This window comes from Macaca mulatta, chromosome 2 (assembly GCF_049350105.2).
Source record: "Macaca mulatta isolate MMU2019108-1 chromosome 2, T2T-MMU8v2.0, whole genome shotgun sequence".
Classification (NCBI taxonomy): domain Eukaryota; kingdom Metazoa; phylum Chordata; class Mammalia; order Primates; family Cercopithecidae; genus Macaca; species Macaca mulatta.
In genome coordinates this window covers 186,602,795-186,740,064 of record NC_133407.1, presented here as the reverse complement: position 1 = coordinate 186,740,064, position 137,270 = coordinate 186,602,795, and the positions used below count along the sequence as shown (strand labels likewise).

The following is a 137,270-nucleotide window of genomic DNA, read 5'->3' as shown; positions in this document are numbered from 1 at the left end:
GCCTTTTAACTTACTAAAACTACAAATAATAGAACCGTGAACATTCTCACATGTGCCCACTTACAGGACTGTGTTAGACTTTCCATTGCATAATACCTGGGAGTAGAACTGTTAAGTCCTAATGAGGATAGGCAAAAGTCAATTTTACTTAGTTTGCCAGAGTTTGCTTCAGAATGGGATGCAACTTGCAGTACCAGGGAATATTTATCACACCATATCCCCATACATTTGGCATTCTCTAACCTTTTTATTTTTCAGACTTAGTAAAGTTATATTTCATGACTGTTTTAATGATTATTTCCCTTATTACACTGAAAAGTTTGAGATCCCACTTTTATGTATTCTGCATATAACTTTTGACAATTTTTCTATTGTAGCTGCTGACTTTTCTAATTTGTAAGAATTTCATTTACATTACAGATATTAATCCCTTGACAGTTTGGGGCAATATAAGTATCTACTGTTCATCATCTATTAACGTTTTCCATGATGAGTATGATGCACTTTGTTAAATAAAAATTTGTAACTGTAAATAAATCAATTCCAATTTGCTTATGGTTTGAACTGCTTGTTAGGAAATCCATTGAAGTATAAAATGCATACAGATGAAACAATAGTATTTTCAATAAATGATGCTGGGAAGAATGGAAGTCGATATGGAAAAAAATGAACCTCATATCTAACACAAAAGTTAAATTAATATGTATCACTTACCTAAAAGTTAAATGCAAAACTACAAAACATCAAGGAGAATACATAGGAGAAAATCTGTGTGGCCTTGTGTTTGGTGATGACTATGTAGACATAACACAGAAAGCATAATCTATGAAATTGAAAATTGGTAAATTAGACTTTTTTGAAATTAAAAATATTTAAACTGGAAAAGGCATCATTAAGAGAATAAAACAACAAGACACAGACTTGTAGAAAATATTTGCAAACTGTGTACCTGAAAATAAAAACTGTATTCAAAATAAACAAAGAACTTTTAAAAATCAACAATAAGAAAACAACCCAATTAAAAATGGACAAAAGATCAGAATAAATATCTAATTAAAGAAGCTATACAAGTGCCAAATAAGCAACATAAAAAGATGCTGAATATCATCTGTCATTAGAGAAATTTAAAGTAAAACAATGGTATACCACTACAAACCTATTTGAATAGCTAAAACTCCAAAAGTGACAATATCAATTGCTGGTGAGAATTAGAAGCAACAGAAACTGTTCTTCATTGCTGGTGAAAGGCAAATGGCACAGCCACATTGGAAGACAGTTTGGAGGTTCTTATAAATTTAAACATAATCTTATATGATCCAGCAATTGCACTCCTGGGTAAGTCTCTAACTCATTTGAAGATTTATGTCCACACCAAAACCTGCAACTGAATGAAGCTTTATTCATAACCACCAAAACCTGTAAGCAACAAAAATATCTTTCAACAGGTAAATTGATAAACAGACTTGTACTATTCAGCAATAAAAAAGAATTAGCTATCAACCCATGCAACATACTAGATTAATCTTAACTTTATATTGCTAAGTTTAAGATCCCTATCTGAAAGGGCTATATATTGTATGATTCCAATTATCTGACATTCTGAAAAAGGCAAAATTGTAGTGACTGTAAATAGATCAGTGATTTCAGGAGTGCAGGGGGGAGGGCGCTTACAGTGGTGAAACAATTCTGTTGTAATCGTGGATACATGACCCTATGCATTTGTCAAAACCCACAGGACTTCACAGCACAAAGAGTGAACCTTAATGTATGCTATGAAATAAACAGTAAAATAAGACCTCAACCTTTCCAGATGAGATAGACTCCCTGTGGCTAATAGAAATGCTCTAAATTTGAAAGCAGAACCAGGCAGCCATAGCAGGGTGAGAAACAGCAGTTACATCCTGGGGTCTTGGGAAAAGCAGCTCTTGACAAGCATCCTGCTTTACATCCCTGCACTAGAACAGTCCCTACGAACAGAATCTAGGGGGCTAGATTCTGAACAGAATTGGGGTCTGCAGCAGGAACCCCCAACCCACCACCAGCCATTGGAAAGAACCATCTGACGGAGACCTCTGGTTTTGAGCTTGGAAACCACCCAACCAAGGCTTGACTATTTTGACCCATCAGAACTGAACAAGTTTGAATCTTTCGTTTACAGAAATGAACCTGATTGAAAACCTGAGTGACAACTGTCCTTGTTTAATTAAGGCAGACGTTCCTTTGATTCTTCAGAGTACACTTCTGTTTTGCACCCAGGGCTGCATCTCCTTAATCTGCAAATTGCTTTTTTAGAAAATAAAGTGCTCCTTTGCCTCTGCAGAGCTCACTGATCTTTGGTTAGCAATGCAAATTATTCTAAAAATCATTTAAGAGATCAAGAAATCCCAAGACCACCACAAGAACTCACCTTGTACTTCATTTTTGTCAATATTTCTAAATCCTTTAGAATATTCACTGTTTTGCTTCGTAATTCCATATTTTATTTCTGAGATTCACTTTACTGTTACTAGTTATAAATCATTAATTTTCATCTCAGTACAATATTTCATAGTGATATATACCACAGTCTATTTATTCACGCTATTTTAAATGGGTATTTGTTAAATTCCATTATGATAGAGAATATTGCTGCTATAAACATTCTAACATATGAAAGATGGTCGACATAAGGACACATTTTTGTTGTGTATCTGTGCTAATTGTGTATACATACACATAGATTTAGTGAATAATGCCAAATATATTTCCAAAATAGATACACCAATTTTTACTCCTATCTGCAGTGTATGAGATTTTCAGTTGCTCCATGTCTTCTCCAACACTTGGAATCTGTCTCCATTATTTTAACGATTATGCTGAATGTACAGTCCTATCTCAATGTGGCATGCTTGGCATTTCCCTGATAACTAATCATAAGTACCGTTTATAATGTTGAATAGCCATTCGTATATTCTTTTGTGTAATGTTTTTGTTTAAGATTCTATCTCCCATTTTTATTATTCAGTTTTTGTTTTCTTGTCGATTTGTAGAAATTCTTTATATATTCTATTAAAAGACTTTTATCAGATACAGGAATTAGGAATGCTTTATCCCATGTGGGTGTTAATTTTTTAATTTTTGTTTTTCAAAGATGGCTAGAAGAGATGGGGTCTGGATACTCATTTTTCTCTTTCTGTATTTCTGCCTTTTATGCAACCTCTCCATGTCGCTAGTTTGCTCTTCTCTGAATGTTTGCCTCAAGGAATTTGCAGTACCTATGCAGTTGCTGTCTTCTCCCAGAGCACGTGTGCTCCATGTGATGTGGAAGTTGCTAGTTCTCTTAAAAGCTATGCTTGGACTAGGCAAAGCATCTCTTCTGACATAGTCCACTTGATACAAAGTTCCAAGACGAGGCCATTATCAAGGAGAGGAATGAAAAATTTTACAATGCAATAAGGTGAGTGAAAAAGAATTGTCAGTTGTCTTTAACCCACCACACACTGGTTCCATTGTTCTGTTGGGAAGTCACCTTTTTTTTTTTTTAATTTATCATCACTTAACCACAATCAAAAGTTACAAATATGATGTTTTGACATATGTACGCACCAATGAAAATATCACAATAAAATAATGACAATATCTACTACTCCCAAGTTTTCTTTGTGGCCCTTTGTAGCTTTCTCCAGTCAATTGTCTATGCATCTTTGTCAAAACCAGTCATTTATAAGTGTGTCCAGAATTGATGGGTTCTCGGTCTCACTGACTTCAAGAATGAAGCTGCAGACCCTGGCGGTGTTACAGTTCTTAAAGATGGTGTGTCCGGAGTCTGTTCCTTCCGATGTTCAGATGTGTTTGGAGTTTCTTCCTTCCGGTGGGTTCATGGTCTTGCTTGCTTCAGGAGTGAAGCGGCAGACCTTCACGGTGAGTGCTACAGCTCTTAAGGCAGCACGTCTGGAGTGGTTCGTTCCTCCTGTCTGGAGTTGTTCATTCCTCCCAGTGGGTTTGTGGTCTCGCTGGCCTCAGAAGTGAAGCCACAGACTTTCGCGGTGAGTGTTACAGCTCATAAAGACTACCTGGACCCAAAGAGTGAGCAGCAGTAAGATTTACTTCAAAGAGCAAAAGAACAAAGATTACACACTATGGAAGGTGACCCAAGCTGGTTGCCACGGCTGGCTCAGGCAGCCTGCTTTCATTCCCTTATCTGACCCCACCCACATTCTGCTGATTGGTCTGTTTTACAGAGAGCAGATTGGTCCGTTTTACAGAGAGCTGATTGGCCTGTTTTACAGAGAGCTGATTGGTCCATTTTGACAGAGTACTGATTGATGCCTTTACAATCCCTGAGTTAGACACAGAGTGCTGATTGGTGTGTTAACAATCCTTTAGCTAGACACAGAGTGCTGGACAGAAAAGTTCCCTATGTTATCTAGATACAGAGTACTGATTGGTGCATTTACAAACCTTGAGCTAGACACAGAGTACTGATTGCTCTATTTACAATCCCTTAGCTAGACATAAAGGTTCTCCAAGTCCCACTAGACCCAGGAGCCCAGCGGGCTTCCCCTAGTGGATCGCACACCTGGACCACGGGCAGAGCTGACTGCCAGAGTCCCGTGACATGAGCCCACACTCCTCAGCCCTTGGGCGGTGGATGGGACTGGGCGTCATTCATAGGGGAGGCTCAGGCTGCACAGGAGCCCACACTGGGGGGAGGCTGGGGGGGGAGGCGGGAAGCTCCAGGCTTGGGCATGGCGGGCTGCAGGTCCTGAGCCCTGCCCCATGGGGAGGGAGCTGAGGCCGGGAGAGAATTTGTGCACAGCCCAGGCAAGCTGGCACTGTTTGGGGACCCAGCCCACCCTCTGCAGCTGCTGGCCCAGGTGCTAAGCCCCTCACTGCCCAGGGCCAGTGGTGCCAGCTGGCCACTCTGAGTGTGGGGTCCCCCAAGCCCACATCCACCAGGAACTTGCTCTGGCCCTTGAGCGCCACACACAGCCCAGGTTCCCACCCACGCCTCTCCCTCCACACCTCCCTGCAAGCAGAAGGAGCTGGCTCTGGCCTCAGCCAGCCCAGAGAGGGGCTCCCACAGTGCTGTTGTGGGCTGAAGGGCTCCTCAAGCTCCACCAGAGTGGATGCCAAGGTCGAGGAGGCGCAGAGAGCGAGCAAGGGCCGCCAGCACATTGTCACCCCTCATAAGTGTGTGTGTCTATTTCTGGAATCTCTATTCTGTTCCATTAATCTATTTGGCCATCCTGATTGCAGTAAACACTCTTGATTATAGTAGCCTTATAATAGATAGAAAAGTTGTTACTGGTTGTAAGGTGTCCAGGTTCTTAGTGTCTTGAACAAAGAAGTGGACAAATCACACAAACAAAGCAAGGAAAGAATGAAGCAACAAAAGCAGAGATTTATTTTATTTATTTAAAACAAAAGTACACTCCACAGGGTGGGAGGCGGGCCCAAGCATAGAGGCATAGGAGCCCCGTTACAGAATTTTCTGAGGTTTAAATACCCTCTAGAAGATTCCATTGGTTACCTGGTCTATGCCATATGCAAATGAAAAGGATGAAGTTAAATTACAAAGTTATTTACTTGGTGTATGCCCTATGTAAATGGAGAGGCTATTTCCTGTCATAGCTGAAGTGTTTCCATTTAATTTAGTCCTAGGAAGTCAGCATGAATGAGATTTATATTCCAGACCCTAGTCTCCTGCCTCAAAGTCAGACAGTGTTAATCTTTCATAATAGTCCTTTTTAAAAAATAAAAGTAGTTTTGGCTATTGTAGGTTTTTTGCATTTCCATACAAATTTTTTAATCACTTTTCAATTTCTCAAAACATTTTTTAACCAAAAGCCTCCTGGAATTTTGACTGAGATTGTATTGAATCTAGAGATCAATTTAGGAGGAACTGGTATCTTAAAAACACTGAAACTTTTAACCCCTTTAAGTCTGATTTTCTCTTAGAAACGTTTTATAGGTTTGAATGTGCAGGACTTCCACATTCTTTGTCAGGTTTATCCCTAAGTACTTAATCTTTTATGCTAAGTATCACTATGGTGAAAGCTCACAAATTTTGATTATGCTGTGTTTTCATTTTCATTGATTTAAAATGACTTACTAATGGTCCTTTTGAGTTTTCTTTGGCCCTAGGTTGTTTACAAGTATATTACTTGAATTCTAAATATTTGAGAAATTCCAGATATCTGATAGTGATTTCTAATTTAATTCCGTGATATTCAGAGAACATACTTTGTATGACTTGAATACATTTAAATGTATTGCTACTTGATTTATGGGCAAGAAATTCTATGGCAAGAAATTGTAATATTCACTTCAAGTATTTCTATTATTAAGTGCATGTTTAGAATTATTATGTCCTCTTCATGGATCTGTTACTAGAGCTCTTTTAAATCCCTGATAATAGCCTTTGTGTTAAAATCTACTCTATTATCACAATCCTTCCAACTTGTTTTTCATTAGTGTTTGGGTGATATGACTTTATCCATCCATTTACATCTAATGTGTTTGTATCTTTATATTTAAAGTGCAGGTCTTATAATTGAGATCTTTAGAACATTTATATTTTATTTGTTTTCTATTTGTCCCATCTGTTTTCCTTTTTTTTTTTTTTTTGAATTTTTTTAATGATCACATTTTATCTCCTTTGTTGGTTTATTAGCTACATGTCATTGTTTTGTCATTTTATTGACTGCTTTAGGGTTTATTGCATTTATCTTTTACTCACCATGGTCTATATCAACGTACTATTATACTGTTTTACATACAGTATGAAAACCTTATAAAACTTAATTTCCACTTTTCCCTATCAGTCTTTATGATGTTGATATCATGCATTATGCATGTTATAAGCCCCACAATATATTTTTATTGCTATTATCTTTTTAAAATACTTAAGTAATTTGAAAAATTCTTATATATTCTCCCACGTAGTTACCATAGGCAGTGCACTTCAATTGTTTTTATACAGCCATATTTCCATCGGAGATTATTTTCCTTCTGCCTGAGGGATTGTCTCAACGTTTATTGTAGGGCAAAACTATTGGTGGTGAATTTTTTCAGTTTTTGTGGTCTTTATTTCACCTTTGTTTTTGAAAAATACTTTTGCTCTGTAGAATATGTGGCTGTAAGTTTTTCTTCTTTCAGCATTTTAAATAAGTATCTTCTGACTTGCATTTTTATGAGAAATCACTGCCACTTTTATTCTCTTTGTATAACATGCCTCTTTTCTCTAGTTACTTTTAAGTTTTTTTTTTTAATCATGGATTTTAAGCAACTTGATTAAGATGTGTCTTATGTAGTTTGATTCCATTTCTTGTGCTTGACTTCATTAGTTTCTTAGCTCAATGGATTTATAGTTCTCACCACTTTGGAAATATTTAAGTATTATTTATTTAAACATTTTTTCTATTCCCTCCTATCACTCTCTTCTCTCCCAATTAAACAAATATTAAGTTAGTCAAAGCTCACTAAAGGTCTTCATTTTTAAAAACTCTGCTTTTCTCTACATATTTAATCTTGGATATGTAACATATATAACATAGTAACATATTCTGTTACTATGTCTTCAACTCTACTAATCTTTTATGGTATGGTATCATATCTGTCATTAATTCTATCCAGTGTATTTTCATCTCACACATTGATTTTTCATCTCTAGAGGATAGAGTTTGGTTTCAGTCTTCCCTAGATCTACTTAACTTTGTGAATATATAGAATACGATTATGTTAAGTTCAAATGTCCTTGTCTGCTACTTCTAATATCTTCAGTTCTGTATTGGTTTCAACTGATTTAGGGCTGATTATGTGTTGTATTTTATTGCTGCTTTGTATTTCTGATAAATTTTCATTGGATACAATAGACAGAATCTTACCTTGTTGTCTATAGCATATTTTTGAATTCCTTTAAATATCCTTGAGATTTTTTTCTGGGTTGTAAATAAGTTATTTGAAATCATTTTTATCTATCTGGGTCTTGCTTTTAAGATTTGTTAATCAGGACCTAAACAGGATGTACATGAGTGCTAGCTATTCGCCACTACTGAAGCCAGATTATTCTGAATGATACAGGAGTTAAAGGAAATTCTTTCGGCAGTTAGTGAGGGTAACAGAGTCCTCAGTAAAGCTTCCCTTTTACCAAAAAGCAGCCTCTAAATTATTTCTTTTCTATCAAAGACCAGCTTGTAAAATCGAGCTGCAGACATAAATAAGCAAGCTGGAAGCTTGCCTAGGTAAATGGTGGCATCTGTGCCATTGGGAAAAGGCTAGCTGGGGCCAAATATGCTCAACATGGAGGGAATCCCTCTTCTCTTTTTACTGTCGCTATGTGTGCATTAAAAAAGCAGGCAAAATGGCACCAGCCAGATAGGGATGTCATTAGCATAATAAAAGATTAGGGTGGGATGGCCAGCCTCTTCATGCACTATGTAAATAACACACCTGGCCCAACCAATCTTCTGAGCCCTATGTAAATCACATGTCACTTCCTCAAGCTCATCTGTAAAAACTTCTCTGCTTCACCAGGGACCAGAAGACCCACTCAGGAGCCTCTCTCTCTCTGCAGGAAAGAGAATTTTCTCGTTTCTCTCACCTGTTAAACCTTTGCTTTTAAACTCACTCCTTGGGTGTCTGCATCCTTGATTTCCTTGGCATGAAGCAACAATCCTCGAGTATTACCCCCAGACAAATGATGCTGCTTCATAAATACTTGACTAAACTCCCTATAACTTATGAGGTTTCAAGATTGGTATTATTTCTTGCTAAAATATTAGGGACAATTCATAGGGGAATCTATCTAGGCCTGTATTTTATTCTTGCATTAGTTTATTCATAGTTTTAATTATGGATTTAATCAAATGGATTTAATTACTAATTTATTTAAAACATACAGGACTATTCAGATTTTTTGATTTGTTACATATAAATTTTAGCCAATTCTGATTTCATGATAAAAAATTCCATAACATACAAGAAGGCATAAGCCACTATAAGCAGAAGATACCAGAATAAAAATAAAAAGCAGAAATAGGTTTGTGTTAACATCAAAGACTGAATCAAAGCAGACTGTAGTCAAAGCAGACTACACTAATCATAGATTTTACCCAATGCCTAACTTTACAAAAAACTCAGTACAGGTAAGAACTGGGTACAGCCAGAACTCCTTTTTGAAGGAACATTAAACTGTTAGATGCAGTTTCCAAAAATGTACTCTTCCTCCTGAATTAGATTGTATTTTGATTTTAGATTAACAGGCAATTTTGAAAAATATATCTGAGAAATTATCTCAAATGAAGCCATTTTGGTTTGGAGCCTCCTTTGTTTTACTCTTTATCTGATATACAATTAATAATTTGACCATTCACAACCCCAAAATCCATACATCTTTATTTTAATGATAATAAAAAATACAGATCAAATACATACTGCTAATATAATCTACTAGATAGGAATTCCCCATATTATTTCAGCTAATAAATATTATTAAATTGCTTTTCAAAATTTCTAGACAAAATCATGGGCAATTTTTAAGATCGTTTGGTCAATGCCATTCATTCCCCTGTGTAAACCCAAGTAGGAAAGGACTGAATTTGGTCTGTTATGAATGCTTTCCTTCTAAAACAAATACAGATTTTAGATTTTGGAATATAAAATATAACCACACAGGTAAAAACTTAATAACAATGTCTCAAATTAAACATATGTTGTACAATTGAATATATACTTCACAATCCTGACAATTTCACTCCATAAATGAAACTACCATTGCAAAATCATAACTGAGACAATGAAAGAGATCTGATCTAGCCAACTCCATCTTGCTTCTAACCTCCAAGTTGTCCTTGTTCATTCCTGGGCATAGATCAAACTAACTTTGGAAGGAACTTAGTTTATAGTCTAAAACGAAAACGATAACAGCCCTTTCCCAAAACAAACCCCCTTCTTCCCTGGGGACTAGACTTCCTTTGTAGAACTAACAAATTGCCAAAAGATGAGAACAGATGATTTAGGAGTCATGAAGCTCAAGGCCACAAGATTCTGACCCTCCCCAAATTGCTCCTGGGGAAAACATCATTATTGTAAAACCTAAGATGAGTGTTTGAGATATTTTGCAGACCCTGCACTTAGTGGGTCAGCTGGCACCACCCAGATCAATAAACTAGCTCATCTCACCTGGATTGCCAGCCATTATTCCGGAAGTCGCAAGATGTGCAACTTCCCCAATTTCTCCTGCATATAGGATCACCATTGTAGAACCTAAGATTGACCTTTTGAGATGTCTTTTCAGGCTTCTGCCTTTCTGAGGACGGGATGGCCCCACCTAGACCAGCAACTCCCCTGTTGTCCCCACCCAGGAACTGACTCAGCACAAGAGGACAGATTTACTCCCCATGATTTCATCTCCAATCCACCCAGTCACACTCTCACTGGCACCACACCCACCAAATTGTCTTTAGAAACTCTGTCCCCAAATTCTCAGGGAGACTGATTTGAGTAATACTAAAACTCCAGTCTCCCACACAGCCAGCTTTGCATGAATTACTCTTTCTCTATTGCAATTCTGCTGTCTTGATAAATCGACTCTGTCTAGGCAGCAGGCAAGATGAACTTGTTGGGTGGTTACATAAACGTATACAAGGAGATATGTGCAAGAGTATTAGAGCAGCACTGTTTGTAAATAGCAAAAGAATATATGTATACACAAATAAAAAATAAAAGGATAAAGAAGCTTAAAGTTACAGTTTATCAAGAGGAGTTAAACACATTTTAGTATATATATGCTACATAATACTATACAGTAGTAAAAGCCAATGAACTAGAACTATACATATAAACAAATAAATCTGACAAGTATAATATTGTGCTAATAGCAAATGGAAGAAAAATGCATCAGTATATTCCATTTATATAAAATATATTTAATTTTGCATAATGATTAAGAAATCCATACCTATATAGAAAACTATTGAAACCATCTTTGCAAAAATCCTAACAGTGAGAAGATTATGACAGTGTAAGAGATCAGATCCAACCAACTCCATCTTGCCTTTAACCTCCAAACTACTTTTCGTCATTCCTAGATGCAGGTCAAGCTAATTTTAAGAGGAATTTATTGTAAAATTAATGAAAGACCACAAGTTTAGGAGGATGAGAGGAGCCTGAATACATAGTTAAACAATTGCCAGCCATTATTATAGAAGTCACAAAATTTGGAACTTCCCCAGTTACTCCTGCAAATAACATTACTATTATAGAAGAGAACTTAAGATTGACCTTTTGAACGCCACTGCACTCTAACCTGGGGGACAGAGCAAGACTACATCTCAAAAAAAAAAAAAAAAAAAGCCTTTTGAGATATCTTTTCTGGCTTTTGCATGCATTTCTGAAAACCAGATGACCCCAACTAGACCAGCGACTCCTCAGTGGTCTCCACCTAGAAGCCGACTAAGCACAGGAGGACCATTTTCCACATCCTTATGACAGCATCCCCAACCAATCAGCAGCTCCCATACCCTAGTCCCCTGCCCGCCAAACTGTCTTTGAAAAATCCTAGCCTCCACATTTTTCAGGACGCTGATTTAAGTCATAATAAAACTCCAGGTCTCCCCTTTAGCCAGTTCTATGCATATTAAGCTCTTTGGACAGTTCTATGCGTATTAAGCTCTTTCTCTATTCTCCGTGAGTATTAAGCTCTTTCTCTATTTCCCTGTCTTAATAAATCAGTTCTATCTGTGCAGTGAGCAAGTGTAACCTATTGGGCACTTACACTATGAAGAAGTGAATATGAATTAAAAACACCAAATCTATGATCTTAGCTATCTCTGTGTGAGAGAGAAGCAAATGTGTTCCGGAACGGATACAGAAGCACTAAACTGTGATTGAAAATTGTATTACTAAGAAAAAAGATGGACATATTCCTCTATAATATAAACAATCCACACTTAAATTTAAAATGTAAATATTATAATATTGTATATAAACTGAAAAAGTAAGAACTTGTCTATTGGAAGGCATAACCATCAAAAAGCAAACATTGTGATGCATTCCACTAAATTATTACAAGTGGTATGGAAAACAAAAGTCCTGTAATTGCTTAAAGAATAAAATAATTTATAATCCAGTCAGAATAGAGGAATTGTGTGGTAGGAGCTATTAAGAAATTATTTTAGAGGACGGGTGTGGTGACTCACCCGTGTAATTCCAACACTTTGGGAGGCCAAGATGGGCAGATCACCAGGTCAGGAGATCGAGATCATCCTGGCTAACACAGTGAAAACTCATGTCTACTAAAAATACAAAAAATTAGCTGGGTTTGGTGGCCAGGGCGCCTGTAGTCCCAGCTACTTGGGAGGCTGAGGCAGGAGAATGGCGTAAACCCGGGAGGCAGAGCTTGCAGTGAGCTGAGACAGCGCCACTGCACTCCAGCCTAGGCCACAGAGAGAGACTCCATCTCAAAAAAAAAAAAAAAAGGAAGAAAGAGAAGAAAAGAAAAAAAGAAATTATTTTAGAGAGAGAGGAAAAGAGGTCCTCGAAAGGTTCTTTTTCGCAGCTCCAAAAACATTTCTTGTCTAGCACGAAAGTCCTGGCTCTTAGACCCAGACTGGCAACCTGTGATATGCAAATGCTGACCATTAGAAACTGGGTCCACCCAACACGGAGATTCCCACGGTTGTTCTCTTGCCCTTGTCCCAACATATGCCGGACAGCATGGTCACGCCCACATATCCCCACGTGTGTAGAACATTATGGCGCCCTGCATTTACATATTAAAGGACCGGGGTGGGAAAGCCAGTTTTTTCACAGCCTACCTAAATGACATGCCTGGTCAAGCCAATCCCTTGAGCCATGGAACTGAAATCAGACACCGCCTCCTCTAGCCATCACGTAAAACTAGCTAGTATCCTCCAAATGCAGTCTCCTCTTTCGGCTTTGGAACCCCACTCCGGGTCTGTCCCGGGAGCTTCTTCCTTCTGTCTTTTTGCTTCTTTCTTGCCTATTAAACTCTCCCCTCCTTAAAAAAACCACTCCACTAGTGTCCATGTTGTTTTATCTAATTCAACGTGAGACAAGAGCTCTGGTGTTCCTCTGCTCATCAGAGGCATATTACTTGTAAATTCACAAAAGTAAATAAAGAATATATGATAAATGCTTTTGTTAAGTACAGATTATTACAGTTACAAAAATGAGGGATTTTTCATCTAACTTGATAGACTAAAGAAATCAAAAGGGAAGCAAATGCCTGTGTTAGACAATTGCTTGCACATTGCTGGTCAAATAGTGTCAAGACTAGAAAGAAAAACAAAAATAGACTGCATATAGCAAAAATAATTCACTTACTTGAAGCTAGATGTAGATTTCATTAATTTCTTACTAAGGCTTGTTTTTAACTTGATTACAGCCTTAGTACCCTGGCACAGTATAATATTAACAAAACAAAAATTAGACATTGTTCTCCATCTACTTTGAATCACCAATCATTCTCGACTATTTTTTAATGTAGAAATTTCCAATTAAAGTAGTATCTTCAAATAGTATGTTTATATTTCTGAACTCGTTGATTAGAACTGACAACTGAAGTCAAAATACTGGTACTTAAGAGTGGGCAGACCAAATAATGAAGTAAGTTTTGATAGTTAAAGCAGTATTTCCCAGACTGTAATGGACGCCTCTCCAATTGCTAATTGCTATGCATATCTTTAACAATGTTTTCTGGTCACACGCATTTTGGAATCTTGGGTTAAACAATTTAGATAGGCTTCGGGTCCATATGAATTCTCAAAGCCTTTTACATACTCATGTGCCTTATTAAGCATTGGGTGGAGGACACATTGACAAGATTATGTTTATTTCCCAAACTTATTTGATAATGGAGACTTTATTTTCATTAACATCTGAATTATGTCCCCACAAAGCTTACTTCTAATTGGGTATGGACATGCAAAAACATGCCTAATATTTTAAAAGTTTAAGAAATTATGAAGTAATTGACCTTCATAGCCATTAAGATATTTCAGCTTTCATTCAATTTAACATTTCAGTTTTCATTCTAATATTTTAAAAGAAAGGGAATACTTATATCATTCGATCTACCTAACATTATTATTTATCTGACTTATGCTTAACTTAAACTTATAAAGAAATGTGAGAAGGTATGAAGAACTTGTAAAAAGTAGAACAACAGAATAGGCCGCACCAAGAAAGGTTCCTGAACATTTTTCTAACAGTATTCTTGCATTATGTAACCCCTAGATACATCCAATGTCTTGTTTGCCATAGGTAACAAGGGTTCATGGAGAAATTTGATATCCGCTTCCTTAATAGGTGTCTAAGTTAGGAAATGATTGGAAGCAATACAGTTAGACGATCATTGAATCTTTTCTTAAGATGAATGTTTCTGCAAAAATCTACCTCAGTATTTGCACTACATAGTAATGATATGAATCTGACGTGGCTACAGGCTTTGGAATGCTTTAAATGTATTTGAATTCCAGACATAGATGTTTTACTGGTAGATAAATAAATATCAAATATGACTAAATCATTCATTCTGAAATTGCTTAAGAAATGCTTAGACGTTCATACTGTATTCATATTCAGTGTTTTATACGATCTTTGAGAAATACCCTTACATTTCTGGAAAGATAATGGAATTTTAAAAGTATACTATACAGACTTCAGGAGCAAATATTTTAATATAGTCTATGTCTGGAAGTAGTAATGATTTAAAGGATTAAGTCTGTAAGTGTGTTACCCTTAAAGATAGTCTCATGGAATTGAAAGCTGCATTTGCTTCCACCACTAAACCAAGGAAAGTTGTTACTGTGGTAAAGGTAAACTGCAGCTCAATCTTTGCTGAAGTGTTTGCCACAGCTCTTTATTCCCAAATCTACTTAGCTCACTAACCCCACTCTAAAAGAAATAGACATATAGAAATAATATAGGCTTCTTTTGAATCTTAGTTACTAGAAAAATCTTGTTGACCACATCATACTCACCCCATTTTGCTTTATTAAAGCTTCAGAAGTATTCCTATCATTACATTTACATTACATTTACATTAAACTTTTTATAATTTTTCTTCTAATACAAATAGATTACTTCTGAATAGTATTGAGAGGTGACAGTGTGCTAGCAGCCCTCACTCTCAGCACCTCCTCGGCCTCAGCATCCACTCTGGCAGTGCTTGAGGAGCCCTTCAGCCTGCCATGGCACTGTGGAAGCCCCTCTCTGGGCTGGCCAAGGCCAGAGCTGGCTCCTTCTGCTTGCGGGGAGGTGTGGAGGGAGAGGAGTGGGCGAGAACTGGGGCTGCCTGCCCTGCTCACAAGCAAATGAGAGTCCCTGCGGGTGCGGGTGCGGGTGTGGGCTCGGTGGGCCCCGCACTCGGAGCAGCTGGCCGGTGCCACCGGCCCAGGGTAGTGAGGGCCAGCAGCTGCGGAGGTTGCACTGGGTCCTCCAGCACTGCCAGTCCACCTGCACCACGCTCAAATTCTCCCCCGGCATCAGCCGCCTCCCTGCGAGGCAGGGCTCGGGACCTGCAGCCTGCCATGTCTGAGCCCCCACCCTCCGTGGTGGGCTCCCATGCAGCTTGAGCCTCCCTGATGGGCGCCACTCCCTGCTCCGTGGCGCCCAGTCCCATCGACCGCCCACGGGTTGAGGAGGGCAGGCACAGCTCGGGACTGGCAGGCAGCTCCACCTGCAGCCGCGGTGTGGGAACCACTACGGGAAGCCATCTGGGCTCCTGAGTCTAGTGGGGACTTGGAGAACTTTTATGTCTAGCTAAGCAATTGTAACTATACCAGTCAGCACCCTGTGTCTAGCTCAAGGTTTGTAAATACACCAATCGGTAATCTGTATCTAGCTAACCTAGTGGGGACTTGGAGAACTTTTCTGTCTAGCACTGTGTGGCTACCTAAAGGATTGTAAAGGTACCAATCATACTCTGTGTCTAGCTCAGGAATTGTAAATGCACCAATCAGTATCCTGTCAAAATGGTCCAATCAGCTTCTCTGTAAAATGGAACAATCAGCAGGATGTGGGTGGGGCCAGATAAGGGAACAAAAGCAGGCCGGGGGAGCCAGCCAGCGACAACCCACTCAGGTCCCCTTCCACTCTGTGGAAGCTTTATTCTTTTGCTCTTTATGATAAATCTTGCTGCTGCACACCCTTTGGGTCCACGCTGCCTTTAAGAGCTGTAACACTCACCACAGAAGGTCTGCAGCTTCACTCCTGACAGCGAGACCACGAACCCACCAGAAAGAAGAAGATCCGGTCACATCTGAACGTCTAAAGGAACAAACTCCGGACACACCATCTTTAAGAACTGTAACACTCACCGCGAGGATCCGCAGCTTCGTTCTTGAAGTCAGTGAGACCAAGAACCCACCAATTCCGGACACAGTATTAGTCAACACAGTGGACTATCCAGAGAGCCTGATGCATGGTGTTTAAGCAGGGATTTTGAAAGCAAACAGTCTAACTTCTCTACTTACCCACCTCACTGAATTATTGTGAGACTTCAACCCAGTAAAATGCTTAAAATAATGGCATATTGTAAATACTCAATAAATGTTGTTGTTTCATTACTAACAAAGAGGATTAGTTAGGGCTAACAGTTCACAGTTCTCCAATGGTTCACCTTAATTTAATAATATTGTTGCTTGATGCCAAAACTCCAGATGGTAACAAAATATTAATTTTACTTTCATGTTATTTTCTAGTAATTTCCATATGCATATATTTATCGATTCATTGTATGTCTTCTTCCAATATAATGCATATTTTATAAAAGCAGAGACTTCTGATCATTGTTATATCTCCAATATTTCTGACCATTTCTGCATTTATTAAATCATTGATAAACATTTCATTAAATAACAGATAATAATTTTCCTTAGGACATATGCATGTAAAATGGGTGGAAAGGCCAAGAAGAAATTAAAGGAATTCTTGAGTATTTAAAAGGAAATGGGCATTCCTAATTTTTCCTTACAAAATTGTATTACAAAAAAGTAGTAACATTCCAACCACAACCTGACGGCCAGATAGGTAAAGATATCTAAATATTTTCTAAAATTTAACCAATGTGTCACATTTTTTTATCTTTTGGTGTAGTGATACTTTTATAGTTTCTACAAGGGGCAAATATTACCTTTACAATAAGAAAAAATGTACTCTAATAAATTAAAAGACAAAAAAAAGCATGATTTAATTATTTAACACAATCTAAAAATTTTAAAATGAAACATTGGATACCATAAAAATGTGTTACTATATTTTTTGTTTGTCAAACAACTAAAATTGAGATGAACTGAGATAATATCTGGTACCTAAGATACCAAGACATTCAATTAGTCCACAATTACAGGTGGAAAAGTCTATGCCCAAACGGTAATGTATCACAGTCTAGCAAAGGGTATTTTTCCCCCAAAGTCATTGATATTATTTCTAGAATATTCGTGGAACATCTTTTGCCAAGACCAAATGCGACTGATTATAACCTACCCTTTCTACCCAGGTCCACATTCATTACTTCACAAATGACAAAGTTATGTGAGAAAAAGGAAAAGTAGTGTGAGGGAAAATAAAGCAAATGTGACACAAAGAATCTTTCTCTACCATTTTGCCAAGACTACTACTTCAAATGTCTTAAGTTAAAAACTCTAATACTAGATTATTTATAGGTACAATAAGATTTTTCAGATAGCTTATAAAAATCTATATAATTGAATCAGTGATTTAATAATAAAAATAAGAAAAAAAGGAACTATCTGAAGAGATGTTTAAATATTCTAATTGGATTAACAAGCATAGTAATATGATTATTCACAGGTGTTTATATATTAATTTAATACAAATAAAAATTATTTATATTATTACTAAATGCTGCAATGTGTTGACCTTAAAATTCAGGTCAATCTATGTTTTCAATTATCTATTTTCATTCAAAATAGAAAAAATAAATGAGTTTGGCATTTTGGTATGTTTACTAATAGAAAACAATAATGGCAACACGATCAATGAATGATTCAGTTAAATGTAGGGTTTGTTACAATTTTTTGGATATATTAGACACACCAGATTTAAATTCAATCTAAAACCGTATATAAGTCTTAGATGACTTATTATATAGGCATTTTATAATTGCTTTTGAGCAACCTATAACCAAAGGTGTTTGCAGACTAGGCCTTAGATTTACACAGTCCCAGCTTCATTTTCATTCTTTAATAATATTAGTAGAACAAAATATTATTTAGAGTAATATTAAACAGTAATACCAAACTAAATGCCTTAGCAGAATATAGACTTTTATTTTTTGCAAAAACAAATAGCATTGAATTCTGGTTTTAGCTACAACATGTAAAGATATTGGTAGTCATCACTCCCCTCTTACATCAAGGGAAAGGCTGAACAAACAAAATCAGTCACTTAAATTGGACTTATCGGGGAACTGAGATCACAGGGTAAACCCCAACCCAGCACCTTTAGAGATAGACAAATACAGTGAATCACAGCTTAAATCAGCTTGTAAGAACCAGAAGCCATCAGAACCATAAATTGGTAGAAACACTTAAACAGTAACGTTGACAAATTGCTAGAGGCATGTGGAGACTTGTGTGAGAATGAGAATGAGAATCCCCCGGGGTTCACATCCTTAGGGAGCCCCCACATTTTAATAATTTTAACATCCAGGAACCCCACTGCATTCTTATAGTAAAGAGGCAAAAAAATCCCTTTTTTGCTGGGGCAAGGATGAGAAAAGAAACCCATTTTGAAATATGCCCAGAGTATCGGTCATAACAAAGGCCTCCCCAGCAAGAGGAGAAATTTACCAGAGCCTTAGCTGACTTGGGGGAAAGGAAATTAGCCAACTATAACCACTCTAGAATGTCCTCAATTACCTAAGAGGAGGGGAAATCAAGCTGTGAAACAGCTGTAAGGTCACAGACCCACTAAAATAACGAGTCTTAATCAGATAATTCTAGACTTCCTCTTCTCCCCCTACACCTTACCATCACAACACCACGGACCCAGTATAATATCAGTAGATTATAGCTGAAAGAGCCAGAAGGCTCACACTCCAAGAGAATCTCAAAAAAGTTAGAAGAGAAATTAAGAAAACAAAAAAGTCACTTGAGGAAATTGAGACCTCTGATACCTAAAACCACAGCAACCGTTAAAACAGCCCACCCTCTAGCAAAATTAACATAAAACCTGACACTGAATACCTATTTGCCACAGTTCCTATTACCTGATGTATCATAACCGGCTTTCAACAAAAAACTACAGAGCATGCTATAGGCAAGGAAAAAAAAAATGTGAAGGGGCAAAGCAAAAATCAAAAGTAGATTTATATATGGCAAAGATATTGGCTCTATCAAATCTGACATTTAAAATGAGTATGATTAAATGCTAAAGACTCTAATGGAAAAAATCAGACAACTTGCAAGAACAGGTGAGTTACAAAGGTTGAGAAAGGAAAATGCTAAGAAAGAATCAGAAGTGAAACTAGAAATCAAAAACACAGTAACAAATAAAGAGTGCTCTTGATGAGTTCACCAGAAAAGTACCATTGAGCTTGAAGAGAGATGAACACAAACTTCCCAAACTAAAATATAAAGAAAAAAAAATACAAGAACTATGGAACAATTTCAAAATGTGTAACTACAAATAATTGGAAGACAGAGACAATGAAAATGAAAAATATATATATATATATTTGAAGTAACAGCTTCCACCTGAGCTCACCTTGCTCTGCTCATATCCATGGCCCAGGTAGGAAGGCAGTTTAATCGACAATGTGTTCTTCCTAAACTTGTACAGAGCCTGAAGTTGGTCTGTGCCTGACTCAGGTTCAGTTCCGCTCTGGACCAAGGCTTTCTACTGAACCATTTTACGGCCTCTGCAACGGAGTCACCTCACTCTTTCCAGACATCTAAGTTTACTCCCTTCTCACACTTAACAACACTCCAGAGAAATTAGGTAACATTAAACTCCTTTCCTCTCCCTGCCGACCCCATGGTTCAAAGCCAAAACATTTGGTGCAGACACTACTTAGGTTGAATTGGGGTAAGAGATATTGGCAGGGAGACCCAAAATGCCGTATCTTCCAAGAGTCTGAAATGTGAATAAGGGTAAAGTCACCTGACATGTTCCCCTCAAATTACTTAATACATATGTCTGAAGCCTTCATTTCTTTTCTGTGACATCTTTCTTCTCCCCACAATGTATTAGAATAAAAGGGGTAAGTTTTTCTCCTTGACTTCAGCTTTATACCTAAAGTTTAATGGCAGGAAAGCACGGAAGAGAAAGAACAGCACAAGCTTATCTATAAAGGCACCCAAAGTCAGTGGTTTTTAAAAACATATTATCAATTATCATTAATATTAACACTAATATTATTAATATTGATCATTATTAATATGATTAAGATTAATTTGGTCCAGATATCTATTTTTATGATGTAAATCTTAGTCTAAGGCCTAACAAATGATCTTATGCCTCTTGGTTCATCTGCTGACCCCACTATTCCCTATTCCAAGATTCCACTATTCCCTATTCCAACCCAGGATTACAATTGGGTTGGTGCAAAAGTAATTGTGGTTTTTGCCACTGAATGTAATGGCAAAAACCGCAACTACTTTTGCACCAACCTAATATTCATAGTAAAACACACGCACACACACAAGTCACTACATACAATATTATATTCTTTCAGAAATAATTGTGAGTTTTTGAATGCATGGAGGTGGTTTTCTTGCAACTAAATGCCAAAAATAATTTTCACTGATGAATTAAAGCTGCCACAATGTAAATAATAGCACATCTCATGGTTAAAGCAATCAGTAGAGGAAACATCAAAATTTGCAAGAAATATTTTTTCTCAAAAATTGCTAATTTGCTGGCAAGGAACTCCGCTCCTGGTTATATCATTAACAGAAATTAAAAGAATGTTATTTTCTTTACTTCATTCATCTCCTCCTACCATTGAGAAGCTCCAGAATATATTTTATAACTGAAATTAAGGGAAATAGCAGTTAAAGTAGCATATATTATCTATTTGTCCCAGTGAATTCCACATACTTGCCATTTCATTCTCCTTCATAAGGAACAGCTTTAGTCAAGGGAAGGAGTTTTCCAAATGTGACTTTTCAGAAGCGATTCAGGCGATGTCACAGGACATTTTGAGGCTCCTCACTCTGAAAACAGCCCTCTCCCTTTCAACCCAAACCAGTATAATTTTACTTGTTTTTAAATGTGATCTCCCTAGAAAGAACAACAACAAAAAAAAGTTTGAAAGCTTCTGGTATGGAAGAGTGAGTCCTGGAAAAACCCAGGAGTTCTGGCATTTAGTAGCAGTTTTGTCATTAAATTTAGAGAAATTTCTCAGTAAATCCTACTGGGTGTTTCAGATCATGCTGGATTACATGCTCTCAAAAGTCACCAGCAGATATCACTTTTAGTAATTTCAGTACTCTGCTGAAATCCATTTCTTATTAACTTCATTAGAATAATGTAGTTATAGGATCTACTTGTAACCGAATTCTGCTTTGAGTAAATCAGAAGACACTACAATTGAAAGGACAAGACATATGCCCAATTGATATTTACATATTTTCAAGTATCTAATAGTGTTTTTAATGGAGTTTAGCGAAATATTTAATACATTTAAACAATAGTGAGAGAAAAAATACACACATATAATATGTAAATGTTTTAACATCAAACTGAAACTCAGAGTTATAAATTAATGCAGCATAAACTAAAAACAGGTTATGTTTTTCTTCTTTTTCCAATTAAAAAATAAACCTTTTCCTTTCTACCTTATGAGAAAAAAACATGGCCTCGTCATTGTTCTTCTTAAACCAATGCTCATAAGCTCTGTTGACATTAACATCCAATTTTAGTCCTGAGAACTACTTTGGTAGTTTTCTGCTCATTTAACATGTATTTTGCATTTTCTAATTGCCAGACCTGGGTGTAAGTTTCTGAGGTCCAAAGATAAATAAATTAAACCTTCCCACATTTGTAAGATTAAAAGTTTGATAGAGGAAGCAGAAATCTACAAAACTAATTACTGTGCACACTAAGTGCACATAGTGTGGTTGTGAATAGTAAGTGAGGGAACAAATGCAGGAGCACAGTGCCCTGCGCACAGGGATCACTAGGCACCAGATCTTTTTAGAAGCACCTATTGCTTTATTTCTAACAATTCCCCAACCACCATTCATGCTATGGTAAATACTGTCCTAAGGACAACTTGGCATAGTAGACCAAGCAAAGGCATCACATTATTGGACTGCAACGTAAACTAATAAAATCACAACCTGGTATCAGACAGGTTTGGAAGAATGCTTACTGTACCAGTATATCTCACCTGAGAGAGAGTTTCTTACATTGAGATTGAGTAGGAAAAGAATTTGTAGGGCAAGCAAAGTGTCAGTGGTCAACTAAAGTCTTTAGAAAGCTGAGTTTAAAGGGAATGAGTGCCTGCTTCACCTCTGGACGTTTGGGACGCAGCAGTTTCGCTGTGGTCCCAGTGTTATCATCACAGGAAGCAGCAAAGCAAAGTGCCTCCTGGAAAAGCTGCTTGGAAGGCTGGGGACAGGAGGAGGAGGGGTTCTCCTACGGAACACCCTGGGGGCACAGAGTAGTTTTAGAGAACAAACTTCCCCGATTTTTGGAGGAAAGTATGGGAAGTAAGTTAAAAGGGAGAAAGTGCCTATAGCCTAGAGGCATCTCACAATTATGGCAAGGGAAACAACCAAGTCCATCTGGGCCATATACCCAGAGGCCGGTAGTGAACAGAAGTATCTCAATGCATGCTAACTGGAGCTGTATGAATGGCTAATAATTAAACTTCTTACCAGCATAATGCCATAAAGCTATCTTAGACCAACAGACCTTAAAAACCTGTCTGGGTGTAGGCACTAAAGGAAACACAATATAAATCTGAAATGACCAAGTTTACCCAGAATTGACTAAAATTAGGTAGTTTCCCTAAAAACACTAAGGCACTTTTTTTCCATGCCTGGCATTTTTGGCCTGTGATTTTGAATCTAGGACTCTAAATTATAGTTATTATTCTTCTTATTAATTAATAGTCATGTCGGAAGTCCAACAAAGCTTGTTTTTAAAGCAGAAGCAGAAATTTTCACCAGGATCCTATTTAGATACAACAACATGGCTATTAAGAAAGCCTGTAGTCTTAGCTACTCAGCAGGCTGAGGCAGGAGAATGGCGGGAACCCGGGAGGCGGAGCTTGCAGTGAGCCGAGATTGCGCCACTGCACTCCAGCCTGGGCGAGAGTGAGGCTCCGTCAAAAATAAATAAATAAATAAATAAATAAATAAATAAATAAATAAATAATAAAAAATTTTAAAAAAGAGGGAGAAAAGCAGAGATGAAGAAATGAAGGAGGGGAAGGGTGTCCCCAGGTCTGAAGCCCCAACAGTACCTTTCAAGAAGGGGACTCGAGTGGTGGCCTTGGCCCCTTCTATCTGTAATTCCCGCAGCTCTGGTCAGGGCAGAAATCTCCGTGGCTCTATGAAAGATTGTCTTGGAGCAATTAGTTTGGTACGCACATCGTTGGCATATGGAACTGTACAGTGGACGCACCTGACGGCGAGGAATACCCCGAGTCTACCGTGAGAATGACCCTGTATGGCAGACGCGGCTGAATGCAGTTCCGAGCTACGGAATCCAGGAGGGGCCAACCCAGATTTATTCCTTATTTAGGAGGAACGTCTGAGCCCCTGGCCCTTCCTGTGGAACGCGTACAGGAAACTGAGGCTCTTCGTTTTGGCGTAAATGAAGGTTGCCAGGTGGAGATTGTTAGGGGGAGGGTACTAAGTGAAAATACTATGTGAACTACATGCCTTTTGCAAACAATTGCGGTTCTCCTGTCCAGCCTGCCACTACTGGACTCTTTCCTCTGTATGTAAGCCCTTAGTAAAACCCCATGTGTCCTTAAAAAAAAAAAAAAGAAAAATAAAAAGAAAAGAAAGCAATCTAACATCACATTATTTAGCACTATGATTAAGTAACAAAGCACTGATTGGTCCCTGCAATAATATACAGGCATAGGCTGTGTCAGGATTAAAAAATTATATTTTCGATCATAGCAAAGGTAAGATGATTTACACCAAAATATAGCGACAGCTTCTTATAACATAAAATTAATTAACTTGAAAAGATCTGTGATTACAGTTGATACATTTAAATTATTTTGTTTCCCTTCATGTAAGTCTTATAACGAAAAATATTTTTAATTAAAAAAAAACTAAGAAAATACATAAACTACTAAAATAAATAAACTCTATATTTAATTTTCTCATTTGCCTTTGGCAATTATGCTAATTATAAGTACAGGTTGAGTATTTCTTATATAAAATAGAGATCAGATTCTAGATTTTGGATTTTTTTCAGATTCTGAAATATTTGCATATACAGTCCATAATGCGATATCTTGGGGATGAAATCCAAGTCCAAAAACAAAACCCATTTATTTATCATATATATTTTAGATATAATCCATCGCCCGAAGGTAATTTTATACAATATCTTAAGTAATTTTGTTCATGAAACAAATTTTTGACTGCATTTTGACTGTGACAGTCACAAGAGGGCAGGTATGAATTTTTCCACTTGCGATGTCATATCAATGTTCAAAAAGTTTCAGACTTGAGGACTCTGAATTTCAGATTTTCTGATTTAGAGATGCTCACCTGTACTACATTCAAATTCCATCTTAATGATTTGTGAACTAGACAAATTTATCATCAGTTAAAATGTCGGAAGCAGAAGTGTATGATGAAGAATGTATAATACCTGCAATACATTTAAAAGGTTAACTCTGCAAGACATGAACTCAATCTACTAAATATTAAGGAAAAATAGTATGTTGCTTCAATGACTGAATAACTAGTAACACATCAAATTATATCACAAAAATTATGTACTAGTTGCCTCACAGGGATTAGACAATTGGAAAAAAGTTATTTTCAATTATTAATCTTTTCTAATAATAAATTATATTTAACAATGTATATCTGTAACCAGCTGACATTTTGTGAACTTTCGCCAAAAACTTTTGTGGGTACATAGTAGGAGTATATATTTATGGGGTACATGGGATGCTTTGAGACAGACGTGCAATGTGAAATAAGCATGTCATGCAGAATGGGGTATCCATCCCCTCAAGCATTGATCCTTTGAGTTACAAACAATCCAATTTATCTTTAAGTTATTTTAAAATGTACAATTAAGTTATTATTGACTATAGTCACCCTATTGTGCTATCAAATAGTAGATCTTATTCCTTATTTCTAACTGCCAATATGTTTTTTTACCCATTACCATCCCCACCACCACTCTAGGCCTCCCCACCTACTATCCTTCCCAGGCTCTGGTAACCATAACTTTTACTCTCTCTGTCCATGATTTCAGTTCTTTTGATTTTTAGATCTCACAAATAAGTGAGAACAGATGTTTGTCTTTCTGGGCCTGGCTTATTTCACTTAACATAATGATCTCCAGTTCCATCCATGTTGTTGCAAATAACAGAGTCTTACTCAGTTTTATTGCTGAATAGTACTCCATTGTGTATGTGTAGCACATTTTCTTTATCCGTTCATCTGTTGATGGATACTGAGGTTGCTTCCAAATCTTAGCTATTGAAAACAGTGCTGCAACAAACATGAGAGTGCAGATATCTCTCTGATATACTCATTTCCTTTCTTTCGGGTATATACCCAGCAGTGAGATTGCTAAATCACATGATAGCTCGATTTTCAGTTTTCTGAGGAATCCTTGCTGTCTGGAAGAACAGCCCTTGTTCACTGTCTTCCACGGCCATCCAGAGCTGGGATAGGCATAGGCAAGATGTCTTTCTGGAACAGGATCAATTTAGTAATTCTCCTGTTGAGACAGTTCTGGAGTCCAAGGGACTGAATGATCATCCAGTTTCTATCATTTCTACTTGAAGATATGTTAGCAATGTTGTCTCCGATGTTAGACAAAATTATTTTTCCCATTTTTTTACTGCTTTTTTTCTCCACGCCCTGTGTCATATTATTTTGCATTTCTTCCTACAAGAGGTAGCACATTTGGTATTGTCATATGACTTGCTTGGCCAATGGCATGACAGTAGACGTGATTTGGCAGAGGACTGAAATGTGCTTGTGTATTTGAGCTTGTGTTCAGTGTGTGTGCCACCATCATGACAGGATCATGCCCCAGAAAGTCCATTGGTCACCAAAGAATAATTAAGACGGAAACCCACGGCCTAGAGCCAACCAAGCTGAGCTTAACTTACACATTTATATCCTAACCAAACCACAGAGATGTAAGTGAGAAATAAAAGACTCTTATTGGATGCTACCGAGCTTTGTAGTGTTTTTTTACAAGGCACTATGAGGAATGCAGACGTCAGTGACAACATTAGTATCCAGAGGTGGGGTATTGTCACAGCAAAAATTTAAAATATGTAACATTGAATCTAAGGTTAGTAGGGGACAAAGCAACTGTTATAGGAGATCAAAAATTTAGATTAAACCTTATTAAAGGATATTGAAAAAAACAGAGACATGTCTTATGTAATGGTCAAACATTTGTTAAAAGTGTTGCCTATAATAAACCGGGAAATAGGAAATATGCCTAATGATCTTGTTGAACGCATCAGCTGGCTCCTACTAGCTGCATTTGATAAAGAATAATTTTTAATATTTTTTAAAAAAGGACAAACTCAGAGGAAAACAAAATTTGTTTTGTAAACAAAAATTGGAAGATAATATAGAAAGCTCAGAAAAATCTAGAACTTGGTTGGAAAATAAAAGTGCTCTCCAACTTCAATAAAAGATTCAATTTAATACAAGTACTGGGGGCCAAACAAGTCAAAGGCATGTCCAATAAATGCAATCAGAGGCATAGATCAAATCAAAGGTGGTATGGCCATCACCTCTAAAAGAATCAAGGTGATGCTTCTTGGATCTGATTCTCCCAGAAGCAGACGAAGAGTCAAGCATTTAGGTTTAAGTGATCTATGAAGGAAGTGCTTCTGGGAGGGAGCAGCAAGGGAATGTAGGAAGTAGGATAAGAAAATAGATAAAACTGAGCACAGTGCAATTTTAAGCCTCAGAATCAGCCTGAAGCCATGGGGAACTTTTTGTGTATAAATCAGCATTTCAAAGTTTGTCTTCTTCAGGCAAGAAATTTGGTGGATTTTTGTGTGCCACATAAATTTGGGGCACTCTGTGACACCACATTATTTTAGATAAAGCTGACTGATATATTTACTTCAAAATTTGGTAGAATTAGATATCAATTCTGTCCCAGTATGCCCTAACCAAACCCAAAGCTCATATAATATATAGGTTCTAAATATCCTAGTAGCAAATTTCAGCATTTTCACAATCTCTCTTAACACTCATTTTAACCTATGTTGAAAATTGTAAGAGAAAGTGCAATCATTTGGATAGGTGTAGAAGGTTGTACCCTACCCCAAATTATAACTTTGGCCACTTCTCTGTCTCCATGCTTTTACTTCCATTTATCTGTTTGGGGCAGAGACTTAAGCTGGTCCAACTCTATATTCAACTGTGGAGTTCTGGGCTTGCAGCCATTGGTGATTGCAGTCCTCAGAGAGTACTCTCTTAGTGATGTTACAAAATACTGTTTTCTTGTTTTTGTTTTTGTTTCGTGTGTATGTGTGTGTGAAGCTAAATATATCTCTTCATTTAGCACTTCACTGAAGTCTGAATACAGTTGCCTCAAACCCTAATATTCTGATTCTGAGAGTCCCGCTCAGTATAGGATTACATGATTTATAAAACACACTGATCATATTTTTCACATCCTACTAATAGCCACTGTTATATATATGCATAACCCCATCAAAGATAGTATTCAAAATAGCTTTTAGACACATTTGGTCTTTTATTTGTACAACATCAAGATTTTTTAAACCACATGGTAATTTTTGAATACAATTCAAACAATAAATGCCAGTGACAGGTAGTAGAATTGTAGGAGTGTTAGCGCTGAATGGTGTGATTGTGGATTTATTTTGAACAGAATGTAGACAGGGTATAAAGGATTAATGGTTAGGTATGAAAGAAAAGCAGCCAAGGATGTATATAAAGGAGCCAAGGATGTATATCCAGGAGCCAACTAGAAGAAGTGAGTTTCCATATACTGAGATGAGAAAGATTACAGGAGGAACAGGTTTGGTGGAGAAAATAAGTAGTTTGGTTCTGGACATGTTCTGTTTGAGAAATTTGATGCACTTGGTAAAGTACAAGTAAAGATGATGAGCGCATAGTTGGATCTGAAGAGAGAGATCCTGGTGAAAACAAACATTTTGAGATAATATGCTTTTAAGGTGATATTTAACATTATGGAACTAAATACGATAATATTTGCAATTATTTTAGAGTTTAAGCTTTATCCTGCTGGGTGAATATTTATACTTGTAATCCTGAAGCATTCTAAGATTTCACCCCAGTTATGGGTCAAATGACCACAAAAGGTGGTTGCTTTTAAGAAAAATATGCATTCTCTTTCTAAGATACTGCCTGAGTTGAAGTTACTATAAGGTCTTCAACAAGGAAGGATTAGTATCCTCAAAGCACTGCTATAAACAATATTTGGTGAATTTATAAAGTATCTCTGAAATAAAATAAAATCAGTACCTGTGAAACAGCAGGTCTACCAAAATTGATAGTTGTGAGATCTCTTTAATACATAATATCATTCATAAACTGAGCTTCAAGAAATCATTGATTTTACCTTAAAATGTTTTTATGTCCTATTTATAAATTGTAAGCTCAGTGACTGTTTTTTGAGTAGACAAAATATTAATAATTTATGTTGTCACATTTTCACAACTTTCTTTTGTATTTTAATGATTTGACATTTTATATTCTGAAAAATGTGATCCTTCTATAATTTTTTAAACTTGATCCAAATACCTCACACTTTATTATATTTTCACATAGTGAAGAGTAAAAATCAACCTTAAAATTATATTATTAAAACTCAAAATTATGATTCTAACCAGATCCGGTACTTAACAAATCAATAATATTAAAGTAAATTTATGATAACAATATATCCCTGGTATCAAACATCTGAACCAAAATTCTCTGTGGATTCCATAGGCTATTGCTTGTGAAACTCTGAAACAGTATTTAGATGAAAAATGGTGGAAAATGAAGGGAGAGATTATTTCTTTATTGCAGTAGTTCTCAATGGCTTCAATATGGTAATGTTCTTTGTGAACCTGACCTTTATTTTGAGATTTATTTGCATGCTATTTTTAGCACACACTTCAGGTGAAAAAAACTTCTCTAGATGTATACTGTTGCTTGTATGTATTGTGTAAGCACATTACTAAAGCAAAATTGCAATAACTGATGAACAAGAGGAAGTTAATGTATCAAAATATTTACCTATAGGCCATACCAATACTCAACTATAATAATTACAAAATCAAAGTATAGAGAGATAGATTAGATAGCTAGAGATACATATAGATATTGATATAGAAACATAGATATGCTGATTTTTAAAACAATTTTGAATAGATGATACATTGATTATTAATACCATGGAGTTCACATTAATGGATGATAAAGAAATATATATCAGTACAACTTGTAATATAAAATGTATTCTGTAAATTTATATTTTGAAAATCCTGCATAACTTGATCTATAGTATGAATGAACTTCTATATAAATTGGGTTGTGAATATTGAAACATAATTTTGGGAAACCTTTTTGAAATTCAGCAATGACCCTTATAATATCCCTAACATATGATTAAACATACTCTTTATCATAACAATAAATTACATTAAGCATATATGAATATACTTAAGTGCATTTTTAATAAGCAGATCTAAGCTTAAATTTCATATACATTGTGGAACTATCAGTTTCCTTAGTCTAATGTAAATAATAGTATCTAACTTATATGGTTTTTTTTAGGAGCAAAGAGCAAACAACAGAAGGTTCAGAGGTTTACACAAAGTTTTACATAAATGTAATATTATTAGGACTGGTATTCGCATTTCAAAAAAATATTAAGGCTCTATATATAGGGTTTTTGACAATCTGCCCAAACCTCTAAAATTAAATTTAAAAAACAACGAATACATAAAAACAGAGGTAGCTAACATCATTCATTTATAGTTTTATGCCATATCCAAAGGAGTTTGTGCATACTAACTCATTTAATTATTACATAATTTAGGTATTATTGTCACCCCGTTTATCCATGAGAAAACTGAGGCCCAGAGATACTGTCAAATTTCAAACAGCTAGTAAATGGCAGACCTGGGAATTGAACCAGAAGAAATTAGGCTCCAAGATATCTGATCTTTATTTTCTTTTCTTTTTTTCCTGTTTAAATTTTGTGGCTACATACTAGGTGTATATGTTTATTGGGTACAGGAGATATTTTGATACAGGAATGGAATGTGTAATAATCCCAACATGGAAAATTGAGTATCAATTCCTGCAAGCATTTATCCTTTGTGTTACAAGCAATACAATTATACTCTTTAAGTTGTTTTTAATGTACGATTAAATTATTATTGACTGTAGTCACCCTATGATGCTATCAAATACTAGGTCTTATTCATTCTTTCTAACTATGTTTTTGCACCCATTAACCATTCCCACCTTCCCCCATACTCCACACTACCCTTCTCAGCCTCTGGTAACCGTTCTTCTATTCTCTATCTCCATGAGTTCAATTGTTTTGATTTTTAGATCTCACAAATAAAGAAGAACATGTAATATTTGTTTGTCTTTCTGTGCCTGGCTTATTTCATTTAATATAAGGATCTGTAGTTCTATTTATGTTGTTGCAGATGACAGAATCTTATATATTTTTTTAGGACTGAATAATATTCCATAGCGTATGTGTACCATATTGTCTTTATCCATTTATCTGTTGATGGACACTTAGGTTGCTTCCAAATCTTGGATATTGTAGTGCTACAACAAAGATGGGAATGCAGGTATCTCCTAGATATACCGATTTCCTTTCTTTGGAGTATGTACACAGTCATGTGATTGCTGGATCATATGATAGCTCTATTTTCAATGTGCTGAAGAACCTTCAACTATTCTCCATAGTACTTGTACTAATTTACATTCCCATCAACAGTGTAGGAGTGTTCTCTTTTCTCCACTTCCTCGCCAGCATTTGTTATTGCCTGACTTTTGAATAAAAGCCATTTTAAATGGGATAAGATAACATCTCACTGTAGTTTTGATTTGCATTTCTTTGGTGATCAATAATGTTAAGCACTTTTTTATATGCCTGTTTGCAATTTGTATATCTTCTTTTGAGAAATGTCTATTTAAATTTTTTCCCATTTTAAATTGGATTATTACTTTTTTTTCCTATAGAGTTGTTTGAACGTCTTACATATTCTGGTTATTAATCTCTTGTCAGAGAAGTAGTTTGCAAATATTTTCTCCCATCCTATGTGTTGTCTCTTCACTTTGTTGACTGTTTCTTTTCCTGAGCAGAAGCTTTATAACTTAATTTGATCCCATTTGTCTGTTTTTGCTCTGGTTACCTGTGCCTGTGGGGTATTATTCAAGAAATTTTTTGCTCAGACCAGTGCCCTAGAGAATTTCATATTTTTGTAGTAATTTTATAGTTTGAGTTCTTTAAATTAAGTCTTTAATTAATTTTGATTCGATTTTTATATATGATAAAGTGAGCAATAAAGTTTCATTCTTCTGTATATGGAAATCCAGTTTTCTCAGCACCATTTATTGAAGGACTGTCCTTTCCTCAATGTATTTTCTTGGCATCTTTGATGAGAATGAGTTCACTGTAGGTGTTCAGATTTGTTTCTGGGTTCTGTATTCTGCTCCAATGGTCTATGTGTCCATTTTAATACCAGTACCATACTGTTTTGGTTACTATAGCTCTATAGTCTAATTTAAAGTCAAGTAATGTGATTCCTTTAGTTTTCTTTCCTTTGTTTCTGCAAAATATGTAATTGATATTTTGATAAGGATTGCATTGAATCTGTAGATTGCTTTTGATACTATGGGCATTTTAATCAATCAACAGGAAATTTCTTTTCTCTTTTTTTTTTTTTTTTTAGTGTCCTCTTCAATTTCTTTCATCAGTCTTTCATAGTTTTCATTGCAGAGGTCTTTTACTTCTTTGGTTAATTCCTAGGAAATTAATTTTATCTGTGGCTATTGTAAATGTGATTACTTTCTTGATTTCATTTTTAGATTGGGTGTTCTTGGCATAGAGAAATGTTACTGATTTTTGTATATTGATTTTGTATCCTACAACTTTACTGAATTTGTTTATTAGTTCTAATAGATTTTTGGTGTAGTCTTTAGGTTTTTCCAAATAAAAGATCATATCATCTACAGACAAGGATAATTTGACTTCTTCTTCTCCATTTTGGATGTCCTTTACTTTCTTCTCTTGTCTGATTGCTCTAGCTAAGACTACTAGTACTATGTTGAGTAACAGCAGTGAAAGGGGGGGATCCTTGTCATATTCCAGATCTTAGAGGAAAGGCCTTCAGTTTTTCCCCATTCAGTGTTATATTATCTGTGACTCTGTCATATATGGCTTTTATTATGTCTAAATATATTCCTTCTATACCCAGTTTTTTTAGAGGTTCTATCATGAAGAGATATTGAACTTCACCATATGCTTTCTCTGAATCACTTGAAATGATCATATGGTTTTTTTCCTTTGTTATGTTGACAAGATGTATCACATTGTTTGATTTGCATATGCTTACCATACTTGCATCACTGGGCTAAATCCCATTTGGATATAATAAGTAATCTTTTTAATGTATTGTTAAATTCATTTGGCTACTGTTTTATTGAGGATCTTTGCATCAGTATTCATCAGAGACATGGGCCTGGAGTTTTCCTTTTTTTTTTTTTTTTTTTGGTATGTCTTCGTCTGGTCTTAATGGAATGAGTTTGCAAGTATTCCCTCATCTCTATTTTTTGGAAATGTGAGTAGGATTGGTATTGTTTTTCTTAAATGTTTAGTAGAATTCAGCAGTGAAGCCATTGGGTTCAGGGCTTTTCATTACTGGAAAACTTTTTATTACAGTTTCAATTGCATTACTTGTTATTGGTGTGTTCAGATTTTGGATTTCATCATGATTCAAACTGGATAGGTTGTTTGTGTCTAGGAATTTATCCATTTCTTTTAGATTTTCCAATTTGTTAGCATATGTTTGTTCATAGTAGTCACTCATTATCCTTTTAACTTCTGTGGTATTATTTGTCTGTATTTTAATCTCTGATTTTATTTATTCTGGTCTTCTCTCTTTTTTTCTCTGTTAGTCTGGCTAAAGGTTTGTCAATTTTGTTTATCATTTCAAAAAATAAACTTTTTGTTTCATTGATCTTTTGTATTTTGTTTTCATTTCAATTTTGTTTATTTCTTCTCTGATCTTTATTTATTTGCTTCTACTAATTTTTGGTACAGTTTGCTCTTGCTTTTCTAATTCTTTAAGATGCATTGTTAGGTTGTTTATTTGAAGTTTTTCTTCTTTTTTTGAAGTAGACAGTTATATCTGTAAGGAAATTTCCCTCTGAGTACTGCTTTTGCTGTATCCCATAGGTTTTGGTATGTTGTGTTTCCATTATCATTTGTTTCAAGACATTTTTTTAGTATCCTTCTTAATTTCTTCATTGGCTCACTGGTCATTTAGGAGCATATTGTTTAATTTCTATATGTTTGTATAGTTCTGAAAATCCCTCTTTTATTAATTTCTAGTTTTATTTTGGTGTATTCAGAGAAGATGCTTGATACTATTTCACATTTTTTCAATATTTTAGGACTTGTTCTGTGACCTAACATATGGTCTATCCTTAAGAATGATTCATGCACTGAGGAAGAAAATGTGTATTCTGCAGTCATTGGATGAAATGTTCTGTAAATATCCAATTGGTCCATTTGTTCTATAGTGTACATTAAGTCCAATGTTTTCTTTGTTTATTTTCTGTTTGGGAGGTCTGTCCAATGCTGAAAGTGGGGTGTTGAAATCTCCAGCTATTATCTTATTGGGGTCCTCCTCTCTCTAGCTCTAATAATATTTGCTTATATATCTAATTGCTCCAGCGTTGAATGTATATATATTTACAATTGTTATGTCCTTTATATGGTCTGGCTGTGTCCTCACTCAAATCTCACCTTAAATTGTAATCCAAATTGTAATCTCCACATGTTGGGGGAGGGACCTCATGAGAGGTAATTAGATCATGGAGGCAGTCCTTCCATGCTGTGTCTCATGATAGTGACCTATCACAAGATCTGATGGTTTTCATAAGGGGCTTCTGCCGTTTGCTTGGCACTTCTCCTTCCTGCCACCATGTGAAGAAGATCGTGTTTGCTTCCCCTTCCACCATGATTGTAAGTTTCCTAAGTCCTCACCAGCAATGCTGAACTATGAGTCAATTAAACCCCTTTCCTTTATAAATCTCCCAGTCTTGGGTATGTCTTTATTAGCAGTGTGAGAACAGACTAATATAATCCTCTTGCTGAATTGACCCCTTTATCATTAGGTAATGACCTTATTTTTCTTCTACTAGAGTTTTTGCCTTGACATTGATTTTGTCTAATATAAGTGTAGCAACTCTTGCTTTTATTCATTGGCATGGAATATCTTTTTTCATTTCTTTATTTTCAGTCTATACATATATTACATGTGATGTGTGTTTCTTTTTTCTTTTTTCTTTTTTCTTTTTTTTTTTTTTGAGACAGAGTCTTGCTCTGTCGCCCAGGCTGGAGTGCAGTGACGCACTCCTGGCTCACTGCAAGCTCTGCCCCCTGGGTTCAAACCATTCTCCTGCCTCAGCCTCCTGAGTAGTTGAGACTACAGGCGCCTGCCACCACGCCTGGCTAATTTTTTTTGTATTTTTATTAGAGACAGGGTTTCATTGTGTTAGCCAGGATGGTCTCGATCTCCTGATCTCGTGATCCACCCACCTTGGCCTTCAAAAGTGCGGGAATTACAAGCATGAGCCACCATGGCCAGATGTGTGTTTCTTGTACACAACAGATCACTGGATTTTATTTTTCATCCGTTCAGACACTATGTCTTTTGATTGGAAAGTTTAGTCTATTTACATTCAATGTTTTTATAGAAAAGTAGGGACTTACTCTTGTCACTTTCTTATTTGTTTTCTGGTTGCTTTTCAGTCTTTTCTTCCTTTTTTCCTTATTTTCTGTCTTTCTTTTAGTGATGGTGATTTTCATTGGTGATATGCTTTAATTTCTCACATTTTATTTTTTGTGTATGCATTGTATCTTTCTTGAATTGAAGTTATCATGAGGCTTGCCAATACCATCTTATTTTAAACAGACAACAAATTAAAAGTGATTGCGTAACATCACAATTACAGTACTGCATTATTCTGTGTTTTTCTGTGTACTTACTATTATCAGTGAGTTTTGCACCTTCAGATGATTGCTTTTTGCTCATTAACATCCTTCTCATTCAAATTGAAGAACTCCTTTTAGCATTTCTTATTGGACAGATCTGGTACTGATGAAAGCTGAAAGATTTCTCCTTTGTTTCTTCATTTCTTTATAAGTCTTTATTTATCCTTCATACTTAAAAGATGTTTTCAGCAGATATGGTATTCAAGAGTAATTTTTTTCCAGCCCTTTGCACATGTCATGCCACTCTCTTCTGGTCTGTAAAGTTCCCACTGAAAAATCTGATGCCAGACATATTGGAGTTCCATTATATGTTATTTGATTTTTTTCTCTTGCTTCTTTTAGGATTCTTTCTTTATCCTTGACCTTTGGGAATTTAGTTATTATATGCCTTGAGGTAGTCTTCTTTGGGTTAATAACTGCTTGGTGCTCTATAACCTCCTTGAACTTGAATGTGGATATCTTTGTCTACATTTGGGAAGTTCTCTGATTTTATCCATTTGAATAAAATTTTTACCCCCATCTCTTTCTCTGCTTCCTCTGGAAGGCCAATAACTCTCAGAATTTCCCCTTTGAGTTTATTTTCTAGATCTTCTAGGTATCCTTCATTGTTTTAAATTCTTGCTTCTTTTGACTCCTCTGCTTGTGAGTTTTCAAGTAAGCTGTCTTCAAGCTCAATAGTTCTTTCTTCTGCTTGATACATTCTACTATTAAAAGCCCCTTAAGCATTCTGCAGCATGTCAATTGCATCTCTCAATTCTGTAATTTCTTTTTAGTTGTTTCATTCTCTTTGTTAAATTTATCTAGTAGATAAATTTATCTGAATTCTTTCTCTATTATCTTAAATTTCTTTAACACAACATAACTATTTTGAATTACTTGTTTCTCCAGGATTAGTCCCTGGTGTTGTATACAGTTCATTTGGTGAGGCTAGGTTTTCTTGGAGGATGTTGATGCTTATAGATGTTTGTCAGTATCTGAGTATCAAAGACATAAGTGTTTATTGTAGTCTTCACAATCTGGGCTTGTTTGTGCCTGTCCTTCTTGGGAAGGCTTTCCAGGTATTCAAAGGGACTTGGGCCCCAACCTTAATAATGCAGTGATTTTTGCAGACTCATTGGTGGTCTTGGATAAGATCCAGAAGAATTCTCTATATTACCAGGCAGAGAGTTTTGTTATTTTCCCTTTCTTTCTCCCAAATGTAGAGTGTCTCTCTCTATGCTAACCTGCCTCAAAGTGGGAGGGGTGTGGTGATGCAAGCACCCCTTGGGGCTGCCACCAATGGGACTGCACTGGGTCAGACCTGTAGCTTGCAGAGCACTAAGCCTCGGCCAAGGCCCTTTCTCTCATGGTAATGAGTTCCCTCAGGCCCTGGACATATCCAGAGATGCTGTCTGGGATCCAGGGCTTGAAATAAAAATATAAAATAAATTTTAAAAATAAGTAGCAATTTACCTGTTGTTCTATTCTACTAAGGCTAAGATGACACTTGAGCCACAATACAAAGTCCCTACCAATCTTCTCTCCTCTTTCCACAGGCAGAGAAACCGTTCCCTGTAGCCACTACCACCAATGGTCCGTGGGGTATTCTGTCAAACTGATACGGGAGTGGGGCAGGGAAGTACTGGGTAGAGAAAAGTGTGGTCTCTTGCTAGGGCTCCACTCCTACAGATCTAGGTGAGGACAAGCACGCCTGACTTTGCACCCAAATGTTGCATTTTCCAAGACCACCCTGGCCACCACAATGCCATCCTGGGCCTACAAAAACCCAAGACCCTAGCGAGCAGACATACAGTTGGCCAGATGTTGAGATGACCACATCAGCGGAAGAAGACACAAGCGACTGAACAGCAAGAGGACATCAAGGAAGCACACTAGTAGAAAAGTACACCAACAGACATTGGCACACCAGCAGTTCATCAACCCGCGGGACGAGGCAGAGTTTGGCCATGGCACTCAGAGGAGAGCTGGGGCCACCGAGCCGTGCAACTCCGGCGGAAAACCATATCCCTTCTGACTCCCCATCTGCTGAGAGGTAGTTCCACTCAATAAAACTTTGCACTCATTATCCAAGCCCACATGTGATCTGATTCTTCTGGTACAACAAGGCAAGAACCTGAGATACAGAAAGCCCTTGGTCCTTGTGACAAGGTAGAGGGTCTAATTGGTTAACACAAGCTGCCTATAGATGGCAAACTAAGAGAACACCCTGTAACACATGTCCACTGGGGCTTCAGGAGCTGTAAACATTCACCCATAGACACTGTTGTGGAGTTGGAGCCCCACAGCCAGCCCGTCTTTATGCTCCCCTCGAGGTTTGAGCATCAGGGAACTGAAGATGCAAGCCACACCCCCATAGCATGTCCCGCGAGGGTGACAAGGGGACTTACCCCATTTCAACTGGGGGCTCATCAGGGATCCTGGAAGGTGAATGTGAACAAATGTAAAACTGTCAGGTATGTCTCCCTTCTGAAACCCTGCCACCTGTCTCTCTTTCCTGTGGGTAAGAGGCTCTGTTTCCCTTCAAAAGTTCTGTCTTAACCTGCCAGTAAAACGCCCCAGACTTTGCCTCTTTTCTCTCTCACACACAGTTCAAAATGGCTCTTATCTCTTCCTTAATAATGTTAAGAGTTTTGCTACAGGCTGCGGCAATGTTACTAAGTCAAACGAGCATTAGGCTCAGCTGCCAAAGGTGCAAATCAGACCAATTGTTCCTAGAGGTGTCCCTCCCAGCCCGGGCACCTGGGTGTGCCTGCAGCAGGCAAAGGCCAAGCCCAACAGCCATGAGTGCGGGCAGCAGAAAGTTGCAGTTGTGGCCAGGACCCCACAGGGCCAAAGGATGGGCACTTCCTGCCTGTGCATCAGTGACCCCTTTCATTCCCAGGCTAAGGAATTCAATCTGGTGTGAACTGGGGTAAAGATATAAGGATTAGAAAGGCCCAGTTGCACTAAGCAAGGATTCTTCCTCCAGAATCTTCCCCCTTTTCCCCTTAAACTGTTTTTCTGTTTTTTCCTTTTCTAAGTCAGAGGGCTCCCCCTGCCCACGCTGTTTCTCATAGGGAAGTTAACTGAGGAGCGACCCCTGCTGGCTGATAACTGCAAATTCCACAGGGCACATTTGAAACACTCTTAAGCAGACACAAACAGCCTCAAAAATGCTTTTTCAGTACCAAACTTGATTCCAAGCTTCAAACAGAGGCCCTAAAAGGAAAAACCAAGTTTGAGGGATCCAAAGTCAGGCAACAGGCCCAATGTAAATAAGCAAGACCAATTCCTGCTGACTAAACCTCCCACCTCATGGAAAGAGGCCATGCTGCAAGGCATAAACCGGCCAAGAGAACTCAAAGTTTGCCAACAATAGGGAGAAATGGAGGTGCAGCTGAGGGCGGCTAATTACTATTCTCAGGTATTCCTTGCTGCGTGGGTATATACCGCACGGGTACCCATGGCCAGCACCTGCCAAGGTCACCAGGGCTCAGGGATAAGGGGTAGAGAGTGAAAGAAGGATGTCTGTTTTCTCTCTCCATCACACCCTGAGTTTTCATTGAAAGAAGGAAGGGATGAGGGACACCTCTATTCCCTCTCTTTCAGAATAGGCAACCAGCTCTTTTTACCACTCCCAGCTTATACTTCTTTGGAGTGTATCCTGAACCACTGGGACTACTTTGACCCTCCGAATCTGGAGAAAATATGCCTCATAGCCCTCTGCACAAAGGTTTGGCCAAATTGTGATTTGCATGAGGGACTGAGTTGGCCCCAGGAAGGAACCATTCATTTTGATATTATCCGGTCCGGCAGTTGGAACTTTTCTGTAAATGTGAGGACAGATGGTCTGAGGCCCCAAACGTGCAGGCTTTCTATACCTTGCAAGGCAATCCAGACCTTTGCCGACAATGTATGATTGAAACAGCTCTCCTGTTTGCCATCTCAGGGAAGGCTGCAAGGGGCAAGGCCAGGGAATTAAAGATACGAGTCCCAGAGACACCCTCAGCAGAGGAGCCAGCTCCCTCCAGTCCTGCTTCTCCGGGTCAACCCTGACCTCCCTGTCCAGTTTCCGCCTCTTACTTGCCCCCTCCTAGAAATCTTTACTCCAAATAAGCCCCAGTCTCACTCTTCCCCCTCCAACAGATGCCCAGTGAATTTGGGCCCAGTAAGGTCCAGGTTCCCTTCTGCCTACAGGACTTAAAACAAATTAAGGGGGATCTTGGCAAGTTCTCAGATGACTCTGACAGCTATATACATATGTATATATACATACACACACACACACACATAGGCTTTCCAGAATTTCTCCCAAATATTTGAACTCTCCTTGAGAGACATTATGTTACTTTTGAATCAGACCCTGACAGACACTGAGAAACAGGCTGCTCTACAAGCAGCACAGAGATTTGGGGATGAGGTTTGTATCACATATAGCATCAGGGATGGGGGCAAATATCATCCAACCAGAAGAGAAGCAACACCAATGGATGGCCCTAAATGGGATCCCAGTGATGAGGTGGAAGACTAGAAAAGGAGATATTTTTAGTTGTGCATAATGGAGGGCTTACATAGGACTAAGACCAAGCCAAGCCTCTCAATTGTACTAAGTTGTCTGTGCTGGACAAGGGATTTGATGAAAATCCCACTGCCTTCCTTGAAAGGCTGAGAGGACTTGGTAAAGCACAACTCTCTTTCTCCTGATTCAGATGAGGGACAACTAACTCCAAAGGATCAATTTATTACTCAGCCTTCTCTTGATATCAGGAGGAAGTTGCAGAAATGGGCCCTGGGACTAGAAAGTACATTAGAGGACCTCCTGAAAGTGGCTCCCTCAGTCTTTTATAATAGAGACAGGGAGGACTGGGAAAGAGAGAGGAAATACAGGTATTCCCAGTGTGCACCTGTTAACTGCTAAAGATATGGCAAGAACAGTTATCGCTCTTGTACAGTTTATCCGCTCCCATACAAGGTTTAATTTCTTTCACCAGGGTGAAACAGCTTGGGGTACAATGTTGTCATTAGTATATTTCACTTCTTATCTCTGTAATCTTTGGCACTAAATTCTTTTTTTGTTGTTGTTTTGTTTTGAGAGGGAGTCTCACTCTGTCGCCCAGGCTGGGGTGCAGTGTTGAGATCTTGGCTCACTGCAAGCTCCGCCTCCCGGGTTCACGCCATTCTCCTGCCCCAGCCTCCCCAGTAGCTGGGACTACAGGCGCCCGCCACCACGCCCGGCTAATTTTTTGTATTTTTAGTAGAGACAGGGTTTCACTGTGTTAGCCAGGATGGTCTTGATCTCCTGACCTCATGATCCACCTGCCTCAGCCTCCCAGAGTGCTGGGATTACAGGCGTGAGCTACAGCGCCCGGTCTTTGTGTGTGTGTGTGTGTGTGTGTAATACACGTTTAACTCATGCATACTTAACCTTATAAAACTTGTTTTTTTCTCTCACGGCCTAGAAGCCATCAAACTCCAAGTGGCCAGGCTACCAGAGCTTCAGACGATGGCACCCCTTTGCTAAGAACATTTAGATAGACCTCTGAGAGGAGTCTGACTGCCGTTTTCTCCAAAACAATGACCCTTGTCAGCAGGAAGCAGCTAAGACCAGTCATCGTTCCTATTCTAATGGGAGTTAGATATACCTCTTCAGAGTGGGGAATGATACAGGAGGGGGTCAAGGAAGTGCTGGGTAGAGAAAGTCATAGTCCCTTGCTAGGGCTTCACCTCCACGGACATATAAAACCCCGAGACCCTAGTGGGAAACACGTAGGCGCGCAGACATGGAGAGGAGTGGAAGGAGACACAAGTGGCTGAAGGGAGAGAGGACGTAGAGGGAGCACGCTGGTGGGGGGCACACTTACAGACCTCTGCCTGCCGGAAGCCCATCAACCAGCGGTACAAGGCGGAGTTTGGCCAGGGCAGTCAGTGAAGAACCAGGGCCACAGAGGGGCCCACTCCGTGGGGGAAACCATCTCCCTTCAGGTTCCCCCATTAGCGGAGAGCAGCTTCCACTTAATAAACCTTTGCACTCTTTCTCCAAGCCCACATGTGACCCAATTCTTCCGGTACAACAAGGCAAGAACCTGGGATACAGAAAGCCCTCTGTCCTTGTGACAAGGTAGAGGGTCTGATTGAGCTGGTTAATACAGCTGCCTACAGAGGGCAAACTAAGAGATCAGCCTGTAACACACCCCCACTGGGGCTTCAGAGGTTGTAAATATTCACCCCTAGACACTCCAGTGGGGTCAAAGCCCCACAGCCTGCCCGTCTGCATGCTCCTCTGGAGGTTTCAGCAACAGGGCGCTGAAAAAGCGAGCCACACCCTCATCACATGCCCTGCGAGGGAGACAAGGAAACCTTTCCCATTTCAAAATGACCTCTGATGTTTGTTTAAAAGCCCAAGGCTCTTCCATCTGCTTTTGGTGAATCCTGCCAGGCCTTGTACTAACCCTTCAGTGCAGTGGGCTCCCCTCTGGCCCAGGGCAGCTTCCATAAATGCTGTTCAAGGGCCTAGACCTGGACTTGGGGATCCCAAGAGCCTGCCTGTTGCTCTACGCCCTGTGGCCGAGATTGTTCCTGATTTTTGGTTCTTGCGACAGTTCTTTTCTGTGTGCAGATAGATGTTAAAATTTGGTGTTCCAGCCAGGGGGATGAATGGTATCAGCTTCTATTCTGCCATCTTGCCCCAGCTGTGCTCTTTACTTCTATCACATGCTGCCTCTCTAACTATAGATCAATAACATATAGATTCAATAGATTATTTAAAAATAGATGAAAAAGAGTCAGCTGAAATACATGACAGAAAGACACAGAAAGAGGTGCTGCTTCAACAACATGTGAGTGTGAGACTAGTCTAGTAGAAAGCAATAGTAACCTTAAACAAAGATTTTATCAACAGAAGGGGAAATTGGTAAATAAGGAAGGAGCAGGGGGTGAGGACATAATCAGAGGAAAGATTTGTAATTAGTTCTCAGAATTTCACAGTGGGGCAGATTTCATGGCTTTTAGACTCTACCTGCCATATGGTTCTTTAATGGAGCATAACTCTGGGTTATCACAAGATACTAATAAATATTTGAATCACGTAATTCCTTCTCTTGGCTCTAATTCCATTTATTCATTAATTTAATATTCAATACCTATTAATCCAGGCGCTGCTGTATGTGCTTGAAACATAGTGAAGACCTAGGCAGACAAATTAATTCTCCAAAATATTCTATTGTTCATGGAATGATTGGAAAATGTCTGTCCCTGTGCCATTGAGCTCATGGTAAACATCAAATAAAAACTTAAAGATATTCATCCAGATTAAAAAAAGACACACTTCTGATCACATTTCTGAATCTGAGTTAAGTAGTGAGTAAGAACCTGAGGGGTAGTACTAGAAATCATAGAAGTGTGCTGACAGCTCAAAAGAGACTGAGTTCTTATTCATACTCCCTTTGGAAATAAGGGATTATAACATAAAAATTGTCATATTTCTCTGATGACTGTTGACAAAGGGCCAATTCCCATAGAGTGGGTATGAGAGCAGCAAAGAGGAAATAAATGAGAGCCATCCTACAACTAACTCATTTATAATGCCCACATATTTCTGGGGAAGGTTTTAGATACACACACACACACACACACACACACACACACATACACACGACTCATCCCATATTAAAGAGATAGTATACATCTTCTGTTAAAAGACTATTCAACTGCATATTATTCTCCAAAAGATTTGCTATATATTCAGCAGAAAATATTTTAAACCTGCAAAGAGTTTATAACAGAGCAAGAGTATAATCTTTATATGGATAAAGTTTGAACTGTTTCCCTGATTGATGCAGACACAAATCGAAAAGTAAGAACAGTGGATCGGCGTAAAACTCTTTGTGTTTTCACTTTAATGACAGGAAAAAAAAAACAACTAGGTGTGGTCACAACCCTGCACTGAGAACTAGTAACTGGGGAAAAAGAGATGAGTAGTTATGATGCCCATTTCACGTCTGGCACAAGAGTAAAAACAATTTATACCCAATGTAATTGACACTAAGCAGGCAGGAATCATACAGTGAACCTTCTGATCTTAGAGCAGTGTGCTATGAGTTTAGCCAAAATCAAAACACCAATGTTGATAGCAGCAGCATGAGAGATAGTGTCCAGACCACAGCTATAATCATCTCTTGTACAAATCTCTAAGGCTAGTGCTGTGGAATCATCTGCTAAGTATTTATTAAAATATTCTGGTAAGGAACCCTTTAGTGACATTTTTATAGCACTCACATAGCTAAAAAATAAGGCCTGTAATATTTACCTAGTGCAATTTATAAATATATTTTTTATTATCCCAGAAGTTGAGAAGCTTGGCATCTTGTAAGCACAATCTGAGAAAGCCCATTTTTCTAAGAAATACTTTTAATCATTGAAAATGCATGCAATTTCATAAATTTGGACTGCTTATCTAAATCATCTGAACATTTTGCAAGGGAGTATGAGTTTCCCTGAGTATGAAATATTCTTCACAACGTTTCTTCACCTTCTCTTATTATAGTAACTGGATAAGTTTTATTTTATAAGAACACTCACTTTGTCTGTACCATCTCCACAAAATTGTCTAAAATTGATTCCTGTCTGAGTTTATAACATGTTTTGCATTCCATGTAATTTACAGAGATTTAACAATCATAACCCCCATTCATATTTTGCACTCAATAGAACTTGCATAAACAGAGTTAAAAGTTTTGCAATCTTGTTAGGTCTCGAATCTAGATGACAGATGTTGATTATAAAGTGGGCTTGGCTAATCTCAAAAGTAGAAATGCCTTAAACAAGATAAGTGGGTTTAGCTGCTATCACTATTGAAATATGACCAGATATCTAACAATGATTTTACAAACAATTTTAAAATCTGAAATGAATGATTCATTCTTATTAAACACACAACATATTTATCAGTCATCTGTGCATTCAAGTTTTCATGCATACATTCAATTAAAACATTTATTGAGTAAAGTACTAGGTATTTCACTATGCCCTAGGTTTAAAAAAAAAGAAAGAGGTGAAAAATAGACAGCAATTGTTCTTCTGAACTTGATGTGGAAGACAAAGAAACATAACACTTGGGTTAAAATCCTGTGGTGTATCATTTCATACTAACCTGGAATCATTGGAGCAAGAAAAACTTCTGTTCAAATCCTGACCTAGCCATTTCTTAATTATGTAGTTCTAGTTAAGTTACTTGAACATCTAAACTCTAGCTCTCTCTTCCAATAAATGAGCATCCTCTGGACCAGGTATGGTGGCTGACACCTGTAATCCCAGTACTTTGGGGGGCCGAGGCTGGTGGATCATCTGAAGTCAGGAGTTCAAGACCAGCCTGACCAACATGGTGAAACCCCGTCTCTACTAAAAATACAAAACTAGCTGGATGTGGTAGCGCATATCTGTAATCCCAGCTACTCAGGGGGCTGAGGCAGGAGAATCTCTTGGACCATTACACTCCAGCCTGGGCGACAGAGCAAAAACTCCATATCAAAAAAAAAAAAAATTAGCATCCTCTGCTTTTAAACAGCTATGATATCATTTAACATATAGGGTTTGAGGATTAGATGAAATAAGTATAGATTACAACAACACTAGTCTAACACTTTTATGTTTTCAATAATTCATACAAAATAAGAATCCAGAAATACAGTGGCTAATTCCAATATAATGTTTACTCTGATCCTCCATACTGCCATTAATTTGTAATAAAATATACAAATTTACTGCTACTTTATAGTTTTAAATTTCCATACTACAAAAAGGTAAAAGATTGGTAAGCATTTAAACTAAAATTAAAGTAGGAGCTAACCAAAAAAGTAATACATTTTATCTGTGAAACATTAGACAATATGAAATAGGAAGCCGTGTTCTTATCTGAGATAGCACAAAGTATTTTTGACTAATATTGCTCATTACTGCATATGGCTTTGGAATCTTTTCGCATCACACCCCTTTTAATTTATTCTAATCTTATAATAATGCTCAAACATAGCAGGTCCCATAATTGAAAAAAGATTAAATATGAACCCACAATATATTTTTACATCCTTTTATTATAAGAATAATATTAAAAATAGTCCCACTTGTACAACTGGTATTTCATTTTCTTTTTTAAAAAATTTTCAACATAAGAGGATTATATTTGAGTTTATTTCTATTTCTTCACATGTTCATTTTACACATGCTAATTTATCACCTAAGATTTAAAATATGTTAAATCTGATGTCATGAAACTTATTCTGCAAGTCGAAAATATCTCTTATTTCAAACTATTTTTCAATGAAATTTCAAGGTCTACTTTTTAACATCATGTAAGATATATAAAATAGAAGACTCCTATAAGAGAAGTGAGATGGGAACAAAGAAAGGACAAGAACAGCACTGTCATCTTTCTGAGAAGAAATATAGCAGAATGTAAAGGCACATGAATACTTGTCTAGAGAGCCCTTCCCTCTCAGGAGATGGTATCTGAGAGCACATTAGAGGAGCATCACCACTGTTAAAGGAAACACACATCATGCAAAGAGAGCTAAGATTTCCTACGCATCACAAAACATTGACTTTGGTCTTAATATGTTCATCTTAATTTAGTTGTAAGTCACCCAAACCAAGTAATTAGTGCGAGATGACAAAGGAAACTCCCGGAAGGAAATAATGCACAAACAAGCTTCAACACCTTTCTCTTTTAGATACTCTGTTCAAAATTTCTAATTACCAGGGAAGAATCTGAAGGAGGTTGTGGCAGGAGTTACCTACTGGGTCATTTTGTTATAAATCAGGGACTAAGTCACATTAACACATGTATCTGCAAGAGGAACTATCAATGTTTATCAAGGGAAGAAAAAGCACTTATAAAACCCTAAGAAGTTATCCTAAATGGCAGTGAAAATTGTGGTGGCCAATTAACTGATCAATTTTTCCATATTCAGACCAAAAGCAATAATTTAAAAAGATAGCGCTTACAGACAAAGAATATCCTTTCTATAGACCTCAGATCTGAAGAATTCCGAGAAGGTATGCCTATGAGGTTCTACCCAAGTGCTGAAGTAAAGTTATGGTCAAATATTTGGTACATACATTAGGATATTGGTTAAGCTGCTTTAAACAGAGGTGATATACTAGTTGTTTAAACTAAATAGAAGTTTAATTCTTTCCTATGTTAAAGCCTAGCAATAAATGGCCCAGGCATAGTAAAGGGGCACTGTCATGCTTGAACATGCGATTTCCTTGTTGGGGTCCAAGTAAGCTATGCCTTTTAATATAACCTGCCAGAGAAGGAGAAGAAAGGAATTAAGAAGCGCATGCTCATTCCTTTTAAAGAAAGGACCTAATGATGGCTCAAAGCACTTCTGTTGCTTTCTAGTGATAATAACTTAATCAAATATCCATATCCAGATGCATGGGAGACTCAGAAATGAAGTGTTTAGGCAACAGTGTGGTCAATTACAAGTGTTATCATGGAAAAAAAGAAGACTGAATATTGATGGACTACAGCAATCTGTCACAAAGCATTTCAGAAGCTGAGAAATGAGGCCAGCAAAATAAAGAATGGAAAATTTAATAGGGACATAGAAAAACCAGAGTTATGAATACCACTAATTCTCAAATAATCAAAAAGGCATAAAATTTTTTAAAAACAGAACAAGAAATCAAATGTTTGTTGTAGTCCAAAGTTCTAAAGTGAATTCAAAATGCTCTCAACTTTCTTTTGTCTCTGAAAAATAGTAGAAAAAGTACAATTTTGACCTGGCTGTGACAATCACGGCAAAAGCAATTCAAAATTTGAATTCAAAAGTTGCAAATATAGATCCAGTTTTCTGAAATTACTTTTCTCAAATTTTGATTTTAAATGAGAATATTTCCTAAAGCTTATTTCATACTAACCTTCAATCATAAAGCTTATGATTACAGGGGTTTAATTTATTTTTAAAGTATGAGATAATGATGCATTTAAACTTTGTTTTTTAAGTGAATGCCTCATTTATTTTCAATTCAGTAAACCTAATTTAAATTGAAGTGAACTTAAAAATGAAAAGTTCAACTATTTTAATTTTTTTGAAGTAACATGATTCATTTTTAGAAATAAATATTAAATATAGTGTTCACTTGCTTACATTTCAAGACTATAATTTGTTTATATATAATATATATTTTACAATATGCATTATATATGTATTATGTGTATGTATATATAGCGAGAGAGACCTTATACATTTATTGCATCTCAACTTCACCATCCATTGTTAGTTTGTGTTTTCAAATGAGCAAGTGAAAGAATCAGTATAAACTGATTACAGAATGTATTTCTGTTTTACTCAAATAATCTAGGGCATGGTAAAAAGAAACCTGAAGCCTGTGTACAAATATGTCCCAGATGTTTAACAAAATATAATATGTCCCAGATATTTAACAAAATGTATTGAAAATATAAATTCAGTTTTCTTTTATAACTGTAAACCCATAAATACCTTACAGTTTCACTGTGGCTCCTGACAAAGATGTGTGGAAACTCCACTAAAAGGGCTCCCATTACTGTTTACATGCTTTGTAAGATGGGGACCAAAGGCCAGGGACAATTACATAGGAAGAAACCATTCCCCTTCTGCAGGGAGGTTGCTCTAAGTGACTACAGAATTATTACCCTAATTCTAGGTTTTCCTGTTTTTCCATCTTGGGAATCAGGCTTAGAATTAGGGAGAATGAAAAGCGCTACCTAGCGCCGATAAGCGGGGTTATATTGCTGATCTCAGTCCTTTTCCTCTGTAGAAAAAGGGGGAACTCAGGATTTCAAAGTGAATGAGGTTTGAGACTTAGTCCTTGCTTCATTGACTATCCAAACAAAACTAAAAAATACTGAACAGAATCCAAATGCGTGCTGTTGAAGAAGATTTGCTCTGCTTTTTTTGTTTTTTCCTGTTTGGTGGTTGTTTCAGTATGCCTGTTAGAATCATATGTATAGAAAGAGAGAGAGAAAGAGCAGCTAAAGAAATGGTATAGAGAACAGAGTGGTATCAGTAAAAGCGCTAGAACAAGACAATTTTCAGAGGGCAGCAAAAATTGCTATCATTTTTATTCATCCCTTAATTATATTTTGCCACTAAAGTTTGTGTTACAGAACACATGGAAAAATATTACCAAGTGCATACATTTGTTGCCCTTGTTTATGAAAGCTCATCGGTGTTTTCAAACTGTGTAAGTAAAAGCAAATTATTCAACCAGAATATGTTGGGAAACAGCGAGGATAAAAAGAACGTAATTATGTTTTGTTTATTGTATTCTACAAGGTAAAGCCTAGTAATTTGTTTCACTACTTGCAATACATAGGGGTATTAATAATAGGTTTTCTTCAAGATATTTATTTGTCAATCTCCAGCTCATTAACATCAGCTATTAATATTTGATTTGAAAGCAAAAGCCTTAATTTGTAATATAATATAAACTTGACATTAACCAATATTTATAGATTATAAAAGTACAAGCAGTCATCACTGTAAACAGTAATGCAGTATCGTAAAAATTACTGTTTAAGTAAACAGTGCCCAGTGATCTTACTAAAACGTGGTAAACGTTATAAATGAGACATGGCCCATGAAAATATCTGTCAAAATATTGAAAACTCTCTTATCTATAGATATATTAAAAAATGGAAACAAATAGTAAAGTTAATATTTATTTTATACTCTGTAATTTAAAACATTAGAAACTTTAAGAATAAAAGTAGGTTTTTTTGTAAAATGTATGTAAAGACTAGTGTAAACAGAGTTTGCCTTCTCATGGTGTAACTAACAATATGGAGTATTTCTCTGTTTTGGAAAATTGTTATACTACTAAGTTTTGATCAGCTTCCAACATTTTATCCTTTTCACTTTCAATGTCAGGAAATATCTCCAAAGTTCCCTTAAAGTGAAGGGTTTTTGCCAGCATCAATTTTTCTGAGGCATTTTCATCCTTTCACCACAACCACCATTCTAATTTAGGTCAATCAGTTTGCCGTGACTCAGCTCCTCTAGAGTCCTTTAAGCTATTTTTAATAGAACTCAATTTACATAAGATTCTAATTCTATATCCAGCATGATCACTTTTTGTTTCTTTGCTGCATTTTCATCTTTATTGGTCAATTCCCTCTTTTGACTATCTATCTTTGTAAAATAGCTCCTGAATTTACCAGGGGAGAGAAGGAGGCAGTAGTACAATGCTAGCATTGCTTTTTGAGTGTAAAGTGAATAACAAATGCATAGTGGCCAATCACCAACAGATTTTGAAAGAAGTGACAAGATTCATCACTGATTATAATGTGTGTGTGTTTTTTACATGGTGATTTATGGACTGAAGAAGTAGCAATTTTGTGCATTATGCAATTTCTCACAGTAAATATAAGGGGGTATTGAAATTTGAACTGTGGTTTTAGAGGGCTAGGGTAAGTTAACTAAATTATGGTAAATAAAATCTGTTCATATCAGAACTGTGCAAAGAAAGGACTGTCTTGTATGTTGTAACAAGAATTAGCCTAGATGTTAAATTTAGTTGGCAATAAATGTTTTCTTCATTGACCAATCAGGTACCTCAGCATGATTAACAAGGAAGAATAACCTACTGAAGATTTAGCTTCTGCCATAGGCTTCATAAGAACCCCCAAACACATACCAGCATCCAAGTAAATATAGACAATAAATAAAAGTAGCATACTTCCTGTAAACTGAGCTTCAAGACAGTGTCCCACTTGTCCCAATCAGGTTGATACACATAAGCCTCTTTTATACAGAAATTCTGAATTCCCCACTACTTTTTAAATGCTATATTATATTAGATTTTGCCATCAGCAAGAGAGCCCAACACAGAAAAAAATAACTTTATAGAGACCAGCATTCAACTGGAAATTTGAGTTCATTAAACTCTCAATAAATATTAGCCAAACTGTGTTTTTACCTTCTCCCTACAAAACAGTTAGACTATGACTCTACCACTTTATGTCCATTAATATTGTCAATATCCATAATTACTGAGCATGACAAATATCTATTCCATCATACCATCTTGCAGTTTTAGTCCTATAGAAATCACACTCATTCCTCCTACAAAAAAGTCTTTCTTACCTAATACCTTTCCATTCTGCCATACGGGTTCTCTATTTTAAAATTCTAATGATTTTCTCAAATTTTATGTGAGTATTATGTTCACATTATATGCAACCATACTTCATGTGCATTTTGTTTCTCAATGCATTTTCCTTCCGTGGAGAAAAAAATAAATGATTTGAGAGAACTGAAAATGTTCACATTAAAATAATACATTAAAAGAATCATTCACCATCACCAAGTGGGATTTATCTCCGGGATGCAAGGATAGTTCAAAATATGCAAATCAATAATTATGATACACCACATTAACAAAATGAACATAATTCAGCACTGCTTCCTGATAAGAATTCTCAACAGATAAAGTATAGAAGGAATGTTTCTCAACACAATAAAGGGTATATATGACAAACCTGTAGCCAGCATCAGCTTCAAAGATGAAAAGTTGAAAGCTTTTCCTCTAATATCAGGGATAAAACAAGAATGTCCACTCTCACCACTTCTTTTCAACATAGTGCCAGAAGTCCTGGCCAGAGTAATTAGGCAAGAAAAAGAAATAAAATACATTTTAATACGAAAGGAAGAAGTTACATTGTCTCCATCTGGTGACAACATGAGCTTATATACAGAAAACTTGAACGCTACCAAAAAACTGTTGGAACTGATAAATGAATTCAGTGAAGTCATAGAGTATAAAATCAACATACAAAATAAGTGGGGTTTCTATATTCTAATAATAAATTATTCAAAAGGGAAATTAAGAAATCAATCCCATTTACAATAGCAGCAGCAACAACAAAATGACAATGCCAAAGTATAAATTTAACCAACAAGCTAAAAGAGGCCAGGCGCGGTGGCTCATGCCTGTAATCCCAGCACTTTGGGAGGCCGAGGTGGGCGGATCACGAGGTCAGGAGATTGAGATCATCCTGGCTAACACGGTGAAACCCCGTATCTACTAAAAAAAGTAATAATACAAAAAATTAGCCAGGCATGGTGGCAAGCACCTGTAGAGAGTTGCATACAGAAAACTATAACATTCTGATGAAAGAAAATGAAGAAACAAATAATTAATATTTTAAAAACATCCATACTATTAAAAATGATCTACAAATTCAATGCAATCCCTATCAAAATTCCAATTTTGTTTTTCATAAAAATAAAAAAATCCGGCCGGGCGCGGTGGCTCAAGCCTGTAATCCCAGCACTTTGGGAGGCCGAGACGGGCGGATCACGAGGTCAGGAGATCAAGACCATCCTGGCTAACATGGTGAAACCCCGTCTCTACTAAAAAAATACAAAAAACTAGCCGGGCGAGTTGGCGGGCGCCTGTAGTCCCAGCTACTCGGGAGGCTGAGGCAGGAGAATGGCGTAAACTTGGGCGGCGGAGCTTGCAGTGAGCTGAGATCCGGCCACAGCACTCCAGCTTGGGCGACAGAGCCAGACTCCGTCTCAAAAAAAAATAATAATAATAAAAAAAAAAAATAAAAATAAAAAAAATAAAAAAATCCTTAAATATGTATGAAATTACAAAAGACTCTGAATAGTCAAAATATCTGTGGAAAAAGAAAAAAGGTAGAGGCATCACATTCACTGATTTCAAAACATATTCAAAAGTGATTAGAATAAAAACAGTATAGTATTGGCATAAACAGACACATTGGCCAGTAGAACAGGACTTATAACCCAAAAATAAACCCACACATTTATAGTCAATTGAGTTTTGACAAGGGTAAGAGCACACAATGTGAAAAGGACAGTCTTTCAATAAATCCTGTTGGGAAAACTGGCTATCCACATGCAGATGCCATAAATTGGATCCTTATCTCACACCATACACAAAATCAAATCAAAATGGTTTAAAGACTTATACATAAAACCTGAAACCATAAAACTACTAAAACAAAATATATGGAAAAATGCCAGAATATGGGTCTGAGAAAAAATTTTTTGGATATGACACCAAAAGCACAGGCCACAAAAGCAAAAACAGACTAATGGAATGACATTAAACTGAAACGCTTCTGCACAGCAAAAGACACAACAAAGTGAAAAGACAACACACAGAATGGGAGAAAATGTTTGCATATCATACATTTGATAAGGGTTAATATCTAAGTTATATAAGGAATTCAAATAACTCACTATCAAGGAAACAAACTGATTTAAAAATGGGCAAAGAACTTGAGCAGACATTTTTCAAAAGAAAACATACAAATGGCTAACAGGTATATAAAAAGAAAGCTCAGCATCAGTAATCATTAGAGAAATGCAAATTAAAACCATAAGAATATATTATCTTACACCTGTTAGAATGACTATTTTCAAAAAAAGATGAAAGCCTTGTGTTGGCAAGGATGCAGAGAAAATGGAACACTTGTACATTGTTAATGATAACATAAATTGGTATAGTCATTATGGAAAACAATATTCAGATGCTCAAAAAAGTATAAATAGAACAACCATATGATTCAGTAATTCCACTTCTAGGTATATATCCAAAGGAATTGAAATAAATATATCCAAGTGATATCTACACTCCCATATTTATGATAGCATCATTCACAATACTCAAGCTATGGAATCAACCTAAGTGTCCATCAAAGGATAAAGAGATAAAGAAAATGTAATAAATATACGCAATTTGTTACAAAATAGATGGACCTGGAGGACATGATGCAAGTGAAAGAATCCAAGCACAGAAAGAGAAATACCACATGATCTCACTTTTATGTTGAATCTAAAACAGTAGAACTCATAAAAGTAGCAAGTAAAATGATGGCTTCCAGAAGAGAGAGGAAATGGAAAATTGTTGGTCAAAGGGTACAAAGTTTCAGATAGACAAGAGGAATAACTTTTGAGATATATTGTACTGAAGGGTGACTATAGTCAAACAACAGTGTACTGTATACTTCAAAATAAGAGAATAAGAGAGTGAATTTTAAATGTCTCCCTATAAAATGATGACAGGTAAGCAAGGGGGTGGATATGTTAATTAGCTTGATTTAATCATTCTACGTTGTATTCACATTTCAAAATATCACATTGTATCCCATTAATATATAAAATTGTTGTCAATTTAAAATAATATTAATAAAAGTAATTGAATAAAGCAATTCTTCAAACAAATAAAGAAAACACTATCCAAATGAATTCAGTGTTGTATGTGTCTGATTGCACATTAAAAGCATGAGTAAAAGCCACCTGAATGTATAGGCTGAATTTACAAAGGATAAGAGAATGTTCTTAAGAAGAAATAAAACTTTTAATGGGAGAAAAGATATTCCCAAAACCATGGATATCTTAAGTGTCTCTTTTTTCTTAGAAACAAGATACCGGCCGGGCGCGGTGGCTCAAGCCTGTAATCCCAGCACTTTGGGAGGCCGAGATGGGTGGATCACGAGGTCAGGAGATCGAGACCATCCTGGCTAACACGGTGAAACCCCGTCTCTACTAAAAAATACAAAAAACTAGCCGGGCGAGGTGGCGGGCGCCTGTAGTCCCAGCTACTCGGGAGGCTGAGGCAGGAGAATGGCATAAACCCGGGAGGCGGAGCTTGCAGTGAGCCGAGATCGCGCCACTGCACTCCAGCCTGGGAGACAGAGCGAGACTCCGTCTCAAAAAAAAAAAAAAAAAAAAAAAAGAAACAAGATACCAAAATTTTGTAGTTATGCTCTATGAGAAAAGAAAGCCCTAAAATACTTAATCTCAGTAGTTGGGATCTAATGCTAAATTCTTTTATCTGACATTACCAGAGTTCAGAGATTTTTGTAAATGTCAGCAATCAAATCTACAAAGGACGTCTCTGAGGATGGGATTATGAAGCAAACACATTCTGCAATCAACAGTTAACATCAAATTATATCGTTCTATACAGTGGGAAAACATCAAGGAGATTAGAACCAAGAAAATGAAAACACTAAAAGTTGATTGCACTTCCATTTATTGTCTTCTGTAGATATTTTGATTTTTACAAATTGAGGATTTTTGGCAACCCTGCACTGAGCAAGTCTATCAGCGCCATTTTTCCAACCGCTGTGCTCACTTGTGTCTGTGTGTCACCTTTTGGTAATTCTCACAATATTTCTAAACATTTTCATTATTAGCACCTTATATGTTATGGTGATATGTGATATGTGATCATTGATATTACTATTATAATTGTTTTGGGGCACAATGTACTGTGCCTATATGAGACAGTAAACTTAATCTACAAATGTTGAAGGTATTCCGACTGTTCCACTGGCTAGCCATTCCTCTATTTCTCCCTGTCCTCAGGCCTTCTTATTTCCAGGGTTACAATATTGAAATTAGGCCAATTACCACCTCACAGTGGCCTCTAAGTGTTCAAGTAAATGGAAGAGTCACTCATCTCTTACTTAAAACCCAAAGCTAGAAATGTTTAATCTTAGTGAGGAAGGCATGTCAAAAGCCAAGATAGGTTGAAAGTTCAGTCTTTTATGCCAAATAGTTAGTCAAGATGTGCATGCAAAGGAAAGCCATTGAAGAAAATTGAAAGCGATACTCCAGTGAACACACAATGATAAACTGCAAACCAGCCTTATTGCTTATGTAAACTAAATTGGAGGGGTCTGATAGAAGGCCAAATCAGCCACAACATCCCCATAAGCCCAAGCCTAATCCTGGATGAGGACCTAAGATGAGAGAGGTGAGAAAGCTGCAGAAGAAAAGTCTGAAGCTAATAGAGACTGGCTCATGAGGTTTAAGGAGAGAGGTCGTCTCTATAACATAAAAGTGCACAATGAAGTGGCAAGTGCTGATGTAGAAGCTGAAGCAAGTTGTATAGTTGATCAAGATAAGATCATTGATGATGGTGGCTACACTAAACAACAGTATAGGGAAAACACAGCCTTATGTTGGAAGAAGATCCCATCTAAGACTTTCACAGCTGGAAATTAAAAAAAATCATTGCCTGGCTTCAAGGCATCAAACTACAGACTGACTCTCTTGTTAGGGTCGAATGCAGTTAGTGACATTAAGTTGAAACCAGTGCTCATTTACCATTCCAAAAATTTTAGGGTTCTTAAGTACTATGTTAAATCTACTGTGCTTATGCTCCAGTGGCACAACAAAGCATGGATGACAGCACATCTGTTATAGTATGGTTTATTGAATATTTTAAGTCCACTGTTGAGAACTTCTCCTCAGAATATCACTGCTCAGTGACAATACATCTGGTAACCCAGCTCTGATGAAGATATGCAAGGAGATTAATGTTTTCATGGCTGCTAATGCAATCTTCATTTTGCAGCTCAGAGATAAAGGAGTATTTTAACTTTCAAGTCTTATTATTTAAGAAATACTTACAGTAAGGCTATAGCTACCATGGATAGAGATTCCTCCAAATGTATCTGGGCAAAATAAATTGAAAATCTTCTGTAAAAGATTTACTATTCTAGATAACATTAAGAGCATTTGTGATTTTTGAAAGGACGTCAAAATATCAACATTAACAGGAGTTTGAAAGATGTTAATTCCAACTCTCAACCTTTGAGACTTTAAGATGTTCAAGACTTCAGTGAAGGAAGTTGTGGAAATATCAAAATCCGAATTAGAAGTGGAGCCTAAATATGTGACTGAAGATTGCTGCAATCTCAGGATAAACCTTTAATGGATGAGGAATTGCTTCTTATGGATGGGCAAAGAAAGTGGTTTCCTGAGATGGAAAATAGCCATGATGCAGATACTGTGAACATCACTGAAATCATAAATAGGATTTAGAATATAACATGAACTTAGTTGAGAAAGCAGTGGCAGAGTTCGAGAGGATTGACTTCAATTCTGAAAGGAGTTCAACCCTGCATAAAATGCTATCCAGTGCATCACGTGCTACAGAGAAATATTTTGTGAAAGGACAAATCAATCAATGTGGCAAGCTTTACTGTTGTTACCAGGTGTTTCTTTTACTAAAGGAGTTTAAACTATTGAGTAAGAGTGAGCTTTTTTTTAAGGTTTATGAGAGTTATATCTGTGCCAAGATGGTTGTCTCCAGGAAATCCTCAGACCAAGCTGCATCATACTGCTAAGTGACACGTAGCGTCAGCCCTGCAAGATATTCGTGTGGACCTTATGGCTATCCTTAATCCTATAGACATGTATGTCTCTTATAATACACTTACAGATATGAAGTTGGGAGAGAAGCAACTAGGTTATAAAAGACAGGAATCAGGAAGTGGATCAGAGCATCACTTTCAAGATAAGATCAGAGTGAGAAATTATATCTCAGTTCACAACCAGATGGAAACAGGCAAAGTTTAGAACAACATGAATCAACTGGAGTAAATAACTTTCAGTTAAAATGCTAAACCATACAATCTGAGGACAAGAAAGCAAAGCATCGTGACCAAAGCTTAGGTCTTGAGCAATTAGACCAAGCTACAATGTTAGAAGTCCTAGAGCATGTATGTTTCCACAGCAGGACTCTTCTGAAGGCCTAGGTTTTATACCATTTGGCTTACTCTTTCCTAAGTTAAAAACATATTATAAAATATAGCATACAAAAATAAAAGTATGCTGTGGTTACCAACTGCTTTGGTAACACTTTGACCTAGAGAGGTGCAATATTTGATGTTCAAGGACAATGTCTCCATAGTTTGGAGATTCTGAAGTGGACATCTGGATCTAAAAATTATTTGGTTTTCTAAATTCTTGAGCATTAGGAATTTAACAAGGCCTAAATATTTTATTCTACTGGCCATAGTGAGTTTACACTTCATGTAAGTGATACAGATGTTTGTCTTACCTTCACTCCTCTATTAAAAGACAATTATTGATGACCTACAATGTGACAAGAGCTTTATCTTCTTTTTATTAGGAATGCAAGTATGAGTAAGAAAGAATTCCTGGTTTTAAGAGCTTAAATGCTGTGAAATCTTGAGAGATGGAGAAAGGTAGGAGCAGAAGATTCTATGATCAATTTTTTAGTATACTGAGCTACAGGCTTAAGCATTTAATTGTCTTTCTGTCATTGGTCAATGTGCCTAACCTTGAACAAGCAGATGTGTTTTGCAAATTATGCCAATCAGTATGTAAGAATATTAGGGATGGGGCTAATAGAAAAGAATGGTCAAAATATTATAGATTGGTCAAAATATTAAATATCATACATTTTGATATAGGTAGATATTGATCTTCACCATGGCAGTAAATGGTAATGATATTGTGTAGTATCTGGGGTGATATCTACCTTTGTATTTATATTTGTTTTCATTTTTATTTCTTACTTATTTAATATATATATAGTATATATTTTTGTCCTTCTATGTATAAATGTTTTTATTGTATGTTTTTATCTTTATATGTATAAATGTTTTTATGTTTGTGTGCATTATTTTTATATTTTATAATGTGTTTTATTTACCTAATTTATATTTCTTGTAATCAATTTATGTAGTGGGTAAAAGTTTTTCAGTGTCATATAGAGCACAGGAATGGTTTCTAGTTTTATCTTTTGTTATCTATATTCCTATTGATAGAACAGTGCCTGCAACATAACAGGTGCATAATAACTATTTGTTGACTCTTGTGTCATATGAAGGCAGAAGTAGGGCTCTATTATCAGATTAGTCTTAACCTCCCTGGCTACAATGGACTGAATGTTTATATCCCTTCAAAATTCATATGTTGATATCTTAACCCCCAAGGCAATGTTATCGAGAGATGGGACACTTGGGAGGCATTTTTTTTTAATTATGACATAAATCTTTATTAAAATGTGTCTCTTGGTAATATGTTTAGCATTCAATATACACACATGCATATCTACACTTTTTGACACACCTCATGGATTGCCACCATCAGTTTAACCAATAAATTAAAACTAAAAAGAGGGAGGGGAGGGGGACTAACGACAAACTTTTCATGTTTTATCTGGTTAGAAATTGTGTATTTCTCAGAATTTCCCTGGGGAATACCTGTGGCTAGAGAATGTTTGAAATAAAATATGTAAATCCCTACCCCTTGCATATATATATATATACACACACACACACACACATATATACACACACACACACACACACACACACATATACACACACACACACACACACACACATATATATATTCCAAAAGACGCAGTTACAACAAGTGTGCTTCCCAGAACAGGAGCATTCATTTCACTTCATACTCTGGTTTCTGCACCTTCTGGGTTCAAGACAGTTTGTTCCTTAGCTACAGCAGAGAGGTTCATATGGGCACTTGGGCTCGGTGCACCCTGGGATCTGCCCTTACGAATGGGATTTGTTTTCCCCTGCCTTATGAAGACACAGAGAGACAGATCCATCTGTGAAGAAGCAGTCTCTCACCAAACTGAATCTACAAGCCTTTTGACCTTGGACTTCCCAGCTTCTAGAAGTTTGAGAAATAAATTTTCTGGTTTATAAGCTACTCACTTCATGGTCTTTTGTTATAGTAGCCTGAATGTACTGAAACACTGGCAATGCTGTGTTCAGAGAAATGCATCATTGAAGTATAAAATCAAAATTAATGTCTGTGATTTAACACCACTTATTTTGTTAGTCCATGGAAAATTACATCTCTAGCAGCCTGTGAGCTAAAAGCCTGAAAGGAAATGCACCATTTTAGCTTATGGTTAAAAACTCACCATGTCATTATTGCCTGGTAATGAAGGTTACCTGTTAAAGTGTTTTCTACAAGGAGGGACATGGGCATACAATTGACATGCGTGAAATAACATTAAAACACACAGTCAAAAATTATTCAAGCATATTCCAAACTTCTGATTAAATCAAAGATAATAGCAATATGCTGTTATTATGCATTTTACATGCCACTAATACCTGCTAATCTGATTTTGTGAAAGACAAAGAAGGCTTTGTTATTAGCACCTTTGTTAGAAAACAGTATTTAGCTCAAATTTTAAAACCTGACCTTGCTTTCATTTATGCACAGTTATTGTCTATTTATTGTGATAATGTTTTTTAATACAAAATTTTCAAAATAATATGTATCTTAAAATTTTGATTGAATCAAAGCTGAACAGTCTTATAGGAAATGCCTGGACATGTACAAAACTATAAAAGTGGTATGAAAGAGAATAAAATTTGAGAAATTCTATTTAAAATCCAAGGAGATAAAGTTGTTCATTATTTGTCATGACACATAATGCAGATATCAAACCTAGAGCTTGGCAAGACTGCCTTAGGATCAAGGGCTTATTCATAATGGTATATGAAGACCACAAAGAGAGATTATCCTAGAAGAAATTTCTATTCTTCTTTCTCATCTTCATAGCTCCATACTGCTTATGCAAATAACAAATTCATTGGCTTCACTTTTTTTTTTTTTTAAGATTTTCTAATCCTGATTGGCAGTCCAGTTTTGCCTGCCTGTCCCCTTTTTGCTTTCAGTTGTTGCGCTGGTTTTTATCCTCTTTCAGTACTGACCCTCAGACCAGTACACTCTAATTTGCTACTGAACTTTAGCTTTATCATAATTTTTCTATGTCTTTGTTTTCCTTGGATTAATTTTCTCACAAGACTAATATAGGTCTTGTTTTTCCAAACATACCTCATTCTCCCCAGATGAGGTTCCTGACTACATCTGTGAAGTTGCAACCCAGGGGGACAATTCTAATATAATTCTACTCAAAAAGCAATTTACCCTGACAATAATAAAGTATTATTGAAAAAGGAATTGTTCAAGGCCATGTACCTAATTATATTGCATAATTTTGTATTCCTTTTCTATAAGAGAGCTCACAAAATTATATAACTTTGGGCCCCATGGTATGGGGTCAAAGCCAGCTTCAACTATAACGATAATCCAGTCATAGCAAGAAAATAATGAAATGTTTGTAAATAAATGGTAGGTACAATTATAGCTTGAGCACTGAGGATTTAAACCGTCTACTCTTTCAAATAGTTATTTTCTAAATAAAATAATTTTATTTCATTGCCTCCATTAATATAACTCTACTATTCTGAAAACCTCTTGCCCAAGCAAACAAACTAGTAAGTTCTTTAAGAAACTTCATGAAAGATGCCAATGCATCACCTCTTCGGTATAAAGCATCAACAGTTTACATCCTAAGACTCTTTGATCCCCTAGCCCCAAAGCCTTGCTTTGTTGTTTCTACCAGTCCCCAAGTGCTCCATCATGATTATTGCCTGATTCTAATTGATCTTCCTCACTTCCAACAATGAAATACCCACATTACATCAAACTGCCACTTCTCAATAAAAACAAATCCTGCCCATCCCCTAGGAGACACTTCCAAAGTTCTGTTGTGGTGGTCTTCTCTCTTACTGTGATAAATAATAAACTCAAATCCGTCTTATGGACAGATTATGTTAGTGATATATGGGGAGCCAAAATTCAACAGTTTACAAGCCCTTTTATGTATTCGTATACCTTCAAGGAATAATTTTGGCAGAAAACTAAACTATACCCATGCTCAATGGTTAAGAGGATATAACTCGTTGATACATGGACAGATGAGACCAATCAGCTGATATCCATGGTTTCCTTCATTAATTTTCACCTTCTTTTGAAAGATAAAAATCAGAATTTTAATGTTTCAACACTGAATCAGAATCTTCCACAATTTTTCATTTCTTCTGAATATATGCAGACTTTTAAAAACTAGTGCCTCGTTGTTTTTCATGGGAAAAAAGTAGAGCATAGCGAATTTTTGGAACTGATTAAATGTGATTAATGTAAGATTCTCTTTGCTTCCTTCAAATTTCAGTAGTAAGAATATTAAACCACTAAGTTTTAATTTCAAAGATAAGAGAAATAGAGACTCAAGTAAAGAATGCTTTGATCCCCCTTTTCAATATATTCAATCCAGTTCATAAATATTCGCAACACTTCTCCTTGTTTCCCTATCAAATGCAACACCGGAACAAGAAGCAAGAGGAACGGCGACTCAAGTCAGGATTAAAAGGAAAGACAGTATGATGATACTAAAAAAAAATTATTGATTATTTTGAAATATGTAACCATCTTCATTGCCACAGAGGGAAAGCAGACAACCTTCACACCTTTTCATCCCTGCAGCCGCAATATCCTGCTTCTTTCTTTCTCCAGTCTTGTTAGTTCTGATATTCATTCAAAACGATTACACTCATGAAACAAAGTGTGTGATAATAAACTAGGGAGATAAAAAAGAGGATGAATGAAAATCAAGAACACACAGAACAGGCACCCTCCATTCCTCTGTAATAGCCAGTGATAGTAGTAAGTTTGGTAAGAACTCATATTTGTGGAATTTGCTTTCAAGATTAGATGTAATGTATTGCCTGGGAGGTAGAAAGACAAAGATAAGGGGTAAGGATTAATTTGTTGGGGGAAAAATGAGGGATATGAAGGTTCTTAGGTCAAGTCAAGAAACATATCCTCAATCTTTTATCAGCAGCTGTTTTTGACATAACCATTTAATTTTGACCCTTCCTAAAAAGAGAAATATAATCTTTGTTTAAAGAAACTGTTGCTATCAAAATTCCAAAATAAAACAAAACCAAAAGTAAAACAGATTATATTGCCAAATAAGGAAACAGTATACAGAAAAAATGATTTTTCTAGATTATTTTCAAAGGAAGTGAGAAGGTATTCACTCATGTAAGTATTCTAATATTAAACAGTTAAAAATAATTCCTGTGAAACACCAACTGAAAGTGGCATAAATAGAAACGTTATCGTCTGCTAATATGTTAATATTTTCATAATTCTAAAACCTAAACTCTTTTTTATCTATTTATACTATCTTAGTTATCTGATTAAGATTGTAAATTCTAAGAAGTCAAGATCTTTGATTTTGAGTCCCTTAAATTTTCAGTCTGTTCAAAGCATATTATAATTTTGAAAACCTGTGACAGTTGTGTGAGTTAACATATTCATTCTCAAAGATATCCATCCCCAAATTGGCACTTATAGAAAGTTGTGTCCCACAAATACAGTGTCTTTACCTCCATATGTGCTTCATGTTGAGTTAGACATTTAAAGTTCCAAATTTAGTTCTTTACCTCATTTTATTGCCAAAATTAAGACATTTATTAGTATGACTGCCAGTCCAACATAAGGAAAAAACGTTTTTTAGACCAAGTAAATTTCTTGGAGTGATCTATAAGTCATATTCCAAATGCTTAAAACTCTTTCCCCACATATGCAGAGCATCATTGCATGGCATTGTTACCCTGCTATTTACCCTACTAAGGAAAAAAAAAAAACCCTGGTTTACGGTGACAAAATAGATACTTGTTCACTATCCCAACAAAAGGTGAAATCATGAAATAATTGTTTTCTAAGAATGTTTTTCCTCATAGTGTTTATCTCTCAGAACTGTGTCTACTATCAACCTCTTCCTTCTTCTGGAAGATTGGCCAGCAGATGATTTCATCACTGCTCCACTCTTGGCTTGTTAACATGTAGAGGATAAAATGTAGCTCATTTTGAAAATCATCCGGGTGGTAGACTTTCTATTTGCATAGAAATTGTTGGAGCTACCAGCATCTAAGACTATGGATTTAGGTTTCAACTTACAATTAGAGAATGATTTATCTCCTGATTCTACTAGAGATGCCAGATGTCAGACCACAGAAAGCCGTGAAACGGTGCTGAAAAAGGAAGAACTCCATAGGCCTGGTCTGCAGAGGCCAACAAAAACAATAACACGATGTATTTACTGACATGTAAAGTGATTTTTGCTGAAGCAAGATCTTTTCCATTAAAAAAATAACAATGCTTTCTTTTTTAAGTGACAAGTTTAGAATCAGTACTTTGCTTTTAGGAAATCCATGAAAGGGGAAAACACGTCCCTGTGTCCTGGAGCAGAGGCAAGGAGTCAAATAAGAAATGCCACCCTAGGGATAACATCAATGTTTTCAGTTACATACATCAATATCATTCTCTCAATGTCTCATTTGGAAAGGATCAACTGTAGGAGGACTCTTGCTAAATGTCAGTAAGTCACTTAGGATGAAATTTTTAACCTGGATTTTCTGCCAAATCTTCACGCTATGTAAACAAGGAAGAAATCCTGACACACTGATGTGTCCAGCCACAACACAAATGGAACAGTGTGCACATTGAGAAGGGGCCAAAGTTATTAGTCCACCACTGATACATACCGAACCCTGGAATGACTTCAACACTGCCCCCTCATCCCCACTGCCTCTTGTTCAAAGTAGATGAATGTTCCCTAGAGACATGGCTTGGTGAGCAGTGGGCATAGATGTTAGCCTTTGCTAGTTCCCTCAGCAAGTTTCCTTTGTACCGTAAACAAACTGCACAACCATATGTGATAGCCTTGGGCTCCACCAGCAGCTTGTGCACCGCCTGTGCTGATGGAACTATTGCTGTATGTGTTTGATCTCAGCCCACTGCACCACAGGATTGTGCAAAATGTATGCTTATTAATTAGGTGCAGAATGAATGGCTTATATTTCTATATAGACAAACTTCAAATATCATGGTAACTTGGTACTTTTGTAATTCTCTCTATAAACAATTTTATTAATGTAAATCTAGATGTAAACCATCACTGCAATACCTCTCTTATTAAGAAGTACATATGGGCTAATAATTTAATATTGACTCATAAGATTTAAATATCCACAAGAGTATTATTAGTTATTAAGTCAAAACCAATAGTCCTTATAAAAATAGAAAATACAATTAAGTGGTAAACCATTATGCTTATTTATAAAGGTATGCCTTATAAGTAAACATGTAATATAATTTTATAAGTGAGCATATGTGGTTATACCTTATAAAGGTATGTTTTATAAGTAACCACACCTTTACAAGTATAACCAGATATGCTCACTTGCAAAATTATATTATTTTTATAAATTATCACTGTTTTTTGTTTCAATATCCAGATAAGTAATCAGACCTCATGAACATAACCAGCTGTTGTGTGCCACCAACACAAACGGTATTTAGTATAAAGAAGACACTTCTAGACATATATAAAATGGCGGCATTCAGAACACAACATAAATAATCTTGAATTACTTAGATTGTACAATCCCCTTTTATATGTATCCCCAGATACATCGGAAATCAAGGGAACCTCTGTTATTTGCATGCCATCTCAGCGCAGGCTTTGAAAAGATTTGATGGTGCTAAAATTCTTCTAGTCAGGTATTCCATCTTCCCACTTTGTGACAGCCAAAACATTGTGAGGCCATTTAGATACACCTCCCTGGAGTTTACATACTGAAGAAATAATGCAAAGGCAAAAGATATGGCTAAAGAATGACTCAGTGTGGTGGTCATGGCAGGAGTCTGGCTGTAGTGTGGTTGAGAGTTCAGCAGTATTGGCTGACCAGCTAAACATCCTAAACACACGTTTCCTTGGCTGGTTGTAAAGACTAGATTCTTAGATCCTGGTGGTTTTCAGAGCCTAATTATTTTGCCTTTCCATTGATTACTTGAACTACTTAATATCCCTTCAATAAATTTATTTTTGTTTAATTGAGACAGAATTGGTTTCTATTGTTCTCAACTAAGAACTCTAAATGAAACAAGCACATTGAAGGAATGATCATTATATTAGCAAGACATTTTTATTTCCTAGGATATATTTGCAATGTGGCTCTAATAGCTATACAGCTTTATAACAGTGTCTTGAATAGTCATAATAAAATTTTAGAGGGGGGAAATATGCTAATGGTCAATATTTGCTGAAATGCTGAAAGATTTCTCCAAGGGATGCTTCTGCCTCTTCAATCCTAAAAGCCTAATTGCATTTCTAATTTGAATTCACTCTCTGACAACTACACAAAAGTATGGTATGTTTAAGGTATACCATGCCCCCATGTATTATTTTGCATAATTTTATTCAAAACGTTGCTATTCATTTTATGTCTGTAGCTTAACCAGGCTTGATTGGTTAAGTTACATGGACAAATGACAAATGATGCATTTTTTCCAATCATACAACAAATATCATTATTTACCGTTAATTTATAACGTCTGGCTTAAGCAAAATAATAATGCACGTATGTGTATAGGTTAAATGTGAATTCAAATCAATGTAATTATCATGAAGCGTGCTTTACGTTGAGTGATGCCCAAAATTCTGCACTATATTAAAACACTCACTAGACCAAAGGTCCACGTTATCTATGTGAGTAATGTTAACTCTGAACATTATGCACAAGAAAGTAAAACATCAGTCCAAACCTTGCAGAGCATGTAGATTGCTTGGCAACCTAACTCCTAGAAAAAAAAAAATACCTGTGGGTCATTAGAAGGAGAGGAGAGCACAGATTGGCTAAAAAAATATTGTACTTTGTTGGAATTGCTTCATCCTAGAACACAGATATGTCTGTAAAATATGGCCACAATGACTTTTTAATGATTTAATACTGACCCATTAGGAGAGTAAAGATAATTAATCACAATCATGTAGATGTACTCATGATATAGCTACTGTATTTTAAAGAAGTGTGATATGACACAACCCATAGTGAGGAGAAGTAATTTACACATTTTTTTAAAAGTTAAACATTTTAAGTTAAGTATCCCAAACCTACAGCAACAACACTGGAATTTTATAAAACATACTACCATTCCCTCTTTTAAAATTATTTCAATATAATTTAATAAAGCAAAGACAATGTTGCTCAAAAATAGTAATAATGATAATAGAGTCATACATGCGTGGAGAGATAAAACATACAAAATGCTACTGTAGGGTGGGCATGGTGCTAAGTATTTTACAGGCATTTAATTCTGAAAATAATCACACGTGAATTCGAGCTATTTCCTTCCTTTCTTGAAAAAAGGAAACTGAGACTTAGAAATAATAAGTAACTCGCCCTGGCAAGATAGCACAGTTGTGAAGGGAGCAATACACAACATCATTTACCCTGCTTCCTCCACTTCTCAAGTTCCATATTGCAGACGATGCCATTGTTACCATACCTTTTAGTTATTACTAGTACATAATTCTTATTATCATTATCATTAATAGCCATCGTCAATGGTTCATTGCCCATATTTTGATCTAGAGCAACCAGCCTTCCACACAGATGTGAATAAAACTATGTTCTAGCCTACTTAAAAGGCTGAGTCACATATTCTGAGCATTTATTGTAGAGCCTTGCTTCTTTTCTTTCCCTCCCCTAGGAACAAGGCAGAGCAGTAGTCTCAAATTCTAGCTATCAGGAACACAGCACTATATAATGACTGTTGATTCAAAGTATATACTACACCTTGAAAACTTGCACTCTAAATTCATAGGAGGCCATGCCCAAAAAGGCCTCGGGGTGACACCTTTAAAAGTGCCATTTCAACTTTTTTATCAGGCTGGCAGTTTCTGGGTGATGATGTGGTGCACTATAAGACTATGGGAGCCCGCTTTTATGTGCCCTTCATCATCTAATGGCATTCCTGTTTTGAAGTGATGTTGTACAATACCCCATTAGGTAAATAAGACATTCTGTGAACTCTCAGATAGTGGTCCAGGCTGAGGCAGTAGGCAGAAAAGGAAAATCCTTATCAGAAATATGTATCAATTACAGTAAGGGTGAAATTCTGTCGTTTCAGGGTATAGGGGATGTAAAGTATTCAACTTGCCAATCTATGACTTATTGGTCTTTCCAGGGTTTGTATCATATTGAGGAATCAGCTTCTGTCTTTGCTACTGTCAGTTTAAACATCTGTCATTGGCAATAACTAAACCATCCTTGTGAGAAGGATCTCATGTAACTGTATCCATTTATAGCTTCTACATCTGCCACCATGATGTGGGTCATTCTGCAAGCATCAAATGGCCAAGGACAGAGACTGGCTGATGTACAAGGGACAAATTACCCTATTCATCAGTCAGTTTGGTTTATTTCCTTCAGTGAATGTGCTCCACAGGACATTGACAGGAGACACAAACACTTATACTCTTCCTATTCTCTGCCATAGGTTCAATCATATGCTTCTTCTTAAGACCTTCTTTCATTGATCTTCCCATGATAATCATTCCAGGCTCCTGAGCAACCGTCCAAGTCAATTACCATTGCCCAATGATCTGGAAATACTTGTCTACAAACAGTTCTCCCTTTTGGCACAATTGATGGCCAAGTATCCTGCTCAAAGGTCTGCAAACTTGAAGAGTTTTTCTCTCACTACCATATCTCGGGACTAATTCTGATTGAAGTGTAGCGCAGCAGAAATCCATGTTTATCTTTCAACAGCAAATAGCATGGACACACCTACAAATCAACTTGATTTTGTTTGTTTTCACCTATATCATGTGGTCATAGGGAAGGTCTTATAATGCCCGTATATAATGAGAAAAATGCACTAGTGCAATAAATTTGTGTGATATTGGGTGCAGGCCATCTGTTCCTGTACCTTCTTTTAAACCCTGTACTTACTGATGTCCCAGCGTAATGTACCATTGCAGAAAATGTATTGCTGTTGTGCCACAAAACCATATGACTTGGTGGAGCTGACAATACTTCTGAATGCACAGCTCTGATAACACGTCACTTCATATCCCACATTCAGGCATCCAATCTCTACTAGGCAATATAATGAAACAAAAGCTGATTTGTTAATTTGTATTTGTGAATAATTATCTGCTACGGATGGCATTGTCTTCCTTCACAACCCAGAGTATCTGCACTGCTATTCTCCTATTGGAGCTTGCTAGAGATTTCATATGGCATCTTTACCTACATTATATTTAGCAGGTCTTCTGACTCAGGCACTGCTTAAACCTACCACAGATTTCTTTCATGTTCTGGGCCCCACTCAAAAACTGCTAACTTTCTAAAATACTCAATAAAAGAAGCAGAGCAGTATTTTCAATTACAGCATATGCTATACCCCCGTGCACACAGACATACAAAAGTAAAAGATACCTTTCTTTTCCTTAAGTAGAATACCAAAGACACCTTTTTTAAAGTAGTATAAGGTATGTGATGCCATAATTTCTTTACTTTGGAGAGTGTGGTATAAATTGTTTAGCAAATACTTATTTCCTCTCTTCAACTTCCACTGGAGGAGTAGACCCCAGCACCCCTTCCTCTACCCCAATGATAATGGGCGTATCCATATGACTTGCTTTGGTCAATGGAATATAGGTGGAGATTACAGTGTGCCATATCAAAGACTTAAATGGCATAGGTTATTTCTGCTCACCTCATTTGGAATCTCCAAACTCTGAAAAGAAAAGAAAATACCCAGATACTATTTTTCCTTCAGCTTTGGACACACCAAGTAAGATAAAAAGAGTAAAATAAGGCCAACTCAACCAAATAATAGCATGAAGTAGAACTTCCCCAGCTAGGACAAAAAGAATATTTTCTCATGTCCAGATAATTGAACTATAAAACTTTTCTAATATGTCAAGCCCTGGAATCTGATTAGGGATTACACCTCCCCTCTGGCATGCCTGTAATGTGTCAGGCCACCTGAAGTATTTGCCATTTCCTGCTCTATAGGTCCAATTAAAGTGCTGTTACCAATATGGTATACCTGCATGATGTTCTCTAAAGAGTCGAGATAATCATATTTACCTTAAATAAGATGCTGTTCTTTTAGGGTGTAAGGAATATAAAGTATTCAACTTTACCTAAAGTAAATAATCTATTCTACCTGTTTGCCTATTATGCTGAGAAATAAGGGCAGAGCATAGTCTTAGAGGGTATGTGTTGACTGTGCATTGCTATCCTTCTAAAGTAAATATAAATGCTTTGGCTCTTCCTTGACTGAAATCAAAAGGAATACATTATGCAGATCAACAGAGCAAACCAAGTACCAGAGTTTGTGCTGGTCTGCTCTAATAAAGATACTCCCTTCACACAGAAGCTGTGACTGGGCTGCATGTGATGCAGTTTCTGATAGTCCATTAGCAACAGCCATAGTCTTTCTGGTTTTTAGAAGAGTCATAACAATGAATTGGAATTTTTAAAGACTCTACATTTTTAAATCACAGAGGGAAGCCTCTGAATTCTTCAAATATTTGAGTGTGTCATATATTTTTCTGCTTCTACTTGGGTTGGAGTGTTGTTTATTATTTACTAACCTGTCCAGTGGTGATAGTTTCATATGTTCCCTCTAGGACTTTTCTTCTGTAATGGCTCAAACTCCATATGGCAGGCAGCCAAAATGAGTACCTTTCCAGCCAATAATTATCTTCATCCTGATTTTGTACTCATGAACCAGGAAAATGACCACAATATAAACCTATGGGCCTACTAAACCCACCATGAGATGAACGGAGGCCGTGTTGCCATTTATTATTGTACAAACTCACTTTTAACAAGGGACTAGGATGGCATTTTGTGTTCTTTGGTGTCAATGTCAGTTAACAGCCAGTATCCAAAGGCTCTGAAATGATACTGGTATTTCTCTTTTCCCCACTGTGTATTTTTTGGAAATATATTTGGTCCATTTAGCAAAACATTGGATGAATAGTTATTGAATATGTTTGTACTGCATGTCAGGCTTTTACCACAATGGTCATGGTTTTCCTTTCAATTAGTGGTTTTTATGTCTGTGAATTGAATTAGGTCTGAAAACTGAGAAGGGCTGTGATTCTCCATTGTGATATCTGACATCAGCTTTCTGCTTGCATGCTCTTGATTATTTGGGGTTATACAAGTCAAGCAATGTAATTCTTGGCAGCTCATCGGTTTTGTCCTTAGGAACACTGTCGTCTATTCATTATTGTCATACGTCTATTAGCTACTGTCGAAGTATTTCTGATCTTATGGTCTATTATACATTTATGTTCACCTTGCCACTGAATTAAATGCTGCCCTCTGCCCTCTGCTGTTATAATCCACAATGACAATGGAGAGACCAGTTTCATAACAGCATTCCCTATCATTGGATGTGGCCCACAGAAGAAACCACTGACCTACACAGTGATGCAAATGTTCCCCCTTCAATTAGCACATTCTTTATCATTTCAGCCAGAGGAGTGTTCTCTGCACAGTCTCAGGAAACAAACTTAGTCAACTGGCTTATTATTTGGTTGTATGTAATCAATCAATGCTAACAAATCTACCTTCTGACCTTTTGAGCTCTTCTTCAATATTGTTCCAAAGCAGTTCTGGCAAGTCTAACTCTTTTACCATAGGCCTTCATTTTCTCACTTCAAATTTTCAATTGCCTCACTTCAAATAGCTTATAAACAGGCATGTTCCTTTGCCAGAGTTATAAGAGAGTATTTAAATTTACAAGATATCTTTCTTATCCAGTCATGTATTCTTGCCTCCCTGGTCAAGCATCCGTAAGCCATATTCCCAAACATGGTATGTTAGTTATTTCCATTGTGTGTTAGCCAGAGGCAATGGCTCTTTCACTGCACAATCACTTTCTTTCTGCAGCAAGGATAGGCATTTCCTCTTTAGGCCTTACAAAGATTTAACCTGCTTATTATACTGAAAGCAATGAAGACAGTTTGAGGAAAATTATGAGGAGTGTAAGCATCATCACATAAGGCATCAACTTCTTGTGAAGATTTTGATTGATATTTAATCAATGAGCAGCATATTTTCTCTAACAAGCAAAGATTTGTGATCCCACCCCTTAGGCAGCATTAAACTTCCGTTCATTCCTCTCATACATATCCCACGTTGTACTGGTCTCAGAGGAATTAGACACACATGGAACAGACATGAAGCCAACTGACAGCTTGAAGCTGAGCTAGTCAAGCCTAGATTATAACAGATGAAACCAACTCACAGAGTCCTGTGTGGAAAATTAAATGGTTATTATTCAAATCCTCTGAGTTTTGGAATAGCTAGTCATGCAGGAATATTGTTACAAGAGCTGACTGCTACAGAATAGTATTCATTTTAGAAAATGAACCATAAAATTAGCGTATATAATTTCACAATTTTTTCCCAAGAGTCTTGTGATATTCTTTTCTAATATTTGTCAAACTAATGCACCTGTACATCCTGAACACAATATGTGTATTCATTGTTTACAAGTATTAGCAACATAAAAATTAATGTTAGCTCAACTACCATGTATTTCAAAGGGATGAGAGTTCAGTAATCCTTTTTCCTAAATTTCTTTAGATTATGACCAAATAACAAACCAAATAACCAAACAAATAGTTAATAAGCATACAAGTAGATGGCTAGCTAAACATATAAACTGACTTGAAAAGAACTGCAGTTTTTTACAGACTTGCTTTCAGATGTTTGATCTACAGCTGTCCAGTTTTGTTCATTGTGGCAGACTGTGTAACTCACTAAGACATATCAACTTCTGAAGAGCTCGTGTGAAGATATAATAAAATAATATAAGTGAATTTGCTTATCATATTACATAGTGCAGGTTCTGAAAGAAACAGATATTCAATCGATGTTACTATTCTGTTATTTTTTCTTTCTCTTACTCCCTCATCACTATGTTTAAAGACACATAACACTGGAAATTGATATTTGTATTATAACTACCTCTGTAAACTGTGTTCCTATGAGAAGAGAGACAACATACCTACTTGTTTTGATACCTGTAGCTTACTTTTTGTTACACTTGTTCAGATTTATTTTAGGCATGGTTATGCTGGATTGTTTTTTATGTTTGAATAATTTCGGAAATCAAGATCCTTAAAATATAAGAACACCATCCTTGTATTTAAATGCCAACATGACAGCATTGTAGAAATGCACATATGGGTGTTTATTTTGAAGTTTTGTATTTTTCTGGCACTTTAAATTGTGAAATGTTCATTCATTTTTAATGTTTTAAAATACGTTTTGAGTAAACGATGAATATAAAATTGAAGTGAAAATTCTAGCTAGGGGTCTAGAAGTACACTAAAAAAGTGGTTATCCATTAATTTAACTTTTTTTAGTGTTGAAAGATAAAATAAAATTTAAAATACAAGCAAGATGCTGGGATGGACAATTGTTAGTTCTTCCCTGATATCGGCTTCTCTTCTGTCCCATCCTTGATATTCACATTTCCTATTGACAAATTCACTCCTCTTCAGTTCTCACCCAGAAAGTTTGAATGAGATTGTCTCCACCCTCAGCTCTAGAGATGGGTGGGAAGGAAGGGCTTAAGCCTATCAGCAGGTCACAGTACAACTGCAGCAAAGGATATCCTTAGTGTTGCTTCCAGGAGAGAAAAAGTTCCTTCCTCTTCTGAGAAAGCCATTGGAATAGACATTCATTTCATAGGAAACAGCCTGGGGCCTGGACTATCCCTTTTTGATCCCAGGAAAAACCTGCCTGAAAATGGAACTAAGAGACAACAGAGCCAAGAACTGGAGAGCAAACATCTGAGGCCCAGTCATATTTCTTCAGTCTGAATTTAAAAGCTTTACCTAAAGTCAGAGGTCTTCCTAGATTTTTAAGTAACCTGAGTCAATAAATCTGAGTCTTGTTTTTCATGCCTTGACATATAAAGCACACTGATTTTTAAAATACAAGTAAGAAGTTACTTAGATATTTCTCACATAATTAAGCTTTTAGTAGTTATCTTTAGAGACTTAACATAGCACATAAGATCTCAGTCTCTGGAATCTGGGTATAAATTCTGCTTTTGGCATTTAGTGGTTGACCTTCGGTAAATAAAGTAATATGTGTGTGCCTCGGCTTCCCCATGTATATGATCAGGGTAATGGTACCTACCTCACAGGGTAGAGTTAAATGAGATGGTATGTGTAAAGTATTAACAGGGCCCGGTATATAGCATACTCAATAAATGTTAGCTATTACGATTTTTATTGTTTTTGATTAATTAGAAATAAAATTTTCACATCAGATATATGTTAGAATATTTTATTTGTACTTCTACACATCGGGAGCATAAGATACTTCTTTTATTCATTCAATTAAAAAATGCTAAAATAGACGTTAATTCAATTATTCCAAAATTTCAACTATAATAAAATTTAGTGAACCACTAAAGAAATGTAATACAGTAACGTTTTCATTAGCTTGACTACCATATCATCAATAATACAATGAATGATATATTACTAATAATTAGAAGAAGTGCTGTACTTCACATAACAGTCTCAATAGAAGGGAAAAAAATGAACTCTCAAAAAGGTATTAGTTATTCTGTACTTGCATTGACTTACATGTTAGGGCAGGATGAGGTATATTGTAGCTTGAAACAATCTCAAAATCTCATTAGTTAAAATGACCAGAAACTAAATTCTTGAGTTTTCAACAAGTTTTTACTAGTCCAGACAACTCTCTAGGTCGATTATACTCTATGACTCCAAGACTTAGTTTGTTTTTATTTAATAGCTGCAGCATTTCAACATGAGACCGGCACACTAATCAGAATGAGGAAAGAGAAAAATTGGAGAAGTGTCACTTCTGCTTTTATTCTGTTGCCCATAATTAGGCACACAATCCTATCTAATAGCAAGGTACTGAGGAAATGCAGGCTCCCAACATGCCAGGGAAAGGAAGGATAATGGGCTGGTTTCAAGCAGTAGTAACACTGTGTTAGGCCATTCTTGTATTGCTATAAAGAAATACCTGAGGCTGGGTAATTTATAAAGAAAAGAGGTTTAAGTGGCTCGTGGTTCTGCAGGCTCTACCAGCATAGCTCCAGCATCTGCGTCAGTGAGGGCTTCAGGAATCTTACAATCATGGGGGAAAGCAAGGGGATGTGCCATCTGCTGTATGTGGCAAGAGTGAGAGCAAGAGAGAGAGGGGAGGTGCCACACACTTTTAAACAACCAGATCTCATGAAAATTCACTTCCTATCACAAGGACAGCACTAAGGCCCTCATGAGGGATCTGCCCTCATGACCCAAACACCTCCCGCTAGGCCCCACCTCCAACATTGGGGATTACATTTCAACATGAGATTTGGAGGGGACAGGCATCCAAACTATATAAAGCAGCTATCATAATTTTAAAAAGGTAAAGGCAATTTTTTGTAATCTCAAATGAGAATCCAACATTATATGTTAAAATAAAAAGCTTATAGCTTAAAAATTATATATCAAACATGATTAAAATAAATATGAATAAATAATAGTTTATCTGAAAATATCATAATTTGCCATGAAGGAGGTCTGAGCTTAGCTATCTAGATGGTAATCACGATTATTTAGAAATTTGCTATTATTTCTTCCCCCTTGAAAGCTTTTGGATTACATTTTTAAAATTGCTTTATAGTCTCTCAATTCTCCTATTTCTTGCACAAACACGTTTTCTTCAAAACCTCAAAGCTTATAATATGTGATAAAATTTTATCTTTTATTAGAAAATCTCTAGGAAGTGATCAACACCACAAATTAAATCAGTTAAGTCCAAGATATGGTAAGGATGATTGGTATGTATTATAACTGAGATACAGGAATAAGCAGTACCTGAAAAGGCCAGGAGAAAAAGTCCTTGGCATCTCCTTGGCATCTAAGTCCTTAGGGGATAATTAGTAACTATTCTATCTGTTGATCTCAAATATGCACTTAGCAACAACCATGATTGAGGAAGTATTTCTTCTGAGTACAGTTCCCCCGTAATTGTTCTGCAGCAGTAGACAAGAAGACTAAAGACTCAAGAAGCTTCCATTTCAATGTTATATTCATTGTTTATTCAGAATATCTTTTAAAAAGTTTTCCAAGTCCCAAAGTGATTTGAGGACAGAGTTACCAAAAAAATTCCTTTAACCTCAGTTGTAGGCAACACATTTAAAATTTACTTTCCCATTTACATGTTTAACAATAATGCTATACATGTTACTTTATAATAGTTACAACATCATTAATGCCACTTTAATTTAAGAAATAAAAATTACACTAGAATAATATCATTGATTTTCAACACCTGAAGAAAAAATATTTTTAGTATCACATGCTTCTGAAACAGTTATGACACAATTTTTTTCTTTTTAATTTCTTATTTAAATATAAGAATTAGTATATAGTCTAAATTTATTTCTAAAGAAAGATAGGACAGGATCAATGTATGACTGATGAAACAACCTCACTTCATCAATTAACCATGGAACTCCGCAACTTGATTAATTGCTTCGGGTTAAGAACTAAAATAAAAATAGGAACATAACTTTGTATAGTTACTTTAACTTTGGAATGAGAGGACAGTATTAGATATAGTGAATATGTGTGTATGTATGTGTGTGTGTATTTGAATGAGTGTTTATATGTGTGTATTTGATACAGTGTATATGTATGCATATAGATACACATATATGTATATATGTGTATATTTTTAAAATATATATGTATATACGTATGTGTGTGTATATATACATATATATATATGTATTCTCTATGCTTATATTGAAAAGAATAGAGTGCTTGAAATTTCCCAAAAAGATAGAGGTTTGAGTTTAACATGAATGAGCTATCTTCCCTCTCAATTTCCTCTGTAACATAAAATAACAGCCAGGGCAGGAAAACTAATAAAACAGGAAGGCTTTTAATAAAAAAAAAAGATTACAAGTGACAGAAAACTGAACATTTTAAAAGTCTGTAACGAAAATACCAGTGTTGGCAAATATGTGGAAGAAACAGAACTCTCATATATTGCTGGTAAGAGCGTGAATTCTCATAAATGTTATGGAAAATTGTCAGCATACTCTAAAGCTGAAAATGTGCCTACCCTTTGACCTGGTAGTTACACGATCATGTATACACCAACAGCAATGCATACATATGTTCACTAAAAAAAAGCTTATCAGCAGAAAAATGAATAAACTGTGTTACATTTACAAGTGGAATCCATTATATCAATAAGAATAAATAAGCTGTAACTACACATGACAACATGAATGCATTGCAAAAAGAAGATATTGAACTAAAGAATTCAGAACAAAAAGGTCACATATTCCATTCATATATAATTCAAAAATGGCAAAACTAATGTATAGCGTTAAACAACAGGACAGTGGTTTCCCTTGAATGTCACTGATTGACTGGAAGGGAGCATGAAAGGAGCTTCTGAGATGATGGTAATGTTCTCTTTCTTGGTATACATTTGAGTTATGCAAGTTTATTCAGATTATAAAAATTCATTACTTACGATATTTCAAAAATTAGTTTTTAAACTTCTTAGCAAAGAGATACATTTATTTTTTCACATAACTGAAAAATTCAGATTACGTACAAGGCTTCAGGCAACCTGCTTCTCAGGAACATAAACTCTGCCTGTGTTTCAGCTCTTTTCTCCTCTGTGCTGATTTACAAAGCTATGTGTAGTGCAAAGAGGACTTCCAGGCATTGCAGATCTTTCCTCTCAAATATAAATTCAAAAGAGAGTAAATTTCTCCTTCTGTAAATGTCTTCTTCCTCAACAGACTATACTCAGCTTGGTGACCATTATTTGCGTCAATCAACAGAGCCACCTAGAACAGAATGTGCTGATGACTATGGATTCAGTCAAACACCCTCGCATGAAAGTTGGTGTGGGGTCATTTTCTTCCAGACTACATAGACTCAGAAGTGGAAAGAATATTTTCTATTAAAAAAAAGAGAGAGAGAGACAGCCAACAAGCAAAAGAACATGGGTTCTTATCAGAAATAGGATGAATGCTATGTATCGCAGGTCAAGACACCTCTCAAGCAATCTAGAATAGGTTTGATTTGACCTTTAGGGCCTGCACTTTTCTTATATTATTAAACTAATTGGGAATTTTGAGTGTCACAAGGGAAGTTTCCAACTGACTTGCTACCATGAGTGAGATGCTTAAAAATCCTGGCGAGCCATCAGTGTTATCTGCCATGGTGGGCTCAGTTGCTCCCAGTTCCTGTAGTGTCCAACGTGTCCTAGCAGGAATTATTATTGCATGTGATATTGTGTTTGAAAGCATGAGCAATCGAAGGAAGCCAGAAGACGCAAAAACAGAGAAGTAAACAAAGAAGAGCAATTTCACAAGAAGTAGATCTTATGGAAATGTCAGATGAGATAAAGAAAGAAATATGATTTGTCAAGTATATCATGAATAAAACAATTTGTGGAACAAAAACAAGAAAAAAACTTTTCAACTTAAATGTTTCCATAGTTAAACTAAAAATAATAGTTATGATTAAAAGTTAAGTTGACCAGGAAGATCTATTGAAAGAATTCCAAAACATGTAGACACAGCATAAATGACGGCAATCACCAGTGAAAAGATGAGCTACTGAAAGCAAAGATAGGAGAGTTTTAATGTGTATAAAAGGAAATCCTGAAATAAAATAAAAAAGTGATAGAGAGAGGTAATATTTAAACAAATAAAGAAAATTTCTTTGTTTAAAGAAAGATGTATGCCTGAAGATTAAAAAGGTTCCCTGAGTCCCTGAGAGGATTAATAAAAAAGGTCATTTATTTAGACATATCCTGGTGAATATTTTGAATTCCAACAGTAAATAGAAAGTCTTATAAGCTTCTATAAGGAAGTAATTTTCAAAGGAAAGTGATTCTGGCTCATATCTGTCTTACTTATAATATTAAAACTTAGCCAGTTAATGAAATATTATCTACTGAGACAAAAGGAGACAGATTCAAGTCACTATTCACCCATCAGAGTAAAGGAATGACATTTTCAGAAATACACGGATTCAGAAACTATATCAGCAATGTGTTCTGAGGAGAATAATCATGAAAATACAATAACCAAACAACAATTAAATCAGAACTGAGATATTGTAAAAGATAAAAATCATAGTGGAGAAATGGTGGTAGTGTCTCTGCAATTTATATAATTGACTCTAAATGGATAATGCTATTATGATTGGGAAATTGTAACAGTGCTTTAAAATAAAGTTTCTTTAAAAGTTAGACAAACTCAGGAAAAGCTCAAAAACAGGTTTCAGTGAAATCCAGGGTCTTGAAACTATGAGGAATAGAAAAGGAGTAAAAGCATTTTAGCTTTCACATCTAGGAGAAGGGGATGCAGCAGAAAGTGTAATTACCCAATACTCATATTATTTCTCTTCCTCAGTAGTAGAAATTCAATTTTATTCATACCAGCAATGCATTCAAACGAAAGTGACATTCTCTGTTACGTCTTGCAGACAGAAGAGCTGTGTGATCACATGCTAAGCAATCCGTATATATGGAAGTTTTCTATCTGATGGCTGGAAGGCTACTAAAATGGTTTCTGACCAAGCTGGTAGGTGTGCCTATTTTGCCTTCTCCCTTTCTCCTTGCTGATGCCTGGAATGAAAATTTAATGGCAGGAAGTCAATGCACTAAAATAAATGAAAAAGAAAGAAGTTAAACCAAAAATAAGAAGAGGAAATTAATAATGATGGAATTAACTAAATGAAAAAATCTAGAAAGAGAAACTAAATACATATTTTAATATTACCAATATAATAAATAACCAAGTGTAGATTGATTAGAGGATAAAAAGATAGTCAAATTAAAAATATACAGGCACACGCCTGGGCGCGGTGGCTCACTCTTGTAATCCCAGCACTTTGGGAGACCAAGGCCGGTGGATCACGACGTCAAGCGTTGAAGACCAGCCTGGCCAAGATGGTGAAACTCCATCTCTAAAAATACAAAAAACTTTGCCGGACGTGGGGGCGGGCACTTGTAATCCCTGCTACTCTGGAGGCTGAGGCAGAGAGTTGCTTGAACCCGGGAGGCGGAGGTTCCAGTGAGCTGAGATCACGCCACTGCACTCCAGCCTGGGCGACAGAGTGAGACTGTGTCACATGCACACACACACACAGAAACACACACACACACAAATAGATAGATATAGATTATAGATATAGATATAGATATAGATATAGATATACAGGCATAAGAATGCAAACTCATTTACTTATGTATGTATGTGTGTGTAGAAAGAGAAAGGAAATATTGCTAGAAACCTGATAAAGGAGCTTTTAAAAATAATGAAAGACTAATAACTATCATTCTCAATTTAAAAATAGAGAAAATCCAGGTGATATTTATCATGTATGGGGAAAGTACAAATTATTAAAACTAGCTAAGAAATAAAAATATTGAATATACCATAAAAATACAGATAATTAAAAGTTTAAAGATAAAATCAATGTATTGTTTTACAACTGAGTTTTATTAGGTAATTTTAGTAGCTTTCAAAAAATAATGTCTTATATATCCATTTACAGAAAAATGGTTGGTTGAACTGTAGAGCATTCATGATATAAAGTATTATTCAACTATGGAACAAAATGACAGATTTCTCTCTATTGATGAGATAAGACTTACGTGATGCAGATATTTTTGAACATATTATGAAAACTCATTTTAACACATTAGTGTTACTATGTTTCTGAGGGATTTGATTAGAGAATTATTTTATTCTGCCTTATCTTTCAAGAGGTTTTACTCTTATATAATAGTTAAGATATCCTTAAAAATGTTTAAGTGGCAATGTTATTTTACCATCTTTCACTTCAAAAATAGTCTATTTATATGCTAAGTAATATTATACAAAAGCTATTTTAATTTCACAGAAAAGTAATTATACATGACAAAATATTTAAGCAACATATATAGCCCCAAAATGGTTCAATGTGTAAGACATCAATATTAAGTTAAATGTTTCATTTGTCTTGATAACACCATGTATTTAGAAAATTATTATCCATAATATCCATGATATATTATTATGTGAGGAAAGTAGTTTACAGAATTATACTAGGGTAGTAACTAATTTACTTCATTTTGTTGTGTAATATCAAATAGCAATACTCTGCTTAATAATAGAAACACTGGGTTTTCATTACATTCATTACATTACATTTCATTTCATTGTAATTTCATTAGATTGAATCCAAACAATGGACAAGAGATCTAGGGATAAAATAGAGATATCAAGGAACAACACTTAAGAGGCTACTGTATTAGTTTTCTATTGCTACAATGACAATGCACTATAAAGTTATTGTTTTAAAACAATACAAATGTTTTCATTTACATTACTGGAGATCAGAAGTCTAAAATCACAGTTACATTCCTTCTAGTCTGCAGGCTATTTTCTGCTTCTAGAGGCCCCTTGCATCCTTTGGCTCATAGCCCCTTCCTCCATTTTGAAAGTGTATCACTCCAACCTCTGTTTCTGAGTCATACAACATCATACTTTAATCCTCCTGTCTCACTTTAATAACCCTTGTGTTTACACTGGGCCCACCCATATAATCCAGAATAATCTCCACTTCTCAAGGTCCTTACCTAAATCACAACTGCATAGTACCTTTTGCCACAGAAGTTAATACATTCAAAGGATCCAAACATATGGACGCAAACATCTTTGGAGGGCTAGTGGCTATTTACTGCAGTTATTAACCACCACATCGCATCAATACTATAATGTCCATTGGCTGAAAATTCTTAATAAATCTACTAACATTTTCCTACTAAACTGTAAATATGAATATTTTGTACTCAAGATACAGATGAGTCGAGATACAGAGTTAGGGCAATGTTTTCAGCTCCAAAACAACAAAGAGCATCTAGTAGTAACTTAAAAAAACTAATATATTTATACAATTTCAAAAAATGAAGAGGAAAAGAAACTAGTTCAGAATATTTTCTGATTATTGTATGTAATTTTTAAAAAACTACGACAAATCTAAATTAAGTATAAAATCTCCACTCTAAATTATGAATAACACTGAAAGCCACCTTAACCATGTGAATTATATGCCTAAGTATAATTTGATTGAATATATTATAAATCATACAACTTTAAATGTACCTAAGACTTTTCCTTTTGGGGAAATGAAAAGATTCATTTTTACTTAACACATCAACTAAAATTTATAATTGTCATTATATGTTAGAATTCCATTAATGGCTAAGCAAATAAATATTTTAATCAAAAAATTTAAAATCATAATTAAATCGTGATAAAATATAAAGTTAACTATAGAATGTTTTAACAAAACAAAAAATTATCTCATGAAGCACTTTGCTGTTGATTGTCCTGCTATTGATCTCTAGAATTTCAGAGTTTTGTTATTGGAAAGAGATTGGCAGTTGTTCAAGTAAATGGGTTGTCTTTACAAATCAGCAGAATAAAGTAGAATAATTCAGTGATTTATACAAGGTCATATCACTAATTAATGTAAAGTAATATCTCTAAATATATAGTCTTATAAAGCAGACTTTTTTTTAACACATTGTGAAAACTCATTTTAACACATTAGTGCTACTTTGTGTCTAAAGGGTTTGATTAGAGAATTATTTTACTCTGTGTTATTTTTTCCAAGAGGTTTTACTCTTACATAATAGTTAACTTATATCCTAACAAATGCTGACATGGCAAGTTTAGTTCACTATCTTTCAGTTCAAAAACAATTATATTTACATGCTAAGAAATATTAAATTTTACAAGTTATTTTAATTTCATAGAAAATTAAGTATAGATGACAAAACATTTAAACAACATATATATCCCAAAATTGGTTCGATGTGTAATATCAATGTTAAGTTAAGCATTGCATTTGTCTTGATAACATCATGTATTTAGAAAATGAGTATTCATGAGTAAATGTATATTCCATATAAAAGGTCTACAGTATTTATTAATTCTTTATGCTTAATGAAATGTCTTATTTCCTAGATTAAAATGTCATTTCATTGACTTGTTTTATATTTCACTATGGCAGAATAAAAATGTAAACATTTAAGTAACAAATGCTTTTGAAGGAATGCTAAACCCACTGGAAGAAAATTGCTGTAAACAATTAAATATCCTCATAACAGGTACATTCAACATTATATTTATAATATTTTTGGAATGTTAATATATATATGTTTAATAAATATAACTGAATGTTATATTTGGTGGTCAATTTTAAATAATATAAAGTTGATTGTGATACTTTTGTGCAAACCTTAAAGCATCTGGACCATTAAAAAATTTAATCTTCCAAAATGTCATCTCCCAAAAGTGATGAATATTGGAGTTTGTTTTAACGTCATGTTATTTTACTGGCCACATTGGTGTAGTCAGAAATGTCCAAATATTTGAATTGGTTTTACTTTTGTGTTAATTTTATTGGCTACATTGTTTAGTATAGTCAGAAAGTCCTGAGATATCATTAAAGAGATTCTTTATTAGAAATAAATCTATATGCTAAAACTTAAATAAACATATTACTTTACTTTTTATAATACAGTATACTTTGAAAAATTTTAGAAATAAATTTAAACAATTAATTACATAATGCCTTACTACTGAGTGTTACATTTGGAGTTATATACATGCTGAGACTCTATCTATAGAATATAAGGACCAAACAATAAAACCAATCTGAGAGAAGGCTTAGATGAAGTTATGGCATGATAAGACTAGTGTTGTTATGAGAAGACGAAGAAACCAGTACTCTCTCTCCCTATCTGCCATATGAGGACACAGAGAGAAGGCAGCCATCTACAAGCCAGGTAAGAGACTCCAGCAGACACTGAAAGTGCCAGTGTCTTGATCTTAGGCTTCCTGACCTCTAGAAGTGAGAGAGAAATATTTGTTATTTAAGCCACCCAGTCTATAGCATTTTGCTATAGCAGCCCAAGAAGACTAAAACACAAAGGGAGAGGGGAGGGGCAAAAGAGGAGGAGGAAGAGGAGGAAAAGAAAGAAAATCTTGGTAAAATTCACTGTTAGACTGTAGGTTGAGATAAATTGATTAACTGATATTTTTGCTTTTCAACTGATGATATCAGTATTGTGTCAAGAAAGTCAAAATCAGTTTCCATCAAATCATCTGTACATATAATACTGCTGTTTAACAGATAATAATAATTGTTTATATAATATAAAGTACACTATTTGTTCATTTATAATTCAGTACATTATGTACTGTTGACAACTCTTATTCTACAGATATAATGCACAATAAGATGAGTGAACAATGATGTAGCAACATATCTCTGTCAATGGCAGAATGCACACACTGAAATGTATTGGTCAAAAGTCTGCCCCTGAGGTAAATGCACATGTAACTGTAATTCTTATAAACATCCTTATGATCTGAGAAGTGAATCTATACTGTCTTGTCTTATGGACCTCTCACATATTCCTAATGTTAATCAATGATTCCTGATTACTGTGATCCCCAAAACTGCAACTTCCTTTATCTCTAAAAGAGGGTTAATATTCACTATTTCATAGGATTTTTAAGGGTTAAATATGTCTTGCATATAAGGCACTTAGCATGATGTCTAACACCAAGTAAACACTTCCTATATGACAGAAATTTATTATTTAGCTATTTCCATATTTAATGTCTAAAATGGATTTAGCTGTACATTTTCTAAGGTATTAGATGTTTGAAATCTCATTAGTCAGTGTAATGAAGCGAAAAACATAACCAATGTAAACAAGGAATAAGCATATTTTAAACCCATAGCTAGATGTTTGATGGATAGAGTTGTACTTTGTTTCATACACTGTTACTTTTCTTGTGAATCTTAGAGATGCCCTATCAAACATAGAAATAGTATCAGGAACTCAGCATTCATTGATGAATTATAACTCCTCTTAAGATTTATAATCAAATGCTTATTTTGTTTTATTATTCTAATTCAGCCTTTTAATGAACAATTTTTAATTTCCCTATAGTAAAATTTTATAATGAACTCCGTAAGACAGGAGAGTACATACGGAAAATTCATTTACACTTAGCTTGTTAACAGTTCAAGTATGAAAGAGGGATTCATATATTTGAATTTATTTTCTAAGGGAATCTCTTTCAATTCAAGTATATTTCCATAAATCTGTTATGTTAGTCCTCTCATAAGAATGCCTTACAAAAGTATGTCTGCGTAATTTTAATCATTGGCATTGACTTTCTTCTAGCAACGCAATGGTAAAATGATTCTCTACTAATTTTCTCAGATTCCAGACAATTCAATACAATTAAATTGTAACTTATCTTTTAGAACTCTAAATCTTAAAAGACTAAACCCAATTTCCAAAAGTTTTTAACTTAATATCACAGTAAGCATTGAAAGAAAAAGTTGTATTATTGAAGTTTCAAAGCTGGTCAATTTGTTTTTCATATTTTTAAATATTAGAACAGTTTTAGATTGTAAAAAAAAATTGTAACAATTTTCCCTATTATAAACAACTTATATTAGTGTAGTACATTTATTACAATTAAGAAACCAACTTTGTTCCATTATTATTAAAGTCTATACATTATTCAGGTATTCTTAGTTTTTACCTACTGTCTTTTTTCTATTCCAGGATCCCATCCAGGATGCCTTCATTACATTGAGTTGTTTTTTCTCTTCAGGTTCCTCTTGGCTATAACAGTTCGTATTTAATATTTTTGACTGATTTTCCAGTAGTTTTTTTTTAAATTTATTCCTTAAATTAGTCTTTCCTTTGGAATATTAAAGTTTATAGTAGTAGAGATACATTAGTATTCTTAGGAGGACTGGTGGACTCAGATCTATATTGATCTTGTCTTTGAAGATCAAACCTATTAAATTTCAAATTTGTTTTGTACTAGAGCATTCTTCACACAAACACTTGTGTCACTGAGAATTAATTGATCTTCTTACTATTAAATGCAAGTTAGCTCAGATATTGTGCATGCAAATAATTTTTTCTTATAACTTTTGCTGTCTCTGGCAAATAAATAAACTAGAATTTATTTCTAAATTATCCATGAGTATAGATACAACATTCTCTTACAATGCACTGGTACTTGTATTGGAATCTTAATATGACTAAACATATAATAACATCCTATTGAATCTGTTGCAGTTCTTAGTGGTGAAAACTGAGGAATGAAAACGTTTATATTTTTTAAAGGCCAGCCAAGAATATGCCCTATCATTGAATTTGTTCTGCAGAGCAGATATCAGAAAGAGGGTTTAAATTTAAATGAGTGGCATAAAAATTCACCATGAAATTATTTTTGCAAATATGTACATCAATAGAAAACCACAAATCTGTTAAAAGTAGTTTTATATGGAACTTTCTAATAAAATATGAGGGTATTTAATAAAAAAAATTCTCTAATGGCTGAAAGAATCAAGGAAGTACTCAAAACTGCCTAAATTTTTCCCTTAATTAAGATAGTACACTGAAAATTTTAGCTTAAAGTTTGATAGAAAAATAAAATCAGAAATTACTGTGAAACAGCATCACACCCAAGAAGGTCCAACATCTAGAGGAAAAAAAAATCCATTAGGATCATATCAAATATAATGACAATAAAATAAAACTATTGAAAAGATAGAGATACTTGAACAAAAATTTAACAGTAATTTTTAAGAAGATTAAAGTACAAAACACACACAGACAGAAATTCAAACTTCATTTTAAAAAAGAAAGTTTTAATTGTTGATATCTCTCTAAACTTCTGTAACAAATATCTCTATATTATTTTAAATACTGATGGCAATGGTGGCTCCAGACGGCCTGCTGCTGCCATCACAGCAGGTGCAGCAGGGAGGCCAGGGCTGCATGCTCCATGGAACCAGCAGGAGCTGGGGACAAGCAGGAGCCCCACCTCTTCCAAGGTGGGGTAGAAGCAGCTCCCCAGGTGCTAGGTGCTGCCGCAGCCACCCAAACCCTGGCTACACATCTAGGCCTCACAATCCACAGAGCAGGCAGAAGCCCCACCCTTCTGAGCAGGGCTACAGCCACCCAAGTTGTGGCTGCAGATCCAAACCTCCCAGTGCTACTGGGGGACCAAGAGCAGGCAGAACCCTGCCCTCATTGGGCAGCTGCAGTCACACAAACCATAGCTGCAGACTTGAGCTTCTTGCTCCACAGAGCAGACAGGAGCCAGGGCTGCCCCTCTCACCCCTGCTTTTGCAGGCTCAGAAGTGCTTGCTCAAGGGCATGCTCTAATCTAGGAGCAAAGTCTGGTGAACCTTGGCACTATAAAGGCAGCAGGAAGCAGATTCCTAGGCAGAAGGGGGAGGGTCCCCAGTGAGGCCCCACTTTCAGGCCAAGGAGGGTCTGAAGGCTGGGGGCAGGCTGCTAGTCCCACAACCAGAGTGGGAACTTGCGGTGCCTTTGCCACCAGTCCATTGCCTTCCATGGACCAATCGGATGCACTTCCTCCCATCAGAGGCCCATAAAAGCCCTAGGCTCAGCCAGAGCTCAGCAGATGACAGGAGGACCAGCTACAGAGAGGAGCTACCCTCCCTGCTGAGATAAAAAAAATTCTCTAATGGCTGAAATGATCTGCAGAGATGTCAGGACTACTGGCTACAGAGAAGAGCAACCCACTCCAGGGCCTCCTCTCTGCTAGAAGCTGGGAAGGCATTGGAATGATCAGCAGCAGAGAGGAGCCACCCTCTCCAGAGCTTCCTCTCTGTTGAGACCTGCAAACATCTGGACAACCTGACTGCAGAAAAGAGCCACCCTCTCCAGGCCTCCTCTCTGCTGAGAGCTGCAGATGTCAAGATGACCTGCCTACAGAGAAAAGCTAACTACTGTGGGTCTCCTCCTAGCTCTTCTAACACTCAATAAATCTTCTCTTTATCTTGCTCACCCTCCACTTGTCTGCATATCTCATTTTTCCTGGATACAGGACAAGAACTTGGGCAGAGGTGCCACTGGCCACAGAGGTTTGTGGCCAGAAAAGTGACACCCCAAAGATTCCATTATAATAGCACTTTTCTTTTCTTTCTTTCTTTCCTTTTTTTTTTTTTTTTTTTTTTTTTTTTTTTAAGATGGAGTCTCACTCTGTCACCCAGGAGGCTGGAGAGCAATGCTGCAATCTTGGCTCACTGCAATCTCTGCATCCTAGGTTCAAGTGATTCTCCTGCCTCAGCCTTCCAAGTAACTGGGATTATAGGTGCCCACCACCATGCCCAGCTAATTTTTGTATTTTTAGTAGAGACAGCTTCACTATGTTGGCAAGGCTGGTCTCGAACTCCTGACCTCAGGTGATCTGCCCACCTCAGCCTCCCAAAGTGCTGGGATTACATGCGTGAGAACAATATCACTTTAATAAGCCAATATTATTTTAATTCCAAACTAGTATGACTCCAATTACAAAACTAAATTATAATGGTATAAAAATAAAACTACTAATCTCATCAGTTAGCCAAATATCAAGTATTAGTAAATATTAGTAAACTGAATATAGTAATTTATGAAAATAATATCTTTCTAAAACTCTCACAGACAATTGTCATAGCAGTAGCAGCCAACTCCTTTGGCACACTTGTCTTCTATTCTGGTAACTTCACGCAGTCAATAGCTCAAATCTCCACTTAGAACGCAGAGCTTTTCTACCAGACTCCCTGGCTTCCACCTTTAGGAATCTTTGATTCATAAGAGAAGGCGTAAGCATACAAATTTCACTTTGTTGTAGGAGAAGGAGAAAGAGACTTCAAGATGTAAAACCTAAAGTGGCTAAACTCCTGAAAGAAAGTCTCTTTGTTCAGTGTCATCAGAATATTGTTTATTTTCTTCCATATCTGTGCCCAGCTTCATTGGACTCACACCTGCAAGCAGAATGTTGATGAAATTTGTGCATTTTTCAATCTGAAAGGCTCTGAACTCCACTGAAGACTTACTGAATTGCTAATACAATACAGTAAGTTTATTTTCTTTCTGCTTAAACTTTTCAAAAGTGGATCTGCTATTTGCAAGGAAGAATTGTGACTGAGATGAGCTGTTTATAATAGTAATTCAAACATCTTAAAATGGTAGGCAATTTATCAATAGATTTATTTCATCAACAAATTAAGAGAAAACACATATGATAACATTGACGATACCAAAATGACAGTTGATTATGCTGAAAATATGTGTAGTAAACACCTAAGCAAGATAGCAGTAGACTTTTTCACCAAGAGGTTAATGACAATCCTGTTCAAACTCTCTATATATTATATAAATGGAAGCTACTATATAGCTGTAAAACCAGCAGTACATCTGGATATATATGTAAAGACATAGAGAGTAGAATTTTTCATACTGACAAAAATTGCAAAGTGAATGTCCTTCAATGAGAGAATGGTTAAATAAACAATGACATATCTCAAAAATGCAACATTATTAAGCCATTTAAATGAATGATTATTCCAAATGATTGGTAGTAATTCTATCAGGTGTTATTGAGTGAAAATAGAAAAATACAGGGTACAGTGTGAAATATCTTCATGTTTAAAAAAATCAAAATATGACCAAAATATTCCATATATATGTATACCATATAAATACATACAAACGTGTAGAGAGTTACATAACTCAAAAGAAGAAAAGGAAGGAACAAACCTTGGTTCTTTAGCATGGGTTAGAGCTTGGTCATGGGCTGGGGAGAAGCTAAGGAGGGAAGGACAGGGGTTTTTGTTGGAGTAGGTGGAAGATTTTGGGGGAGGTAAGACAAAAATTTTTAAGGGAAAGAAAGAAACAGAGATACAGAAAATACAAAAATAAAAGAAAGATGACATCAATACGTAAAGCAGCGTGTATATAATTCCTTTCACGTAATTTGCAAGCATTGTATATGTAGGTTTCTTCAAAGCATAAATACATGGAGGTAAATATTGTGAGCAGCTCCCTAAGTGATGACTATGTGCCTTTGGGATGGAACATGATAGGAGAGCATGATCAGATCATTACTGTTTGTTTTTACTGTTATTTTCCTTGTTAGCCTTTAGTGTTGTTTGACATTTTAAATTACAGATATTCTTTTGAGAAAATTAATACAAAATAGTTTAGATTTCTCCCTCCAGCCATGACCGTATCCAGGAAGAAGGCCAAGGCTGCAGCCTGGCAGGAGCCTCCCTCGGGCAACAGCTCTGCCTGCGTTGGGCCCAGGAAATGAAGCAGGCCCCTCCAGCAGGAGGCGCAAGCGGCGGAAGCACTGCAACAGCAGCGGCGTAAGGACAGCAGCAAAGACCTTAAGGACAGTCTGGAGCTCCACTGGGCCCCCGGTGGGGACGGGATCAGGCCTGCAGCAAGACCAGCAGCGGCGGGCAAGGCGGGACAGTGTGACCGTGGTCATTACTCAGCCTAAGTACACCAAGAAACACGTCAAACTTGAAGGGTCGAAGTACAACGGGCAAATTTTGATTTGGAGGGCAGCCAACTGGGACTTGATTGGTTGAAAGGAAGTTCTTAAACAGCAAAAGTTGCTTACGGCAATCTCGGTCAGAATTTGTGAGGGGCCTCAGACATATGGGTGGCTGGTAGGGTCCAGGTGTGGGCAGTGGTTTTTGATTAGTTGCTGCTCATAGCCTCCTCATTACCATACAAGAGAAGCCATGGAGCTGCCGTGGACAAGAGAAGGGGCATCTGGGACATGACAACACCAAGAGAGTGGAAGCCCCCAGACTCATCAAAGGTTTCAGTCACGAAGTGATCCTGCCAGCAGCATGTGGGCAGAACCACACACTGACCTTGACAGAAACTAGCTCCTTGTTCACATTTGGGGAGAACAAGATGGCGTAGCTGGGCCTTGGCAACCAGACAGATGCTGTCCACAGCTCGGTACAGACAAGGTACAAAGGCCAGCCGATTACCAAAATGGCCTGTGGAGCTGAACTCAGTTTGATAATGGACTGCAAAGGAAACCTCTGTTCCTTTGGATGCCCTGAATATGGCCAGCTGGGACACAATTGGACGGGAAGTTCATCACCCTGATGCAGCCATTAGAGTATTACTGCAAACTGGTGCCCCTGTGATTGGCTGTCTTCATCCAGAAAGCAAAAGATGGGCAGATTCTGCCTGTAGGAAACGGTTGAATGAGAGACAGCCTGTGGCACTAACCACACGCTGGTTCTGGAGTCCCAGAAGCAACCCTTCTCAGGGCTTCATTGGCTATGGCTGGCTGGGCCATGTAGAGCAGAAAATTGAGAATGTTGCCCCTGCCAGGTGAAGCTGTTTGACTTCCCTGGGCGTGGGGTGCCCCAGATCTATGCTGGTTATGATGGCTACACCTGCTCCTTTGCTGACAGTGAAATGGGTGGTCTGTTTTTCTGAGGGGCCAGCACCTCTTGTGAGTCTACCATGTACCCAAAAGCAGGGCAGAACCTCTGTGTCTGGAAAATCTGGAGCTGGCTTGTCAGAAGAGCAGCATCATTGCATAACAGCATCACTAGCTGGGCTTTGTTGGCAACATTCGGGCAATTGGCCTACAGGGACCAGAAACCAAAGTCTTTATAGTCCTCTGTCCAGCCAGAGCCTGTCACAGCAGTTGCCAGTTAGACATTGATCAGCCAGCCGTCAAGTGCATTCTCTGGTCCTTACAAGAAAGATCAGCCCTTTATCTAACAGCCTTTATTGCCTTTAAGCTTCAGTCTTTCTTTCTCTCCCCCGACCCAGACACTGACTAGTACTGGCCAGCCTCTTTCTGAGACTGGGAGTAGTGCTCTTCACTCAGCTGTCTTTAGTCTCCTTTGCTTGGCTGTGGTACCACATAGTTGGGATTATTGAAGAGTCCCCTTCCTCGCTTGTCAGCACTGATGCTGTGACCACTACCTGTGTCCCAGTCAAGTGCCCTGTGCTGGAGCTTGGCACAGTGTGTGCTGTGCAGCATTAGTTACAAGGGGCCCTTTCCGGAACCCTCCACTCACTTGAGCTCAAGAGAGGCAACAGCTCTGGCTGGAGGGTCCTTGTTTCCAGAGGATTTGGACTCGTTTGGGTGCTTTACAATAATTAATTAGTTCAGTGGTGCTTTTCGGGGAGATGGGAATAGAAATTAAGTGTGAGACTTGGGTGGATGGGCAAGTTAAATATTGGTCTTTTCAAGTTATTTATTGCTTTTTTGTTACCACTTGTCATTGTCTTCATGTTAAAATGCCTAAAACGACTTGGTGGTTGCTTTTTTCCCTATTTTCCACCCAGTCACTCATTATGGTGACTTCTTCCCTTGCGGGGGACTTAGCAGTATCTGTCTGGGCCAGTCCCAAGGCCTTGTGGCAGGAGACCAGCCTGCATCTCTCCAAGACTTAATCTGACTTTGTACTCATCTCTATTGTCCTGTGTTCAATCAGGAGTCCATGGCAGAAGCTTCTGCAACTTCAGAGCTTTGCTAAACTAACCTAATTTGTCTGAATCACTGCAAAACCACCATCTCTGACTCAAACTTCCATGTGAAGGCCAATTGGTTTCCCTGAACACATCTCTTTCCTGCAACGTGGCTCAGGGATCTGTGTTTCTTGTACCCCGGAGGTCTCCTTTGTTGTGTGGTCACCAAGAAAGTTGAGGAGGCAGCACCAAGCACCCAGCCTTTGCAGGAGCTGCCCCTGGGTGGGGCTGGGCTTAGAGCTTCCAGTGGACTCATGGAAAGCTGGCAGCTAGCCTTTTCTGTAACCCTTGCCCAGGACTGGACAGGAAAAGGACATTTCAAGTGAAGGCCGGCTTGCCCCCGTCCCACTCCTTTTGGCTGATATTTCCAAATGAACTTCGTAATGTGTTAAATCCTTTAGAACAAGGAGTTGGGGGTGGGGGTGGGGGAAGGGGTGGCATGCACTCTTAAAGAAAGATATACAGTGGCTCTGCTGGGAATATGGCATGGTGCTGACCCCATGAGCATTTGACTGATCTTCTAGTCAGGAAAGAGAATTTGAAAGAGGCTTGGAGTGAAGAGGAATTGAAGACAGGGTTGTGATTTGGTCTAAGGCACCGGGTTTAATGGTGTAATTTTCATATATATGTATTTTTTTCTTGGAGTAAACTTTTGAATAAACATTATTTAAAAAAACAAAAATAGTTTAAAAGGAAAATCAAACACTCTTCATGTGGGCCCTATGACTTATTTTAATGTCCTTTCTCTTTTTGTGTCTGTTACTACACAAAAACACAAACTGAAAAAGAAATTATCAAAAAAATTAAGTTCATGATAGTAAGATTATTTTAGTTTTTCCCTTTTTAATTACATTGAAAAAGTAAAACACATACACACACACACATTTTTGTAGAAAACATGTAATAAGCCCAGCTGTTTTCTCACTCCAAAATATTTTCCCAACAAACAAAACTATATTTTTTACATCACTTCTGTTTGTTCTGAACAATTTATACCTTACCACTCAGCTGTCTCACATGCCATGCCATTTCTTCAAGTTTTCTTAGCTCTTCCAAATACATAATTGATTTTCTTAAAAATCTAAACTCTCATATAAAGTTACTTACACCTATGCTTAGAATGAAAAATATTGTTTTGTACAGCAGTTTGGTCTTGATTTCCTTGCCTAACACTTTCTCTCTGTCCCTGTGGTTTCACCGATCTCTGTACTGAAACTTTCCATCAGTGAGCTCCCTCATGGGGAGTGCTGGCAGATAAGAAAAGAAAAGAAAGGGCCGGGTGCGGTGGCTCAAGCCTGTAATCCCAGCACTTTGGGAGGCCGAGACGGGCGGATCACGAGGTCAGAAGATCGAGACCATCCTGGCTAACACGGTGAAACCCCGTCTCTACTAAAAAATACAAAAAACTAGCCGGGCGAGGTGGCGGGCGCCTGTAGTCCCAGCTACTCGGGAGGCTGAGGCAGGAGAACGGCGTGAACCCGGGAGGCGGGGCTTGCAGTGAGCGGAGATCCGGCCACTGCACTCCAGCCTGGGCGACAGAGCGAGACTCCGTCTCAAAAAAAAAAAAAAAAAAAAAAAAGAAAAAGAAAAAAGAAAAGAAAGCGAAGTAAGGTATTTGTCCTCCTAGTTTCTGCCGTATGAGGTCATCTCAGGTTGACTGTCTTCTTTGACCTGAGGTCACTGCTGCTCTCCAGACAGTCCCCTCCATAAGCCTCTACCAAAACTTTCTGCAGTTACTTCCTTTATTCCTCACTGTAATCTTGAGTTACTCACTCGAAGATTCCCCTGTATTAGCTCACTACTTTCTAATAAGCAGCTTTGTGAATTAAACATTAGTTTATCCTAATTTGAGTGTGTCATCTCCTTCTTGTGTCCCAAGTGATATGCTTATGTAGGAAATTGTCATTTTTATAATAACACAGACCATATCTTATGCCTCTCCTCATCTTTGTATCTAGAGCAGAGTCCCTTCAATGTAGTAGATGCTTAATAAATATGTGATCAATTGCGTTGGATAACAACTTGAGATCAAAGTATTACTGGGAATGCCATGCATTAAATGTAATTTTAAGAGAGCTGCTGATTTAGTCTTCATTTAAGCAACTGTGCAAACATGTGAAGAGTTTATTTTGACAATGCAATGCCACAAAACTGACAAAATAAGGCAAAGCTACCTGAGATACTTTAAAGAGTTCCTTTTGTAACAACACAAACACAAACTATTGAAATATTATTTCTTTTTTTTTTTTTTTTTTTTTTTTTTTTGAGACGGAGTCTCGCTGTGTCACCCAGGCTGGAGTGCAGTGGCCCGATCTCGGCTCACTGCAAGCTCCGCCTCCCGGGTTTACGCCATTCTCCTGCCTCAGCCTCCGAGTAGCTGGGACTACAGGCGCCCGCCACCACGCCCGGCCAGTTTTTTGTATTTTTAGTAGAGATGGGGTTTCACCATGTTAGCCAGGATGGTCTCGATCTCCTGACTTCGTGATCCACCCGCCTCGGCCTCCCAAAGTACTGGGATTACAGGCTTGAGCCACCGCGCCCGGCCGAAATATTATTTCTTAATACATTCTCTTTTCCAGCTTTTTAGAGGCATAATTAACAAATAAAAATTATATATATTTAAGGTGTAAAATGTGATGTTTTGATCTGTATATACATTGTGAAATGATTACTACCAGAAAGCCAATTAACATATCCTTCACTTCTCATTGTTAACTCCATGTGTGGGTGATGAGAATACTTGAGATCTATTCTCTTTGTATATTCCAAGTGTGCATTATTAACTAAAGGCACCATGCTGTATATTAGGTCTCCAGAACTTATTTTATGACCAAAAGTTTGTTCATTTGAATAACATCTTCTCATTCCACCACCCCCACCTCCAACCCAAAACTCCCAGCCCCTTATATTCACCCTTCTACTCTCTGTTTCTATTAAGATAACTTTTTTAGATTCCACATGTAAGTGAGATCAGGCCGTATTTGTCTTTCTGTGTCTGACTTTTTTTCACTTAGCATAACATCTTCCAGCTTCATTCATATCATCCCAAATGGTAGGATTTTCTTCTTTTGAAGTCTGTGGAATATTCCATTGTGTGTATATACCATTTTTTCTTTATCCACTTATCCATTGATGGACACTTAGATTGATTCCACACCTTTGCCACTGTAAATAATGCTGCAATGAACACAGGAGTGAAATTATCTCTTAACATACTGATTTCATATCCTTTTCATATATACCCCATAGTGGGATTGCTAGATCATATATGTGGTGTTTCTATTTTTAGTTTTTGGAAGGACCTCCATAATGCTTTCTATAATGGCTGTATTAATTTACATTCCCACCAACATGGATGAGCGTTACCTTTTCTCCTCATCCTCACCAACACTTATTTTTCATTCTACTGATAATAGCCCTCCTTACAGGTGTAAGCTGATATCTCGTTGTGGTTTAAATTTGCACTTCAATGATAATTAGTGATGTTGAATAGCTTTTCATATGCCTACTGGTCCTCTGTATGTTTTCATTAGAAAAATTTCTTTTTGGGTCATTTGCACATTATTTAATTGGAATTTTTTAGTTACTTGCTGTTGAGTTGTATGAGTTTCCTACATATTTTAGTGAACCTTTATGAGATAAATTATTTGAAAATATTTTCTCCCATTCCATAGACTGCCTTTTCATTTTGTTAGTTGTTTCCTTTATTGGGTAGAATATATTGGGTTGTTTCCTTTATTGGGTAGATATATTCTCATTGGTTTATTTTTACTTTTGTTGCTTGTGTTTTTGGTGTCATGTCCAAAAAAGCATTATTTTTAATGGCTTAAAATTTAGCGAAAAATATTTTACTCAATAACACTATTTACTGTGAAATAAAGTATTTAAAAGTGAAATAAATTAATGCAGAAAAATAGTTTCATTTTTCATAACATGTTGAAATCTTAAATATAGAAATCACTATCTGGCATTTCCACTTTAATAAATTTTCCTCTACATTTTCAATTGATGCTTCTGAAAGACACTTCTGATAATACAAGTCCCTCTAGTGGCATCTGATACGAACATTGTAATACAGATAAAAAGTGGTTTTTTAGTGCTTAGAAAACACATCAAGACATTTTAAAATTTATTAAATTTAGAAACGAGAGTACCATCAGTCATTAATTTGTTGCAATATTTATTCACTCTGATATGTAACATATATTTATTGTGTTAAATTAATTTTAAAATTGATAAATAAGAATATTACATTTTTGTGTTAAATTAATTTTAAAATTGATAAATAAGAATATTACATTTTCTTACTTAAAAGGGACAGTTTGATAGAGGGAAATGTATTTGTTGAGCACCTAGTGTGTGCTATGTGCTTTATCCATTAATTCATTAAATTTGATCAACAACCAGGTTATAGAGCAGATTTTGTCATTTCCACTTTAAAGAAAATAAAACTCAGAAAATAATAAAACTGTATGTCATCTGTCTAATTAGTGACAGAGTAAAGAGCTCACGTGCAGATTTGTCTGAGCCATTTTTTACGCCACATTTCACTTAAAATGTAACTGTTTAAAAATGAAAATAAAGACTGGCATATAACCAGAACAATTTGACAGCTAATTCTAAACCGACAAGTAGAAGGGCAATACTAAGCTGTAAGAAGGTGAATGGGTCAAAAAGAGGTTTTTAAATCTCAGGAATTTTGATGTAACTAAATTAGCTATCTCTCACTCACACATTTTTCTTCTTAACCAAACTATATCTTACTGAAAGGTAAATGGGTAAGTATTTTGTTTCATTTTTAAATAAAATTCTGAATTTGATCAGCTAGTTTACTGTACTTACATTATTCACACTCTGATTTCGGTTGAAATGATGTAAGTGATACTTCATGGTAAGCAATATCGCTCCATGTCCAGATGCAAATACAATATACAAAATTTGTTTAACAGGGCATTTCTTATCATAATCTTGATTTTTAGTTTAAGAAGCCAACAAAAAGAAGTATCGCTGCATGGGAGATGTGAAACACCAATTTTGAAAAATTTTCCCCAATTTTCCTAGAAAGAACTATAAAATATCAAATTATTTACAATTGTATTTTATTTATATTTTATTTAAGGTGTAACCTCTGAATTATTATTTTTTATTCACATTACTAGGTCTGAGTAATATTTTAGTATCATGTTCTTTTAAAAGTAGATTTAATATTTGTTCATTGCCAAGTTCATTAACAATATGCCCCAAAACTGACAGTCCTTGAAGCAATGAAAAAACAGTATTTTCATAGTGTTGCTTATTTTTAATATTTTCATAGTATCACTTACTTTAAAACTATCCTTGTGATGCCAGATCTTTCTCTGTGCTGAGAGGTAAAATCTCTGTAAAGCAAAAATAAAATTCTAAACCCCCAATTCACTAAATGGACCCTCTCATCAGCCAAGGGAGCCCAACTAAACCTGAGAAAGCAGTTCTGGCCATAAGGTGAAGGAGGGATGAGACATGCTCATAAACTCTCCTCCCTTTGGGAGTTCAGGCGCATAATTAACCAGCATTAACTTTACAACAGAGATCCCATGACTGGTAGAACAGACTCTTTGTAGCAATAAGATATTAAATTCCAACGTGGCTACAGTATAGCATCACATGACAGACAGCAGGGTCCTTAAGGAAATAAAAAATATTTTACCAGAAAATATGTTTCTTTGACATATTTAAAAATGATTCTGCAAAGCTGACTCTTGTGGGGGAAGTTTACATTCTACATAATCCCTTCCCTTTCCAGGTCTCTTTCTGATCCTGAGAAAGATTGGCTGAGAGTCTAGCACATTTTGCCTCTGGGAGTGACCATCTATGAGACTTCATCAAAATAACAAGAACTCTGGTCTCCACAACCCCTTATCTTAACCCAGACACTCCTTTCTATTGATTCCAGGTCTTTAGGTAATAACTTAACTTTTTCATCCAATTGCCAGTCACAAAAGCTTTGAATCCACTTAAGACCTATAAGCCTCTATTTGGAGTTGTCCTGCCTTTCTGGACCAAACCAATGTATACTTCACATGTATTGATTGATGTTTTATGTCTCCCTAAAACATATAAAAACAAGCTATAATCCAACCACATTGGGCACATGTTCTCAGAACCTCCTGAGGCTGTGCCACGGGTCATGATTCATAACCTTGGCAAAACACAATTCCAAATTGATTGAGACTTGTCTCAGATACTTTTTGGTTTACATCACAAATAAGATCTGGAGTTAGCTGCCAGTCACAAAAACATTCTCAGTTGATGGGAATAGGTCTGGGGTACATTGTCCCTGGATGTGGCAGATGTTTAAAGCTGACCATTTTCCTTTTATTTACATGAGTACTACATATGAAATGTTCTTGATCTGGTATATATCTTCGCTGGCTGTTTGCAAACAATCCCTTTGGACTTTGAGCATGATAACTCCAACCTGTTTCAGCAGTCATTTCTCAGACCATCCAGGTGGTCATTTTAAATAAAATCTAAGACAAAATTTGGTTGTTTTTGTCTCCTTAACCCACGTTTTATCTACAGAAAATACTCATAGTTAGCCGCTAAGAGTACAGAAATTTTTCAATCTCAGCCTGGACTGTAATGACTCTGGATGCTTCAGTAAACCTCCCAGCCTAAAGACACCAAGGTATTGTTTCCAACAAGATCATCAAATTTCTCCATTTTTGAAGCCAATTCTAATTTGCTTGAAAGAGAGAGAAAGAATACATTCAACAGAATGCAATAATGAAAACCCTTACTATTTTCTCCTTTTACTCCCCAAACTGCATGTGTTAAAAGCCCTTACTTGTATTTGTTGGTAATGGCTAGGAATTGTAGAAACTGAATAAGTAAAAACTCTCTCTCTCTAACCTCAGCCCAAGGTAGGGGAAAAAAAGAACATTAGATAAATTTCAAAGATTTTGAAAATCATTCAGAGCTTATCATTCACACATATATCTTCTCAGAAACATCTGTTCAAATGTTTTTTCACATTTTATTATTGTATTGTCTTCTTATTACTGAGTTCTTCATATATTATGAATGCAGTTCGCTTGTCTTATACATGATTTCAAATATGATTCCAAATATTTTATCTCACTTTTTCATTTGCCTTGTTATTTCTTGAGGATGGATTTCAAAGAACAGTGGGTTCTTTGAAGTTTTTTTTTGTTTTGTTTTGTTTGTTTGTTTGTTTTTACGATTAGGCTTCCTTTATTTATATTGTTTTCTTCTTCCTTTTCTTTATTCTCTGACATCCTACTCTTATTCTTCCTTTCATTTGATTTTTTTCACTGAGGGAATTTTTCCCCTGGGAAGATACAATTTATGATTTATATGGTTTGACTGTATCCCAACGCAAATCACATCTTGAATTATAATTCCCATAATTTCCATGTGTTGTGGGAGGGGATCCTTTGGGAAGTAATTGAATCACGGAGGCAGTTACCTCTAGGCTGGTCTCATGATAGTGAGTGAGTTCTAATGAGATCTGATGGTTTTATAAAGGGCTTTTCCCCCTTTTCTCAGCACTTCTCTTTCTTGATGCCATGTGAAGAAGGATGTGTTTGCTTCCCCTCCCACCATGATTGTAAGTTTCCTGAGGCCTCCCCAGCCATGAAGAACTGTGAGTCAATTAAACCTCTTTTCTTTACAAATTACCCAGTCTCAGAAACGTCTTTATTAGCAGCATGAGAATGAACTGATACAGTAAATTGGTACCAAGGGAAAGGGGCACTAGCATAAGGATACCTGAAAATGTGAAAGTGACTTTGGAACTGAGTAACAGGCAGAGGTTGGAACAGTTTGTAGGGTTCAAAAGACAGGAAAATGTGGGAAAGTTTGGAACTTCCCAGAAATTTGTTGAATGGCTTTGACCAAAATGCTGATAGTGATCTGGACAATAAAGTCCAGGCTGAGGTGGTCTCAGATGGAGAAGAGGAACTTCTTGGAAACTGGAGCAAAGGTGACTCTTGCTATGCTTTAGCAAAGATACTGGTGGCATTTTGCCCCTGCCTTAGAGATCTATGGAACTCTGACCTCGAGAGGGATAATTTAGGGTATCTGATGGAAGAAATTTCTAAGTAGTAAAGCATTCAAGAGGTGACAGAGCATAAAAAGTTTGGCAAATTCACAGCCTGAAGATGCCGTAGAAAAGAAAAACACATTTTCTGGGAAGAAAATCAAGCTGGCTGTAGAAATTTGCATAAGTAATGAGGAGTCAAATGTTAATCACCAAGACAATGGGGAAAATGTCTCTAGGACATGTCAGAGAACTTCCTGGCAGCTCTTCCTACCCCAGGCCAGGAAAAATGGTTTCCCAAAACATGCCCCAGGCCCTCCTGTTCTGTGCAACCTCAGGACCTGGTGGCCTGAGTACCAATTGCTTTATCTCTAGCAATAGTTAAAAGGGGCCAAGGTACAGCTCAGGCCATAGCTTCAGAGGGTGCAAGCCTCAAGCCTTGGCATCTTCCACTTGGTGTTGAGCCTGTGGGTACAGAGAAGTCAAGAATTGGGGTTTGAAAAACTCCACGTACGTTTCAGCGGAGTATGGAAATGCCTGAATGTCCAGGCAGAAGTTTGCTACAGGGGTTGAGATCTCATGGAGAACTGCTGCTAGAGGAATGCAGAAGGGAAATGTGGTGTTGGAATCCCCACACAGACTCCCCACTAGGGCACTACTAGTGTAGTTGTGAGAAGAGGGCCACCATCCTCCAGACCCCAGAATCGTAGATCCATCAACAGCTTGCGGCATGAGCCTTGGAAAGTTGCAGACACTCAACGTGAGCCAATGAAAGCAGTGGGAGGGGGGCTGTACCCTGCAAAGCCACAGGATTGGAGCTGCTCAAGGCCATGGGAGCCTACCTCTCACATCAGCATTACTTGGAAGTGAGACGTGGAGCCAAAGGAGATCATTTTGGAACTTTAAGTTTTAATGACTGCCCTACTGGATTTCAGACTAGCATGGGGCCTGTAGCCCCTTTGTTTTGGCCAATTTCTCCCATTTGGAATGGCTGTATTTACTCAATGCCTGTACCCCCATTGTATCTAGAAAGTAACTAACTTGCTGTTGATTTTAGACTCATAGATGGAAGGGACTTGCCTTGTCTCAGATGAAACTTTGTACTTAAGACTTTTGGGTTAATGCTGGAATGAGCTAGGATTTTGAGGGACCATTGGAAAGGCATGATTGTGTTTTCAAATGTGAGGACATGAGATTTGAGAGGGTCCGGAGTTAGAATGATACGGTTTGACTATGTCCCCCACAAATCTCATCTGAAATTGTAGTTTCCATAATCCCCACATGTCATGGGAGGGACCCAGTGGGAGGTAACTGAATCATGCGATGTTTACCCCCATACTGTTCTGTTGATAGTGAATTCATTCTCATGAGGTCTGATGGTTTTATAAGAAGCTTTCTCCCCTTTGCTCAGCACTTCTCCTTACAGCCACCATGTGAAGAAGGACATGCTTGCTTCCCCTTCTGCCATGATTGTAAGTTTCCTGAGGCTTCCCCAGCCATGCAGAACTGTAAGTCAATTAAACTTATTTTCTTTATAAATTACCCAGTCGCAGATGTGTCTTTATTATCAGTATGAGAACAAACTAATACAATGATCATCATCAACTTGTTTCTAATTTTCATTTCAAATTTATGTTCAGGGACATCACTTCATAAGTGAGTTTTTTAATGATGTCCAACTTATCAGTCTTTTTGTCTTTTATACTATTGCTTGTTGTGCTCTCAACAAAAATATTTAACTTTTAAAATCATTATGGTGTCCCCAGACATCTAATCTTTATGATATCTAGAAGTTTTATAGGTTTAGATTTTATTTTTACAACTATAATCTTTTGAGTTAATTTTTATATATAAAGTAAAGCACAAGGTTTATTTATTTTCATATAAGTATTCTCCCATTGTTCAGCACTATTATTTTTGAAAAGAACAAAACTATCTTTTCTTATTAATTTACCTTGATACCTTTGTCAAAATTCAATTGACCATATGGTTATGAGTCTATTTCCTGTCTCTATATTTTGCTCCATTGATCTTTGTCTATATATATCAATATTCCACTCTTTTGGCTTATGGTATGTCTTAAAAATCACTCTTTAAGAAGGGAGCCACTGCCCCTGCCCAAAGCTCCAGAGCAGTAGTATGGAAATTTTGCATAGTGAGAAAGACGTACCATAATAATGGAGCTTAAATGTCTCCCCAAGGGAACTGGCTTTATTTGGAACAAGCTGTGAGGGAAATTCAAGCCTAACGGCACTGTAGAAATCAAAGGATATTGTGGTAGTAAGCAATAAAGAAGAGGCTACTAGCTCCATAAGAGCAACAAGCTATACTGTAGGCCAGCTACTTTGTAAGAAAGACTCAGAGAAAGAGACAACTAAGAAAATCTCTCCTGGTGCCAAAACAAACCCCAAAATCTTGCTTTCAGAACTACCCCCCACAATGTGTCCCATATTTAATTGCATCACACTTCAGAAAATTATATGTACCAGAACATTGTTGAAAATGATAAATCAATCAAAACCAATTAATGTAACCTAACAGCAAGAGTGAATACCAACTGAGGCAGAGAGCTTAAGAGAGAGATCAGAGAAAGGAACAAAGAGAGCACTACTAAAACCACTGTCATCTCAGTGTGACTTGCTACATACTCAAGGATGGGACCCTATGAGAAGTAATACCAGAAGTTTCACACTGAACAAAAAAAGACTTCAATGAATATTGCAGCCAAGTTACCAGAAAAAAGAAGCCATGAAGTAGGGGAATCAGTAACTGGAGCTGCTAAAATATATTATCTAAAATGTTCATGTTTTAGCAAATATGTTATAAAATAAGAAAAGACATAGACAAGCATGTGACTCATATACAGGAAAAACATAGGCAAAAGAAACTGCCTGAGAAAGGGAGAAAGATAAAGTTAGGTGAAAACAACTTCAAAGCAAGCTAATAAAATTATGGTAAAAAATTAAAGAAAACCATGCTTACAGAATAAAGGATATGATGACACTATCTCATTAAATAGAGAGTAAACATATGAAGACAGAAATTTTAAAAAGGAACCAAATTAAAATTCCACTGTTGAAAAGTAAAACAATTTAAATAAAATTCACTAGAATGGTCAACAATGGATTTGAATTCTAAGAAAAGAATCACTGATGTGCAAATAGATTTGTTACCAGAGACAGCAGGTGTCCCAGTTCCTGTCTTGACTTGGAAGAAAGATTTCAACCAAGAGACAGAACAAAGATAGCAGAGAGAACTTTATTGAAAGGAAATACAGTGTAAAGAGCTTATTGTAAAAATAGGTATGCCTCAAGGGAGGATCCGGCTGATCCTACAGGAAAACTGCCCCAACGGTGTCTGCACAGAGTTTTATCATGTTGGACTTCTTCAAACTCCTGCCTCGTCTCAAGTCTCTGCCTTATTTCTTTGTATAGTTTTTCCAGCTCCTGTCTTAAGTCCCTACCTTTTCCCCCACCTAGGCTTGTGGGACCCTCCTTTACTGTTGGTTAATGCACATGCAAGGGCCAGTGATCAAGATGAATTCTGCCTGATGGTGATCCGGCTCATTATCGCCACCCCAGGAAGGTTGCATAGTGGTTAAATCTCTACCTATTGCACACACAGATTTCTTCAGAATTTCCTTCTCTGACTTAATCTGTACTTATGGTGCCAGGTTTTTCTTAGGAAGGTCCCTTTTGTCCTTCTTATCAGCAAAAGCATGTAGCTGACAAGATTCTGACATCTTAATTGCAGAGTGAACAAGGTGTTTTGGGTTATTTCTTTCTGCATAGGTACCTCCTCTCCTTTCTACCCACATTTGACTGAGTGCCCACCCACTCTAGCATTAGAGATGCTAGTAATATGCAAATTTTTGGTGGTCCCTTGGGTGTGAGCCTTCACAGACTTTTCCTTTCTCACAGGCTTCTTTCTCCTGCTCACGTCTGGTTATCTGCTTACTCGAACAGATTGATAGAGATTAAGAACAGAAAAAAAAGAATGAAGATAAATGAAGAGAGCCATAAAGATATGTAGAAAACCATTACGTGTGCCAACACACCCCTAATGAAAGCATCAGAGGAGAGAAGAGAGAAAAATGAGCAGAAAAGAGCTAAAAAAAAATTCAAAGAAATAATGACCAATACATCTTAAGTTTTATGAAAATCATTAACCTGTATATCCAGGAAACACAATGAACTCCAAGTAGAATCAACACCCAGAACTACAAATAGAGCCACATCCAGAAACATTGTAGTAGAAATGTTGGAAGACAAAGAGAAAAACCTTGAAAGTGCCAAGAGAAAAACAATTCAATACAAACAAGAGAATCACAGTAAGATCAACAGTTGACTTCTGATCACAAATAGTGGTGACCAGAGGCAGTAGGATGACATGAAAATGCTAAAAGTAAAACAGTCAACTAAAATTATTACATGTAGTAAAACTATTTTTCAAAAAATGGAGGTAAAATAGACATTTAGATTAATACAAGCTTAGACTTTTTATTACTAGAAAACATTCTTTTCAAGAAATATTGGCCGGGTGCGGTGGCTCGTGCCTGTAATCCCAGGCCTCCTTTGGGAGGCCGAGGCGGGCAGATCACGAGGTCAGGAGATTGAGACCATCCTGGCCAACATGGTGAAACCCCGTCTCTACTGAAAAAAATACAAAAAATTAGCTGGGCGTGGTGGCGGGCACCTGTCCCAGCTACTCGGGAGGCTGAGGCAGGAGAATGGGGTAAACCTGGGAAACAGAGCTTGCAGTGAGCCGAAATCATGCCACTGCACTCCAGTCTGGGAGACAGAGCAAGACTCTGTCAAAAAAAAAAAAAAAAGAAGAAGAAAGAAAGAAAAGAAATATTAAAGAAAATTCTTCACAAAGTGAGTGATGCCAGACAGAATTTGAATCCACACACCAAATAACAAAGAACACCTCTAAAAGTAATTAGGTAATTATGTAGGTGATATTAATATATATTTATTCTCCTTTCTTCACTCAATTGATTTAAAGTGCAATTATATAAATCATTATGAGCACTTGAGCACTACTGGGACTATAACACATAGAAATGTGATAAATTTGACAATAATAACACAAAGGAGGCAGGTGTAAGCAAAGCTATAACAGGATGATGAAATGATACCAGATTATAATTTGAATATACAGGAACAAATGAAGAGATCCAGAAAAGATTACTGAGACTACTAAATCAATAAATTCTATAAATAAGTATTTTTCTCCTATTATCATCAGCTATTTTTTAAAATGATACCATGTAATGGCTATAGTAATATATTGTGGATTTTTAACATACATAGGCATAATATTCATAAAATAATAGCATAAAAAGTATAAAAGTAGTATATATGACAATAATGATTCTGTATCTAATTGAATTAAGTTATAAATCTAGTAGATTCTAGTAAGTTAATACATATATTGTGAGCCCTACAGTAACAACTAAAAAAAACTTAGAAGCATTTCAAAAAACTATTAAGGAAATAAAAATGTTACACCAGAATACATTCAATTCATGCCAAAGAAGGCAGTAAAAGAGCAACAGAGGAACAAAAAGGAAAGATATAAGATATATAGAAAACATTAAGTAAAATGTTTGATGTAAAGCCAACAATATCAATAATAACATTACATGTGAAGGAATTAAACAATCCGATAAAATTTAGAGATTGTCAAACTGGATTTAAAAAAGAAAGATTCAGCTAATGCTGTCTACAAGAGAGGCATTTTAGATTTAAAGCTAAAAATAGTTGTAAGTAAAAAGTTAGGAAAGATGTATCATGCAAACAATAATCACAACAAAGCCAAAGTGGTTACACTAATATCAGACAAAATAGACTTTAAGTGAAAAAGTGCTACCAGAAAAAAAAAAAAAAAAAAAAAATGACATCTCACAATGTCAAGAGTATCATTCTATCAGGAATCCATAACAATGATAAACATATATGTACCTAATAACAGAGTCCCAAAATACATGAAGCAAGAGTCAAAAACTGACAGTAATGTAGAAGGATATAGACAATCCAACAATAACTGTTGGAGACTCCAGTGCCCCACTTTAAATAATGAACAGTAAAACTGCATCTGGTTAAGAAGAAAATAGAATCTAATTTGAAAATCCCTATAAACTAACTAGACCTAACAGACATCTAATAACAACCAAAGCTGACTATACATTATTCTCAAGTAAAAAGAACATTTTCCAGGCTAGACAATATTCTGGGCCATAAAATATGCCTTAATAAGTGTAAAAGAATTGAATGCACATAAAATATGCTGTCTAACCACAATATGACTAAGTAAAAAAAAATCAGTAACAGAAAAATATTAGGGAATTTTTAAATATCTCAAAATTAAACACACTCCAAAAATAACCAATGTGTCCAAGATGAATTCAAAAGGGTCTTTAGAAAATGCACTGATATGATGGCTGGGGACAGTGGCTCATGCCTGTAATCCCAGTACTTTGGGAGGCCAAGGTGGGCAGATCATCTGAGATCAAGAGCTTGAGACCAGTCTGCCAAACATGGCAAAACCCTGTCTCTACTAAAAATACAAAAATTAGCCAGGTATGGTGGCAGGCGCCTGTAATCCCAGCTACTCAGGAGGCTGAGGCAGGATAATCGCTTGAACCCGGGAGGCAGAGGTTGCAGTGAGCCAAGATCACACCACTGCACTCCAGCCTGGGTGACACAGCAAGACTGTGTCTCAAAAAAAAAAAAAAGAAAAAAAAGAAAAAAGAAAATGCCCTGAGATGAATAATAATCTATACAACACATCAAAATTTATGAGACATGGATAGCACAGTGCTTAGAGAGAAAATTGTAGCTGAAGCCCTCCTATTAAATAAGAACAACAAAAAATTTCCCATTAAACACACTGAAAAAATAAGAGCAAACTAAACCTGAAACAAGAAGATAGAAGGAAATAATAAAAATTAGAGCAGATATTAATGAAATCAAGAATAGAAAATCACATATAAAAAGTATAAAAACAAAAGTTCATTGTTTTCAAAGATCAACATAATTAACAAACCTTTATCTAGATTGGGCAAGAAAAAAGAAATAATATTCACATTTTTTTAAGGCAGGGATGAACATTGGGATCAAGCTTATAGAAATGCAAAGCATGATAAGGAAATAATATAAACTACTGTATGCCAACAAATTAATTATCATGGATGAAATGGGCAAGTTACCAGAAAGACACAAACTACATAAACTGACACAAAAAGAAATAAACAATCTGAATAGGGTATAATAAAAGAAGGGATAAAATAAGTAGCTTAATAGGCTATACAAAAAGAAGAGATAAAATAAATGACTTTAAAACTTCCCAGGAAGAGAAGCCCAAGAACAGATGATTTTGCTGGTGAACTCTACCAAACATTTAAAGAAGAATTAATAATGTTTCTGAAATGACATCATCAAGATTTTGGAATAGAAGATTCTCCGGCATGACTTTCCCCACAAAAACACAACTAGAAATGATTCAAAGACAGGAACACTACTCTGAATTCAGATGGACTCACGAGAGTAATGGAGAAATCTTCTGGGCTCACAGAATCAAGAGAAGCAATGATCCTTCAGAGAAACTGTACTTTCAGGCTGTGTTACTTCCTCCCTCAAGCTGGCATATGCCATTAACAGAATTTTGCTAGATCCAGTGTTCTGAGATGAGAGGAGAGAATTAAAGGTGGAGGTTTACCTTCCTACTAGGATGAGAATTTTCACAGGAATACCACACTAGGTGCATCTCATGGGAACCACTGGAAGGGATGGAAGGGCTGAACTACCTGAAGTATATTGGGGACACAGTGACTGGCATGTGGGTCTTGGCAGCTGCTCTGCACTTCAATCAGCAGGGACACCACGTGGAAGAGACAACAGGAAAGCTCAAATCCCTGGCCGAATTTTCCACAAAACCCAAGGGTTTGTTTGGAGTGTTCCTTTGGTCTGTAGAAAACTAAATAGTTAGGATTAAGTTCCAGTGCCCACTTGAGTGTTCCCCAGACCAGAAAACAATGGAAGGGCAGCAACTGAGTTTTAATTCAGCATTTATTTTCCAGTGCTCACTATAAGTCTTTCTGACACTGATGAAAAAAAAAAAAAATGGCAGGGCAGTGATGTAGCTCCAGAGCAGTGTTGAAGTTCCAATATTCACTGTAGGTGATGGGAAACAATGGCAAGGCAGATGGGGAAACAATGGCAAGACAATTAGTTAGCTCTAGAGTAGGGTTTTATCTCCAGAATTCATTGTAGGTGGCCCCCACTTCACCTCCGAATGACTATGACAACAGGCTAGCATTTAACTTGCAGCACTAAGTAGTAAAGTTCTAGGATGACCCAAAATGCCTACAAAACCTGAAAAATGTGGCTGTCTTCTCAAATGTAGTGGCATAAATGTAAAAACACAAGGATTGTGAAAACTTGAAAATATGGCACCACCAATAGAAATTAATAAAACTCCAGCAATACGCCCAGAAGAGTTGAGGACCCATACAATTTCTGACACAGTTCAGAGTAATTCTCTTTTAAAAATTCAGAGAAACGCAAGAAAATACAAATAAAAATCTAAAAATTTGGAGAACAACCCAGGAACAAAATGACAAATTTGATGAAGAAATTGAATTTTTTAAAAACAGAAATTGCATTAATAAACAATACAATTACCAAACTGAACAAAACTCATGAGAAAACTTTGACAGCAGGCATAATCAAACAGAGAAAAGCCAGCTTCAAAACAGAACAAATGAAATTAACCAACCAGAGGATCAAAAAGGAAAAAGAACTTAAAAGGATGAAAAAGATCTGTGAGAATTATGGGACACCATCAAGCAAACTAACTTCAGCACAATAGCGATTCCCAAAGGAACCAATAAGAGAGTAAAGGGCTTGGAAAGCATATTTTTAAAAAATTATATTGGATAATTTCTAAAAACGGGGGAAAAACAACAGCATCCAGATATAGGAAGCTCAGAGATCACCTATCAAATTCAACTCAAAGAGAGATTTCCTAAAGCATATCATAATTCAATTAGCAAAAATCAAAGACAAAAAAACAATACTTGAAGCAGAGAAAGGAAGAAATACATCACATTCAAAAGAGCCTCGAGATGGCTTTCAGCTGGTTTCTCAGCAGAAACACTGCACGTTAGGATGTTACGTTCAAAATGCTGAAGAAAAAAAAAAGCTGTCCACCAATAATACTGTATCTAGCAAAGTTTTCTTTCAAACAGAAGAGACAAAGACTTGTTCAAAAATAATTTTTTTCTTTTTTTTTTTTTTGAGACATAGTCTCGCTCTGTCGCCCAGGCTGGAGTGCAGTGGCGCGATCTCGGCTTACTGCAAGCTCTGCCTCCCGGGTTCACGCCATTCTCCTGCCTCTGCCTCCTGAGTAGCTGGGACTACAGGTGCCCACCACCACACCCAGCAATTTTTTTTGTATTTTTAGTAGAGACGGGGTTTCACCGTGTTAGCCAGGATGGTCTCGATCTCCTGACCTTGTGGTCCGCCTGTCTCGGCCTCCCAAAGTACTGGGATTAGAGGCAGGAGCCACTGCGCCCAGCCCAAAATTTTTTTAAAACTGAAGGAATACATCGTGTACCCAGAAAATCTGAGACAGGTCTCAGTTAATGTGGAAAGTTTGTTTTACTAAGGTTGAGGACACACCTGTGACACAGCCTCAGGAAGCCCTGATGACATGTGTCAAAGGTGGTCAGGGCACAGCTTGGTTTTGTATATTTTAGGGAGGCATGAGACATTAATCAATATATGTAAAAAGTACATTGGTTTGGTCTGGAAAGCTGGGACAACTTGAAGCAAAGGCAGGAAGACTCCAAGTGGGAGGGAGCTTCCAGGTCAACGATAGGTAAGACACAAACAGTTGCATTCTTTTGAGTTTCTTGTTAGCCTTTCCAAGGAGGCAATCAGACATGCATTTATCCCAGTGAGTAGAGGGATAAATTTGAATAGAACGGAAGGCAGATTTGCCTTAAGCAGTTTCCAACTTGAGTTCTTCTCAGTGATTTTGGGCCACAAGATATTTTCCTTTCACAACATCAACATCAAACCTGCATCATAAAAAATGCCAAAGGTAATTCTTCAACCCCCTCACACAAAAAGAATGCTAACATGTAACAACAAAGACAAAATCTAGAGATATTAAATTTACTGGTAAAAGAAAGAAAATATACAAATTTAGAATATTTTAATAATGTAAATAGGGTAAGTAAACCACTTACATCTTAAATATGAAGAGTAAAATACAAAACTATTGAAACAAAAATCATTACAAAAAATTGAATAAGAAGAGTTAGGCAAAATAAAAAGATATAGATGAAAACATCAAAAAGTCAAAGTGAGGAGGTGGTGTCAATGTATATAGTTTGTGTATTTTACTTTTTTTCTTTGCAATTAAAGTTGAGTTATGATCTGTTTAAGTTGTTAAAACAATGAGATGATAATGTAAACCTCATGATACCCACAAAGCAAAAATCTAAAACAGATACATGAAAAATAAATAGTGCAAAATCAAATCATACCACCAGAGAAAATTATTTAATCACAAAGGAAAATAGTAAGACAAAAAGAAAGGATCTGCAAAATAACCAAAAAACATGTAAAAAATGGCAGTAGTAAACAATCACCTATCAATAATAACCTTGAATGTAAATATATTAAATTTTCTCATTTAATGACATAGAGTGGTGGAATTGATTTCAAAAAAAAGAACTATATGCAGTCAACAAGAAACCCATTTCATCTATAAAGATATGCACAGACTAAAACAGGATAAATTTAAAAAGATATTTCATGCAAATAGAAATTTTAAAAACAACAGGAGTAGCTCCACTTATATCAGATAAAATAGACTTCAATAAGGAATGGTAATTAGAACAAAGAGGCCGTTATAGAATGAAAAAGGAAACAATGGTGTAAGAGGGCATAACAACTGTAAATAAATTTGCATCTAACACTGGAGCATCCAAATATATAAAACAAATACTCATAGACCTAAGGAGACAGACTGGCTACAATATAATAACATTAGGGGACTTCAACATCCCACTTTCAGCAATGAACAGATCACCTAAGCAGAAAATCAACAAATTTTGGAGTTAAACTGCACGCTAGACCAAATGAACATAACCGAAATTTATAGAGCATTTCATCCAACAGCTCCAGAATACACATTTTCTTATCAGCACATGGAATATTCTCCAAAACAGGCCATATGTTATGCTACAAAACAAGTCAACAATTTTTTTAAAAGACTAAATCATGTCTAGCATCTTTTCTGACCACAACAGAATAAACTAGAAATCAATAACAAAATGAATGTTGGAAACTGTACAAATTTATGAAAATTAAGCAACATGTTCTTGAACAGTAAATGGATCAATGAAGAAATTACACAGGGAATTTAAAAATACATTGAGACAAACAAAAAGGAAATTGCAATATACCAAACCTATGGGATACAGTAAAAACAGTTGTAAGAGGGAAATGTATAGCAATAAATGCCTACATCAAAAAGTAGAAAGACTTCCTATCCATACACCTCAAGGAACTAGAAAAGCAAAAACCAACCAAGCCTAAATTAGCATAAGGAAAGAAATAGTAAAAATAAGAGCAGGACTAGATGAAATTGAGACTTAAATAATGACACAAAATAAAAACCCAAAGATTTAGTTTTTTAAAAAGATAACAAAATGACAATTCTTGAGCTCAACATAAAAAGAGAGAAGAACCAACTAAATAAAATCAAAGACGAGAAAGGAGACATTAAAAATGAAATACGAATGATCATTAGAGGCTAATGCGCAGGACTATACCCCAACAAATAGGAAAACCTAGAACATAAATTTCTGGACACATAGAAACTACCAAAATTTAACCATGAAGAAACAGAAAATCTGAACAAATCATAAATGAGTAATAAGACTGAAATAGGGGTCTGGTGTGGTGGCTTATGCCTGTAATCCTGACACTTGGAAGGCCAAGGCAGGAAGATGGCTTGAGGCCAACAGTTTAAGACCAGCATGGGCAACATAGCAAAGCCCTGTCTCTACAAAAAATAAAAAATTAGCTGTGCATGGTGGCACATGCCTGTAATCCCAGCGACTCAGAAGGCTGAGGAAAGAAGACTTTATAATCCCAGGAGTTCAAGGCTGTAGTGAACTATGATTATGCCATGTACTCCAGCACGGGCAGCAGAGCAAGATCCTGTCAAAAAAATGAAAATAATAATAACAATAATAATAATGAAAGCCTGAAACAAGAATAAAAGGCCTCCAATCAAAGCAAATCCCAGGACCTGATGGCTTTACTGCTGGATGATACTAAAAACTTACAGAAGAGATAGTATCAATTCTACTCAAACTCTTCCAAAAATTGAAGAGGAGTTAATACTTCCAAACTCATTCTGCAAGACCAGCATGACTGTGATATCAAAAGCAGACAAGTAAACAACAACAATGACAACAAAAGAAAACTACAAGTCCTAAAGCCTGATGAACATAGGTGCAAAAAATTCTCAGCAAAATACTAGCAAATTGAATTCACCAATACATTAAAAAAAAATCATTCACCATGAACAAGTGGGATTCATCCCAGGGATGCAATGATAGTTGAATATGTACATACCAATACACATACATTGCATTAACAGAACTGATATGGTTTGGCTGTGTCCCCACCTGTATGAGTCCGTTTTCATAAAGACATACTGCTGGCTGGGAAATTTACAAAAGAAAGAGGTTTAATTGAACTTACAGTTCCATGTGGCTGGGGAAGCCTCACAATCATGGTGGAAGGCAAGGAGGAGCAAATCACATCTTACATAGACGGCAGCAGGCAAAGAGAGAGAACTTGTGCAGAGGAACTCCTCTCTTCTTTTGTTTTTTTCATATATTTACTTTTTATCAAATTTGTTAATGTTAGAGAGTTCTTGTACTGCCAAACCATGCCTGAGAATACAAACAAATGGTACAATGGACAGCCTCATCTACCTATCATACAGGATATTAAAACTCGATTCATGTACATTTTGATATTTTCACAATCTTTTAAAAAGTTGTGACAAGAGTTGGAGTTTAAATCTGCTGCAAGTCTTCAGATTTCGAGTACAGTATTGCCTTTACATAAGACCTCCACTTATTCATCTCTGTTCATTCTTCAGTAACATAACCCCCAACAAAATTTTGCTGGGAAAAAATGCATACTTTTCATGGAAAATACGCAGTTCAACAATGAAGAGACTATTTTGTAAGGTTTTAGTTCCCAAATAAAGTGTTCAGGTTACCAAGAATTCCATTTCTGATTTAATCATTCAACCTCCCCTTGGTTGGCTCACCCAAACACACTAGAAGGCAGGCATCATGCCTGCCACTTCAAATATCAATATTATTTCCTAGATGTGGGTGGCAAGTCCCATCAGGACATACTGTAACCCTCCTTGGAGTCCAATTCCTGCACGACACTTTCATCAAGACTAAACTCCTATCTGAAAATGCTCCCACATCAAAATAGTTTTACTCACCCACTTGCTTCACTCTTGCCAGTAGCAAGTCTGCAACTCATGCATTTGGCAAAGGGACTTATTATAGAGAAACCCAGACTCTGCATCAAGTGGTCACATTACCACTTTCAGATATTTCTATTAAACGGAAGATACAAAACTAGGAAACTGCCAGACTATCTCATTAGGTGGAAACACTTCTGTAATCCTGGGTAGCTTCCTCGAGTCCCTTTAAAGGACCCAAAACTACTGTTAATAGGTATTTTAAGCTGTAATCACTAAAACCAGAAGTGCTACATCACCTGTCTTTCGCCCTGACTTTCCAATGAACATAAAGACACGCCAAAAGGTTGAAAACAAAGCCAAGCTTGCTGGGACAATCACTACATCTATAGAACAGCCAATACTTTGAAAATCTGGGCACAAGTATATAAGGAATTCTTAAACATCATCCACAATCCATGACACTTAAATGAGTTTTAGCTGAGGTTTTGCTCATGTTGCTCTGAATTTGTAAGGATAGATCAGTGAACCCCTTAGCCTCACCAGAAAGCATATTCTTCCCACTGCAGTTTACTATACAATTAGACCTAATTCGATGAGGCATTAGCAGCACCTGATGTAGAGCCTCCAGCATCCACTACCGTTTACATCAAAGGCTTTTTGGTTCCACCCTGAGGATTGGCAAACTCACGACATTTCACAATCCTAAGGCATACTTCAGGTTACTTACTTAACCAGGCAATATGCTCTGTCAAAGAACTTATTTAAGGTTAAAGCAAAAAGGCCTTAATGTAGAACAAAAATCGCTAGCCAGCACACAGAGGGAGCCGCCCGCCCCGCCGCGCACTCCGCGGAGACCCCGCGGGGCTGAGGCGTCGCGGCTGCCCGCAGCGTGAGCGCAGAGCCGGCCTCCACCCGAGCTAGGAGCCCCGCGGGCCGCGCCCGCCACCGGCTCCACCCATCCGGGTCCAGGAGGCCGAGGCCATGGCCGCGATAGACGAGCGGAGCCTGCACAACTTCTTTGCCAACTGGGACAAGGAGAAGAAGAAGGAGCCGAGCAACCAGGCGGCGAGTTCTGAGGGCGCCGCCGGCAGGGCGGCGGGAGCAGTGGAGCCGCCGGGGGTGTAGCGGACGGCGGGGAGCGAGCGGGAACCCGGCTGGGCCAAGGCAGCACAGCGACCGCGGGGGCTGTGGACCCAGGGGCCGCCACCAAGGCTGTGAAGAAGGACGAAGATGAATGGAAAGGATTGGAGCAAAAAGGTTGATTACAGCGGCCGCAGGGTTCAGGCAATGCAAATAAGTGAAAAGGAAGAAGATAATGAAGAGACAAGGTCCAGGTGATAACTGGAAAGAAGGTGGAGATGGTGGTGGTATAGAAAAATCTTCAGGTCCCTGGAATAAAACAGCTCCAGTACAAGCACCTCCTGCTCCAGTAATTGTTACAGAAACCCCAGAACTGGCAATGACTACTGTTGTGTGTAGGCCCCCTAGGGCCAGGTTAACCACAACAAGGAAAACACCACAAGGACCACCAGAAATTTGCAGTGATACACAGTTCCCATCCCTGCAGTCAACAGCCAAGCATGTAGAAAGCCGGAAGGATAAAGAAATGGATTTGAAGTAATAAGACAAAAATAGAGGTAAGGATGAGGTTTCAAAAAACCAGGTCCTTAAACTTCAGCTAGAGGGCCACTATGCTGTGCCTGAAAATCAGAAAAGGAGCCACTCACAATACAATTAAGGAATGGCCTTTGCTAACCCTTCTGGGATAACTAGAGTACACCTAACCACCACGAACAGCCATTCAAAGTCTGATCTCTGCTGGATCTATATACAGAGATGCAGATCAGTCGATTTCACGACTGGCCCTATTTCACTGTGGAAGTTAAAGTGTCATGGCTGTGTTATGCATATTGGATTTAGGAGAATTTTCATTGTTATATAAATATGTGAACTAGTTTCAACAGTGTTCCTTCATATTTACTCTGCAAATACCAAACCAAACCTGCAGCCAATGGTCATTTCAAAACCATTTTATGTGCAGATACTAGCCTTCGTAAGGGTTGACCACCTCAGATTTGCTGCACTCATTGTGGACTTCATGTGGATCACAACTTCTTGTTAAGAAGGTTACAATTATTAAGTGTCGATGTGAACCTTGAAACCAGCTCTTCTGGATTCTTATCAGAAGTCCTGCATAAAAAGTCAGCCATCTAGGTTCTGATCTGCTATAAAAGATGAAGATTTAAGTGACCTTAATTAACCCGTCCTGTGCCCTACCCTTAAGGAATACTCTGTAGTAGGCTGTGGCTATATTAGACTTCCTGGAACACACTGCTGAAAAGAACTGATGTGTTCAGATCACCTGTGGAGGACTATGATTTGTAATTTAAACTTTTATTTGTATTCTGAGGTAACCACAAAATAAATTCAACTATAAACTGCGGTCCACCAAGTGGGGGAAGGGGTGAGGGAGAGAGTAATCTTGTTTAGTTTGGGTTTTTTTTTTTTGTTAATTTTTTGTTTGAATAGTGCTTTTTTGTTTTGTTTCTGGAACTCCACTTTTTAAAATCATCAGATCTTGTAAGACTCACCCACCATCATGAGAACAGCATGGGAAAGACTTGCCCCCATGATTCAATTACCTCCCACTGGGTCCCTCCCACAACATGTGGAAATTTAACATGAGATTTGGGTGGGGACACAGCCAAACCATATCACTACCAAAATCTCATCTTGAAATGTAACTCCCACAATTCCCATGGGTCATGGGAGGAACCTGGTGGGAGGTGATTGAATCTTGGGGGTAAGTCTTTCCTGTACTGTTCTCATGATAGTAAGTCTCATGAGATCTGATGGTTTTTAAAACAGGAGTTTCCCTGCACAAGCTCTCTTCTTTTGTCTACCACCATGTAAGACGTGCTTTTCACATTCCGCCATGATTTTGAGGCCTCCCCAGCCACGTGGAACTGTGAGTCCATTAAATGTCTTTATTCTGTAAATTGCCAACTTGCAGGTATGTCTTTATCAGCAGCATGAAAATGGACTAATACAGTAAATTGGTACCCACTGAATGGGATGCTGCTGTAAATACCCAAAAATATGGAAGTGACTTTGGAATTGGGTAACAGGCAGGGGTTGCAACAGTGTGGAGACCTCGGAAGAAGACAGGAAGATGTCGGAAAGTTTGGAACTTCCTAGAGACTTATTGAATGGCTTTGCCCGAAATGCTGATAGCAATATGGAGAATAAAGTCCAGTCTGAAGTGGTGTTCAGATGGAAATGAGAAATTTGTTGGGAACTGGAACAAAGGTGGCTCTTGTTATGTTTTAGCAAAGAGACTGGCAGCATTTTGCCCCTGCCCTAGACATTTGTGGAACTTTGAACCTGAGAGAGATGATTGAAGGTATCTGGCAGAAATTTCTAAGCAGCAGTATTCAAGAGGGGACATGGGTGCTGTTAAAGGCTTTCAGTTTTATAAGGGAAGCAGAGCATAACAGTTCAGAGCATTTGCAGCCTGAGAATGTGACAGAAAAGAAAATCCCATTTTCTGAGGAGAAATTCAAGCCAGCTGCAGAAATTTGCATAACTAATGAGGAGTTGAATGTTAATCCCTGAAACAATGGGGAAAATGTCTCCAGGGCATGTCAGAGGTCTTCATGGCAGCCCCTCCCATCGCAGGCCTGGAGGCCTAGGGGAAAAAGGTGGCTGGGCCCAGGTCTCCATGCTCTGTGCAGCCTAGGAATTTGGGCCCTGTGTCCCAGCTGCTCCAGCCATGGCTGAAAGGGGTCAACATAGAGTTTGGGCTGTGACTTCAGAGCCATGGCAGCTTCCACATGGTGTTGAGCCTGCGTGTGCACAGACATCAAGAATTGAGGTTTGGGAACCTCCACCTAGATTTCAGAGGATGTATGGAAACACCTGGATGTCCAGCCAGAAGTTTACTGTGGGTTGGGGGGCTCTGGTGGAGAACCTCTGCTAGGGCAGTGCAGAAGGGAAATGTGGGATTGGAGCCTCTCCACAGAGTCCCTACTGGGGCGCCACCTAGTGGAACTGTGAGAAGAGAGCCACTGTCCTCCAAACCCCAGAACTGCAGATCCACTGACAGCTTGCACCACGTGCCTGGAAAAGTCGCAACACTCAATGACAGCCCTTGAAAGCAGCCAGCTGAAAAGCCACAGGGCAGAGTGGCCCAAGACCATGGAAACCCACCTCTTGCATCAACGTGACCTAAATGTGAGACATGGAGTCAATGGAAATCATTTTGAAGCTTTAAGATTAGACTGCCCCACTGGATTTCAGACTTGCATGGGGCTTGTAGCCCGTTTGTTTTGGCCAATTTCTCTCATTTAGAATGGATGGTATTTACCCAATGCCTGTAGCCACATTGCATCTTGGAAGTAACTAATTTATTTTTGATTTTACAGGCTCATAGGTGGAAGGGACTTGCTTTGTCTGAGATGAGACTTTGGATTGTGGACTTTTGACTTAAGGCTGAAATGAGTTAAGACTTTGGGGGACTGTTGGGAAGGCATGGTTGGTTTTGAAATTTGAGGACATGACATTTGGAAGCGGCCATGGGCAAAAAGATTGGTTTGGCTGTGTCACCATCCAAATCTCATTTTTAATTTTGACTCCCACAATTCCCATGTGTCCTGGGAAGAACCTGGTGAGAGGTGATTGAATCATGGGGGTGGGTCTTTCCTGTGCTGTTCTAGTGACAGTGAATAAGTCTTATGAAATCTGATGGTTTTAAAAACAGGGATTTCCCGGCAAAATATCTCTTCTCTTGTCTGTCATCATGTGAGACACACCTTTCACCTTCCGCCGTGATTGCAAAGCCTCCCCAGCCACATCGAACTGTAAGTCCGTTAAATCTCTTTCTTCTGTAAATTGCCCAGTCTCAGGTGTATTTTTATTAGCAGCATGAAAACGGACTAATACAAGAACCAAGAACAAAAACCATATGATCGGCCGGATGTGGTGGCTTATGCCTGTAATCCTAGCACTTTGGGAGGCCGAGGTGGGCAGATCATGAGTTCAGGAGTTCGAGACCAGCCTGCCCAACATGGTGAAACCCCGCCTCTACTGAAAATACAAAAATTAGCTGGGCATGGTGGCACGCACCTGTAATCCCAGCTACTCGGGAGGCTGAGGCAAGAGAGTTGCTTGAACCCAGGAGGCGGAAGTTGCCATGAGCCAAGATCGTGCCACTGCACTCTGGCGTGGGTAAGAATCTGTCTCAGAAACAAAACAAAACAAAACAACATTCTGTTGAGAGATGCTGAAAAAGCACTTGATAAAAGTCAACATTGCCTTATGAGAAAAAGCCTCAGCAAACTGGGCATAGAAGAAACATACCTCAACATCATAAAGACCACATAAGACAAACCCATAGCAAGCACTGGACTGAACAGGGAAAATTTGAAAGCTTTTCCTCTAATATCTGAAATAAGACAAGGATGCCCCACTTTCACCACTTTTATCCAACATAACACTGAAAGTCCTGGCCAGAGCAATTCAGTAAGAGAAAGAAATAAAAGGCATCCAAATTAGAAAGGAAGAAGTCAGATTAGCCTCAATTACAGATATCATGATCTTTTTCTAAGAAAAACCTAGACTAACAAAAAAAACTGTTAGAACTGATAAATGAATTCAGTACATTGTAAAATACAAATTTAACATATAAATATCAGTAGTATTTCCACACATGAACAGTGAATCATCTGAAAAAGAAGTCAAGATAAAAGTATTTTGTGACAAAACTGTAGTAACCAAGACAACATTATACTGGTAAAACCAAAACAAAACAAAAAAACAGATATACCAATGCCAGACATAAATCCACACATTTATAGCCAACCCAACTCATTTTGACAAAGGTACAAATAACATACATTGGGAAAAGGACTGTCTCTTCCATAAAGAAAACCTGGATGTCTATATGCAGAATCGATATCCTTATCCATTTTATATGGTGGGAGATAGGAGATACCCCTATTTCCCACCATGTAATAAAATCAAATCAAAATTGATTACTGATTTAAATATAAGACCTGAAACTATGAAAGTCCTAGAAGAAAACACTGAGGAAATGCTTGACGACATTGGTCTGGGCAAATATACTTTGAATGATACCTCAAAAGCACAGACAATAAAAGCAAAACTAGAAAAACTGCATTACATCAAGCTAAAACGCTTCTGTAAAGCAAAAGAGATAATCAACAAAGGGAGGAAATGACCTGCAGAATGAGCGAAAATATTTCAAAGTATTCATCCAACAAAGAATCAATAACCAGAATACGTAAGAAAGTCAAACAACTCAGTAGCAAAAAAAGAAAAGAAAAAAAAATTCACAAATGAGCAAAAGCCTTGAATAGGTATTTCTCAAAAGAAGACGATAGCGTTTTCCACAAAGACATAATATAGTTGAACTCAAAATTCTTGATGATATATATAATTTCACCTTTAGAACTCAATAATGCTAGTTCTTTAGTACTATTTTAAAGAAAGTGATGAGCTGGAGGAATTTTCTTTGTGATCTTTTTTTTTCCATTTGCAATAAATGTCACTTGCTTACAGAATTTAAAATACTATATTAGGAGCTTATAATAAAAAAGCAGTATGTTTCACTCTTTCCTGTCCCTTGTCTTTTATCAGACATTTTAAACTGTTTCTCTTCTTCGTTCTTCTATTGTTTATTTCCACATCTCTGAAACATATGCTTATAATGCTATTTTTTATCACGAACTTCTGATTTTTGGTGGTATATCTTCTTTCATTTAAACTATGCATTTCTTACCCTCTTCTCCCACCCATGTTTCATTTTTCATATTTTAAACTTAATCAGATTAATATTTTATTTCCTTTGATGCATAATTCTCTATGATATACTTAAATAATATAAGATTACTATTTGTAATTCCATCAACTAGAAAATATATCTTGATCCTTGACATTTTCTTTCACATTTTATCTCTGCCTTTTCAACCTTACATTCTCTTTTATCTGTAAAGTTATTTTACTTTTTCAAGTATGACAAAATTTACATCCTATTTCAGTCACAATTAAGACTCCTATATTTGTGTATGTATGTGTGTGTGTGTGTATATATGTGTATGTGTGTGTATATATATATAGAGAGAGAGAGAGAGAGATTGAGAGAGAGAGAGAGAGGGAGAGAGATGGAGTCTCACTCTGTCACCTAGGCTGGAGTGCAGTGGTGCAATCTCGGCTCACTGCAACCTCCGTCTCCTGGGCTCAAGCAATTCTCCTGCCTCAGCCTCCCAAGCAGCTGGGATTACAGGCATGCGCCACTGCACCCACCTTATTTTTGTATTTGCGGTAGAGATGGGCTTCTGCCATGTTGGCCAGATTAGTCTCAAACTCCTGACCTCAGGTGATCCGCCCACTCAAAGTGCTCCCAAAATGTAATCCGCCACCCAAAGTGCTGGGATTACAGGTTTGAGACACCATGTCTGGCTGTATATAGTACAATTTTTAAAGTGCAAAATTTTTAAAAATTGTATTTTCATGATATAAATGTAACCAATGTTAAATAAATTCTTCTCATGCAATGCAAACTCATTTTCTTATTTCATCATCATATAATTTTTTACATATATACATTTTTTATTTTTATATTACAGTTTTATTGAAATAAAACACATCATACAATGTATCCACTTATATTATGCAATTCAGTAGTTTTCCATATATACTCAGAGCTCTATAACCATTATCACAATCAATTTTAAAACATTTTCTTAAATTTTGTTTATATAAAATACCTGTACATATTTTGGGGGTACATGTGACATTTCGATGTATGTATACAGTGTATAATGATCAAACCAGTGTAATTGGGATATCTGTTGATTCAAACATTGATCTATTATTAGTGTTGGGAACGTTAAAATTCTTCTAGCTATTTTGAAATATACAATAAACTACTGTTAACTATAATTTTCCTACTGTACCATTGGAATACTAGAACTTACTCATTTTAACTATATTTTTGTACCCATTTGCCAACTTCTTTTCATCCCATCTCCTCCCTTTCCTTCCCAGCCCCTGGTAATTCTACTTTCTACCGCCATAAGTTCCACATTTCTAGCTTCCACACATTAGTGAGAATATGTGACATTTGTCTTTCTGTACCTGTCTTATTTCATTTAACATAATGATTTCCTGTTCCTTCCACATTGCTGGAAATGACAAAATTTCATTCTTTTATGAAGGAATTATATTTTATTATGTATCTATACCACATTTTAAAATCACTCATTCATTAATGGATACTTAGGTTGATTTTATGAATTGACTATAGTGAATAGTGCTGCAATAAACATGTAGAGATATACTAATACTAATTTCTTTTCTTTTGGATATATACCCAGGAGTGGGATTGCTGGATCATATGGTAGTTCTATTTTTAGTTTTTTGAGGACCCTCCATATTTTTTTCCATAATGGCTTTACTATTTTGCATTCCCACCAATCGATTTGGGATACAAGCATTCCCCTTTCTCTACATCTTTGCCAACACTTGTTATTTTCAGTCTTTTTGATAATAGCCATTTTAACTGTAATGAGATGATATCTTAATGTGTTTTTCATTTGCATTTCCTTGATGATTAATGATGTTGAACATTTTTATATGCCTGTTGGTCTTCTTGTTCAACAACATACATATATTCTCAGTAAGGAAGGTCTTAGGAAGTGTACAACCCAAGTTCTTTTCTTATGAAAGGTTAAGTTTGCTAAGATCTAATTTATATGAATGTTTGCCATAAGATTATTGGTAAATAAAAATTAAGAACTTATACAAATGTTCTTCAAAAGGCAAAGGGTTAATTAAATGAGTTTATATCTGTGTCTTAGAATAATGTGAAATCATTAAAAATGCTATTTCCCAGTATTTCCTGACCTAAATATGTGCCCATGTTATATTAAGAGAAAAAATACAGGCCATAAAATATACATTCTGAATTTTGAAATAAAATACAAGAAAGGCCAGACATGGTGGCTCAGACATGTAATCTCAGCACTTAGGGAGACCAACGCAGGTGGCTGCTCGAGCCCAGGAATTCAAGAACAGCCCAGGCAACATGATAAATAAAACCCCCGTCTCTACAAAAAATGCAAAAAGTAGCCATGTATTGTCGTTTATGCCTGTAGTTCTGCTACTAGGGAGATTGACATGGGAGGAACACCTGAACTTGAAAAGCCAAGGCTGCAGAGAGATGTGATCACATCATTGCAGTCCAGCCCTCCAGTTTGGGAGACAGAGTGAGACCTTATCTCTAATAAGAAAATAAATAATGCATAATATACATATTTATTTATTTATGAGACTATATATATATTTCCTATATATATTTTTCCTATATATATATTTCCCATATACACACACACACACACACACACACACATACACATGAAACATTTACACAGAAAAAGCAACCCAGGGAGAGCCTGTTGAGTCTCCAAAATAACCAGGTAACAGTATATTTACTTTTATAGTGAGAAAATATGTTGGAATACTTGTATAAACTGTTGATTCCTTTGTTTCATTCTTTGTTGACTATTTGTATACCAACTCCACCCCTCATACATTCAAACTCCTCTATCTCTGCTTACTGCTTTGGAAATTAATATGACATAAACATAAAAATGAGCCTGGTTTTGGTTTTGTGTTTCAAACCTCATGGAGAAAATGTCCTCAGATCCTAGAGATTTATACCCATATATAATAAATAGTAAGAGTATAAAATGTTATATCTATTATTTTTCTTACTTTTCTAGAAAAATAGTCTCTTAGAATGTGGCAAAAATAACACGGGGAAAACGATAAGCTTCTAAAAGCAAATAGAATCCTGAAAAGAGCCCAGTTTTGTGTATAGCCCCCGAGGCTTAGTAATAGGGTTAAAGGATGGGAAGTATCGAGTCTCCCAGATGGTTTGAGTTGCAAGGGCAAAGGAAATCTGAATGCAGGGCCACTGCTACCACATGTCAACTTCATGTGAATGAGAAAACTGCTTTCTCTAGGAATATGAAGACAGCTATCTTAGGGTAAACACAATGCCTTTCTAAAAAGTAAAAGGGACATCTTCCCGTGTGCCATAAAGGCTTGCCAAGTAGACTGCTCAGGATGAATTTCAGCATCCATCCACTCTCTTGACTGGGCATTTTTGAATAACGCAAAAGCTACACAAAACTATAAAGCTATCTCACCTGTAGTCTGACTGGAGACCTAGCCAAATTGAAAGGACCCAACAGATGCAACAGATACATTTTCTTAGACATTCATAAAGTTTTTCATGTCCCAGAGCGGACTTGGAGTAGACGAATGAGTTCCATGCAACCAGGAGTAATAGGGACAAAGCTTAGAGAGTCATCATACCTTTATAAGGAATAAAGGATGGATTGGTTGTAATGAGAATGAATGGACAATTGAAGTCAAGATGAAATACGTCTCTGCTGAAGCTGGTGTTAACAGACAGCATTGAGACCAGATCTCCCTGACCACAACACTGAGATTAAATATCCCTAACATCACCTCCACCATCACCACCAACAACAAAATCTTATTACAAGCAGAGCCATAACCCTGGAGAAGAGTGGGGGCATGGCTGAAATTCAAAAGAAGATAATATTTCTGGCAAAATAGAAACCTGAAATCAAAATTGAGTTTTAAAAAATATATTTCCTGCACCTCAGTTTGTGGAATGAAAGATACATATTTACTGACTTTGAATAGCAAATATCATTGTCACCTTTAATAACAACCACACCCTGACAGGAATTCTAGAATCTCTTGGAAATCACTCTGCTTATTTTACATTTCTACCTCCTAACAAAGGAATACTTGAAGTATGAAATATAGTTGCACACAATAGTTAAGACTATATTGTAGAGCTTTGTAAGGATAAACAGCATAGCACTGGTATCAACCTGGACAAATTTTGAAAAAAGAAATAGTGAGTGACTTGATAGATTTTAACTTTAGTCCAAAGCATTTTGAAATTTATTGACAATTTAACCTTCAAGACTTCACAATTTGCAGGACTATTCTATTAAACTTTTACTTGATTACCCAATGATGAGTGTTTACTTTTCTCTATGAAAATTAAAGAACTAACATTGACAGTAGTTGCTTTCCTCTCAGTGAGGTTTATCTTAACACCTTCTCCCTCATGCATCCCAATGCCTCCTAATGCAGTCTGTTGTTAATTATCACCTCATCTGCTTCTAATGTCACCATTTACGAATCATCATCAGTTTCTTCATCTCTGTGGCATCCAATCCGGTGGTACACAATTTTTCAAGTGTAATATAAAGGCTCCATTTTTTTTTTTATCTCTATTAGAAGAACAACTAATCTCAATCATTATCTTTATAAGTTAAGCTTGCCCTACCCAGCAATATTAATAAGAAATCACTGTTAGATCACACAACCTAAGGAATCAAGAGAAACTATTGTATTTTATGATTCTGAGGGGTTTATTTTTTACTAAACTTATCAAAAGTCAAGCGCCTTTCCTAGAACTCAGAACAATGGTAAACCCAGAGTAAAAAATCACCCAAGCTTCTAAAATTCCATTAATGCTTTCACAAGCTCTATCTATAAAACTAATTCTCTATAATAATAACTTTTCTATGTATAAGAGTTAATATATTATTTATATCCCACCTTTCAGAAATTAGGGCCAAACATAAAGGTAATTATACTAATTTTAGTTATTATTAAAAGTCAAAATCTAAAATATTTGCCTTAAATAATGAAGACATATATTTCTCAAGCATTAAGAAACTTGCTGAAAAATCTTCCTGGTTATATATTCTATACCATTATCTATAAGAGAGTTGTTTATTCCACTAATGAGCACAGAAAGTCAGCAGATGTCTAGAACCAATTTGGCAGCTGCTAAACTTTATATCCATAATCCAAGAAGCCATTAGTTGAAAATAATTTTTAGAAACTTAAATGTCAGAATTCTGCCAATGCTTCATCCTTAGGAAACCTAGAATTGGAAGATCATATTGCTGCACAATGTTTCTCCCAAAAAATCAGCTTAAGATATTGGTTAAGCGCTACCTGAAATATTCACATAGAATCATCAGTATCATAGTTAAACATATTTAAATTTTGCCAACATTCTTAAAGTTAATATATCAAATTTTAAATGTGTGTATCAGCTCTTTTAGAGACTGGAGCTGTGAGAGGCAGAGAATAAATTTTGCAGATTACAGCTTTGTAGGCCTTATCATAATCAGGTTTTCTATAGAAGCCACAGTTTATCAAGCTATGGCCAATTGATGCCATCGACCCTGAATTTTCTGCTTTTTATCCAAACTTAACCTGTAATTTATTTGACTGCTTTGGAAGACGTTTTTGTTGTTTTAATTCATAATATTTTACATATTTATGGGTTATGTGTGAGTATTTGTTACAAGCATAGAATGTGTGATGATCAAGTTAGGGTATTTGGAGTATCTCTCACTCTGAATATTTATTATTTAAGTGTATTGGTTACATTTTAAGTCTTCTCTTTTACCTGCTTTGAAATATACAATATATTGTTACCAACTATAGTCACTCTAGTCTGCCATCAATTTTCAGAACTTATTTCTTCTATCTAACTGTATGTTGTACTCATTAAACAATCTCTCTTCATCCCCCTCTTATCCACACCACCTTTCCACCCTCTGGTATCTATCATTCTATTCTCCATCTCCATGAGATCAAGTACTTTATCTCCTACTAAAAGTGAGAACATGCAGCATTTTATTTTTCTTGCCTTTTTGTGTCTGGCTTGTTTAACTTAATATAATGATGTCCAGTTCCATCCATGTTGCTACAAATGACATAATTTTATTCTTTGTTATGGCCAAATAGTATTCCATGGTGTATATATTCTACATTTTTTTTTTCATTCATTCATTGATAGACATATTGGTTGATTTCATCATTGCCATTGTGAATAGTGCTGCTAATGATAAACCAATGATAAACATGGTAGTGCATTTATCCTTTGATACACTGATTTATTTTCCTTTGGGCAAATTCCAGTAGTGGGATTGCTGGATTGTATGATAATTCTATTTTACACTTTTGGGAAAATCTCCATAGTGGTTTACATAATGGTTGGACAAATTTACATTCCCACCCATAGTATACAAGGGAGACATTTTTTCCACACCCTCGCCAGCATCAGTTACTTTTGCCTTTTTAATAATTGCCATTCTAACTGCAGTGAGATGATATTTCATCATGATTTTGATTTCTGTTTCTCTGATGATTAGTAATATTGAGCATTTTTTCATATATCTGTTGCCCATTTATACAACTTTTTTGGAGAAATGTCTTTTCATATCCTTCACCTACATTTATACAACTTTTTTGGAGAAATGTCTCTTTATATCCTTCGCCTACTTTTAAATGAGATTATTTGCTTTTTTACCATTGAGTTGATTAAGTTTCTTGTTTTTATATATATATATTAGTACCTTGTTGGAAGAATGGTATGCAAATGTTTACTACCATTTGACAGGTCATCTCTTCACTCTGTTGATTATTTCCTTTGCTAAGCAGAACCCTTTTAGCTTAATGCAGGCCTTATATGTAGGTCTTATTCATGAAATTTTTGTCCAAATCAATATCCTGGATTGTTTTTCCTATGTTTTTCCCGGTAGTTTTATACTTACAGGTCTTACGTTGAAGTCTTTAACCTATCTTACATTGATGTTTATAAACGGCGAGAGACAGAGATCTCGTTTCATTCTTCTGCATGTGGGAATCTAATTTTTCCAGCACTATTTATTTAAGACTGTGTCTTTTCTGCAGTGCATTTTTTTTGGCATCTTTGTGAAAATCAGTTTGCTGTAAATACATGAATTTATTTCTGGACTCTACATTTTTTCCAATGGTCTATATATCTATTTTTATATTAATATCATGCTGTTGGCCGAGCACAATGGCTCACGCCTGTAATCCCAGCAATTTGGGAGGCCGAGGCAGGTGGATCACGAGGTCAGGAGTTGGAGACCAGCTTGACCAACATGGTGAAAACCCATCTCTACTAAAAGTACAATAATTAGCTGGGTGTGGTGGTGGGTGACTGTAATTCCAGCTAGTTAGGAGGCTGAGACAGTAGAATCACTTGAACCTGGGAGACAGAGGTTGTAGTGAGCCAAGATCATGTCATTGCACTGAGACATGAGCAGACTCTGTGACAAGAGCAAGAGTGACTGAGTGACAAGAGCAAGACTCTGTCTCCAAAAAAAAACCAAATAAATAAATTAAATAAATAAATATATGTATATATGTATATATGTATATATGATATATATTTATATATGTATATATGATATATATGTATATATGATATATATTTATATATGTATATATATGATATATATATTTATATATGTATATATATGATATTTATATGATATATATATATCTATCTCTCATGCGCTTTTGGTTGCCATAGCCATTTAATATATTTTGGAGTCAGATAGTGTGGTATTTCCAGTTTTACTTTATTTGCTCAAAATTGCTTTGGCTATTTGGACTCATTTTGGTTCCATTTAAATTTGAGGATTGATTTTTCTAATTCCATGAAAAATGACATTGGTATTTTGATAGGGATTGAATTGAATCTGAATATTGCTTTGAGCAGTATGGTCATTTTAACAATATTAATTATTTTGATTCATGTGCATGAGATGTCTTTCCCATGCTCATGGATTGAAAGAATGAATGTCAGAATGGGATGTCTTTCCATTTGTTTCAGTCCTCTTCAATTTCTTCCAACAGTATTTGTAGTTTTCTTTGCAGAAATCTTTTATGTCCATGATTAAATTTATTCCTAGGCATTTTTTTTTTTTTTTTTTTTTTTTTTTTTTTTTTTTGGTGGCTGTTGTAAATATGATTGCCTTCTTGATTTCTTTCTCAACCAGTTCATTGTTGGTATATAAAAATGCTACTGAATTTATCAGATCTAACTTTTTTTTTTTTGGTGGAGTCCTTAGGTGGTTCTAAAAGAATGTTGTATAATCAGCAAAGAGAGACAATTTGACTTCCTGTTTTCCAATTTGGATGCCTTTTCTTTCTTTCTCTTGCCTGATTGCTCTCGGTAGGACTCCTAGTACTGTGATATACCACAGTGATACATCACGTGATAGATCATGTTTATTGATTTACATAGTTGAACGGTATTTGTATCCCTGGGATTAATCCCACTTAATCATGGTGTATATTTTTTAAATATGCTGTTAGATTTGGTTTGCTATTATTTTGTTGAGAATTTTTGTGAATTTATGTGTCTAGGTTTATCAGTGATATTGGTGTGTAGTTTTCTTTTTGTGTTGTATCCTTGTCCGGTTTTGATATTAGGCTAATGCTGGGCTCATAGAATATCTGAGGAAACGCCTCTATTTTTTTTTAAGAAAACATTGAGGAAAACTGATGTTAGTTATTCTTTGAAAGTTTGGTAGTATTTGGCAGTAAAGTCACCCAGTCCTCTCTTCTCTGTCAGGAAACTTTTTAAAAATTTCTTTCATCTCATTATTTGTTCTTGGTCTTTTCAGGTTTTCTATTTCTTCCTGATTCAATCTAGGTAGGTTGTATAGAAATAGATAAATGTTCAGAAATTTATCTATTTCCTCTAGGTTTTCCAATTAGTTGATGCATAGTTGCTCACAATAGTCTTTAGTGATCTTTTTAAAATCTGTGGTATCAGTTATAATGTCTTCTTTCTTGTCTTTGATTTTATCTATTTGGTTCTTTTCTATTTTTTTTCTTAGTCTAGCTCAAAGATTGTCAGTTTTGTTTGTTTTCTCAAAAACACAACTTTTTATCTTTTTTTAAATCTTTATCTTTTCTCTTGTATTTTTTCAGTCTCACTTTCATTTAGTTCTGCTCTGATCTTTAGTATTCATTTCCTTCTGCTAATTTTTGGTTTGTTTTTTTCTTGATAGTGTAGTCCCTTAATGTATTGTTAGATTTTGTACATTATGTTTTTTTGTTTTTTTGTTTTTTTAAGACAGGGTTTCACTCTGTCACCCAGGCTGGAGTGCAGTGGTACGATCTCGGCTCCCTGCAACCTCCGCCTCCCAGGTTCAAGCGATTCTCGTGCCTCTGCCACCCTAGTAGTTGGGATTCCAGGCACACAGCACCATGCCTGGCTAATTTTTGTAATTTTAGTAGAGATACGGTTTCGTCATGTTGGCCAGACTGATCTCAAACTCCTGGCCTCATGTGATCCACCCACCTTGGCTGGCCTCTCAAAGTGCTGGGATTACAGGCATGAGCCACTGCTCACAGCAGTATATTACGTTTTGATTTTCATTTGTTTCAAGAAATTTTGTGATTTCCTTCTTAGTATTTTTCTTGACCCAAAGGTCACTTAGAAGCATGTTCAATTTTCCCGTATTCCTAGTTTTAAAAGTTTCTCTTATTATTTATTTCTAGTTTTATTTCACCATGGCCCAAGAGGATACTTGATATAATTTTGATTTTTTAAAATTTTTTGAGATTTATGTGTCCTGACATATGGTCTATCCTGGAAAATGTCCCATGTTCCAATGAAAAAATTGTGTATTTTTTAGCTATTGGATGAAATGTTATGTAAATGCCTGTTAGGTCCATTTGGTCTCAATATATAAATTCAATGTTTCTTTGTTAATTTTCGGTCTCAATGATATGTCTAGTGCTGAGATTGGAGTGTTGAAGTCACCAGCTATTATTGTATGGAAGCCTATCTCTCCCTTTAAATCTAAAAACATTTGCTTTATGTATCTCAGTACTCTGGTGTTGGATGCATATATGTTTAGGATTGTTAAATCCTCTTGTTGAATTGATCCCTTTATCATCACATAATGATGTTCTTTGTCTTTTTTTTTTTTTTTTTTACTATTTTTGATAGAAGTTATATAGTGTTTTCTGATATAAGTATAGCTGCTTCTGCTCCCATTTGGGTTTTTTTTTTTTTTTTTTTTTTTTTTCGCATGGACTATCTTGTTCCATTCCTATACTTTCAGTCTATGTGTGTCTTTACAGGTGAGATGAGATTCTTGTAGGCATCCTATAGTTGGGTCATTTTTCTCATACATTCAATCAGCATATATCTTTCAAGTGCAAAGTTTAATCCATTTACATTCAAAGTTATTATTGATATGTGAAGGTGTATTCCTGTCATTTTATTAAGTTATTTTTTATTAGTTTATATGTCCTTTGTTCCTTCATTTCTCTCTTATTGTTTATCATTATTGTTTGGTGGTTTTCTGTCATGGTAACTCTTGTGTCTTTACTCTTTCTTGTGTGTTTTCTCTAGCAGTGGTTTTTATATTTTCCTTTGTTTTCATGGTAGTAAATATCATTCTTTCACTTTCAGGTATGGCACTCCCTTAAGTATAGCTCAACTAGAATGATGACTTCCCTGGGCTATTGCTTGTCCAGGAAAGACTTTATTTTTCTTTCATTTATGAATGATAATGTTGCTGGATATAGTACCCTTGGTTAGTAGGGTTTTGTTTATCTTTTATCACTTTGAATGTGTTATTCCATTCTTTCCTGGCCTGTAAGGTTTCTGCTGAAAAGTCTGTTGTTAGTGTGATGAGGGATCCTTTATAGGTGACTAGATGCTTTTCTCTTGATGTTTTTGTGTCTTACTTTTGGCAGTTTAAGTATAATGTACTATAGGGAGCCCTTTTTGTATTGAATCTGTTTGGGAATCACTGAGGATCCTGTATATGGATTTCTAAATCTCTTGCTAGACTTGGGAAGTTTTAACTTATTATCTTGTTAAATAGGTTTTCTAAATGTTTCATTTTCTCTTTGCCTTCTGGGATACTGAAAATTTGATATTTGGTACTTTATGGTATCCAATGTGTCATGTAGACTTTGGTCATTTTTTGTTTTCATTTTTCTCTATTTTTGTCTGACTGAGTTATTTCAAAAGAACTGTCTTCAAGTACAGAGATTCTTCTACTTGATTCAGTCTATTGTTGAAGCTTTCAAATGTGTTTTGAATTTCATTTAAATTATTAATTTCCTGAAGTGTGTTTGGTTCTTTGTTGTGATAGCTGTTTGGCAAATTTCTCATTCATATGCTGAATTGTTTTTCTGATTTCTTTGTATTGTTTTTCAGTATTCTCTTGTATTTTGCTGAGTTTATTTAAAATTAGCACTTCGAATTCTTTTTCTGGGATCTTACAAATTTGTTTTTGATTGAGATCTGTTGCTAGAGAACTAATGCATTCCTTTGTAGGTGTCATATATTTTCTTGCTTTTGGATGTTTCCCTTATACTTATGTTGATATCTGCACATCTGCTGTAATAGTCACTTCTTCTATTTTTTTGTTTTGTTTTGTTTTTTGAGTTTGCTTTCATAAGGAAGGATTTTCTCCTGAAGATGTATCTATATTATTGTTTGGGTAGGGCACTTTGGCTTTGAATCTGAGTACATGGCACAATGTCTGTGTGATTTCTTTGGCTGTAAACAATGTCCGTGGTGTCTGTGATTTCCTAGGTGGTTTAGGCTTTAGTTATTAATGGATGCTGTGGTGAAGTGTTCCTGGGGACTAGGATGCTGGATGAGTCAGTCTTAAGGCCTCAGTGACAGTGGAAGTGGGTAGAGTGTGGCTATTCTTGTGCTCCAGCATGGTATACACTCGCACTAGTGTTAGCAGGTCCAGGCAGGCTGATTCTTGGACCTCTACATAGCTTGCTTGAATGCCAGTAGTGGCAAAGTTGGGCTTAGCAAGTAGATAGGTTCTCCATCCCCTGTACAGCCAACATGGTATAGGCAATGGCAATAGCATTAGCAGGACAACTGTCTGTGTCCTGAGAAGTGTGTGCTGGTATTGGTAGTGGCTGTGATGGACTGGGTGGGCCAGTTTCCAGGCTTGCAGGTGGCATGTGCAGGTAGGTGCCAGCCATGGTGGTGGTGGCAGTGGGTAGGCCCAAACTCAGGCCTCTGAGAGAAGTACTTAGGTGTCAACAGTGATGGACTGCACTGGCCAGTCCCCAGTTCACCAAACTGTATGCTCTGGCACAACAGCAGTGAGGGACAAAGCTGGGATGGTAGGCTTGTCCTCAGGCTCCCCTAAAATAGGCAGGTGCCAGCCATGGTAGGCAGGGGCAGGGCAATTCACAGGCATGCAGTGGAATGTTTGGGTAAGGGCTATAGCAGCCCTGCTACAACCCTACCAAAGGAGAGGGTAGGCCCATCTTCAGTGGTGGCTGCATAGACCAGCATGTGGGGAACGCTTGCCATACTTGTGCCTCAGCACAGCAGGGGTAGCCTGTGCCTCACTTGTGCTTTAGTCCATGTAGCAGCATCAGCCCGTACTTTGCTCATGTCTTAGCCCTGGCACTGCTGGACCCCATGACGGTGAGCATCTGTTTGGGGCTGGGCTCTAAAATGGTACCTTTCTGTAGCTGCTTAGATCTTAGGGAATGTGTTGGACCACATGCAAGCTCTTTCCTTCCAGCAGTGCCATCACACGGTTTCCTAGTAACTCCCAATGTTAGTCTCAGGGCCCCTGAGGGCTGACGGGCTCTCCTATGACTAGGATTTCAGGAGTCCACAGACGGAATGTGGACGGCTGGGGATCTCTCCCTTACTCTTTGTATGCCCTTGGGAGTTTCTCCCAGCTGCCATCCAAAAGGCTGCCTCACTTCACTGTCCTTCCTTGCCTTAGATGTTCGCTGTCACTTTTCTTTTAAATTCCAGTGTTCTCTCTTGGATGAGCTATTCAAGGTGCACTTATCTATTCATTACTTTTGTTCTTCTTAGTGGAGGAGGTAAATAACAGATGCATCTAGTCAGCCGTGTTGAAGCCCATCCCTTTGAATGATTCTTGGAAAAGTTTTAAACAATTTTCTGAGAGAAAAAAATCTTGCTTCAAGAATCCTTTTGATCCACCCTGATAAAGAATAAGACAAGCCTTCACTTGAGAGATAACATATGTCAGAATTGCAAATTGCCATGGAAGATGTTAACTCTACCATCTAATTTTAAGTCATAGTGATAGTCAACAATGTAAAATATGGGACTCCAGTTACTACTGTCAATTATAATATTGAATCTACTGAAAACTGAAAACTGGTACTTGTCATACACTCCAATGAGATATTTATTATTGGGAAAATGCTCTTTAAGGGTCTTTTTTTCTTCTTTTTTTGCATTTTGTTAGAATTTTTATACGTATACTTAATCAAGGCAACACAAAGCTGCTTAGCTGACTGTATTAGAGTTAGACAGCCATATCTTTCCTAAATTATAAAGTAACTCTATGTCTTTGTTATCATTCAATTAACTATATCAGAAATACCCATTTGAAGATGGATTCTGTACTTTTTTTTTTTTCCAACCATGATCTCACTCTGTCATCCAGGCTTTGAGTGCAGTGATACAATCACAACGGCTAGCTACAGCCTTGAACTCCTGGACTAACGTGATCCTTCTACCTCCACCTCCTGCATAACTAAGACTACAGGCACATCTCATTATGCCTGGATAATTTTTCAACTGCTTGTAGAGACAGAGTCTCGCTATGTTGCCTAAGCTTGTCTATAACTTCTGGTCTCAAGCCATCCTCCCACCTTGGCCTCCCAAAGTGCTGGCATTACAGGAGTGAACCACCATGCCAGCTATGCCTCTTTATTCTGAAAAAGTTGATGAGGGCCTGTTGAATAGCCCATACACTGCAGAGGTGCTAGGAATAAGAAAATGAAAAAGACGAGATCAGTTACCCCTATACAGCTTCAGTATATTCTATAAAGAGACATATACATTTTTAAATATATAAATATATGTTCTGCTATATTCATAGTTGTGGAATGTCTGTCCCTGATACTGCAGAAGTACAAAGAAGGTTTACTTTTAATACCATAACTGAAAACAGTTTCAATTATGTTACCAGATATTCCTCATATGTACATGGCAATTATGTCTATTTCTCCTAGGAGTCATTGAATAGAAATTTATTTCATAGAGAAACTTTATGCTTTCTTTTACTGTATTATAAGAACTATGTAGCCTAAAGTAATTTGTCTTTTCATTCTGATGTTAGTTCATTGGGGTAGCTCATAATAAGTGCCTGATCCATTGTTATATCACCTCCAAATTGGTTTCTGGTGTTTACCTTGTAACTGCCTTGTTTTCCACCTGTTTTTGAAATTGCATAATTTAAAAGCAGCAAGTGCTAGAAAAATAATCTATTTTAATCCTCTAAAGTTTCAGAGGAATTAATTTAGGACTCAATATTGTAAGCGATCTGGCCAAGATGAAGTTACTTACAGAATTTAGATTAGAAATCAAGTCATCTGACTCTCAATACTGTGCTTCACTTACCCCACCTTACTAAAAGATGAAATGGGAAGAGTGACAAATCAAAAAAACAAATGAAGAAACGGAGGCAAAAAGGAAACAAAAGGAAGGGGAAATAAACAAGGTAGAAAATTAGGAAGGGTTCCAAATTTTACTTTTCCAAAACTTAGATATAAATTTTTAAGGAATGCCATGGTAAAATCCTCACCTTAAAGTGAAAATACTATTCTCTTGGCAATGGGGAAATAAATAAACATAACCCCAAATGCATATAAAATGTTAAATGCAACAGAACATGCATCTTTCTTCAGGATCATTGGCAATAATTGCGTTTTAAGTTGTAAACATGAACAAGTCTATTTGTTCAGACACTTGAAAAATAATGAAGAAAATAATTCTTGCCTCTTTTGTTATGTTTCCTGCATTAGTCCGTTCTCATGCTGTTATAAAACACTGCCTGAGGTTGGGTAATCTATAAAGGTAAGAGGTTTACTTGGCTTCTAGTGCTGCGTGGCTGGACAGGCTTCAGGTAACTTACAATCACGGCAGAAGGCACCCCTTCACAGGGATGCAGGAGAGAGAGTGAGTGCAAGCAGGAGAAACGCCAGATGCTTATAAAACCATCAGATCTCATGAGACTCACTCATTACCACAAGAACAGCATGTGGGAAACTGCCCACCTGATCCAGTTGTCTCTACCTGGTCCCACCCTTGACACATGGGGATCATCGGGATTCCAATTCAAGGTGAGATTTGGGTGGGGACACAGAACCAAACCATATCATTTCCAAAATAGATTGATGTTTTAAGATGTAAATGCTAACCTTACAGCTGAGGCCTATACACTAGTAGCCCTATTAACAGCTAACTCAGAAGGTTCTTAATTTATGAGGAGAAACAATTTATTAATAAATATAATTTTAATTCCTCCCTAAAATATGAATAAACTTATAAACATATTATTGTATTTTTGTGCCTATAATTTGTAAAGTTAGGGAAGCAGCATCATCAGCTTAAAATTAACTAATGTTAAACCTGCTACATATGTCATATTTGTTTGACCAACATAGACTATCTCAATGTTATATCTGTCAGTGTTTGGAGGAAAAATTCTATGTGTTGGATACCAAACGATGCTCATCAAGAATTGTTGCAGTTTTCTAATGCTGCACAGCAAACCATTAAGAAATTAGAAACTTGAAGCAACAGTTTCTTATTCTTTCAAATTATTGAAACAACAGTTTGTTATTACCTATGATTCTATGGGTTGAGTGGACTGTATTGGATAATTTGTTCTAGGGCCTCTCATGTGGCTGAGGCTGGAATCAGATCAACTGACTGATCAACTAATATGGCTCACTCACATGGCTGTTGGTCAATGCTGTTAGCTCAGAGCTCACCTGGAGCTGTCAACCAGCATACCTACAATGGCCTCCCCATGTGGCTTGACCTTCTTATAGCATGGTGACCATGTTCCAACAGGCAGAATCCTAAGCAGTCCAAGAGACCCAGGAAGAACCTGAAAAACTTCTTATCACCTTAGGTTTTGATGTCCCGGAATATCCTTTCCACAGAATTCTGATAGTCCAAACAAGTGCTAATGCCAGTCTAGATTCAAGGGGATGAGGAATTAAACTCCACTTTGTGATGTGAGGAAAAGCATGTGTATTCCAGGAAGAAGAAATTAATGGCATATTTCAGTAGATACTATGTTCTAAAAGGTCTACCCATATTCTCACAAAGATAAAAACTAATCCCACAACTCATGGATATGGGCTAAGGGGGACACATCAAACTAACACATTCTTAAATAAGTAATTCTGGGTCTGCTGAAGTTTGCAAATAAAATTGTAACTTAGATTCATCACCACTAATAAGTTTCTTTCTATAGAATGCAGTAACGATGCATTTACCCTTTATATTTTGAAAATGAATTGTTACAATCTGTTTACTTTTACTTTAAAGAACCTTGATACTGTTTTTATTTAACTATAGAATTGAAACAAATCAATCAATTATTATGATTTTTTAAAATTTCCAACTTTTATGTTAAGTTCAAGAGTACATATGCAGGATGTGCAGATTTGTTACACAGGTAAACGTGTGCCACGGTGGTTTGCTGCACAGATCATCCCATCTCCCAGCCCAGCACCCATTAGCTATTCTTCCTGACGATCTTCCTCCTTCCACCCTCCAACAGGCCCCAGTGTGTGTTGTTTTACCCCATGTGTCTTTGTGTTCTCATCATTCACCTCCCACTTATAAATGAGAAAATGTAGTATTTGGTTTTCTGTTCCTGCATTAGTTTCCTAAGGATAATGGCCTCCGGCTCCATCTATGTCCCTGCAAAGGACTTGATGTGGCTCTGTTTTATGGCTGCCTAGTATTCTGTGTATATGTACCATATTTTCTTTATCCAGTCTTCCATTGATGGGCATTTAGGTTGATTCCAAGTTTTTACCATTGTGAACAGTGCTGCGATTAACGTATGTGTGCAGGTGTCTTTATAGTAGAATGATTTATATTCCTTTAGTCATATATTCAGTAATGGGATTGCTGGGTCTAATGATATTTCTGTTTATAAGACTTTGAGGAATTGTCATACTATGTTCCACAATGGTTGAACGAATTTTCACTCCCACCAGCAGTGTCTAAGCATTCTATTTTCTCTGCAACCGCATCCACATCTGTTATTTTTTGACTTTTTAGTCATAGCTATTCTGAATGATGTGAGATGGTATCTCTTTGTGGTTTTAATTTGCATTTATCTAATAATCAGTGATATAGTGCTTTTTATCATACGCTTGTTGACTGCATGCATGTTTTCCTTTGAGAAGTATCCATTCACATCCTTTCCCCACTTTTTAATGGGATTGTTTGTCGATTTCTAGAAGCTTGTTTAAGTTCCTTAGAAATACTGGATATTAGACCTTTGT

At 36.7% G+C, this 137,270-nt stretch overlaps 2 pseudogenes; both read left to right on the top strand.

Moving 5' to 3' along the window:
• Positions 1 to 23,669: 23,669 nt before the first annotated feature.
• Positions 23,670 to 90,547, top strand: LOC100426862 (protein RCC2 pseudogene; annotated as a pseudogene).
• A 23,406-nt stretch (positions 90,548 to 113,953) lies between these two features.
• Positions 113,954 to 114,732, top strand: LOC697399 (protein CDV3 homolog pseudogene; annotated as a pseudogene).
• Positions 114,733 to 137,270: the final 22,538 nt, after the last annotated feature.